The sequence below is a fragment of the Rattus norvegicus genome, chromosome 7 (assembly GCF_021556685.1).
Source record: "Rattus norvegicus strain SHRSP/BbbUtx chromosome 7, alternate assembly SHRSP_T2T, whole genome shotgun sequence".
NCBI classification, from domain to species: domain Eukaryota; kingdom Metazoa; phylum Chordata; class Mammalia; order Rodentia; family Muridae; genus Rattus; species Rattus norvegicus.
In genome coordinates this window covers 43616361-43760539 of record NC_141540.1, presented here as the reverse complement: position 1 = coordinate 43760539, position 144179 = coordinate 43616361, and the positions used below count along the sequence as shown (strand labels likewise).

Sequence of the window (144179 nt, the reverse complement as noted above, 5' to 3'; positions counted from 1 at the left end):
GAGACCTCGTGAAGTTCTGACTCACACACACGCATGTGCCCGAGTGGAAAAACCATCCTGAGCTCACACAAAAATTCTACAAGTCCTCACACACAGTCTTTCTACTCTTTTTGACCTTTAGCCTTTGTTATGATGATTTACACTTTGAATTTTAAACCCCACTTACTTATATAATATTTCTATTAATATTTCATTGGGCAGTAAACACACCAAGTAAGTATAGAGTATGAGTCCTAGTCATACAGACAGGAAGTAATAATTTTTTTAAATTAAGGTTTGGAAATGAGTGTGGTGGATGTAGTTTATTGATATGCTACTTAACATTGCCAACCAACGTTGCGGGTGAGTCACTGTCTTGCCTGGATTCATCTGACTTTAAAGATGGAAAGACATTGTCAGCAACAGACAGTGCGGTTGGAGCCTTTCAGAGTCCCGCCGAGTCTCTCTGCTTCCGAGAGAGGAGGCTGGGCTCCTGAAATGAAAGCTCAGACATGTGTGTACCTTTCTGGGCCTTTTATTTCCTGGCACCTAAGTAAGAGTTAAACAGACTCCAGATATCTCACTGCTGCTGAACTGTCATTGTTCCTGCTCACTTCAGTCCCAAGTGTCTTCCCCCAAGCCTGGGCTCAGGAGTTGGGGCAGGGAAGAGAACTAGAAAAACGGGGAGGATTCAAACAATACAAAAAGACAGAAACCAACACTGGGCGAATTTTGAGCTCAGCTGTTCCAATATAGTCACTTCAAAGTTGTAACTTTAAAATCACACATACATTTGCATACACATGCACACAGAGAGAGACACAGAGAGACAGAGAGACAGAGAGAGACGTTACTTTCTGCCTCGTCTGTTCCCTAGAGACAGTGGTGGTGGAACCTGTCTTTGGAAAGAAGACATGAAAAACCTAGAGCTGAAAGCCAGACAGCCAAGTAGGAAAGTCTGGTCATTGAGTCCAATGCTTTTAGAACTCTCAAATAGCAAACATGGGAACTTTATTTCTTATAAGCCAAAGAAAAACCTAAATAATACTGTACTGTGAGAAGGACGCTACTGACCTGCTTTAAACACCCCTACTTGTTTCCAAACCTTGGCGGTATCCTACTGAGCAGATACCCCATGATGAGAAGCTTGAGCAGAAGGTACTTAAGCCCAAGGCTGCATCACTGAAGTCTGAGAGGACAAGCAGTGATTTCTTACCGTTATTAACCAGGCCAAGCAAACACTTCCAAAAATCTTAGAAGCATGTGAGTACTTGGGGAAAGTATCATGCCCTGACTGTGTTGATAGTTACTATTTAATTCACTCAAGGTAGTTCCTTGTTCATGTTTTCCTTTCTGGAAGGTTCTGGAGAACTCATCAAAGACCTTGGCAGCCATGATGGTTTTCTGGTGGGATTGCTTTGAATAGGTAGGTGTTCAATTCATACTCATTTCTGTACCTTCAGTGAACTGCTGCAGTCTTTCTCAACTTTTGCTCCCTCTCCGTCACATTATGGGATGTCAAGAACACCTAAAATGCCTTTCCAGACTTCAGTGGCCTTTCCCACCTTTGAAGACAGAAGGTTCCACCTTTGGAACCAGAAGCAGGAAGGGTTATTTCCTAACATATGTTGAGATAATTACAGGACCAGGCCTGAATTTCTCAACCAGAGGAACATCACTAGGGAGAGCACCTTCTGAATGCCTTTTAAAGCACGGTCGTGGACAAGTCCAAGTTCAAAGTGTTTACCCAGCCAAGGGTGGAGTTTACAGATAACTTTATGGCTTTGTTAGAAATACTCCTTTAATCTTTTGCAAAATGCCAGCGCTATTGCAGGGGTTTCATTGATATCTTCAAACACCAAACAGGGAAAGTTTGGGAAGACTTGAAATTGTTGGGAGAGATGCGTCCTGCAGACAGACTTCTCAAATCACAAAGCAAAAAGGGTGGAAATGTGACCTGCCCAAGGTCACAAGGCCAGACTGGTTTGGTAGGATGAGTGTACCTATTTCTAATGGTCTATGGCATATACTTTTTAAAAGAATATAATTAAATGCCCACCACATCCTTAGTGGGTTTGAGATATAAAGACCAGCATGATGAGCTTCCCTACACTAAGAAGCTTGCAATCAAAGAAGGCATGAGAAACAGAAGATGGTTTACCTGTGTAACAGTTCAGACTGATGGACCCAGAGCCAAGACCCTGGCAGAGAGTGAATTAGCCACTTGAGTCCAAAGTTTGAAAGGACACTGGTAACTCAAGAATCAAGTAATATTTCCCAAATACGAATAGTATCAGTCTTGCTGGACTTTTTTCTATTGCCACGTTCTGTGCAACCTCAGGCCCCAAGCCCCAGAACCTTTGCTCTGCCCCCTCTCTTCTGTCCAGTTCAGGCTGCATCGTCTTTATTAACCAATCAGGGATAACTTGGGGATGGGGTGGGGACAAGGTTTCCATAGCCTCATCTGGGCTACCAGATCTTGGGGTCCAGTATTTAGCATTTGGATACATAGCAGCACCAGACCAACCCCCTCCAGAGAATGGATGAACTTAGAACATATAACACAGAATGAGTTCACACTGTCTCAAAAAAATTCACATTTTTCTATCATATGTAGAAACTAGCCAAATATGTGTGTGTGTGTGTGTGTGTGTGTGTGTGTGTGTGTGTGTACGCAATATACCCATGGGTGTGATAAAGAGAATGAGAAAGACTCAGTGTAAGCCAGGCAGTGGTAGCATATGCCTTTAACCCCAGAACTCTGGAGCCAGAGGCAGGTAGACCTCTGTGAGTCCGAGGCCAGCCTAGTCTCTGAAGGGAGATCCAGAATAGCCAGGGTTTCACAGAGAAATTCTGTCTGAAAATACAAAAATAAACAAACAAATAAATAATAAATGCTAAATGTTAGTGAATGAAGAAGACTGAGTGTAGGAATTGAGCATGCCCAAGGATATAACGAGAATTGTTTTTCTAGTTCTAAGTCTATTGTGGAGTTTTCATTTTTGGTGGTGAAAGAGTAAAATCCACTGTAAGGCTCTTCAGCTTCAGAATGTTTATTTTAATTATTAAGGAGTTCACTGAGATGGGAAGACTTCAGGGATTTTTATTTGAAGGTTTTTGGTTTTTTTTTAAACATGATTTTTTTTAAGTATTTATTTTATTTCACATGCATTGGTGTTTTGCCTACACGTACATCTGTGTGAGCATGTCTTGGATCCCTTAGAACTGGAATTTCAGACAACTGCCATGTGGATCTGCCATGTGGATGATGGGAATTGAACTCTGGACCCTCTGAAAGAGCAGCCCTTCTTAACTGTTAAGCCATTTCTGTAGCCCTTGCTTGAATACATACATAAAGTTTATTATTATAGCACTACCTTGAACCTTGAGCAAACCTTACTCATCTCCAAGCTAATTTAACAAAGCCGCACTTAGGGACACTTATGTGTGCCCAGCAGAGATGCAAGGCCTTCGAGCTTTGTTTGCAGAAGGCCTACAGGCCTTGATCTTTGTTAGCACCTCATAGATCTCTGTGGTTTTTCTTCCTGAGGAAAAAAATGAAGGTTCAAGTTTACAAAATGTTTAAAATATGTAGTCAAGATGAAAGATGAGACTGAAAAACACAAAGCCCATGGCAAACACCACAGCGCTCCAAGTGAACAGACGGAATAGCTGAAGTCGGCCCGGGAAGATACCGAGGGGGATGCTCAGTTTCCCAAGTGAAAAGAAAAAGAAAGAAAGAAAAATACGTATGAACTCGTACTTGGCATTGCTCATCTGGGAATTTTTCTTAAGGAAATAATCAAGACTCTTTGCCAAGTTGTTCACTGCAGCTTCTTTTCACAGGAGGATAGGTTTGGAACAATTGACTGTAGCAATCGGTTAATTCATCAGGCAGGCTCCCCACCACGTGCACTGGCATATTAACAACGTAGAAAGTTGTGGTCATGAGTCTGTAATCCCAGCCACCGGGGAGGCAGAGGCAAGAATGACAACTTCAAGGCTCGTCGTAGCTGTAGAGTGAATGTAAGGCCAGTCAGCACACCCTAGTAAAACCTGCCTCAAACACTCAAAAGGGTGTGGGGCTGAAGCTCAGTGGTAGAGCACTTGCCTGGCAAAATCTTCAGTGGGAAAGAAAAGGAGAGAAAAGTGACCATATGCTTTGAAGAAAAAGAAACGTTTTTTTCTTTTTGTTTGTTTGTTTTGGTTTGTTTTGTTTTCTTCTCTCTGGGTAGCCATAGCTGTCCTGGAACTCACTCTGTAGACCAGACTGACCACAAACTCAAAGATCTGCCTGCCCCTGCCTCCTGAATGCTGGGATTAAAGGAGGGTTACCATAACTCTGAAGTCAATGTGGGCTAAAGAGGGAGACTCTGTCTCAAAAGCCAAAAGTAACTCTTTCTCATACACCTTGTTCAGGTATTTTTCCTACACTAACCGTATCTAGTAGATCAAGGAAGCAAAGATTTTACAAATAGACGTGAAAATACATTGGTATTATAAAGAACTCTTAGAAACCATCTCTGGATTTAGAGAAATAATTCATATCATCAGTATTATTAGTTTTCTGCCCGTAATACTAACTTATTAGTTGGAATGGGTAAATGGGTGCGTGGGTGTGCGTGTGTGTGCGTGTGTGTGTGTGTGTGTGTGTGTGTGTGTGTGCTCACACGAGTACATGCATGTGTGTAAAATTTTGTATTTGGTTTGTGCATTCAAGAAGGTGAACTGGACACAGTGGTGCCACACACCTTTGATACCAGCATTCAGGAGGCAAAGGCAGGTGGATCTCTATGAGTTCAAGGCCAGCCTACATAGAGAGTTCCAGGACAGACAGGGCTACATAAAGAGATCTTGAATAATCAAAGCACAAACCCAAATAAAGGAGACTGAAATGCTATCTCAGCCTTCCAGTCTAGAAGCTTTTTATTTTTCATTTGTGTATTCTGTTTTTAATCCATTTTAGAAATAAAATTAAATAGCCCATATCTCCCTCCTGTGTTTTGGCATTCCCTCTAATTATCAACTCAAGGCATGATTCATTAATACATAAGGAGCTCAACTCAAAATCGGCTTTCTCATTAGATTATTTTAGCATATGGAACAGACTTACAGGACCCAACTCCTGAAGGTAGCAGTAGTAAAGAGAATCTTAGATAGGGTGCTTTGGCAGAGGGCGGGGCAAAGCCCCCTCAGGGACAATACTAGGAACTGGCTGAGCCTGGCACTCCATGACCACTCAGGTCTGGTGGCTCTTAAGCCTGGGTTCCTGGACTCTATAGATCTTCCTTTTTCTAGATCCAACTCAATATTGCCTGTAAATCCTGTGGTGAGTATGGAAAGGGTCTAGTTCTCACTGGGCTTTTGCTGGAAGATGTGGGAAAACGTGATTAGTGGCCAGGATAGAGCGATTGGCAACCGTGACTGCCAGGGCCTGGCTTTTGCTGACATTTGCTTCTGGGTTTGTTTATTATTGAAGGCATAAGTTGAATTTCAACACCCAACTGCTTTTAATCAAATCACACCTACTTATCTATTAGAGGAACTACTAAAATTTACTAGAAAGACCATTATAACTTTCTTTTTAAAAATTATTTATTATATATAAGTACACTGTAGCTGTCTTCAGACACACCAGAAGAGTGCATCTGATCCCATTACATTTGGTTGTGAGCCATCATGTGGTTGCTGGGATGTGAACTCAGGACCTCTGGAGGAGCAGTCAGTGCTCATAACCACTGGGCCATCTTTCCAGCCCACATTATAACTTTCTATTGGCCAGTCATTGCACATGAGTACAGTGTGTAGACATTGTGTCCACAGTGTATGAATTGTTTGTAGGATATGCTTTTAACTCCAACATTAGAGAGGCAGAGGTAAGAGGATTAGGGGTTACATAGAAAAGTTGAAGCTTACCTTGAGACTATGAGACTCTGCCTTAAAACAACAAAAATGAGCTGGTCAGTGGTGGCTCACACCTTTAATCCCAGAAGGCAGAGGCAGGCAGATCTCTTAGTTCAAGACCAGTCTGGTGTACAGAGTGAATTCCAGGACAGCCTGGGCTATACAGAGAAACACTGTCTTGAAAAAACACACCCCTCCCTTTTCAAAGAACAAAAACGAAAACAAAAAGCATAAAACAATGATTCTCTAAACAAATAAATGATAAGTGATATAAAAACCACAAGGAATTTTGCCTTTATTGATTCTTTACATTGTTTCATAATTTAAGTTTTAAATAAAAGTCACCTCCAACTTTGCTTTAGATGGCCTTCAACTGTCTCACTTTTAAATCAGTTGGTTCCCGAGGCTCCACTTTATTGTGTCTGGTGTGGCCCCTTCCTTAGGCCTTAGGCGTCTGTAGGAGACCATAGGGTTGCTTCTGGTTAGCCACTTCCATTGGAAACAGCTCCCCCAGAACTCACAGTTAAAGCACCACACCTCCCCGATCTCCTCTTAACTGCTACTAATGTTTGGATTTCATCGGGCACATCTGAAGTTAAACCTCCTCTAGGGTTAGGGTTAGGGTTAGGTATTGCTGTAATAAGCAGGGTAGATCAAGGGCCATGAGAAGAGTCAGTGGAAACATGGCCCAGAGTAGACTTCAAGATTGCACAACAGCATTATAAAATTTAACAGCAAACGCGCTACCTCCTGAATGTGTCATAACACACCCTTTTCTTTTAGGAGAGAAAAAAAAATCGTATTTTTCTTCCCACTCTTAATCAAGGAAATTATTACGCTGAGGAAATCTGGTCACTTCAGTACTGTACTTTCTTGGGGCGTATTTTTGTTGTTATTGTTCCTTTACAGGGCTGGAGCGACGATGACTATTATACTGAAATCGTGACATTTAAACTCTATTGTGTTGAGCTTATCTACTTGGTTTGGTTGAGAGAGGAAAAGTGACCCTGCCTTTCTGAAGTGACATTCTGAAGAAACATGTGACATTTACCACATACTTGGCCAAAGCATCTATCAATCAAAGGGACATATCACACAAACCCAAATTCTACAAACCAGTGGGTCAAATCTTAGGAAGTACAGAGGTCATGAAAGGAGAAACATTGCAGGCTGAGGAGACATCACGAGCAAATGTAACACGGAGTCTCAGACTGCATCCCAGAAACAGAAGGGAAGCTCATTTTTCTGTGTGTCCCACACCAGTAGGTGAATCTGAATGAAATGGGCCGGCTACATGGTGATACCGCACAAGTATCGACTTCCTGCTCTCCTTGACTTGCTGTTGACCTTTAGCTCACTTTGTAGTGGTTAAACCCTGAGCTCTCATGCCTCTGCCTCTCCTGTTGCTAGGATAATTAAGGCAGGCACCACACCTGGTTGATGTGCCTCAGGCATTCTAACAGAGCCGCATCTGTGAGGCTAGAGGTTTTGGGACAAAGGCAAGATAGCCTAGGCTAAGAGGTCCCTGCGATATCTTCTGACCAGGAACTCATGCTTGCAAAAGCCTCACAAAACACTGGACAAAGCCAGCTCCTAGCTCCGGATTCCAAAGTGACCGCTGGACCTAAGACCCACCTACGGGGCCCTAACCTCACCAAATAAGGCTATAACCTGAGTACCTCAGAATCACGTCACAACTCCACCCCATCCACTCACCTTTAAGAAGCCCCTACCCCAGCCCAGCTTGCAACTTCACTGACCCCCCCTCCTGAGAGGTCCATGAAGCCACTCTGAGAGTGGCTCCCTAAACCTGCCTTTCTTTTCTTTTCTTTTTTTTATTATTAAAAATGTGGTTCAATTCCATTTACTATGTCAGTGGAAAAGCTATTCAACATCGATCTTGAACTTTTTTAAAAAGATTTATTTATTTATTTTTTGTATATGAGTATGATCGATCCCTTTACAGATGGTTGTGAGCCATCATGTGGTTGCTAGGAATTGAACTCAGGACCTCTGGAAGAGCAGTCAGTGCTCTTAACCACTGAGCCATTTTTTCCTAGCCCGAGCCTGAACTTTTTGCTTTCATAACTGAATTGTGGTTACTTAGAATGTCCTTGTCAATTAGAAATTCGTACTGACAGTTCCAATGACCTGAAGCACCAGGTCTCAGGAAGATCATGACTGACAGATCCTTAATGATGATCAATGGTGACAAAACCTTAGCCTTGGGTAAAGGTATACAGCAATCCTTTGTATTATTTTCCATTTTTTTTTGTAAGTTTGGAATTTAAAAATAGAAGGAAAAGGGAGTAAAACTATTAAGTGTATTTTTGTTTGGTTTAGTTTGGTTTGGTTTTTTGAAGCAAGGTATCTCATAGCCCTGGCTGTCTTGGAACTCTCTTTATAGATCAGCCTGGCCTTGAACTTAGAAAATTGGTTACCTCTGCCTGCTAAGTGCTGGGATCAAAGGCAGGCACCTCCACCACCAAGATATTAAGTGTCTATCTTTTGCTTTTGTTTTATTTTCCAAGCCAGGGTTTATCTGTGTCACCCTGGCTGTCCTGGAACTTACTTTGTAGATCAGGCTGGCCTAGAACTCAGAGATCTGCCTACCTCTGCCTCCCAAGTGTTGGGGTCAAAGGTGTGTGATTTATTAATTCACCGGCTATTAACCGTGTCTTAAATATGAGTAATTAGTGACTCAACTAGTGATGAAAAGCGTGTGCTCACTGTGCTCCTAAAACCCACCACATAAACTCCATGGAGACAGACCTGCTCAGAAGTATAGCCGAGTAGATTATAGGGTAACACCAACATCTCAGACACCCCTATGTACCCTATCCATCTTCAGATCTTGCTGAGCCAGGCTGTGGTCCTGGAGGAATGGCAGTGTGTGTGTGCCAGCATGGCAGGCCACACCCTCCAAGCCAGCCTCCTAAGGACCAGAGCTCAGGATCTCTGGGAGAAAGGAAATTCTACTTCCTGTCCTTGCTTTCTTCTCTAATCCCAGGATCTCTTGCTGCTTTTCCCAGGAAAGAATAATGATGACAATCTCACGTGGCATTCCAAACTCTGCTCCTAAAAAATAGTCATGTATTTCATGAAGAAACGGGAAACCTCTGGTAAGTCCTGGGTTAAATACGTCTCTATAATGCTTCACTTTACAATTGGCTCCTGGTGGTGGAGTTTATAAGCCACAAATGTTTGAAAACAGCTTTAAAATAGCCAATTTGGGGGCCAGTGAGATGGCTCAGAGGGTAAAGTTGTTTACCAAGGTCAATGACCTGACTTCAATCCCCAGATCACACTGTGTTGGGAATTGGTTCTACTGCTTTGTCTTGATTGGCCCCATGAATCTGCATGTCCAAAGAGAAGGTCCCTGTCCCCAATTGGTCTTGATTGATCAAAAAAGAGCCAAAGGCCAATGGGTAGGACCAGCTATGTAAGAATGTAAGCGGGGTTGGGGATTTAGCTCAGTGGTAGAGCGCTTGCCTAGCGAGCACAAGGCCCTGGGTTCGGTCCCCAGCTCCGGGGGGGGGGGGGGGGGAAGAATTCCGGTAAGCGGCCCCAGTGGCCTCGGTCTGGAATGTCAGAGATGGAATATAGATTTTAAAGGATGTTAAGTCCAGAATATGGGAGGGGAGTATATGCTAGACCAGGGAAAGACCAGGGAAAGATTAGAAGTGCTAGCATATCAAAAGTGTGTGTGTGTGTGTGTGTGTGTGTGTGTGTGTGTGTGTGTGTGTGTTTTCATTTGAGAATCCAGAGAGCTCTTGGGTGGGTGAACACGTGTGACCATCCGTAGCATAAAGCATTTAACTAATTCACCGCTACAATACCGCGGACCCTTACAAGTCGCCCTCAGCCCTGCGTGTGTGCTGCGCGCCATGTGCACACTTTATTTGCAGAGGGTAACCTTTCCTCCTGAGACTATAGGCACCAATGGCCTGTACTGTGAGCAGCTTCTCCCTTCACAGCTAGTCCTAGACCACATTTATTGTATTCCACTTAGAGTATCTCAGGTGTAATCACCTGATAGAGGGACATAGGAACGCCCCGCTAGCTTGAGCTCCTCTGGGCTCGTTCCAGTGGCCTCCAGGGACCCAATCGTATACTTCACGATGGGCGAGTGGGTAGCATGGCCTTTAGAAGATCCTCAGAATCTGGACGTGGAGCCAGGGAGCTCTGAACCGTTGTCTCTTGACAACGTGGTCTGGGGCGTGGAAGTGGTTTCTTGAGAATAATCCTTTCCTCTTCTGGGGTGGAGGGTGGAGAACAGGGGCTGACCGCTTCGGCAGGGCAATGAAAAGAAGCCAAGCACTTAGGAGATGTGCCTTAACGATAAAGAGTTGTGTAGCATGTGGGCGTCCTGGGATTCCGCTCCAGCGCCGCAAAGGGACCGCAAAGGGAAAGAAAAGGAGACGGAAACCCAACAAGAAGCACTAACAGCCCCTCCCTCTCTTACTCACTCTCTTCACGCATTTGGATATTCCTTTCTCTAGCCCCACCCAGGTTTCCTGTAAACTCTGGCTTTGGCGAGCACTATTTAATGCTGACCTACATTCGGGGCTCTTCTGAAAGGAACCACATTTACTCCCAGTTCCCTCCCTGAAGCTTGGATTCCAAAGGTTATTTTCCTGAAGCCGTAGTCTTAACCTTTCGCCTCCTAATTTTGAAGTAAAATCCTTCTCAGGACAGGTCACCACAAAGTGCTGAGAACTGAACAATGCCATCCTTATGACATTGGCATTGGTTTCCAAGGGCTACTTGGCCAACTTCAAGATTTGTAACTTTGCAGGGGTCAGCCAGGCTGTGATCACATCGGAGCTCTGGGGTTTGATCTTAGCAGTAAGCAGAAATTAATTCAAGTCAAATGTTCCCTCTTTTCCTGGGAAACAGGCAATATTAATATCACAAGAATAGCGCTTTTCTAGATTAGCTGGCCTTGAACATGGGCCATTTCTCCTGCGTGGAAGTGGATGAGAGATTCTAGGGCTCAGTCAAGAGGTTCAGGAATTTCTAGACTTGGGGAGGGCAGGTGTCTAATTGTATGTCGGGACCCCCTCCACCCCCTGCCGGGTGTGTGTGTGTGTGTGTGTGTGTGTGTGTGTGTGTGTGTGTACAGGAGCTTGTGCAGACTAGAGGTTAATCCATCTTAGATATCATGCTTAGGGAGCTGTCTACCATTTACCTTGTTTGTTGAGATCCAGTTAATTGGAGGCCTGCAGTTTATCTATTAGCCTGGTTGGCCAGCAAACTCCACAGATCCTTCAGTCTCTGCCTCCCTCCCCAGCACTGCAATTAGAGGAACTTGCCACCATGCCCGGCTGGTTTCTTTTGCTTGTTTTCTTAAATGTGGACTCTTGCAGCTGAACTCAAGACCCTCAGGTTTACACAGCAAACACTTCACAGCGTGAGCCATTTCCCCTCTCCCCTCTCGTACCTTTTTAACACAAGGTTTTTCAACACCCAAATTTAAAACATGATCGATAAGTGGGACCTAGAATGAATTGGATGAGAAACTTTTGAGGTCGCCTTTGAGTACTGGTGACCTCTTAAAGCCTGTCTCTGGCCAAAGCTTGTCACGAGTGGTCAGACCCCACGACCTGCAACTTTGATGACTGCCATTATTCTGAAGAGTTCCTACACTTGATCCTGGTTTTAGATTCAGGAAGTTCTGCCTAGACCACAACTCATTACTTTTCTAACCCGCTCCCATCACCTTCCTGGGCTGACATAGCTCAGCTCTTGCTTTCCTAGCGTTACGTGTATCCTTTAAAACGTCCAGCTTTCACTGGTGTAAGCCAAATGCATCCTGAGTCCTTCAGCCACCAGAGTCTAACAGTTGTCAGAACCTCCCAGTCTTCTGCCCTTCTGGTCTACGTCATGTAGCCCAGCTTTAGGAGGTGACGTTCAGTGTCTTCATCCCTACCACATGCTGGTCCTTCCCAGTACACATTTCTCAGTTTGTCTCCCCTCTGCAGCACCACCAATCGAAGGTGAGCTTGAGCTGAGTGTCCTGCTCTCCAGAGGAGAGCCTGTAAAATGGAACACATCCGTTCCCATTTTGAGAAGGATCACAATAAAGACTTCGCTATTCGGTCAGCCTCAGCGGTTAGACCAAAACTTGGGGAAATCAACAAAATGGATGATTATTAGCGCGGTCATAGGGGGCAAGCAGTGTGGCCGCCTATTGTTTTTTTCTCACTAGCCTTTTCCAGTGGAACAGATAATCAGAAGTCTGGCTCTCATTTCAAGTTATGGAGGGGGCACTGGTAGAACTAATAGCTAATGTGTTTGCATTTACAACCATTTACACACACACACACACACACACACACACACACACACACACACACACAGGACAAATTGCTACTTGCCTATTTAACATATCAAAGTAGGTTATTTTCTGTCAGGTTCTCCCAGCGTCCCTCAGTCCCTACTTGTAACTGGGCTTGGCTGCCATATCCTACCCTCTACCCTGAACTCTCTAGCCCAGAGGCTAGGCTGCCCTTCCACCACAGGCTCTGCCCTATATAATCCAGATGTTTTGGTTACCCACCCTTTTTCCTTTCTCTCTTTCTTTCTTTCTTTCTTTCTTTCTTTCTTTCTTTCTTTCTTTCTTCCTTCCTTTTCTTCCTTCCTTTTCTTTCTTTCTTTCTTTCTTTCTTCCTTCCTTCCTTCCTTCTCTTTCTTCTCTTTCTTTCTTTCTTCCTTCCTTCCTTCCTTCCTTCCTTCCCTTTCTTTCTTTCTCTCTCTTTCTTTCTCTCTCTTTCTTTCTTTCTTTCTTTCTTTCTTTCTTTCTTTCTTTCTTTCTTTCTTTCTTTGTACCTTTGGCCTCTGGCTGCTGTACCTGGATCCTGTCTTTCCCCCCTTCCTTCCCCTCCCTCCTCACATGACCCAGCTCAATTTGGTCATGTCCATTCTGGATTCCTCCAGATGTCCCTGTCCCTGGTCTCCCACTTATCTATAATAAACATTCTCTTCCACCATACCTAGGGGCAGTCATGTCATTTCCCTTTCTTTCTTTTTTTATTTTCATTCAATATTCAATGCACACACACGCACACAGCTGCAGGTAATTGAAAAGCTCAGGGGATTTAATCCATGGGGATAATATTTAAATTAACACAAGTATTTTGTTCTTGGTTTTCTACCACAGTTGAAAATCTGTTAACTCTCCTGTGTGGCATTTTATACAACTCTCTTTAAGACTGAGGGACTTGAAAGCCTTGACCGACTAGACTTCCCCTTATGCCTCATTAGCCAGCACAAGGGCACATGGCCAGTCTGACTCGGGGAAGTCAGGGAAGTGAGTATGTGGCAAACGAAGTGAACCGTGGTGACTGGGCCATGTGTCTCTTTGACTGTGTTCAGAATTTCTCACCACATAAAGTTTTATCATTAACATGAATGGGTGCTCTTTTTTTGGAGAGAGGGCATAGGATCTGGCCAGCCTTCTGCTTCAGTCTCCTGCATGCCGACATCCCAGGCATGCACCAGCATACCAGCGTAATATGCAATTATTAAAGTTAGGGGAAATACAAGGAAAAATGTCTTTCTCAGGTTGCCTCCCAAAGGCGCTTTTCGATACACTCGCTGGGTTTCCATTTCCTTAAATCACAGAGTCTCTGCACTCTCAACCCTGTGAGGTAGTGAAAGCTCAGCTTGGCCTCCCAGCACAAGTCACGCTGTCTGGATTCAGACCAAAAGTGCAGGCGTGGTCTCCAAGACAAGTAGGTCAGGTGAACTGGAAGGTGTGGCCTGTGATACCAACTACCTCATACTAACAAAGCTCTAAGCAAGATATGGCAGGTAACACTCTGGCCTCCCACTTCTCTCCAGAAGCCAGAGATTCAGCTTTCTGATGTAAAACACTTTTTGAAGTCTTAGCAGCCACGTTTAGAAACAAAGAGCCAAAAGGAAACTCTAGAGGCCAAATCGATCTGTTGAGTTTGCAACCTAGGCTAAGAGCAGCTAGGTTGGTCCAGCTTGGGGGTGTAGGGAAGGGAGACTGAGTCGGGAAGGGAGATTAAGAAGGTTGCTCCTTGGTGCCTGATGCTTCTGTTAAAAGTCAATACAGTACAGGGGTTCACATTTCTAGCATCTTCTTTTTGTTTTGGTTTTTTTTTGGTTCTTTTTTTCGGAGCTGGGGACCGAACCCAGGGCCTTGCGCTTCCTAGGTAAGCGCTCTACCACTGAGATAAATCCCCAGCCGCATCTTCTTTTTAAAGATTTATTTATTTTCTGTATGTGAGAACATCCTTGTCTTCAGATACACCAGAAGAGGGTATTCCATCCCATTGCAGATGGTTGTAAGCTACCTCGTGGTGGCTGGGAATTGAACTCAGGAGGCTGGGATTTGAACTCAGGACCGCTGGAAGAGCAGTCAGTGCTTTTAACCGCCGACCCCCCCCCCCCGCCCTTTTTTTTCCGGAGCTGGGGACCGAACCCAGGGCCTTGCGCTTGCTAGGCAAGTGCTCTACCACTGAGCTAAATCCCCAACCGCCCCCCTCCTTTTTTTTTTTTAACATTAGCAGTGCCATTACTTCCCCACAAGGCCCTCTGCGGCTGAGCTGAGCTTTGATGTACTCTCTGAAAGGTAATGTCACTAGAAACAAGAATCGAAGAATCGGGCCGTCCTGCCCCCCCCCCCCTTTTTTTTTTTTTTTTAGTTTTTTCCGGAGCTGGGGATCGAACCCAGGGCCTTGCGCCTGCTAGGCAAGCGCTGTCCTGCCCCCTTTTAAATGTATTTTTTCCTGCTCACATCTGGAGCCACATCAAATTCTGCGCCTTTTGCCTTAATCACGGTTTAGGCTGAAAACGAAACTGATGAAAGTCTCTGGCTGGTGCTGCCCCGTGTGAGGATGCCACCCGGGGAGGCTGACAGTCCCGGTCCCCATCAGTCTCCCCTCACACCAAAAACAAGACTCCCTAGTCTCGTTCGATGAAAGTGGTGAAGAGAGGGGATTTAATCACTTTGAACTCTCTGTGTGATTTCTGCCTTTGACACAGTCATTATTAGAGAGTCCCGAAGAAGCACCCCCCCCCCCAACACCAGGTCTCTAAATGATTCATCTCAGAGACCTTGATATTCAATCCAGGTGTACGAATAAACAGTGCAGCCCTCCGGCTCTATCCCCGGGCTTGGAAAAGCTTCAGTGAAATTCTATAGCGAAGGCCCGGCTGCTTCCCTGACTGTCTCTTTGTTCTACTAACTTTTTATCTCTCAAAAGCAAAGGGATTTCCTCCAGGGATTAAGGAGAGGAAACAACCTGAGGTAGGATAGTGTTTCATTAGAACTAATTCAGGCAAAAGGATCCTGAAGCCATCTCAGCAAAAAAAGTCCTTCCTCCCAACCTTGGACTGCTCCCCGAAATCTTGCATCCAGCATCCAGCGGGAGAAACTCATCCTGCCGAGTGAGCTCTCTAGCCTTTTCCTGTCTCCCCAGCCGGAGGATCCTGGGCAAACAGAATAAAGCGGAAGAGTGTCTCATCCGTAAACGTACCTCTTTTCCCCTTCGTTCTTTTTATTTCAAAACTTTTAACATGTGCTATTTTGTGGACATTAAATTATTTTCGAAATAACTTTAAAAGCAGTCGACGATTCCTCCTGTGTTTTGAAGTAAAGAGACAGAGGAGAGGCCTTAACACCCCACCCCACCCCCTCCCGGCGCGCCTGCCTCCTTCCATTCCTCTCTCCCCTCCCTTTCCTCAGCTTCTGTTCCGGATTAGTTTTCTTAGTGACAGCTCATAGATACAACCGGACGAAGGAAGAACTTGAGAGCGGGTGTGTTTGCAGAGGCTTCTGGCTTCTCAAGCTCTACTCTCCTTTTATCTCTAGCCTGAAGTCTGCGGAAAGATTAGGTGTGACAATAAAGGATAAGAACCAGTGTTAGAGAAGGCCGGGGTTTAGCTCGAATGCTCGCCTAGCAAGCACAAGGGCCTGGGTTCCGTCCTGGGTTCCAAGAGGTGTGTGTGGGCACCCGGGGGGGGGGGCGCTCAACGTTGCAGTGGAATGGCAGCCTGGCATCCATCTCCTGCCTCCCTAAGATTAGAGGGAAAGTATACATTTAGTAGGCAAAGTTTGCAAGTTTGCAGTTCCTGAAACAGTAACATTTTTACAGTCCAGTTTGTCACCACGCACTTGGAAATCTTCACTGATAACTGTAATAGCTGGTCTCTTAAGGCGACCGTGTTTTAAATATCTCCTGAAGTGAAACAAGTGTTTTCTCCTCTGATCAATGACTAATATTCTAATTTTCAAAAAGTTAGTTACTTTGTTTTTTTTTTAGGCTTGTCACATTTGGTTCTCTAAAATTTTAGAGAGGTACTTGGCTCATATTTTGATTTATAACATTTCTATTTACTACAACGCAAGTTTCTTTTTCACATTTCTAGTGTTGTTAAATATTAAAGAAAGAAAGACTCGATTACTTACTCCTAGAATATTAACCAACACGTTATACCGAGTGGTCCAGAACACCAAAGTAGTCACTCGTTATTTCCTTTGGTTAAAAAGTCAAATCAGCTCACACAGAAATGGCTTTGCATAGTTTCATATCATAAATATCAACCGAACTCTACTTTTTTAGATATGGTAGTCTTAGTTTTGCTATGAATTATATATACATTTCGAGTCATGCTTTTTATTTGTGCACTTTTGTCTTTGAGCTTACACTTTTCAGTGATCTTTCTCGTACTGCCTGGTTCTGGAATGCACTTTCGTTTGGAAAGTTTCAAATCGGGATTTACTTCTTGAAACAGGGCTTGCTATGTAGCTCTGGCTGGCCTCTAATTCAGACATCTGGCTGCTCCTGTTTTGTGAGTGCTGGGATTAAAGGTGTGAGCTACCCACACCTGCTAAGGTGTCCCTTTTTCATAGGAACATGTTTGAGATTTGACTCCCAAGGAAAATACAAATCAATATACTTTTACAATATAGACACACACACTATCCCTCTCTGTCCCCACTTTGACCTCTGCCTCATGGCAAACCATCGACCTATTTTCCTAGTAAGCCCAGGCTGCAATTGTTACCTGGTTGAGTCATAGCTGGAGACAGCCGGGCAATCACACTATGTTCCTAGAGTTCAATGTTCAGTGTACATTCATAAACCCTCTGCTGTGTGAAATCTAAAACCTGTGACTCGCTGACAGAGCATAAGCCACTTAGGAAAATAAAACATACCACATGCTGGTGGTATATTATCACTTAAAAACTACATGTAGTTTCTGTTTTATTATTAAATTTGCTCATGGGCTAATTATGATTAATTTGTCCCAAACCACCAAATACTTGGATGACCTTATCCTTTTGGTAGTTAAGATACTTCTATCTAGAGACAGATGGTTATCTTCAGTTGCCTGGCTTGTGTGAAATTCCTCCCACCCAAGAAAGAAATGTGAGGTAAGGATCTGGGCTGGCTTATCTTTATAGATAAAAAAAAAAAAAAAAACCGGAGCAAGCACTGTTTGTTTTGCAAATAGTTCAAGGGCCGGGAAGAAGCGTTCCAGGCAAATCTTTTTCTTAATGACACTTACTTGATTCACATTCCAGCTCCCTCCTCCACTTCCTGTGCTTGCCAAGCCTTATAATCACAGCATTAGCATTCTCGGGCCCAGTTCCTCTGGAGTCATTCAATGGCTAGCGTTTGGCCCGCACCGAAGGTTTTCTCCATATGAAATGCTAGCTTCTTTTAGGTACTGATTCCTTTTTGTTGAACTTAAAAAAGTGAAACATTAATATAGTATAACTACTACACTTTCATTCTCCACCTCTTTAATATTAGTCTGTGTCCCTTCCAATGACAACGGGAATTCTATTACTTGTAAATGGACCCCAGGGATATGATGTATAAATAACGGCCCACGATTATTGAACTGTTTCTCTGTAATAGCTACTCTACTGTGTAGGCCATTTCACAAACAATGTATATAATTCTTTTCACCTTTCAGAAGCAAAGAAACTGGGCTGGAGAGATGGCTCAGTGGTGAAGAGCACTGACTGCTCTTCCAGAGGTCCTGAGTTCAAATCCCAGCAACCACACGGTGGCTCACAACCATCTGTAATGGGATCTGATGCCCTCTTCTGGTGTGTCTGAAGACAGCTACAGTGTACTTGTATATAATAAATAAATAAATCTTTAAAGAAAAAGACTCAGAAGCAAAGAAACTAAGCTTTGTGGATATTTCTCTACAGGCCACACTAGTGGAGAATGGTCCAGGTTGAGTCTGGCTTCAAAGCCTTTAGGCCATTACTGAGCTGTGAAACAAAATAGCAGGGTACATACGGTAAAGCCTACTCATTCTCAAATACACATATATTTAAAAAAAGTTTAACATAGGCTGTTCCGGTTCACACTCTTTACTTTTTACTGCTTTGGGCTCTAAGAGAAGACCTGTTTTGTTTTTGTTTTAAATATCTGAAGAGAAAGCACTCCTTTACTCAACAACCCATCACTGAGCTGCTCCTAGAGCCAAGTGGCAACGTTAACGATGAAAATGTCTGGTCTCTGAGAACGTCAAACCAGAATGGAGAAGGCAGAAACTGTTAGCCACATTGCAACCTAGGTCACGAGGCAAGGCTTGGACAGAATGTTAGGGAAGCACCAGGAAAGGAGTCCTGTGGAATACAAGCCACTTAAAGGTCTCTGCGTCCATGAGGGAGAGATCGTGTGATTCTCTGGAGCCAGAGTTGCAGGTGGCTGGGAGCACAGGACATGTGTGCTGGGACCCAGACTCGGGTCCTCTGAAGAGCAGGAAGTGGAGCAACTCCTAACTCCTCTCCTAACTTCTCCGTGAGGCGAGCTGAGCTGCGTTTTAAAAGGTGAGCAAGGGCTTTCAGGTAAGGGAAGTCGAGTGGGTTGACAGCAGGCTCAGTGTGAGAGTGGGTGAGAAAGACTGCTGAAAAGTTAGGCAAGGTCAAGAAAACGGTGCAGAGCCCAGAGCAGGAGGTGGAGACTATGGAGAGTTCGAGCAGAATTGCAGAAAGGTCAAGGGTGGGGTCAGGTGGCCACTGCCTGGATATGGAGTCAGATAATAAATCAAACAGAGTGTGTGTGTGTGTGTGTGTGTGTGTGTGTGTGTGTGTGTGTGTATGTGTGTGTGTGTATGTGTGTATGTATGTGTGTATATGTGTATGCATGTGTGTATGTGTATATGTGTATGTGTGTATGTATGTGTGTATGTGTGTATGTGTGTGTATGTATATGTGTGTATGTGTATATGTGTGTATGTATGTATGTATGTGTGTGTATATATACATACATGTATATATGTGCTGTGTTTGTGTATATGTGAGTGTATGTGTGAGTATATGTATATATATATGTGTATATATGGTATGTTTGTGTATATGTGTATGCGTGTGTATGTGAGCAAACACATGTGTGTATATTTGTATATACATGTGAGTTTATGTGTGTGAGTAGTTATGTGTATGAATGTGTAAGTGTTCATGTGAGTGAACATGTGTGTGTTTGTGTATGAGTACATGTGTGTGAATGTATGTGTATGAATGTGTATGTATGTACATGTAAGCAAACATGTGAATGTGTGTATGTGAATGTATGTGTGTGTATGTGTATCTGAGTGTGTGTGTGTGTGTGTGTGTGTGTGTGTGTGTGTGTGTGTGTGTATAGACCACAGGAAGCGGAGATGTCTATCCTATAACAGTAATCCCTTCCCCTCAGCTAGAGGAGGAAGCTGGTCCTCTCTAGGCAGATCTTCCATGACACCAGGACAAGCTAGAATCTAAGCTTCGGTATGAAACCTCTAATCTTCTTATGCATCACTAGGTAACTCAAGAATTAGGAAGGAAAAATTCTGTGAACCAAGTGAAAGAACTTGGCAGTAGCCAGCCGGACACGGGTTCTTCCCCAGGGTAAGTGGCTTATCTCTGTAGCAAGCAGCAGCTCAAGTCTGTCCCTACACTGCAGATCCTTTGGAAAGCCTAGAGATGCCACCGTACAATTAACCCCGAAGGTTGGATTTTATCATATTTGTCTTTATCCGCAGTGGTTAGGTGCATTCCCTATTGCTTAGCACGAAAATCAAACTTTACCCACAATTCCTTTCCGTATATCCCACCAAGTTCACTAGCGAACTCTTCAGCCTTTCCTCCTTGCTTTGTTCTGTGAACATCCCTAGGAAGGTCAGGCTGGTCGCAAACCTGCCTCAGCCTCCTGGGTGCTGGGATTCCTGGGTGGTGCCTGCATCATCTAATCGTTTCTTCGAATTAGTCTTAAAAGTTAAAATTAGAAATAATCCATTTGAAGATGAGATCGAACTAAAATATTTTGGCTAAAATATCTGAAAGGCCATTAGAATGAGACAGGGCTGGTACCTGGAGCATCTCTGAAATAACTGGGAGAGCAAGCATATACCAGAGACTTAGCCAATCAGAAATCACCTTTATGCCTTTACGGTGATTTTTTTTTTTTTGTTTGTTTGTTTTTGTAACAAGACAGGGTTTCTCTGTGTAGCTGTACACCAGGCTGGCCTTGAACTCAGAGAGATCTGCCTCTCCTGTGCTGGGGTTAACGGTATGCACCTCCTCTGCTCAGCTCCTTTCTTGTTCCTCTAATAGTTTGTAAATGTGTTCTCTTGTGCTGCCAGGTGAGACTCAAACATTTTATAGTATATGAGGCCTGATTCCCGAGTTACTGCCCATCCAAGTAGAGAACAGCAGGGGAATGTGTAATACATACTTGTATGAAAATATCCTCGTATAACGGCATGAACAAGTATATAGAGTATAATTAAAACAAAACAAAAAGCAATAGATGTTTAAGGGGATGGAAAAGCTAATTAACCCGATTCGAATATTCTATATTATACAAAGGCTCTGACTATCATTGTAATCTTCATAAGTAAGTATAATTATTTGTTCTTTCAAAAAAAAAATACTGTTGTACATGGTGGCACGTGCTCGTAATTCCAGGCCTCAGGCGGACAAGACAGAAGGATTATGAATTTGCGTCCAGCTGCGGCTACTTAGTGAGACTCTGTTTGAAAACAAACAATTTAAAAAGTAATAAAAAGACCAATAAAGTTTTTTTTTACTATGCTCCGCTGTAATTTAACAGGAACATCGAGCTAACAGGAACTTTAAAAAAAAAAAAAAAACAAATCCCTTGAAACCTTTGGCATCTGTTAATATAACTTGAACGAGTTCAAGACAAGAATTTCTATGCAGGCAGAAAGGTTTGAGCGCTGTTGGTGTGAGTTACCAGGCCTCTGGTTGGGCAGTTTAAGGAGAAAGTGACGGTATCAAACCATGTGACAAGTTGGTTCCTTAGTTGTTTTTCCTTGATCCCAGATATCCCAAGGACTCAGGGTCTCTCACTAACCCACTTAAAATTTCCATTCTTGCAATGGCTTCTTGGGAATTCTTCTCAGAAGCCACTGTAAGAGTAGAGGAGGGGGAAACTTGCAACTGGATAGCTGCTTGTGTCCTGTGCTGAGCAGGCTCACTACAATCTGGGCATTGTTCTCAGCGCTCCGTCCTATTAGGGAGTGGCAGGCAGAAGGCCTGCCTGGAAGACAGGGCCGCAGGAGACAGGTAGATCAGATAGTAGGTCTGTTGGGGGAAACCAGGCTGGGGTGTGGGAAGTATGAGGACGGCTCCTATTTCAGCCTGGGAGTGGGGAAGTGGAACTGAATGGAGAACTCCCTCAAGACAGACAATTCCAATCAAGGGAGGCCCAAGGCTGCATGGGGGAGCGGGTAAGCGTAATGATGATTACCCAGAGGGAAGGGATACTAGGGTTGGGGATGGGCGAGCAGACGATGCACAGTGAAGACGTGAGCCTTTAGTAGTGTTAGTAGACTTGACTCATCTTCTTTTCTAGCCTTTACTTTGTTAGTGAGATGGACCATGCTTGGTTGCAACAGCTTCTTAGACAAATCTCTCTTGGTAACCCAGCCGGCCTCCTGCCTCAGCCTGGTGAACACTCAGATTGTAGGTCCGTGCCACCCTGCCTGGGTGAGACAGGTGCCTTGTTGACTCTTGCTCTTCCAGGACCATGGTAGCCAGTCGTGTGAGCTCGAGAAGGGATGACAGGAGGGAGACTAGGTATGGGTCACCTGAGGTGATCTAGGCAAGAGATGATGGTGGTTTGGTTTATTCGGGAGGTGGCAGTGGTAAGTGACTGGGAGTTTTGTACACTCCACAAGGACTCCCTAAAGGGCTGAACTGTGTGTGAGGCAAAGGGGTTCGAATAACTCCAAGTGTTGGATCTGAGAAATGAAGGGAGGGTGCTAAAGATGAGCTAAGGAGCTCTTAGGGATGTGGTATTCTAGGACCAAATTCTGTTGATGCCTATGAAGATTTTTTTTTTCTTTTTATCTAAGCGTGGTGGTTCGTGTTTTCAACACCAGCCCTTGGTTAGGCACAGGCAGGTAGATATCCTGAATTTGAGGCATGCCAGGTCCACATAGCAAATTCCCAGCTACCTAGAGCTCTATAATTGAAACCCTGTCTCCACAAAAGGTTTTGAGGTGGGACTCACGTAGCTACCCTTGATGTCCTAATTCTCCTGCCTCCACATCTCCAGTGCTGGGATTACATGTGTGTGCTAGCAGCCCGGCTGCTTTTGAGAGCTCTGAGAGGAAGTAGTGTGTGCTGCTCTGCTCTGATTTCTCAAGAGCTAGGGAAACGGGGTAAATTGTAAAAACGGTCCTCTTGAAAGAGTTTCAGGGTCTTCTTTTGCCCTCCCCCTAACCCCCTTGGTTTTCTGAGACCAAGGTTTCTCTGTGTAGCCCCTGGCTGTCCTGGAACTCACTCTGGCTGCCCTTAAACTCTGGAGATCTGCCTGCCTCTGCCTCCTGAGTGCTGGGATTAAAGTTGTATGTCACCCTTGCTCAGCTAGGAGTTTTGGTTCTGTGACGATGAGGAAAGTATGTGGCCTCCTTGGGATGTCAGAAGCAGCAGAAGCTGGATCAGTGATCTCTAAATAGGGGCCCCAGTCCAGGGGCAACCAAATCACCTTAAGTTTGTTACAGACACAGGGCCCCTTCGGGAGCAATTGAGTCACAAAGGTTAGCCCTAAAGACAAGGCCGGGGAGCTGGGAATTCTTCAGGAGGTTGATGTGCACACTGGGCCTGCACTGGCCCTGCAGCAATAAGGTTAGCAACAAGGTTGTAAATATTTAAAACAATATTTAAAAAAGAGAAGTATCTTTATTTGAAGCATAAAAAAGAGTAAACAAAAGTTGGTATTACATTTCATTTTCTTATGCAATCTTCTCAACGAAGGTATAAAAATACATGGCCACTTGGTATTGTGAGCTCGTGAAAATGTCAAGACGGTCACAGTCGCAGGACAGAGAGGGCACTTACAACACACAGCGAGACGGAAGACAAAACCAGCTCAGAGGCACACAACTGAGACTGCTTGGAGAACAGTCTCTCCATCCCCACGCCGCTGTCTCTCCGTTTTCCGTGCACAGATGGCATCTGCCCCGGCTACACAGCCCTGCGTGGCCTTCTTCTCCCCAAGCTGGCTGCCTTGAATTTGCTCTTTTTTTTTTTTTTTTTTTTCAGAGCTGGGGACTGAACCCAGGGCCTTGCGCTCACTAGGCAAGCACTCTGCCGCTGAGCTAAATCCCCAACCCCTGAATTTGCTCTTTTTTACTTTGATTCCCATTTTGTTTGAGATACAGAAACATTCTCAACTTGTAACCAAGATCTTTCAGAATGCCTGACTCGTTTTCATTTCAAATCACAATTCATTAAAATAAAATAGATGTTGCAATCTTTTTCTAAATAAAAATGTGCTATTTCAGCCACCAGGATCACCCTAAGCAACAGTATGCGATTCGTGTATATCCACATATTTTTTATCATTTTGGCTTTTTAGCACACTGACACCACACAAACATAATCTCTATGGACTGTGGTCACAGGTTCAGTATGACCCAGACCGCTCAGTGCGCTCACCTGTAACAGGAGAGACACAAATGCCTCATGCAGTTCCCATCAGACGAGGAACACGCCTGCTCTGTCATGTAAGCACTCTTGCTAATCAAAATAAGCTGATTCTTGCTGTGGAAATTCTGAGGGAGCATCTTTTCGAGGCAGATTGTTTTTTTTTTTTGACCTGAAAGAACTATGAGCCAACTCAATGACAGGTTTTCTACATCTCAGATGCTATTTGAAAGCAAGTGAATGCTTTCCCCTCAAGGGTGTGCTCACCTAAGAAATAACACTAATTACCTTCAGGAATTGCCTGAACATGGTCACTTGGAAATGATTTAACAATGAGATCTAGAGGTCTGCTTACTTTCCTGGTGAGGATTGGCACATTAAATAGAAGCTGACATTTCAAACAACATGGGGGAGGGGGAATGGGGTGATTTAAATGTTCATAACTTTATTACTGCAATTGTACCTGGGAGGAGCTTAACTTGATCCTTGATAGTGATTTGTGTGTTTAAGTCAGTCCTTACAAATGACTTGAACCTTTGTTCTGTTGCTCACCCCTGAAGAATCTACAGTGATCAGTGCATGGCAGGGTGTGGAGGGAGGGCCTCTGCAACGTCCTGAGTGTGTGAGCGAGTCTTCAGGGACCAGCCTGAGCTTGCACACCTCCTGCTCAGCTCTTCTGTTGGATGACACTGAAAAGCTTTTGCTGATTCTCAAGGCAGTCTTTCAGCTTATCTTCGGTCAAAGACAGTCGTTGCTCTAGAATGGAAACAGTCTGCAAAAAGAGGACAATAATGTCAGAGCCTGGCACCTCGGTGATTAGGGGGACGATGAGCCCCTCCTCCACATGAGCCCCTTGTAGGAATCAATCACCGGCCCCTGAATTGGCTAAAAAAGTGAGCCCACCTGCAGAGCAAAGCACTGTCAGGTATGGAGGAAACAGAAGACCACCTAACCCAACCCACAAAACCCTAAACCTCACCTGATGCAGGTGAAGAAAGGATCTAAACTCAGGCCTCTGGAGGCCATCCTTGTATCTGAAGACACAGGGTCAGGGATGAGGTCATCCATAGTACTCTAAGCAATACAGGTCACACTATACATTTGTGGCTCAGGCACTACTGACCTGCTACCACTGGCCACTTTGTCACAGTCCACCCCACAGTGGCCATCCCTACAGCATTACAGAAGGAGGGAAGGAAGATTGCTATACACACACCATGGCCGCCACACCAGTTCCCAGCTAGGCGGGAGGACTGAATCATTAAGAATGTCTGCTGCTGGGTACACAGGACTAGGTAGGGTGTAGCTCTCCTAACTCCCTCAGCATATAACGACATGTGCTCCTAATAACAGAGTAATTGTAGATGTCAAATTGGGGAAAAATAACAGTGATACTGTCCAGTCTTCTATAGCTTTTTAAAAAATATTTATATATATGAGTATTCTATCTGCATGTCCAACTGCACACCAGAAGAGGGAATCAGATCCCATTACAGATGGCTTGAGCCACCATGTGGGTGCTGGGAATTGAACTCCGGACCTCTGGAAGAGAAGTCAGTGCTCTTAACCACTGAGCCATCTCTCCAGCCCTAGCTTTCCTTAAACAAAACACCAAAAAAGATAAAAACAAACAAAAAACCCCCTTTTTTATGATAAACTAAAATATAGACCAGAAAGCCACATGAAACTTGCATGTTGCTTAGTAAGTTCCCATAAGAGACCAGCTGTCACTACCAGCCACTATCCAGAAGTCTCTAAGTGGCTTTCATGGTTTCATCCCTTACCCTCCTACACCAGCCTTTCTTTATGTTGAGCTTTAAGTCACTTTCTTGTGATTTAATTCCCAAATGTTCACACCTCTCAACCATTACCAGGCTCAGGCCGTTTGTCTGTCTGTGATTTTATAATCGTCTGTACTGCAGGGACTGCCCAGCTAGCACACAGCCTAGCCTACTATTTCCTCTGTTGGTCCTCTCAAGTGGCAGCAGGGACATAAACCAGAGCCACTGATGATCGATTTCCTCATGAGGAGGCACAGTTGAATGCTCAGCGACTGATCAGTGGGGAATAGAAATGGTAATTTATCAATAAAATTCTTGGTTGGTACACTTTATAAATAACAGGGGTTTTTGGGGGGGGTTATTTTCGTTTTGTTTTATTATTTTTTGGTTTTGTGAGACAGGGTTTCTCTGTGTAGACCTGGCTGTCTTGGAACTCACTCTACAGATCAAGCTGGCTTCAAGCTCATAGAGATCTGTCTGCCTCTGCCTCCTGAGTCCTGGGATTAAAGGTGTGCACCAGCACTGCCCAGCACAGTAAGCATTCTTTTTTTTTTTGGTTCTTTGTTTCGGAGCTGGGGACCGAACCCAGGGCCTTGAGCTTCCTAGGCAAGCGCTCTACCACTGAGCTAAATCCCCAACCCCAGTAAGCATTCTTAAAAGGGGGAAGATAGAGGGGGGAAGAGAGAGAGAGAGAGAGAGAGAGAGAGAGAGAGAGAGAGAGAGAGAGAGAGAGAGAGAGAGAGAGAGAGCGCCTTATTGACTGACTGACTGACTGACTATTGGTTATCCGGTAATAGAGTTCATACAGGGAGGGCAAACAAGATAAATGTGAAGACAAGGAAATGACTGTCCTTCCTTCTCTGAAGGCAGCAGTCATCTTTCAAAAGCTTTTGCTTTCATATTCCATAGAACAATCCATCATTAAATAAAGATAATCATGATGCTGATAATATTTCCTTAAATGTCTATTATGTACCAAGTAAGTTGACAGATAGCATACATACATATTTATTAGCTACACGTTAAAGTTGTTAATGCATGAATTGTAGTATCTTTGACACTACTTCCTCTGTTAGCCTTGAGTCCACTTGACTTTGCTTCTCACCTCTCTCTGTAATAGTTCTACACCCTGCAGCTTAGGTGATGGCTTGGAACATGTTTACTTTGCTTGTGGCTTGCCTAGACTCACGTCTTTTCTTCTGCAGGCATGCTTTGCCTTGCCTTCACCCCCTTAATGTATAAAAGAAAATGAACTCCTTAAGGTTAACAATAACACACTCAAAGGGGAATTTAGTAAGATCGAAAATAGAAAATGATCCATTAACTGTGAACCAGGTGAAAAGATGGGGGGAGGGGGAAGGGAAAGGGAGGAGGCACTCATTTGGAGAGTCCTAAAAAGGACTTCACTGACTGGTGACAGGGAAGGAAGTCCTGTTAATTAAAACTGAATCTGGTGTCTGAGAGGTCAACTGTTTCTAAAGGGAAGAATGTCGGGTAAGCACAGGTAGGTCACCTGTAGGACACAATTTCAAAGTGAAAGTGGGTGAGTTTAATGTGATTTTTTTTCATGAAGAAATATGACTCCAAAGTCTCATATGGTTCTTTCTCACTCTATGTCAGAACTCCAAAACCACACATGAACACCCAGGGCCCTGAGATGATGTGCACAGGACAAAATTAGTATTCAATTACTGGACCTAAATATTGGTGACAGAGTAGACGAAATGGGTCTTCTTTGGGAGACCCTGTGGACTTGAGACCTGTGCACTGCATAATGTCTAGCACCCCAGTGACAGGAGCAGAGCTGGTGTTGAGACAGGAGGAGTTGTCCACGCAGGAGCTGTCTGAGACTGACATACTCACTCTGGGTAAGAACCGGACCTTGCTCCTTCTCCTATGTTCGCCTCTTGCTCTGTATAACTTGTGGCAGTGTGTGCACTTAACAATGGTGTATACAGCAAGAGTAAGTGTGCAGAACAAAGAAGACAACGGAAGATGTCTCCAAAGGACGCCATCGGCAGAGTGAGTACTCTGGCTGTTTCCATTCTAACACAAGACTTCCCTTACATTAGGTCTACACCTCCCAAGACTGGAGATTTTTAGTACAATATTTAAGGTCCATTATTCTTCTTTGTTTTGGTGAAATGGTCTTAAGAGACTGGCTAAGATTTTGAAATAGGAAGGCAAGCCTCTTCCTCTAGAAGAAGCTCTGGAGAGACATTCTCAGTGAGTTAGCACAGTACTTTCAGTGAAGTCTATGAGCTTTGGCAATGTTTGTACCATAAAGGAATTTTTACTTACATTTTCTTATGCTATCAAATCTTTCTTTATAAGTGACCTAATATAACTATACTACATCACAATTTCAAAGGACAGAACATTACTGCTTAGGACCAAATAGCATTTATAGCACAGAGTACAACCACTGCCATTTGCAAGATGATACAAATGCCAGAGAGAACAAAGTGCATGTGTAACACACACACACACACACACACACACACACACACACACTTAAAAAGAGTGAGTCTACTTTATACAGATTTTCTCAGAATAGGTTAGCCCTAAGTGCCTTGCTAATGACTGTTTGAGTTTGCCTTGCCAGGAAAACTCCCCTGCTCCGTTGGTCTCATCCTGCTACAGCCAAGGACTCCCCTGCCTATCTTACTCAGGAGGCGGAGGTTGGCCCACCTGGGTGAGAATGTTCAGTTGTTCCATAATATGCTCCAGAGCGTCAGCCACGGCTAGCGGTACACTTCTCTGGTTTTCAGAGGGCGGGTCACCTACATCTTCTGGTTTCTTTTTCATGATTGTTGATGAACATTCTGGCATTAACAAAGGGTTCAAGAAATACCTACAGATGTCTTCACCCTTGCCTGGCACAGCTCGACAGGTGGAATCCGCTGTCTTTAATGTCATGGAAAAGACAGAAACAGAGTTTCCAAACTTAGATAGTGTATATATACATTTGCATACACACACACACACACACACACACACACACACACACACCAGTTCCAGAATTACACTGAATAATTTTATCTTCTTTTTTTTGAAAGATTATTTATTATACATGAGTATACTGTAGCTGTCTTCAGACACACCAGAAGAGGGCACCAGATCTCATTACAGATGGTTGTGGGCCACCATGTGGTTGCTGGGATTTGAACTCAGGACCTCTGGAAGAGCAGTCAGTGCTCTTAACCACTGAGCCATCTCTCCAGCTCTATCTTATTTATATATCAAAATACATAAATTATAATTACAATAAAGAAACAAAGCAACAATAAGTAGAGAAAAATTTACAAAGTGTCTTCATTTTCTGCAAAATACTTTTTACATGCCTGTCTGATCAGGAGTTTTACTATTTAAAAAGATTGCTGAGGGCTGGAGAGATGGCTCAGAGGTTAAGAGCACCCGACTGCTCTTCCAGAGGTCATGAGTTCAATTCCCAGCAACCACATGGTGGCTCACAACCATCTGTAAAGAGATCCGATGCCCTCTTCTGGTGTATCTGAAGACAGCTACAGTGTACTTATATATAATAAATAAATAAATCTTAAAAAAAAAAAAAAAAAAAAAAGATTGCTGAATGAAGTTTATTTTTCAATTTTAAATAAACATCTGCCTCCATTAAGACGATTATTAATTCCTCCTAAAGGAAAATAACGAGTGCTGGTGAAAATGTAGAAAATGTAAATTATCATACTTTGCTAATTGATGTGTAAAATGCTGAAGCTGCTATAGTAAAGTTTGGGAGTTCCTCCCAGAATCAGGCACAGCATGACTATATAATCTAGCAGCGTCACTCCCAAAAGTTCCGACGTGAAGAAGTACAGAACACCGATATCTATGGTGGCCTTCGTCACAAGAGCTTAAAAAGAAGCTGTATCTATTAACAGATAAATGTGCAAACAAAATATAACATAAACTTATAATGAGACGTCATTACAAAATTAAGTTGATTCTATACATATGATACTATATTATATACATTTCACTGAGGGGAACAACTCTGAAAACCTTATGCTAAGTGAAGTGACCAGACATGCAATGATCCTTCTTAACCTCATCGTTCATATACACAGATTCAGGGCTGGAGTGGGAAGAGTACGACTAAGAAGAAGGGCAATGAAAATTAATTGCTGAGTTGGTAAAAATGTTTCATCTGGAATGATAAAAAGTTATAGAAATAAACAGTGCTTACAGAATATTATGAGTTTTTGGAATAATAAATTGTATACTTAAAAGCGATTTTTAAAAAAAGGTAACTTTGTTACTTATATTTCACTACAATAGAAAAATTCTCCAATTGAATAGGAACAAACTGCGCGAGTATAAACTTAAGAAGATCCCATTTATAATAGCAACAAAAGTTAAAATACGTATGAATTAATTTAACAGTGAATGTCAGACTTGTACAGTGAGAGCTCTAAGCCATCACTAAATGCAATTAAAACTTCACCCAACTGGAAAGACAGCTCATTCCTATGGTTTTCCCTCAGAAAATAACATTGGTAAGATGGCAGCTCTCGCTGGGTGTGGTGGCAAATGCCAGTAATTCCAGGACCTGGAAAGCTGAGGCAGGAGGACCTTAAGTTCCACAAAAGCCTGGACTATCTACGTGACGGCGGTACTCCCAACACTTATGAATGTACTCAGAGCAGTTCTTATCAAACTTCCAGTTCTCTTCTTTTACAGACAGTTTACATTGACCTTAAAGTTCACACAGAAGTGCAAAGACCCCAGACAATAGAACATGAGAAAAACAAACAAACAAACAAACAAACAAACAAACAAACAATGTACTCCAAACGGCAAAACCTCCCAGTAAGTTACAGTAACCAACCCAGTGTGGAACTGAGGATGTGGCTCAGTGGTATAGTCCATTGCCTAGTGTGTCCCTGTCCCTATATTTGATTTCTAGCACCTTCAATAGACTTATAGATCAACATGGCAGGTTTGACAGGTCAGAAAGAAACCCACATATTAACACATGGTCAACTGATAAGACTGTTAAGAAAATTTAAATTGGAAAATATAATCATTCCAACAAAAGATGCGGGGGAAACTAGATACACTTGAGAGAATAAATTTGTGCCCTGACTTCATGCCATATACAATATTAATTCACGAAAGGTCAGAGACTTAAAGAGAAGAGCTAAGACTATAAGACTTTTTATAAAGACTCAGGATTGAGGTCTCCTGGCTGGGCCTGGGAATGTCCAACCTGTTGACACAGCATGACAATTGTATTCCGCCACATTCCCGGCTATCCATGACGCACGCAGGTAGCCTGGGGTTAGGCATCCTGAACTATACAAAATTTCCTTTAACACCAAGATCGAGATGACAAAGGAATAAATAAATTGGATGTAATATTTGTGTAATTAAAAAGATACCATCAAGCTATCGAAAACAAATGGAAGAAAATATCTGAATCAAATACTTGGTAAGGGCCTTGTACACAGATGACAGAGACTTGCACTTCAAGGATTACAGATATAGGGCTGGAGAGATGGCTCAGCGGTTAAGAGCACTGACTGCTCTTCCAGAGGTCCTGAGTTCAATTCCCAGCAACCACATCGTAGCTCACAACCATCTGTAAAGAGATCTGATGCCCTCTTCTAGTGTGTCTGAAGACAGCTACAGTGTACTTATATATAATAAATAAATAAATCTTTAAAAAAAATAAACTAGGATACAAATAAAACACATCCCTCAGAGGGTTTGTTTTTCCAATCTTCAATTCCTGGTTATTGCTAGAGGGCTGGGGTTCTTGGCAGAAGGTTGTTTCTCCAGGTAGTTCTGCTGACAAGGCAACCTGGCTTGCTTGCGGCTTGCTGCAAGCTTGGCACACACTAGCTGATTCGATCCTCTCAGAGGTTCTAAGGTAGACTCTGCTGCCTTCCACGGCCCCCGCTGCTGTCTTAGCAAAGCTCGATCCTTTCTGCTCAATCCAAAATGTACTCTCAGTTTTCAAACAACGAGATGGACTCTGAGCAAAACCCAGCCAGTCCAAGGCCATACATGCTACACCATATATACATACATGTTAAGTCTCAAAGATGCTGAACCCTCCACATGCAAAGCTGTGGGTGAGGCCCCCGCTTTTCCTGACACTCTACCATTTTTTAGGAAGGTGGAACTTTCAAATTCCCCTCATATATAGACACAATAATTCACTGTGTGTCAAAACTATTGAAAATAAACAGAAAACCCACTATTTTTACTATCAGCGAAAGTGAAACCAAGGCCCTTGTGCACACTAAGCTTTGTCCTCAGTAAAGGTCATGACTCTTTTTTTCTTAATTTATTTATCTTTATTTTATGTACATTAGTGGTTTGCCTGCAAGTGTGAAGGAGCTGGATCCCCTGAGACAAGAGTTACTGACAATTGTAAACGGCCATGTAGGTGCTGGGAATTGAACCTGGGTCCTTTGGAAGAGCAGCCAGTGTCCTTAACCTCTAAGCCATCTTTCTAGCCCCAGGTCACGACTCTTAGTTCAAGCTACTTTTGAACACATGTATAACATACGTGTTTGTAATCCCACCGGGCTCAGCAGACCTAGCTGCCCAGTTTACCGAACTACAGACATGGCTGGTGCTGAGTGAGCAGAAAACTGAGGAGACAGGACTTTAGAGCTGGAAGGTTCAAATGGGAAGACGGCACAGAACGTCCCTTGTACTGCAAACACTGAACAGCAGAGGACGGTGACTCGTTTGTTTATTCAGAAAATGAGCTCTTCTTATGATGGCCATCATCAGTGCTGCCACAAGGAACATGTCATACACAGTGCTTCTTTGGTGATGTCTACAATTCTCCTGGGAACCACTTTACCTAAGAAGACATCAGGGCAGTCTCCATTTAACTTCCCCTTTGCTGTCAAATAACATAGTCACCAGTGCGGTCAAATCAACTGGAGAAACACTGCAGCTCAGGCAAGGCCCAAGCAAACTGCTGTAGCTGAAAGATCCCTGTCCGTAGGTTAAAAGGTCTTATTTTTCACTTCCCGAAAATAGAGTAAAAGAACCAAGCTGCTTAACGGAAACAACTCTGAAGGTCACACTCTACACACAAGTCATCCAACCAATCCTTTAATGTCACAGTAATTTTTATGTATAAGGGATTTTCACTTACATTAGAGGATACATTTTAAAAACATTTAACTTTTAAATATTCTATTTATTTGTATGAGTGTGTTCATGTGTGGGTTTATGTGTGTTCTGTATGCAGAAGCCAGTGAAGGCCAGAAGAAGACTTCATTCGGTCTCTCAGAACCCGGATTATAGATGGCTGCGAATCTGGGCCCTCTGCATGAAGAGTAAGCATTCTTAAGTGCTGAGACATCTCTCCAGCCCCTAAACATATTTTAATTTTAGTTGGCTTGCAGTTGGCATCAGGAGTCTTCCTCATCACTCTTTACCTTACTCACTGAGGTGGGGACTCCCATTTGAACCCAGAGTTTGCTGTTATGGCAATTTTAACTTAGCCAACTTGTTCTGGGACCACCTGTCTCTGTTCTAAGTGCTGGAATTAGACAGGTGGGCTGTCACACTCACCTGGCATTCATGTGGTTCTAGGGATTCAAACTCTGGTCTGGATGTTCACACAGCTTTAACCCTGGGGCCATCTCCCTGCCCTGATAGGAAGTATTAAACGTTTAACAGAATGCATATATAACACAGGACGGCAAGGGTGTACCAAGACATCACATAGGCAAGGCAGGCAATAGCAAACCTCCCTGGGGCTTTAAAGAAGTAAGACCAGCAGCTCAGCTATCTAGTCAAACAAATTGGGCCACTTTGGTGCTTCGAGAATAGACAGACAAACCATGAAGCCAGCTGGAGTTTTTGTAGGTGAGCACAGCACATCAGAGATGACAAAGGGTAAAGAATGCGGATGTACAGGGACCGTGTGATCTAAGCTGCTCAAAGAGACACAGACATAGGGGACCAGCAATGAAATGGGAGAAAGCCTGGTGGCTGGAGTCTCTTCTGAGGTTTACGAGTCTATCTGGGAGGAAGTGAAGAGGTGGCCTGAGTGGGAGGCACTATGCAGTTTACCATCAGCACAAAGGATGTGGCCTGTCACCGAATTCCTTGGAGAACCCTGACAAAGGCAGGATGACTATCCTTCAAAGGTGACTGGGTATGGCCCTATATTTGGTTCTTTCTTTTCCTAAGATCAAAGCCATGTTGACAGGAGTAGATGGGAAACAAGACAATGAGCAGTCTCCCCTGACGGATCTGTCACAGGGCTACCACAAAGATTTCACACAATTTCTACATTCTTACAACACTAGGTTGTCCACTTTGAACAAAAACCCACATGATTTATATGGTTTCTATTATATGGTATACTATATAATCTTGTGGAAACTACCATCTGATCAAGTTTAATTGACTTCAATACATTTCTAGGATAAAAATTAGGAAAATGTTATGTGAATTGTTTCTTCTCCAAAACTACATTTACAAAGTTCAGAAAGTCTTTTCTCTCTTTCCTCCATCCATTCTGCTTTCCCTACCCCAGTCTAGGCATCTGTATAGCTCTGGTTGTTCTGGGACCAGCTGTGTCAGTCAGGTTGGCCTTGAACTCAGAGATCCGAGTGCTCTATCTCCTAAGTGCTGGAATTAAAGGTGTACACTACCATGCTTGCTCCCCCTCAAATAAAAAATAAATATATCACCTAACTAAACAAACCATACTCAACCACGACAGTTAATTCTGAATAACAACTTCATAGGGTCTAACATCACCTAGAGATGGGCCTCTGAGCAATAGCTCGAGGGATTCCCTAGATGAGGTGAGAAGACCTGTTCACTCTGGGGACAGCATTTGAAGGCTGGAGTTCTGGACTGAATAACAATGAGAAGGTGACTAATCATCCACAGTCAGTAATTCCTACTTCAGTGCTCTTTCCTGAATCAATACTGAACCAGAGGGGATGCAGACACAGGATTTCTTAATATTCCATACAATGCAAACAACACTTTCATACATGCCTAACACAATAGACTCTACCTCAAACTCAAAGCCAAAATAAACTCTTTCTATGAATAACTTTTGTCAGATACTTTGTTGCAACAACAAAACAAGTAAACTAAGAGAATAGAGCAACAAAACCAACCAATCAACCCAACCAACCAGCCAACCAATCAACCAACCAACCAACCCAACCAACCAACCAACCACCAACCAACCAACCAACCCAACCAACCAACCAACCTAACCAACCAACCAAACAACCAACCAACCAACCAACCAACCAACCAACCAACCCAACCTACCAAGCAACCAACCAGCCAGCCAACAACCAACCAACAACCAACCAACCAACCAACCAACCCAACCTACCAACCAACCAACCAGTCAACCAACAACCAACCAACCAGCCAACCCAACCAACCAACCAGCCAACCAACAACCAACCAACCAACCAACCAGCTAGCCAACCAACCAACCAACCAACCAACCCAACCTACCAACCCAACCAACCAACCAATTATCCAAATAAACACATACACAAAAGCAGAAAAATGCAAAAACCTTAGGTAAAAAGTATTTTAGAGTCTTGAAAAATAACCCCCTACATGGAGTTGTCAGCTAGGATATATGAATTATTTTGTTCCTTTGGAAATGACAGCTGAGGACATAAACCAGCATTACCATTGTTTCTAATTGTTTTCAGTTTAGAGACTGGCATATTTTGAAGGCATGAATGGGTAGAATACTAGGACAAATGGGATTTGTAGAAAAATCCCCTTGTGCTTTCACTTATCACTATATGATTGAGAAATACAGACTCTATGACCAAGTCTTCAGTGGAAGACCCTAAATCTCCGCCTGACCTGGAAACCTGTGCCCGCAGTAGGCATAACTTAATTAGTGATTTAAGCACTGGCTGTAACCATCTGGGGACTGGGACATAGGAATCAGCACTCTCCCTTCTGAATCAACCCTGAACTGAAAGGGCTGCACATGTATGCTCTCTCAATCTGCTGTGCGAACATGACCCAATACAGCTTCCTGCCAACTCAACAGGGGAGATGGATGACCACTACTCTGTGTAAGTCCTATTGTTAAACTTCAAAGGGAATTCAGAGTAAGAAAGTCATACTTAGTGTCCCTTTTACATAGAATTTCCCAAGAATCATATACAGTATGCCAATGTATAGGTATCTCTCACTGTTTTTAAAAGGTATATATGCATGCACAGTGGTGGAGCGCTTACCTGGAACTACTAAAGTTCTAGATTTGATTCCTACCACTGCAAAACATCAGATTAAAAGTAGAGTGCTTGCTGTTTTTCCAGATCTGAGGTCAGGTCCCATCACTCATGTTAAGGCTCAAATCCACCTGTAACTCCAGCTCCAGGGAGTTTTATGTTCTTTTTTTTCTTTTGCTGGTGCATGAGCACATGTGCATAATTTAAAAACCATGTATTGAAAATGATAAATCTTCACAAAGATATTTTATTTTATTATTATTTTTTCTTTTTTTCGGAGCTGGGGACTGAACCCAGGGCCTTGCGGTTGCTAGGCAAGTGCTCTACCTCTGAGCCAAATCCCCAACCCCACAAAGATATTTTATATTCGAGTAGTTACATACTAAGAACTAATGGTGGTGGTGGCGGCAGCAGGGCAGGGGTTCGTCTTTGGGAATTCATGCAAATGGCAATCAAGCAAAATCAATTCAAGAGACTGAGCAGTGAGTGCCGCCATGGTAGTGCCAACATCCCTAAAGGCAACCCAGATGTTTCCTAACAGGCAACAGTTGATTTCTTTTTTTCATCTGTGCTTTTCAAAACTCATTGAAAATCATATGGGACAACAAAGCAACACTCTCCCCTTGCACAGAAAACAAGGCACACCTCCCCTGAACTGTACCCCACCCCACCCTCCACATTACTACGTCATCCTACCATCCTAGCTCGGTCTGTTACTCCTGTCACTCATGAAGGCAGCCCTATGAGAACCTCACGCAGTATCCTGTGACGCAGGGATTTCTAATAGCTTTGGTGCTTTCTATCAGTTACCATTGTTAGGCTGTCCACAGCAGCGAGTACAACTCTATCACTATCTGCCTTAGTGACTTTTTTATTGCTGGGACAAAATGACCAAGGCAACTTACAGAAGCAGGAGTTCCCATCACTCTCACGGCAGGAAGCCTGGCAGTAGGCAGGCAGGCAGGCCTGGTGTTGGAGTAGCACCTGAAAGCTCACATCTTGATCCACAAAGGGGATCCACCAGCAGAGACAGGGGCACACTGGGAATGGGGTGACTCTTCTGAAACCTCAAAGCCATCCCAGTGACACACCTCCTTAACAAAGGCACACCTCCCAAATAGTTCCACTAACTGGGGGACCAAGCTTCCACACATAAGAACCCAGGGGGACCATTCTTACTCATATTATCATCTGCCCAACATGGATTCCAATGGCTAAGGCAAGCTCACAGTGTTTCCTGTCTAAGAGTTGCTAACCAACCACAAATGCTAGCGTGAGCATTCTCCTAAGTGTTTCCTGAGGTGAAACAGGTGTCAGTTTTAGCAAAGGCTGCTCAGAGCAGGGGGATTAACTTACCCTCCCACAGCCTCTCGTTTACTCGGACACTTAACTGCTACACGTGTAAAATTCTGCCCATCATGGCCAGGAACTATCACTGTATTTCTTTGGTTACTGTTAGTTGGATATATTCAATATGTATGTCAATACATTTGATAAGCCATCTAATTTAATCTTTGGCCAAGTTTTAAAAAATATTTTAATGTTTTTTGAAATGAAAACTAATTCCCTGGTTCTCTTCATTGTTTCTTCCCTCCCTCCCACTTCCTCAGTGCAATTTCCTCTCCCCGCTCAGTTCATACCTCTGTGTCTTTAGCTGTTGTTACATATATCCATGGGTATATGTACCCCTCCATATATAAATACAGCCTGCCCAGCCTGTATAAAGTTACTTGTCTGTATATGACTTCAGGGCTGACCTCTGTCTGGTGTTAGGACAGCCAAGTGGGAAGCTCTTCCCAGAAAAGACCATTTTCTTAGTTACCTCTAATTCTTTGACTAGGGTTGAGGTCCCATGAGCGCTGCCTCTCTCATGTTAGCATGTCAACTGGCATCATCCTTGTGTGGGTCATATTTAGGCAGCCATGTGGGTGAGACTTCATGGGTGAAGCCTCTCTTAACAGTTTTAGGAGAAATCTCACAGCAAATTTCCTGTTCCTTTGGCTCTTATAACTTTTCTGCCCCTTCCTCTGCTATGGTCCCTTAGCCTTAAGGCAGTTGTGTTGTGGATGTATCAGGTCTTGGCATCACATGATCGGTCACTTGTTCTCTGCGTTTTGATTGGCTGCGGCTTTCTGTAATTGTCTCTGTCTGTTGCATTTCATTGCTGAGGGGTTTCCAAGTCTTTCCTTGGTTTCTTTTTACCTTTTCCAGTGCAGGTTTAAGAGTTCTCTGTATTCTGGACACCGATCCTCTGTTCTGCATCAATGCACTACTACACTGGTTTACTTGCATTTTTATTCTGTGTTTGTTTTTGAGTTAAGATCTTTTCCTATGGAATGAACTTGCCTCAAACTCACGATCCTCCTGCTTGAGCCTGTGTTATGATTCCAGGCTCAGGCATCATGCCTGGTACCAAGTGTTTGTTTGGAATGTGGCCAAATTTATCAAACATTTCCTTTATTATTTGTGTATTTATGTTTTTCTTTTACAGAAATCCTTGCTACTCAGAATGTATAAACATGTTATTTTTCCTGATGTTTTTAAAGGAGCTTTTAAGTCAGTATTGCTTTTCATGCAAAAGTCTTTAACCTATCTGGTACTGGTATTGCTCATGGTTTAAAGCCAGTATGAATTTTTCTTTTTCTTTCTTTCTTTTTTTTAGAGATTTATTTATTTTATCTATATGAATGTTCTAGCTAAATTTATGCTTGCATGCCAGAAGAGGGCAGTGAATCCCACAGATGGGTGTGAGTCAATATGTGGGTGCTGGGAACTGAACTCAGGAACTCTGGGAGAGCAGACAGTGTTCTTAACCACTGAGCCACCTCTCTAGCCCTATTTTTATTTATCATATTGTCAATCATCCCCACATTTATGGCAGACTGCTCATGAAAGAGTCCATCCTCACAGAGCTGCACAGACCGGTCTTTAATGTGGTAGCTGAGAACACTTGTGTGGCTGTGCACCACACTCACAGCTCAGCAAGCCTTTCACGCTTCTTCAACATTTTTTTTCTGCTTGTTTTGTATATTTTGCATGTCCACATTAAAACTCACTCTTGAGGATTCTTCAAAAATCTTACTGGTCTGCTTATTAGAATTGCTTCAACTTTATAGATTCATTTGGAGGGAATTGTAATGGCAGTTCCATTCTTTTGAACCTATCTATAAACAAAGTTACTCCTTAAAATGTTAATCAACGTAAAATTTCATGTTATCCTGACACGGCAGCCATCCTAGTGGTCTCGGAATAATTTCAATTAGGTCTGCAGACGTCATGTTTTTATCCTACAGTGCATACCACAGAGGGCCAGCCAAACAACAGGTCAAAGCATGTCTTAGAGAGCAGAGGGGAGAGAGGGAAGGGAGGGGGGGAGGGAGAGAAAGAGGGAGAGAGAGAGAGAGAGAATTTCCATCTTACAAATTGTAAAGTTTACGTAAAAATGCATTTTTGAAAAAAATATTCTCTGAGAAAAGAAAATATTCCTTGGTCATTCTCACAAACCACTATTTGCTTTTTCTTAAAATTTCCTGTGCCAAAGTTAGCAGAAATAGGTTGTGTGCTAAAGGTAATTCTCAAAAGCCACCTAAACCAGGCTCTGCTCACTTGAGTAAGACCTCATCTTCTAGACGGCACCTGCGTGTACAAAGAGGTGACTTTAAGGCAGGACTTTACCCAGCCATTTAACAGGGTCACAACCAAACCCAGCAAGCTGTGCGGCTCATCATTTATAGGACAAACATTTTACTTATCGTTCGATTCGTCATTGGGCACAAAGTGAACATTCTAGCAGGATTTACAACCCTGAGCTGACTGGGAACAGTGACACATATGCAGAGTGTGGCACTGAAATTCACCCTTCACTCTATTTATTTATCCCCATTAGGTCACCCAGAGAGTGAAAACATTCTATGTGGCCACAGTATACACAGTGTACATTGTATTATCCAATTTAATTTGCATTTATAAAACAATGAGGTCTTTACCCATTTTTCAAAACAGATACACCCTGCCCTTTTTCTGTCACTACAGTAACTCCATTTTTCTTAGGACAATCAGTAGCTTTTGCTGGCATTTCTACTAATGGTGGCATCACCTAATTGTGCATGACAGCATATAATGTGGTGGTTATGAATATGGACCATTAAGTCACACACTGGATTCTAATCCTTCATCTTCTATGTTTAATGAATGGTCTAAACCATGAGTGACCTAGGACCACTTGACCGCTTAAGTCTCAGTGTCCTCATAGCTCAAATGGAGATGATAATCTTGGGGTGACATATGGCTGCTGTGACAATTTAGGTTCATTCTGCAGTTTGTGTTAAGTTCTGCAGCCATCAGGATCACCGTGCCCACCCTCTACCACATCTTTACAGGAAGAGGACGTTGTAACCTTACTTCTTTCAGACGGTTGACAACACGGTAGTACTACTGCGGAAGGCACACAAAGCAACTAATGAAAGTTCTTGAATTAAATAATCACTTGAATGATGAGTTAAATATTTCTTAATTCATTTTGCTCCATTGCCCCCTCCTTAAATCATAGGCTATTAAAGGGCATGTGGGAGTTCAGGATTTAAACTAATGGACAAAATTAAATAAACATCTGAATCACAAATTTTCATACATATACATATACATATACATACATATATATATATATATATATATATATATATGAAGTGATGAAAATTTTCCAAACAAAAATGAAGACATTTTAATAATATGCTTGCTGCAGATACTTATATGTGCTCTCTCAGATGAACCTACCTCCAAATACATTAATTTGGGGTGTTCAACTCAGGGTTCCTGTTGAGGGTAACCATTTCAAAAGGTCTTTGGGAGGAGGATGTCTTAGGGAGGGATAGTAACTAACAAGAAATCAGAAAGAAGAATGGGAAAACCAGGAGTGGAAAGGCTTGTGTAGGGCTGGGGAGTGGAGATGGGAGGGATGAATGGAGCGGGGGGGGGGGGGGGGAGGAGGGAGAGCCAATGACACAAAAGGGCTGTGAAAAAGCCAGCCGGAAGCCTACACTCTCTCAACTAAACTAAGAAAAACACATGTCAGAAGGAGACAGCCTGTAAGGCCAGCATACATTTCCTCATTGGAACCGTGGTTATTAAACAAAACCCCAAGGCTAGGTATGAGATAATTCCTTTTTCTTTTTCTTTTTTTCTTTTTTCTTTTCTTTTTTTTTTTCTTTCGGAGCTGAGGACCGAACCCAGGGCCTTGCGCTTGCTAGGCAAGAGCTGAGATAATTCCTTATGAGGTGTATTGGTCACGGAAGTCTTGAAACCCAAAAGAATCCAGGCTATGGCCAATGCTTCTGGTGCCCTCCAATGGCCAGATCCTAATACTGAACATACCACACACCTTGGTTGCATGATATGGAGAGAGCAAGTTGTAACAGAGCCAGGGCCCCCCACGCCCCACCCCCACCCCTCACTTTCAGAGGACCAGAAGGCGCTCCACAGGCTGCTGAGGGAGAAAAGTCTACAGCATCAATGTTCCGGGTACGATGTGCCCACTTGTGTAACAGTGACCTGACTGGTACAGGGTAACCAATTGTTGTCTGGCTAGATTTGAAGTCCACTTCACTGAAAATAATCCTTACGTTGTACTCAAAAGTCCACGAAGGGGAAAGATATAGGATCCAGGGGATAGGAATTAAATACTGTTGTTTGCTAGACCAACAAATTCAAATCACCGTATGCACATATATATTTATTAATATCGAAAGATAATGACCACTTTTAGCCTTAATCAAAGAAGCCTCCATTTCTAGCAAATTAAGATCAAATCAGAGTTTATGGCTACATAAGGTTCTGAGAATTAAGAGACAGATTGTTCAACCTGGAACAAGACATTTTATAGCATTCTCTCCAAGACTTAGGGGATTCTGCAGAAGATGGGGAGAAAGACCGTAAGCTCTGTCTTCTGGACCATACACAGCCATTGGAACCAACGCTCAACAGCTCCCAGTGGCTGCACTGGGCTTGCACAAGACTGAGCCCATCAACAGACAGACAAGGATGGAAGAAGGAACCAGGGAGCCCTCACTGATGCACTATTGGGGGACCCAGGGAGCCCCACCCTCACTGATACACTATTGGGGGACCCAGGGATCCCTCACTGATGCACTATTGGGGGACCCAGGGAGCCCCACCCTCACTGATACACTATTGGGGGACCCAGGGATACCTCACTGATACACTACTGGGGGACCCAGGGAGCCCCACCCTCACTGATACACTATTGGGGGACCCAGGGAGCCCCACCCTCACTGATACACTATTGGGGGGCCCAGGGAGCCCTCACTGATGCACTATTGGGGGACCCAGGGAGCCCCACCCTCACTGATGCACTATTGGGGGACCCAGGGAGCCCTCACTGATGCACTATTGGGGGACCCAGGGAGCCCCACCCTCACTGATACACTATTGGGGGACCCAGGGAGCCCTCACTGATGCACTATTGGGGGACCCAGGGAGCCCTCACTGATGCACTATTGGGGGACCCAGGGAGCCCTCACTGATGCACTATTGGGGGACCCAGGGAGCCCTCACTGATACACTATTGGAGGACCCAGGGAGCCCTCACTGATGCACTATTGGGGGACCCAGGGAGCCCTCACTGATGCACTATTGGGGGACCCAGGGAGCCCCACCCTCACTGATGTACTATTGGGGGTCCCAGGGAGCCCTACCCTCAATGATGCACTATTAGGGGATCCAGGCAGCCCCACCCTCACTGATGTACCATTTTCTACAGATGGATTTAAGGGAAGTTAGCATCATTAGCTTCAATTGTGCACCCAAGATGGTCCCATCAAACTCCCATGGATCATCTTAGTGACAGATGACTCTGGCTAAATCAAATGGCTTACACAACACAACTAAACTACGTCATGAGTCTGAGAAATAGATTACTATAGCACAGGAAGAGCATGGGATTGATAACAAGGGGAATGTGGGAGAGAGAATGGCCATCATGCGCTATATATATGTATGTATGAAACTGTTAAAAATTAATAAGAGATTGTGTGATGGGAGTAATTTAAAAAAGCTTCCACTTTCAGTCAGATGAAAGAAAGTATATAATAATTTTAAGGTCTATATAGTACTTTAAAAATGCTTTTAAAATCCTATTCCTATTATTTTAGCAGACAAAAATAATTTTCTAACACTAGTAAGGAAACCAATCAAAAATTAGGTAGGTAGCTCTATTAACCACACCTCGAATCCCTCCCAATTATTATATACCTGAGCTGGGTCTGGTGCACAGGCCTGGAATCTTAGCACTTGGGAGGCTGAGACAGGAAGATTGTACTAAGTTCAAGAAAGCCCGGGAACAGAGTTAGTTGAAGGCCAGACTGTTTTAAGCAACCAGACCCACCAGAGCTCTCAGGGACTAAACCACCAACCAAAGAGTACATAAGGATGGATCCACAGCTCCAGTTACATATATAGCAAAGGATGGCCTTGTCGGACATCAGTGGGAGGAGAGGTCCTTGGTACTGTGAAAGCTGGATGCCCCAGTGTAGGGGAATGCTAGGGTGGGGAGGCAGGAGGGAGTGGGTGGGTGGGTGAGCACCCTCATAGAAGCAGGGGGAAGGAGAATGAGATAGGGGGTTTCTGGAAGGGAAACTGGGAAAGGGGATAACATTTGAAATGTAAATAAAGAAAATATCCAATAAAGAAAAAAAAAAAAAGAAACAAAAAAGGGTAGCCAGTTGGTGGGCAGCACACAGCTTTAATCCCAACACCCTGAAGCCAGGGGTAAGCAGATCTCTGTGAGTTCAAGGCTACCCTGGTCTAGAGTGAGTTCCAGGACAGCCAGGGCTAGACAAAGAAAACTAAAAATGAAACAAGCACCTCCCACTCCCCAAAAAACAAAAACAAACTCAGAGCAGAATAAAACAAAGATTATATGTAACTAGGAATAGTTACGAAAACACACAATGTAAAAGAACAGGATTCTCATAAGGCAGTTAAGGCAGTGTACTATAATACGGTTTTTGTTTGTTTTGGTGTGTATAAAAGGTATAGATGCTTTCCCTCTATCCTATTTTGCTGCTGGAAGAAACTCAGAAACTCAAGATAAATTTAAAAAATAATGGGTTTCATAAAGTTTTTCTTCATAGTAACCACGAAGAAAAATGGCCCAGGAATACATAACATTTTACTAATGCATAGAACTCAGGTCTTTTCACAGATGCCATGTGTTAAAGGGAATGGCCTTCCCTCTTGCAGTCATGTGCACACATGCACATATACAGATGGCTGGGCAGGAAGTCCTAAGGAGGAAGTCTGCTGCCACAAATCACGTTCCCTATGCCCAAAAGTATTGTCAAACACATACTTTTTATTTCACATTTTAGCTCCAGAATCTATTAAATGATGATATTATTCAAAGATGCTGTCATGTGATGACCCCCTGTGGTGAATGAGATACGACTGAGCAATGACATCACATCACACATCACATCTATTATGAAGGTGTAGTGTAGGGTCTTCTTTCCGGGAGGGTGCTTACCCCCTGACTGCCCAATAAGACTCTCAGATTTGTATTTCTAGACTAGATGCTCCATGCCCCAAATCTGCTTCTTCTTGCCTTAGAGCACAGCACCATTAAGAAGCAGCAGATCTGAGTCCTTTCCTCCCAAGTCCCATCATTTTCTCATCACTTCGTGCCTCAGTGGCCTGGAGATCAGGCACTTGTCACTGTGTGTGCTGGCACTGCTGCTGCTGCTGCTGCTATCACCTCCTAGCTCTCCATGCCCACGGTCTCACTCTCAGCCCACCTTTCTTACTAGGGTGATAATTCTGAAGCTCAAAGTTACTCTGTCATGGCAGAGAGCCGTCCACAGGCTCCCCCAAAGTTCTTAGGGTGAATATTAATACCCTCGAGTGACCCTTCAGGGGCTCATGATTGCCTCATGACGAGTGACTGACACATCAACTTCTCTTTCCGGCCTCATCTATGATTCCTCAGCTCAATTCAAATGCTGTGGCTAAGCTGTGTTATTCGGTTCTCCGATCCATCCCTTCTCGAGCCTTCTCATGTGCTGAGCGGGCATGCCGTGTTCCTTTTGTTGTTCTATACGTTCAGATAGCTTCAGCCTGAGTGCTGGGGACTTCTGCGATGCCTTCTCTGATTTAACCCTTCTGTCACCAGTTAACTCTTCAGGGTTCACACCTGTGCACACCCGCACACCCACCTCACGCTTGTACATACCACTATTCTCTGGAATTACTCCACAGCAATTCAGGCATCCTTCACTAGAACGAGCCTTTCCTTGGTACATCTCTACCGCTTGGTGTGTATGAATATGTATTCATATTCATAAGTATTCATATTCGTAAGTATGAATAGGTATTCACGACTGAGCATCTTCTGCTCATACCTCCCTCTACTCACTCTTCAAGAAATCACTTCATTTACAGTGGTTTCTCTCTGTATTACATCACCAAGCAATGCTTCAAAGAGTTCCCAGGAATCTCTGCTGCATTTGTCAGAGACTCCTTTCCTGCGTTTTCAGATGCACTGACTGACATTCTTTTGGAATGTTCTAACCTGCTGGGCTGCCACTACACCATTCGCTGGTTTCGGTGCTTCCCTCTGGTCGTTTCCTGCCTTGCTGGTAGGTTTACTGACTTTTGCCAAGTTATTTTATTAGATGTCTCGAGGCCCAGCTCTAAATCTAAAGTTTTAAGGGGTTGTACATATTTGAGTTAACACAGTACTTGCACATATTTTGAGGGCAGAGTGTGGTACTGTCACACTTGTATACAACGTATCAGATCAGGGTAGCTGTATGTGAAGATATCATCTGTGTTACTAAGCTCTCTCTTTTACTGTGTTCTCTAGAAGTCTTCTTTAGCTTGCTGCTCCATTACCACACACATGTAGAATGTCTGTTCATTCTGACTTCTACACTCCCCTTTAAGTGTATGTATGTGTGATTCTGTACACTTGCTATGTATTAACATTATCCAATGATTTTGACACATTATACTTTAAGGGGTTCATATTAACACTTGCAATCCCTTGCCTCCAGGAATCATTTTATCACTTAATAAACTAGAAACCCGGAAATGATACCTGACAATTGGATCTTCCAATCCATTTCAAACCTTATCAACTGTATCACAAAGCTCTCAAATGACTTCCATTCTCTTGATCTCCAATAATAATGGTAATTCCAGTTATATTTTATTTTTTGTCTGGATTACCAACGTATGCTCCTAACTGGTTTAATGTCTCTGCTCAGTCACTAGGAAGGTTATTTTCCAGTTGCAAAGGACAAAATGCATGGTTGGTACCTAGGATCTTCTCCAGACTGGGCTCATAATAACATCTTAAGCTGCCTAATCTCTAGGGTCCAGTCTTCCCCCACACCCCACTTCACTCTGCTTTTGGTCTTATACCAGACCAAGCGAGCCAGTCTTTGCATTAACTTCCTATCCCGCTTCTCCCTCCAACTCCCACCGAAGCTTCGACAAACACTTCGACAAACTCAAAACTTGGGGTGAGACCGGAGACTGCCTATTTGCTAAGATCCTACAAGATGATCAGGTCAACTACTCAGGGGTCAATTTGGAGGAACAAGGCTTTAGGTCTCAGGCCAGTGCCCCTCAGGAGAGTGTCTCTGATTTCACCTCACAAACGCTAGTGGTTTGGCTGATGCCCCTGAGTCAGCTTCCTGCTTGCTCCTGAAACATTTCACAGTAGCTTTTGCTCAGCACTGTAACCCACACAGTCTCCTAAGCCCCACTGACCCAGGCATATTTGTTTCTTGTGAGAGGAATATCACACACCGAATCACTCGCTGACTTAGTCTCCTTCCTTCATGATGCTGACAATGACCACAGAGTCGTTAGCTAACCACCACAGAAATCCAGCTCATCTTTGGTTAACACTCGAGGCATTTTCTAATTCTGCTGCAATTCACTCAGTTGGGGTTTGCAGAGCAATGCCCAGAGGTCCATTTGATTTCATATGTATTGACATTTGATTTGCTATATATTGACTTTTTTACTCATAGGCTGGTTGGCATTAGTAAAGTCTACCGGTATCCCAGACTCTCTTGTACATAGGAGAAGCAGAAAAGAAGGCAAACAAAAAGCAAGACAAACAAAAAGCAAGCATACCTAGGCAAATGCCAGTCACTACTGTCAGATCCGAATCGCCACCTTACTGGGAAGAATGGCTCAGAGGAGGGCAGAGGCAGGAGAAAGAGGTTTTAGTTTAACCTTACTTTTTGTCATTAAAAACGATTGCATAAGCCAGGTGTGGTATTGCATGCCTTTAATCTCAGCACTTAAAAGGCAGAAGCAGGTGGATCTGAGTTCAAGCTCAGCTCACTTTACCATAGCAAGCTACACGCAGCCAAATCTATATACTCTGCTTCTAAAGACAAATGTACAAATAAAAAGAGCCCAATTTAAATAAAAAAAATCATTGCTTAAATTCTTACTAAATCCACTTTTCCTATAGGAAAATGCTGTATGAAAATTCTATGTTAACAGCTGGACGGAAAGACTAGTACTATTGTATAAAGTAAGTTGCAGTAGGGGATATAATACAAGAGCTTAAGCGTTTAAAGCACAGGTCCAGAAGAAGCAATATCACCACTGCTCAGAGAACTGTCTGCACGGAGTGCTGAAGCCAATGCTAAAAATTACCAAGCACATTCACAAACATGCTCAGGGTCTGGATGTAAAGCCTAGATCTGTCATTTCCTTTGACTAATAAGTGACTAATAATAACCGTCACACTTAGTATCAGAAAGGAACAGCTCTTAGCACTTAATCAAATGTAACAATGCTTTCCTGAGAAAACATGATGGGTCTCTAGATGAGAAGTTTTAAATATATCCTAGTGGGTTGTGGTTTACTTTGAAATTAAAATTAAAACAACCTCTCATAATCTAACAATTAAGTTAACTTGTTGACGTGTTCGATTAAAAGTACATTTGGACCAGGCCTGGAGCCATGATTCAGTGGTTCAAGCACCGCTGACTGCTCTTCCCAGAAGACCCAGGGTCAGTCCACAGCACTATGGTGGCTCCTAACCATCCCAACTCTAGCTACAGAGGAGCTGATGCCCTCTCCTGGCCACCCAGGTACCAAGCACAAGCACATATGCAGACAAAGCACCCATACACATTAAAAAAAAAATCTTAAAATTTTTTTTTTAGACAAAATCTTGTGTTTGAACTTATGTAATTTGTGTACCAGTGAGATTGTTTTTCTCAGGATAGGAATGGGAAAAACCTCCCCACACATCAGTACCCACGATGTAAGAATACCTGGTGTGAAGAACAGAATAAACTTTAAAGTACTGTTAATAGGAACCAGCAAGAGAGTTCAGTAAAGGTATTTGCTCTGAAGCCTACGAATTCCTGCAAGACGTCCTCTGCCCTACACACATGTAAAAAACTAACACAGTGTTAATATCAGAACGTACAGAACTGTATAAACACATAGATTTTTCTGAAAGTACAAATCTGGAAGACTATATTTTTTAGACAAATTCTTCAGCAGATATTCTAAGCACACGGCTAACTGTCTTTGCTTTATCTTAATGATGAATTTATAGTTCCACTAAAAATAAGGAATTACTAAAAAAAAGTAAGGAATTATTTTAGATTATACATGACTTCAACATGTTATAAACTATCATCCCCAGTACACGATTCCAAATTTTGAGTATCATTTAGTCGACAGTAGCCAGTTCCTGATGCTAATGACATTTAGGGTGGGTGTGTTTGACGGTCAGCCTGAGGGAGAATGAAGTAGGGCATTTTTACTGACCAGAACACTTTACATAGAACTCAGTGAATTACAGAACGAGGCTGTTCCACCGCAGGGACAAGGGAAGGACACAGCAGCGCACACTGCACTTCTGCAGTCCACGCGGGAGGGAAACTGAGTCAAAGTCCCTAAGAACCATGGCTACTCGTGACCTGAGAAGCAACCAGGGAAGAGATGGCTGGCAAGGCAAACAGCTACATTTCCCGAGTGCCGCATGTTGGTAGGAATGATGACCAAACACCAGGGACTTGCTCACAAGCTTTCCCTCCAAACAAGCTGAGGATATTTATCAAGAAAACAGAGCTGTGTTTAAAAGTGAAAGTCAGTGGGAAACAAAGTTCACTTTGCGTAAAGAAAATTGCCCTACACTAACATCATACTCACATCTACTCAACAAAGGAAATAAGCTCTGTACCTGGAGAACGGTGCTAACGATGGAGTGACAAGAATAACGAGGCCCTGAAGAATACCCTCCTTCAACCTACAGTGAGAGTCGGTGACAACAAAACCAGTGACAAATTCTCAGGTTATTCTATAGGCTAACACAGCCACAGAGTGCTCCAGTGGGCTATTTTCTGGGAACTGGCAGAATAATCTTAAAGATTATATAGAAAAAGAGGGAGAAAAGGCATTTTAAAGTCACAACAATTAACAAGTGTACCAGTGACAATAAAAGGAGGCGTGCTATTGTTATTATGAGACAGGTGGACTATACGACAGGTCAGGAAGCCACAGCCACACGTTAGGTATAAACAACGCCAGAGAAAGAGAGAGAAAGATGCATGCATTTTGGGCACAGCCCTTTATGATGAAGATAAAGTGTTAAGCTAAAGATGTGTGTCACCCAAGTACAGCACATGACAAGGACTTACATACTCTGCAAGAGCGTACAGGCAACAGGTAGCCCCTATGACCAACGACTGGATATGAGCAGCAACCCCAGGACCTCTTTCCCCATCAGCAACTCTGTCTTCTCCTCATTTCTTTCTTCCTTTTTTCCCTACCCAGAGTTACTGGGCCAGCCTTACTACATGGACTTGGTTTAAACGATGTTGGAAGGAAACTAAAACTAGGATTCTAAGTGACAAGGCAGGTGGCTGGGGTCTGAAACATTTGGGGAGCTCAATTCCTAGTAACCACATGGTGGCTCATAACCATCTGTAATGGGATCTGATGCCCTCTTCTGATGTGTCTGAAGACAGCTACAGTGTGCTCACATATGTGAAATAAATCTTTAAAAAAGAAAAAAAAGAGTTAAGACAAAAATGATGATGAGGGAAACTTATTAGTAGCTTCTACCAAAAGCTCAATCTTTTCAATTAAAATAACTTACAGATCAAATTTTAAATGAGCAAAACAATAGGAAAATGAGAAATGTATACAAAATGTATATACAAAATGTATACAAAAGACAGGCTGAAAAGCAGAGAGGAACGATAGAAATCCCTAAAAATGAAATTAACTTGGTAATATTTCCTGTTTATCAAACTTGTTAATGCTTTGCAAATTTCTAATAATCAGAGATAAACATAAGGCCAGAAAGACGGCTCAGCAGGTACAGGCATGTGCCACCACGCCTGACGACCTGAATTTATCTGAGCTCTGGAAGGCACAGAATGGAGAACCAGAACTGTCTCCCTCTGGGTATCCTCTGACTTTCATGTGCGTGTGCCTGCTCTGCCCTCCAATATGTAAATGTAATGGAGTTTGCTGTGAGATGCTGTCTCCTGGTAATGTCAGAAGCTACACCCAGAAAGTCGCAGCAATACGACTGCCCAAATGTAGGCTGAACACATCAAAGCAGACAAAGACTCGATCCTCGATCCTACACCAAGCATGTTGGCAACGGAGGAATGCTGGGGGTTCCAGGAAAAGCAAACCACTCAGGTATCCAGGGCCAAAGGGTCAGCCCCGAGAACCCACGTCTATGTACCGAGTAGGTGCGATTAGGAAGAAATAATTGTATACACACACACACACACACACACACACACACACACACACACACACACACAAATACGCATGGGATAACAGTCAAAGAGGACATGGATTTGAAAGGGAAGAGGGAGGGGTACATGAGAGAGTCTGGAGGGAGGATGTGTGTGCTGGGAACTGAATTCTGGCTTTTTCCTAACTACTGAGCCATCTTTCCAGGAAATCCTATATATTACTACAGAGACCAAATATTTGTATACATATCTCAGCGTGGGAACTAATGCTCTGACGCTTTTTTTAAAAAGTTCCTATGCTCTTATGCAACAGTTCCTCATACAGCATAGAGAGTATTTCTTGGTACCATATCTATCTTTGGAACCGTGCTGTGAAGCAGCCTGGCACTTCTGCAAGTCATGGTATCTCCTGACAGCGGACTCCCTTTAGCCATGAGATGGAGAGCCCAGGTCAGTGGAGTGAAGACTTGCTCCCCCAGCCCAAGCCTGGAGAAGCAGGTCTCTTCTCCAGGCCTCTGGAGTCTAATAACCCAGCCTCTGCCTGGAAGACCCTACATCATGGATGAACAATGTCTGTTTCTGGCAGCATACAGCACATTTGTCTTGCCTTCTAAGTTTTTCATTTATTCATTATAGAATACAGAATTTGCTGTCGTAGAAGCATATGCCACATACAATTACAAGCACAGATTTGAAAGTCAAGTAGAGATCAAAATGTAGCTTCATTATTTGATGATCGAACGGATTTGGGTAAATGGCACTAATGAGGTTAGAGTTTGTACAGAAGGAATGGAGAAGGAACTGTATTGAATGGATAAACATACTTCCCCATTACCAAATTAAAATCCTGTTTTTTTACAAATTCTTTTCATATGGGATCTAGAGGATTTTTACTGTGACATAGAAAAATGTTAATTTTTGTTCCTTAAACTTTATTTTCAAACAGTTTCAAATTAGAGAAATGTTGCTATAAAGACAATCGAACAACAATTATAATAACAATGCAGATTCTGTAATTTTGTTATAGTTGTCATCTAGCTATCTACCTACGCTGGTAATGTTTCCCCCAAATCTTCTGACAAGCTGCTGGCATTGTGCCCTTTTACCTGGATTCTGACAATACTGTGTTCTGAGGAAAAGGTCATCCCCTGACATAATTATGGTATTACTATGAAGACCAGAAAACTTAACATTAATATTCTCATCTAACATTCAGTCTATATTGAATTTTTGTCAATTTTCACCTCTTGGTGGTGAGGTTAAACCCACTTCTCAGTAGGAAGGCCATTGCCAATCAGATGCTGTAGTACAATTCTGGAGAAAGAGTTTTCTGCACGACCAGGATTCAGCAGAGAATTACACTGGATCACCCTGCATTTTGTTGTGATTAAACCCTAAATTGCCACATGATATTCTATTGACACACTACCCTTCTATGTAACAAATACCTTTTAAAGGACACTTGTTTTATATGCTTTTCTTGTTGGTTTTATTATAAGTAATGCTGGGATAAGCATTTCTTTATAGAGATCTTTGTATTTATGTCTTATTCATTCTTTCCTGTGACCGATTATGCATCATTTAGGTTCTAACTCAACAGCATTAGCTGTAATTATTACTTTAACAGCAAAGATCTAACAGGAGGAATTCCCTACAGAGGTTTAGATGTTTATTTTTTTAAAAGAGAGCTTGGAAATGAGACGAGATAGTAAATCCACTGATCAATGACCTTTTGAAAGCTTGGGAACAAAGAAAATGACTGCTCTATCAGACCCTAGACATTCAGAGGGACCCTGTGAACCCAAACACTGCATTCCTGAGGAGGGAAGAGGAATGCTCATTAAAAAGACATTCTGGAGAGGAAGAGGAAGTGCCTGGCATTCCTGCTCCATCTCCTCTTCGACTTAAAACAAATAAGTAAAGAACCACACCACCAGAACCACAGTAACCCACCAAAATTCCCAGCGATTTGTAAAAGGCTTAAAAGTGCATGTAAAATCTGAGTCTTATCGCTCTCTCAAGGGAAGAAAAAGAAAATGCCGTAGGAATTAGAAAAAATGAAATCAAATTACTCTGAAATATTTGTCAAATGGAGAATTCAAATCATATCCGTTTGAAGTTTAAGTATTGGGACTGGCTGCCTGATCCAGCAACACTGTTCTTTATCTGGGCTTGAGGATGTATGACTGTACCACATATGAGATCTTCTATGATGTCTGACTGACCCAAAAGTAAAAGAAGAGAACTGACAAGAGACAGAAGTAAGCAAGTCTAGCTCTGGCCTCAATAGCCAAGATTATGAGTTGTCAATCTCTGGAAGCCCGGAGATTTCATAGTCATGAAACACTAAGGACTAACTAACAAAAAGTGTACTTTAGCAGGCCACTCCTCCCACCACGGAACTCACTGTCAGGGAAGCATCAGAGCCAACCTTTCTATGTAAACAGCACCCCAAAACTCAAACTCTTATGGGTACCATGCACAGAAGGGCAAAAAGTCAGGTCACTTTATTGCACAGCCCTGCAGATGGCCAGGCATTCATTCCTCTGGGTGGGCGGGAAGCTCTTCTCTCTGACATCCTCCAGGAGACAAGCATTTTCGGAGTGCTATCCCCAAGTAACTAATTTCCTGTGTGAAAGCTCACTGCTGCTCTTGCATTCCTCAGGGGGCATGTCCTCTCATCTCAGAGGATGCTGCTTTTCCACAGGAAGAGGAAGGAACCAGTTGTCACTGGATGTGTGGGCTGAGGACTGCGGGCATTTTCCGCATGCCTTCGCCTCAGCTGTGGGAACTGGGGATGCAGCTTGGATTCCCAGCCAGAGAGAAGACTGGAGGTGTCTCTGGGGTCCAGGCACAGTTTAGAAACATAGTACAGCAGGAAGTTAGAGGCAGAAATAAGATCTGCAGCTTCAACACCTCCACTGCCCAGAAATGTGCTCATTTTCTAAAGGGACTTGCAACATTTATTTACTTTGTTAGGCAGCCAATAGCAGATTACAAAGAATTCTTTTGTAGAGTTTCCTGTTTTAAAAGATACATTTAACATAGAAAAAGAAACCTCTCTTGTCACGACAGAAAAGAAACAGAACAAAGTATTAGCTAACTAGGACAATTTATAAAAATTTGATTTGTATACGATTTTTGGTAAATTCATTGAATTTCCTTTCCCTATGACTTAGAAAGTTAAAGAAGCTCAAATTAGCATTTTGGGGGAGGGAACAATACCTCAATCACACAACTTAGACTTCTTGTCATGATTTTTACTGCAGAGCAGATTACTGTGGGTGGAAAATGGCACTCCTGGCCTACACCATTTCCTTCACAGAAAGAGAAATTGAACAAAAGATAATGGGAGCTCCATGCAGAGAAAGGATGGCATGTTCCTTTAACACACCAAACACTCCTGTTGATGCTGCTTTAAAATCAGTTTCAAAGTGCACAAGGGAAGGGACAGTTTGGCGCTGAAAGCTTTAGCAGTTTCCACAATACATGCCAGTGCTTAAAACATTTATTTAGTTACATTATCTTCGTGGATGTTTTGTCTGCATGCAGAAGGGGATGTGGGTGCCCTGGAACTGGAGTTACAGATAGTTGTTAGCGGTCAATGTGGGTGCTGGGAATTGAACTTCGAGTACTTTGGAAGAGAAACCAGTGCTCCTAACACGCTCTCCAGCCTGCATGTGCATTTTAAGCGGTAAAAGTTATACATTTTAGTTTAGAGACACTTGAATTTGCAGACACTGTGTTCTTTCAAATAAGTCCTTCCGAAGCTTTGCTTACATAAGCAGTTAGAAACTGAAATAACTCTGAACTAGTTACACAATGTTGTCTAGTAACCAGGATGTACTGTTGCCACAACACCCGTGGAAATATTCTGTCTGCAAGTCTACTCTCCCTGTGTCCACAGATGTGTCAATACAATATTATTTTGTAGGTAGTATGTACCATATGGTCCATGAAAGTGGGCAACCGTTCTCTTCCCTCAAATAGGCTGATGTAAAAAATCTTCTGCAAAAGAGAAACCAAATGTGCTTTGCTGAGAAACTCAAATCTACATGGCATTTAGCAGGGCACTTCCCGAAGTCACAGAAAAAGGCAGAGAATTTCCTTCCCCTGATTCTAGAACCTAAGATAAGAAAACTACAATTATTTTTCTGCCCATGGCTCTTTGTCAAGATGAGGCTGAGCCAGAAGATATTTCCAGCTGCCCTGGGATTATTCAGGGCTACACCTTACTGTCCCCTGGGAGAGGAGATAGGGAATCCCGCAACTGACATCCAATCTGTCAGGAAATCCTCTTGGCTCTGCCTTCAAAATATCTTCAGAAGCTTGCCATCTCTGACCCCCTCCCTTGCTCCTGCCTAGTGTCAAGCCACCACTGTCTGAGGTTATTATTTCCTTAGTTTCCTAGTTCCTTGTCCCAGTGCCACACTTACTCAGATGGCACCTGCCATGCGACAGATGTCTGGACCACATTCCTGCAGCCTCGTGCCTTGCCCGAAGTGCTTTTCTTTACTTTGTAGTGTTTTGATCCACTGCCCTAAAAAGTCTATGTTTTTAATCTGAGACGTGCCTGTTTCTCTGAGCTTTTCTGCACAGGTTTTAATTTATTGCTTCTTTTTCTTTAAAGCTGAGAATGGGGAATGACACAGAGAAGTATGTATGTAAGCGGGTATCCTCAGTTAATATTTACTGAGAGACATGGATGGAGATGAGCACACATCTCTCCAGGGCTTGCTCAAATCTGCCACCTGTTGGTACGGCAATGTAAAGGACCTAAAGGTGCCACGCATGGGGGGGGGGGGCTAAGGCAAGACATTCACAAGTTTAAGCTCCAAAGTCAGCTCAGGGAGGGAGGAACTAAGCAGGGACAGAGTGGGTGTAGGGCTGGGGGCTGGGGGGACAGGATGCAGGGAGCAGAGAGATCAGAAGTAGATTAGTGTGTGTTTTATTATCATGGTACACACTTTCAAAAAAAATTGAAGGAAGGACTATATTAAACCTTGCTTTCTTACTGAAATATTCCAGTTTACAAACAACAATAACAAATAGTATCCTCTGTCAGGCCAAGGGCTGATTTCTCTTGGACGAGTCTTCTCGTCTTCCCCAGGTGACTAACACTCACCTCAGGAACACGAGAACTCTCACGTTAACATGTTCCCTCGACAGTGGTCGTGCTTTCGCCTGCCCAGTGTGGGTGTGGCTGAGGCAACTCAGCGGAGCTCTCTGCCATGCTTCTGTGGACAGCCTGTCTTTATCTCGGCTAATGGGTTAGAGAACTGCACATTCTGAGATTTTTTTTCTATAATGTAACTAACTCTCAGTTTATTATAAACAGTTACTTTGATCTGAAATGCTGTCTCCAACTCTAAAGAAAGGCATATGTTGTATTTACACTATACGTCCTGGTCAGGAAAGAGATAAAGACACCATCCCAGTTCTTGGGAAAGGATTTGGTGTTTTGGCAATCCAAAGAACAACTGTGGAGTGCTGACCTCATTTTGTTCACCTACTTGTAGGACAAATAATAAACCTAACACATTAAAACGTAAGGCTAAATTGTGGGTGGTGGCCCAGACCTTTAATCTCAGCACTTGTGAGGCAGAAGCAGAGGGATCTCTGAGTTAGAGGCCAGCCTGGTCTACAGAGGGAGTTCCAGGACTGCCTCGGGCTATACAGAAGAACCCAGCCTCAAAAAACAAAACAAAAACAAACAAAAATCCACAAACAACAACAACAACAACAACCTCAGACCCTGACAACAAACCTTAAGACTATAATTTACCTGAAGGTAACAGGTCTCTCTCTCTCTCTCTCTCTCTCTCTCTCTCTCTCTCTGCCTGTGTCTGTCGTCTGTCTGTCTGTCTGTCTGTCTGTCTGTCTGTAGGTAGCATATGTAGGTAAACATGGAAACCAGAGGTCAAATTCAGGTGCCATTCTTGGAAGTCATTCACTTTGTCTTTTGAGATTAGGTCTCTACCTGGCCTGGACCTTGCCAACTAGGCTAGACCGTCTGGTCACTGAGCCCCGATACCCTCATATCCAGGCTCTCCTCAGCTCTAGGATTACTGGCTCTCCCCACTACACCCAGCTTTATACACGGTTTTTGAGAATTCAGGTCCCCCTGCTTCCATGGCACGTACTTTACAGACAGAGCTATCTCTTTAGTTCTCCAGTCTTATTCCTATTTGAGGAGAGTGGCAAAGTGACTCTGGAACACCCTACCTGTGCAGCCACATCGTAGATGGTAGATGCTAAATGGCTATGAATAATCTCCTCCCAGGTTAGCGATGGAGCTCAGGGTTTCAAGCATGCTAGCAAAACCTCAACTGCTGGGCTATTCCTACCCATCTCTGACTCAAAATTTGATGGCAGACCCATGGCCCATTTCTGTGAAAATATTAAGACTCAACCAGAACCCTAAAGAAAAAATTCTTTAAAAAGCCAAAAAATTATATAGGTGACTTGAATGAATCAAAATAAAGATTAAGGTATTTGAGAAGATAAACAGTTTAAAACCATGTCTATATGGTATATGGTATATGGTATATAGTATATGGTAGCCAATACTAACCTTTTGCAGAGAAACACCTGGGGGGTGGGAGCAACTGTGCTTTAAAAATACAGATTGGTAACAACTGATTTTGATGGGCAAATATTATATCAAAATTTCTGTCAGGCATCAGAGACAGAAGTGCAAGCCACAAAGATGCCACCGTTACACTGCATGCCTAACTTCCTCTCCACAGGGAGACACGAGAGGGCCGCTAAGACTCACTTTAGTGTAGCTTCTGTGTGCTGGGCAAACTGCTATAGACACACGTTCCCAGCCCTTTGTCTCTCCAAGTCTTTACTATATAGTTCAGATAGCCTCAAACGCAAAACCTCCTGCCCCTGACTTCTGAATTCTAAATTAGAATGTGCCATGGTGCTTGGCATGGCTACTTTTAAAATCATCCCTTAGAATCTTTCTTGTAAAGTGAAGTCACTGATATTCGACTGGCTCTGTTTCAAAAAGGCATTTTCACATTTCTCAGGCCAGTGCTCCCTTCTTGTGGACAACTGACTGTTTTATGGAGTGCTCCCCTCTTGTGGATGACACTCCTACATCAAAGTCCCACGCATACCACATAAACTAGCTGACTCTGGTTCCCCTGGGTTATCTTCAAGGGATAAGTACCCTTTTGTTCTAGCTGGTGACAAGCCCACCTTCATAGCAAACTCTTGAGAACACTTAGAGTCTTCAAGTCGGGAAGTTTTTGTGTGTTTGCTTGTTTGTTTATTTTTTTGCTTTTTGAATACACTGTAGCTATTTTCAAACACACCAGAAGAGGGCATCAATCCCATTACAGAGTGTTGTGAGCCACCAGGTGGTTGCTAGGAATTGAACTCATGACGTTTAGAAGAGCAGTCAGTGCTCTTAACTGATGAGCTATCTCTCCAGCCCCAAGTCATGAGTCTTTGCAAAGCTTAAAGGGTACTTGGCAGGGAGAGTATGTCTCAAAAAGTAGAACAAAAACCCTGAGATAGTTTCTAGGTCAGGAGCACTAAATTTTAGCCTGCTAGTTAGGTCACAAGCTGCCTATCTCCAGGATACAAAGTCAGCTCACTGGAATATATAAGGTCAATGTCATGGGCTGTGTCAAATTCATTGAAGACTAACTACGGCAAAGCTCTGTGCCAAGTTTCAGATAGCTGGTTAACGTTTAGTTAAATTCCACTGCACAAGTCGCTCCTTCGTGCGGAAATGCTGCTGGGTTATAGATGTGAGCACAGTAAGCACAGATCAGCTCCACCAGACTCACGCCTTCCCTTTCACAGTGAGCGCCTGCTTGCTGCTGTGTGGCTCTTGTCACTGCATCTTCTCAGAGAAGAACATTAACTAACGCTGAAAGGACACTTCATAACTGGAGAACTGGAGCACTTCCTCAGTGCAGGCAGAACTCCTTTGCACCAGATACTCTTCTTGGCATCTGCTAGAGTCGATATGTCAGGCTGTGTTTCTTTAAAGTTTTACCCACAATACTGAACTAAATGGACAGCTTAGCAGCAATGCTGTCAAAGGCAGCGCTGTTCTTCCTGCTCTTCGAGCAGGGCTTGCACTAATCATCAGGTTACTGTGATTGGTGTAGAAGAGAGGGCAACTCAGAAGGTAAAAGGCTCAAGTTGTTTCTGAAGCCTTCAGATGCTCAAACTATAAAACACACAGATAACTTTTATAAACATAAATCTAAGTATTAGGGATACTTCATTTCTGGACAACCCATTGGGAATAACAAAACAGAGCGGAGGAATTGCCATCTTCGAGCAGTGGAGCAGAGCCTGCTCTGTGACAGCAGTGTAGGGGCCCAGGGCAGGGAGCAGGGCACAGCGAGCAGAGGACAGGGGCCAGCGGGTGGAGGCCAGGGGGAGCAGGCAACAGGGTAGGCAGGAAGTAGGGGGCAGGGAACAGGGAGAAGACAGCAGGGAGCAAGTGGGGGGCGAGAGGGGCAGAGGGAGGAAGGCAGGAGGCAGGGGACAGGGTAGCAGGGTAGCAAGGAATTAAGTAGGGAGGGTGAATTAGACGGAGTTTAATGTCTTCAAAGGTAAAACTGTTCTGGAAATGGTTGCTGCTCCCCCTGGTGGTTTTTTAGAAACTTAGAAATGACTTTGCTGTGCTGAAATGTTAGGTTGCCAGAGTTCACATTTTATTCCTGACTCTTACAGGAAATAGACTGTGATAAATGGTTTAACAATGCTTAAGTTAAAGAAAAATGACTTACTGTGGTTGAATCAAAAGAAAGGACATCCACAACTGGGGGAGAAGAACTGTGCAAGTCCATTACCTCAAGTTTTGGATTGATCTGTGTGCACACGTAAAACAAGTTAATGTGATATCTTTTCTCATAAGGGACCGATACTAAAGAACCACAGAGTATTTATAATATATTCTAAAAATAATGCATGTACTCATTGATAAAGACACAAATATTGGCAAAATATGAATTCACTAACCCTACCAACATTTATGATATTGACAATGTTGAACTTAGGCAAGAAATGGTCATTTTCATATTTTAAAAGCAATGTAATTCACCTACAGAGGAATATTAAAATAGAAAGACCCACCTCAAGAAATGCAGAAAATATCCTAGCCAGTACATTAAAACAAGAAGAAATAGAATGTTAAGATGTAAGAACCAGAGAGGAAATTATAAACTTTCATTTAAAAAACGCAGTGATTACCAATGGAGAACTAAGCAGAATCTACTTCTGAGTCCCCAGCCCCACTAAGAGAACCAAAGGACACTGTTAACCCCACTCAACGCACAAACCCAAATGGATTTCAACATGAACTTAAAATACAGATAGTATTAGAAGGGCATGTGTAATACTATAAAACTGAAGAAAATCCGCCAGGAATGCATGTGAAATTTTAAGACATCATTGACATGAAAGTTTCAGGTAAACAAAGCTATACTGTGGATGGCTTGGAAGCAGGCCAAATAGTAAGAAGAAACCAATAGTAAGATTCAATGGCATCAGTCTACAGCACGGATGATGGACCGTTTTAAAAACTGGCAAGGAACACAGATCCCAGCTAGGAGGGGATGGCAGGAGGTGAGTGGAACCCAAATGTGATGAACAACCAGTAAGACCAGCAAGAGTAAACAACTACAGTCATTGTTCAACCAGAGGTGGAGAAGAGCATCTGAAAAACCAGAAAAGCAGAAGCTGCCAGCGAGGGGAAAGGCACTTGTGATCACAGCTGCTGTGGGAGAGCTGTGCCGCCATGAGGATCATTACGATGTTGAATACAGGAACGGGCGGATATCTAAAATCTATACACAAGCTTATCCACGGAAATGTAGAAAACAGAAATTCCATGAAAACATCTACAGACGTGAGACCCTAATGGCTAATGGGCTTGCCTTCATAAACTCATTATCCGAGGGAAAAGTGGAAACGGTAAGAAACACCATTGCAAACACCAGAGTGCTCCTCCATATTGTCAGCAGTGCGCATAGCACTTTGTAACCAACGCTAAGCTATACTGTAGAGACTGGCTGTGAGGTAAAGTCACTGAGACACCACACGGCAGTGAAGTCGAGGAGAACACAGCTCTGCACACTATATAAGTAGGTCAGGTCACGTTATACATACATCTCAGGGTTTTTTTTTTATATGAAATAAAAAGGCAAGTTACAGTAAAACATACTCAATACAACTCCATTTACCTCAAAGTTTCTGACCGTTCAAAGCTAAACAGTATTTAATTAAAGATTTGAAAATACCTGTGTAGTAAAATTACAGAGAAAGAAGAATGATTTCCTGGATCGATGACTACCTCCGAGGGAAGTCATTTTTAAATTCAAAGGTTGCAGGGCAAACCAAAAAAAAAAAAAAAAAAAAAAGCAGTCATCTTTAGTTCAAAGACGAGAGCCAAAGAGCACCCAGACTGCAGGACCAACCGGACAGCACTTGGTACACTCAGGGCCAGAAAGGAACTCTAGCTGATGGCCCAGCCACAAGGACTTTAGAAAGGAAACACAGCTTAACACGGCTTCTCCACACCAAAATAAAAACAAAATACACTTCAGAAAGCAAGTCATAGACACAGGGTGCAATAAAGACCCCACCCCCACCCCCACCAGCCGAGCACAGCCATAGTGCAAATGAACAAATGTCCAGGGACAGGAAAAGAGACAGAAACAGATTGGAGTTGACAAAGGCCAGATTACAAAGAAATTTGGGGGAACCGTGAGGCTGGAGTTTAAGTGCTTTAGAGAGACCCACTGGGGAGAGCCACTGGACACTGCTTTCCCTGTGGGCTGAGCTCCCAGCAAGAAGAGTGATCGACTGAGGGATTGAAGGCACTCGGTCTGGAGGACAGAGCTGTACCTTGGATTAGATTTATGTATGTGTATGTGTGAGGACGTGCACACTTACACACGTGATTGCACCATGGCACATGTGTGGAGGCTGGAGGACAATCTGTGAGATTTGGATCTTTCTTTCCACCGAGTGGATCCGGGATTGGAATCAGGTTGGCAGGCAGCGCTGCAGAAACCTTTACCTGCGGAGGTCGCTTGCTGGCCTGGTTGAGGACCGACCTCACCATGGCTATGCACCACAAGCTGGCCTCACTCTCAGTCCCTTTCCCTTTGACTCTCAAGTGTTGGGATTACAGACACATGTGCCACCATGCTTAGTCCCCTAGCTGCTGTTTTAGGAATATATCTTCTAATTATCCAGCCCACTGTGTTACAGTGGAGGTGCCTGACTGTAAGACATGGTAAAGGGGGGAGAAGGATGGAGGAAAGCTCGCTTAGTTGGCCAACACTTCTTCCTTCCTGCCGTTTTCCAGTAGAAAACCAACACTTCCTCATCCATTTCTGTAAAGAGGAGATACCACAGACCTCACGCTTTTGTCTTAGGCGAAATAGACACTGTTATCTTTTCTCTGCTGCCACCTAGTGTAGGTATAGAGAAGCACACTGACTTAGCTTTGCTCTGGAAACAAACTGCTCAGAAGGTTTAAGTCTTAAACAAGGAAAGAATCGGCCCCTCCTGTAGAAAAATCTTTGACTTTCTACAAGTTTGGAACTTATGTAACTAATAGCATTTTATTACACTGAAGAACAAATTCCTCTACGTAAACCAAGTAGCCTTGAAATGGAGTGGATTGAGAGGTGGGCTCTCATTACCTGAACAGAGGGGCAATTGAGAAGGAGGCTGTATGGAATCTTGAAGGTACCCGCCCCCCCCACCTCTGGCCTAAGGGTCTACATCACCAAGCTCGAGAACATACATTCCAACACAGGCTGTAATGTTTCCGTAGACTACACATTCCTGAAGGACAGGGGATGAGCCCTTAAAGCAAGGACCTCCAGCACAGAGACACGCTAGTGTCTACTGACAGGGCCAGATTTGAGCTCTTATTAAACCAAAGCACTGCCATAGATGGGCAGAGCTGCACAGTGGGCCAGAGTTCCGGCATCATCAGCTACTAGCCTCAGCATCTACTCACCTGAATTCTCATGTGCATAAAAGCATTACTGACTTTCAATGTTTACAGCCCTATTATATAACTGATGTAAAGACATAGAAAAATACTATATAGGCTTAAGTAATTGTTACTATTATTAGTGTCATGTAAGCTCCTCAAAACAATGTATGTAGTTCAGCTAGAATTAAAATATAGAATTGGTAGACAGGAAATTATACTTTCATACCCAATGGTAATGTCTTTAACCTCATTAGCAGACTAAAGTAGATCATGACCTAAGATTTGAAGATTTCTATTAATCATGATAGAATTTTCACCAATAAATCTTGGTTAGGATATCATAAAATATTTAGTTATATAAAAAGGATTGTTCCGTTCTACAAAGCAACACAGAATTTCATTCATAATTTGTAGATGATGGTGCTATTCAAGTAGCCATTCTGAAGTTGAAAGCAATCAAGATAATTCTTTCATTAATGATTTTGACTTAACTGCAATCCCTTCTAATATTATGCTCCCTAGTCTTACAGGGATCTATTGTGATCACTTAGGAGGTTGTCCTGTTTTCCCACTGTCTTAGTTAGGGTTTTCACTGCTGTAAAGAGATACAATGACCAAAGTAACTCTTATAAGACAGCATTTAACAGGGGTTAGCTTACTGGTTCTGAGATTCAGTCCATTAATCATCACAGCAGGAAGCATGGCAGTGTACAGGCAGACAAAAGGAAAACACAAGACTGGCTCACAGGCAACTAGGAGGAGGGTTTCAAAGGCCACCCCCACAGTCTTACACATCCTCCAACAAGACCACACCTCCAAATAGTGCCAATCCCTGGGCCAAGGATTTTCAAACCACCACATTCCACTCCCTGGCCTCCTAGGCTTTTTCAAACATATGAGTCTATGGGGGCCATACCTAAACATAGCATAATACAAAATACATTTAGTCGAACTTCCAAAGTCCCATAGTTTATAGGAGTCTCAACAATGTTCAAACTCCAAAGTTCCAAGTCTCTTCTGAGATTCATCCAGTTGCTTAATTGTAATCCTGTATACAATCAAAATAAAAAGCTGATCATATACCTCCAACATCACAGGACATACATTACCATTCCAAAATGTCATAGTGAGGAACTAGTGGACAAAAGCAAGACTAAAAGCTAACTGTGCAAACTCCAAACTCTGCATCTCCATCCATGTCTGATGATAAAGTGCTCTTCAGATCTCCAACTTCTTTCAGCTTTGATGACTGCAACACACTTCTTGGGTTGGTTCCACTCCCTGTTAGCAGCTTTCTTCAGCAGGTATTCTGCAGTTCTAACATCTCTAACATTTTGGAGTATCCAAGGCAACATCAACTTCACAGCTTCTTGTTTCAATGTCTGGTATCCACACATGATCGTCTGGGCTCCTCCAAAGGCTTTGGGTTACTTCTCCAGCTCTGTCATCTGTAGCACCCTGACTCCACTTCACTGCTGCTGCTGTTCTTGGTGATCAATCCATGGTACTGGCATCTCCAATACACTGGGGTCTTCTACTGCAACTAGGCTTCACCAATAGCTTCTCACAGGCTCTCTTCATGGTGGCAAGCCTCAACTTCTTTGCATGACTACTTCATTCCTGGGCTGTCAACTGCAGCTGAGGCTGTACTTTCTCCAATGGCCTTCCAGGGCCTCTCACAGTGCCAAGTCTCAGCTGCTCTCCATGACTCCTTCATGTCTTCAAAACCTGTACCACCTGGGTGACTCTTACACATTACCAAGTCCAGCTGCAGCACGAGGTACAACCTTGGATATCTCTGAACATAGCTTTCAGAAAACAATTCCCAGAAGATTTCACCTGAGTGAAGCTGGTTTCTTCTGTTGGTTTCTTAGCTCCAGCTAACCAGCATCAATTGTCCCAGTAGCCCCTTCTATTCTTGACTCTAAAGCCAGATCCACATGGCCAAAGCTGCCAAGTTCTGCTGCTTGCTGGAGCTGGAACACAGCCCCCTTTGTTCTAGTACACCCTTCATTGCCTAAGCTTGGCTGTCCTGCAACTTGCTCTGTAAACAGACCTTGAATGTAGATTTGTATGCCTCTGTCTCCTGAGTTCTAGGATTACAGGTATGTACCATACATCTGGACCTAAGCTTTTTCTACTTGGAACCTGATCTGTATCAGACTGGCCTTGACCTCAAGAGACCTGCTTGCCTCTGTCTCCTGGGATTAAAGGTGTGTATCACTAGGCCTGGGCCTAAGCTTTTCATGGCCACAGTTCCTCAAGATACAGATGAAAATCTTCCATTTCTGGATTGTAGTTCATTCCAGATTAAAAGTCCAAATGAAAACAACAACTAAGTAAACAATAAGCTTAGCTGGGTAGGATCTTGCTCCAAAGTCACCATTCCCTAAATCTGCTTATCTCTTCCAACCCAGGATTTAGCTCCATTGTACTTCTAGTACCCTTTTATTACTTGAAATATAAATTTTGTACTTTTCCTTTCTAAGCTTGCTATGCTTGATCAAAACACTCCTGGTAAGATTGAACTACAGGATAAAGTGTAAACTAGGCTTTGAGACATCCTTTGTCAATGCAATTAATCTGAATCTTTTCACTTTAGCTTCAGACAGACTCTCCGACAAGAGCAAAAAGCAGCCACGTTCTTCACCAAACTATCACAAGAACATTCTCTAGGTCACATACTCACATTCTTCTCCTTTGAAAACCCTTGAGCAAGATCCCCACAGTACAAATAACCCTCAGCACCAATATTGTCCATATTCGTACTAGGATAGCCCATTAAGTCTCACTTAAAGCATTCCACCATTTTTCCAAATCCAATGCCCCCAAATCCACATTCTTCCAAATAAAAACATGGTCAAGCTTATCATAGCAACACCATAGTCCCTGGCACCAATTTCTGTCCTAGTTAAGATTTCCATTGTTCTAAAGAGACACCATGACTACGGCAACTCATAGAGGACAACATTTAACTGGGGTTGGCTTACTGGTTTTGAGGTTCAGTCCATTATCATCATGGTGGCAAGATGGCAGAGTCCAGGCAGGCCTGGTGCTAGAGGAGCTGAAAGTACTACATCTTGTTCCAAAGACAAGCAGGAGAAGACTGACTCACAGGCAACTAGGAGGGTCTCACAGGCATCCCCACAGTGACACACTTCCTCTAACAAGGCCACACCTACCAACAAGGCCACACCTACAAATTCTGCCACTCCTTGGGCCAAGCATATTCAAACCACCGCATCCTCCAAATATGCAAAAGAGAAGTGGACCGGACTACATAGGACATCGCCATTCATATGTAGTATGAATACCCTTTGAAGAGAAAGCATTTTGTTTCCTAGAGCAGTATGGTACAGTTCTCTCTTGTGGCAGGTTGAAGAAGTTGACATAAACTACTACTATTAATGTAAATAGGGTAGGGGAAGACACCCATGTAAAAACATGGCCTTCCCAACAACATAGAAAAACAGTGTTCTCATGCTTAAGTGGAATGGGGACAGAGTGCTTCAGCAACACGTCACAGGGGGGTGTTCACATAGCAAGGCTTCTGTGCTCCATGCCTTTTTTCTCATGGCTTCCTCTGGTGGATTCTCAGGACCATCTGGCTGCCATCCCTTTATTCATGTAAGGATTAGTAATTTACACATCTGGTTGGCAGTAGCAGAGATCTGAGACTCTAATGGGTTTCCTACCTTCATACAAATACAACAGTTAAGGCTGGCAAGCCAGTGGGCTTTGCAAAGGCCAAACAATTTCACGCAGAAGGTTAAGAAAACATAAGAAGATATAAATTATAGGGAGTCTATACTGCTCTAAACTCAAAAATCAAACATTCGTGGCTATTGCAAAAAGAGGAGAAATTACTCCAATCCTGTTTGTTAAAAAGAAAATGTTTTCAGTTTTAAAGCATTTCCTAAACCTTTGAAAGAGAATTATTTTACAACATAATTTATCACAAGTGAGTACAGTATTTCTCTCCTAATCTATACCACATCTATGTGACAGCTTTAGTTTTAAATTAAGCAGGTGTCTGTCTTCAAGGGATCTATATTCATTTGCGTGAAGACTTTAAAAATAAGTTGATAATCCAATGATTTTTATAATGCTAAAATATGCTCTGTACAAAAACCATTATATTTTGCTTTATTGCAAGTTTATTTTTAAAATGAGATGATTGGCAGTTTATACACAGAATCCTTTTACTTCTCTGGCTCATAATCTGGCAGTATTCTCCAAAGTCAGTCACACTAGACAGTTAACTCAAACAGCTCTGAAGACCTACAGGTCATTTAAACTAGGCACCCAAGTTCAACCTGAGGGCCACACAAAATGCTCAGGCACATTCTCTGAATTATCTGCAGTACAACTGCCCTCTAGTTCCATAATGAAAAGGCAGCTTTTAATAGAAATTTAAGTGCACACATGAAAAGTACAGCCGAGAGTGTCTTTGCGTAGCCTGGGTCATCCTGACCGGACCACACAAGGAGCTGGTTTCGGGGCTCTCAGCTAAAGAGTCAGAGCAAGCTATTCAGTCAACTTGTTGACATTTTAAATTCTAGCTCTCTAAAATGGAGCACAGCTGATGGTGAATCCAGAGGAAATGGCTTATGTCTCTGGGCCTGGACAGCTGATGTTAGGGAAATACCACTCAGCTGGGCACCTGTAGCTCAAGTCATCAGCACTTGGCTGGGAGCAGGTAAATGACAGGTCAAGGGGGAGCGGGTAGGGGGTAAGGTGGGGTTGGGGCTCCTCTTCTTCATACTGATCAAGCCCAGCTAAGTCATAGAAATGCTAAAGTAAAAACGGACACTTTGGTAACACAAGAAAAGGACAGTCAAGAAAAAAATTATATATTATATATAATATAAAAATAAATATACATTTACTTTGCATGAATATATGATTGTAAAAGGCCAAAAAATACACTTAACTACAACAACTGAGGAAACAGATTTTCTTCTTGGGCTGGAGACATGGCTCAGTGGTTAAGAGCACTTTCAGAGGACTTGGGTTTGATTCCCAGGACCCACATTCTAGCTCACAACCATTTATAACTCCAGTCACAAGGGATGTGACACTGTCTTCTGGCTTCTAAGGACACTGAGTGGTGCAGGCATGCATGCAGGCAAAACACCCAACATGAAATAATAATTATTTTAAAGAACTATATTCTTTTGTTCAAAGACTGTAAGAATAAACGGGGGCTAGGAACATAGCTCTGCAGTGAGTCACTGGAGCATGTAAGAGGGCTTGGGCTGGATCCACTGCATCAAACACATACACACACATACATGCATGCACACATGATCACACATACGCATGCACTCAGGCACAAGCTCACGTACGCATTCACGAGACGATGGCATGGGAAGTGTGAATATTTAATAAAGCATAGTGGTTTAATACTCCAACAATTATCCAATAGGATTATAAAATATAATTGAAAATCAATGTTAATAACAAGAAACAACAGTAGAAATCCCCAAATATGACTGGATTAGACAAAATTTGAGAAACAATCTCCTAGGTGTGGTGGTGAAACCCTGTGAGTCCCAGCACGTGGGCATAAGGAGTGTGAGGTGAGTTTGAGTTAGTACTGAGAGCCCTACTTCGAAACCAGTGAAGAAAGCAAAACCACCCAGAGCATAAGGTCTGTATGTTTCAAGCGAGAGTAGCAGAAAGGCCTGATAAAGACTGAGAGTAAGGAAACAAGGGCAAGGAGTGAAGGAGGGGAGAAGGTGGACAGGAGTGACGTGGGTGGGTGTGCTGGTGTCAGAAGTCTGTTATCAGAGCACCTGCCAGGCAGTGGCACGCAGATTAGGAGTTCAAGGTCATCCTCCAAAACATAGTGGGTTCGAGGCCAGTCTGAGTACATGAGACCTCATCTCAAAAAACAAAACAAGAAATATAATGATCGAGATATGAAATGAGTGAATAAATAAATTAATGGGTAAAAAAGAAAAAGGAGAAAGCAAAATAAACTCTAAAATCAAAGCTCTGTAATGACAAAAAAGCAACCTCAACTGAGCAGGAAAATAGTGATTTATGACATTAGCTCTCGGAACAGAAGCAGACTTAAAAAGAATCATACAAGGCAGACTAAGAGTCTAACACAAGCTAAGGACTAAGCTAAATGAAGGGAGGAAACAAACTGATGGACTGAAATAAAGGAACTCATCCCCAAAAGTCTTCCATTCAATGGATAATTATAAAAAGACCCCAATAGTGCTTGTGCCTGCAATCCTCTGAGGCAGGAGGATTGTTGTTGAGACTCTAATAACCATTCCCAGAAAAATAAACTATTAAAAAATTATTCATTTAGGAAGAGGTAGGTGTGTGTGTGTGTGTGTGTGTGTGTGTGTGTGTGCGCACGCCTATGTGTATGCTTGTGTTTAAGTCAGAGGAAAACGTGTGGCAATCAGTTCTCTCTTTCCACCACACACACACACACACACACACACACACACACACACACACACACAAGCAGTAAAATAGTTTCAATTAATACATGTAATAGTAAATACTTTTTAAAAACGTTCATGGGGCATTTGCACTTGTTTGTTTGGCTGTAAAGGTCTCTGGAAACATGTTTTAATAGTTGTTATAAAAACATTTGCCTTTTGGTTCCGCTCTCGTGATCACCATCAAATAACTTTCCTAAAGTGACTGGCTAGGAAGCAAACTCCCTCTGCAGCCTTGGATTCAATTTCTCTTTTCTATTACTGTCAACATAACTTTTAGTTCTATTTCCAAGCCGTCTAGAAGTGAATCTAAGCGATATTCACATAGTACACACTTCTGCACCAGTGGCTTTATTTTATTGGTGGAAAACAGACTTTCTCTAAGCACTGCCGTTTAGGTGCAGGTCCTGGTTTTTTGTTTTTTTTTTTTGTTTTTTTTTTTTTTTTGGTTCTTTTTTTCGGAGCTGGGGACCGAACCCAGGGCCTTGCGCTTCCTAGGTAAGCGCTCTACCACTGAGCCAAATCCCCAGCCCCCAGGTCCTGGTTTTATATACATCAGTGTAATTTTAAGCACAGGGCTCACCGACAGCCCTACGATGACCATAAAAAATGTAGGAGACATGCACACAACATACTTCAATCGTCTCCCTTTTGTCTTCATGGCCATGTGGTGTTCGTGGGTAGATGTCAAGAAGGTGTGGGGAGGCCTCAAGGTGCAGTCTTTTGAGGTTTCGTTTACTAGGATCTCGATAGTGCACTTGATTGAAGCTGGTCCTCCATACTAAGACCTGTAGAGTCAAGAGTGTGGAAGTTACTGACTTGCAGCACTGACTTTAAAAAAAACTCAAAGTCCAGAACTGCCCTGAACAGTCAGAGTGGCTGTGTGTAGAGAGACATGCCTATCACTGTCGTCAACATTTCAAGCATGGAGGGGAGGAGAGGTAGCATCCTGAAACGCCTTTATGCCCAACCTGAAATTCCTATTTTGAGCTGGAAGTGGCAGGACGTTCACTTGAGAAGCAGAGGCAGATGGAACATTGTATGTTTGAAGCCAGCCTCGTCTGCACAGGGAGTTCCAGGCCAGTTAGTGATAACATAGTGAGATCTTGACTCACAATATCCCTCAAACCCAAGTCCAACTAAACCAAAAACCCAAAATTCTTATTAGGTAATACTTTATAAACTCAAATATTTCTCCTTGCTTCTCACCAAAGCCACATACTATGCTTTGACTTGACCATTCACTGTATTTAATAATGTGGCTATGAGTGACTTTTGGTTATCTTATGTAAACACAGATTTGCCTCAGGAGGCTCAGTATTTGAGGAGACAAAATGTACAGACAAAATCCTAGGCACTGACTCAGGTGAAACGACACTGAAATGGGGCATTCAGTGTCAACTAAATGTAGTATTTAGTATAAAACATAGCAAGAGACAATATTGCAGAATTCTTAAAACTATTCAACTGGAACAATTTCAGCTATGTGGTAACAGACCTGTCACTAGTTAACATAAAAAACCACTGGTAATCACCCCAACAAACACAAACTAGCTAGTGGTGAGTGTCCTTGTAAGGCCGAAGCCTTCTTTATACAAATCAGGTCATGCGCTCACACCCGAGGCATACTAACCTGTGCATCTGCACCACCGGATGTGAATAACTCTCCATCCTTGGAGAATGAAACAGTAAAGACGGGCCCCTAAAAAACGAGGGAGGTAAAGAGAAAAGTATTGAGAGCTGTTCCCTTGTGGCCAACAGGACGAGTGCCCCCTCTGCTACCTATGCAGTGACTAGAGTCTAATGGACATACCCAGCCACTAACAAGGACTGGTGGCTGAGAACTAAAGGAGAGCCGACCCACGTATGTGAGAAGGCAAGTGAGAGACAATGAGCAGGATGAGGAATGGCCTTTTCTCCTTTCAAGGAAAGCTTGCTCAGGTGTAAGCTGGTAAGAGTTTGTTAAAACCTTCTCTAGCTTCCTGGCTTGTATTTAACCAATTACTAATGTTAACTGAGCAGTCAACATGGCACTGAGGTCACACAAATACAGGTCATTTACTGCCATAACAGGCTCCACTCTTCTGGAACAGGCTACAAGGAGCCACTGAAAGTTTAGGAGCAGGACACAGGAGGAGAGCTTCGAGTAAAAAACAAAACAAAACAAAACAAAAAAACAAAAAAAACCCCACAAAACAAACCAGCATTATGACCATGGGGGTGAGCAACTGGCACACCACAGAATAGTTGCAGGCCCCTGGGGGAACTTACTGAAGTTCTCAGAGATAAAGACACTTAGAATGAGACAATGCCTGGGAAGTTGGATATCCGTACTTTGCCGGACCAAGGTACATAACCTATCAGTCCACCAGTATATAAGAAATTATTTCTCATCTTGAAATAGCAACATTTGTTCATTTTTAGCATACGCTTAGATGGACATACAAAGTTTTGGAGAAAACATTTTGTTTATTCAAGTAGACCCTGCATATGAAATGTCCTCCACACACTTTCTATATTTGAACATTTCACACCCAGTTGGTAGTGCTTTCTACAAAGACACGGGACTTCACGAGTGGAGCATTGCTGGGGGATGGACGTCACTCTGCATGTGCTGCACAGTTTTATAACCTGGTCCCACAGCCGGTTCTCTCTCCTCTCCTCTTTCTGTCTCTTGTCTCTCAGTCTCTCTCCATGTCTGTGTCTCTGTCCCTCCCTCCATTTCTCCATCAGTTCTCTCTTTCTCTCTCTCTCTGTCTCTGTTTCTGCTTCCAGACAACTAATGCCTTGTGAAAGGCTCGCCTCGTGTTTATGCTACATGCCCCCCCTACCATGGTAGACTGTACCCTGTCTGGAACTGTAACAGAAATAAGCCCTTCCTCTCTCTGGGTACTTGTCAGGGTTCCTCCTCACAGCCAACGTAACCAGCGTCCCCTGTTATTGACTTAGGTTGTTGTAATTTCACAAGCACCTTAACCTCTAGACGGAAATCTATGTGCCGTGTTTTTCAATGGGCTGCTAAATGTTTTTCCTAAATACTGTTCTACCTTTTTCTTAATTATGTAGCACTACTTGATATCTCAGGCCTTGGTCATTGTTAGTGACTGCATTTAGTTGCCCTAAACTTATGTGGGACTGACCTGGTCGTGCTTCGCCCTAACCCTGCCATGGGACAAGCAGAGCAGACAGGAAGAGAGGCCACAAAGCCCATTCTATTTTTTTCATACGAAGAGCTTGAACTCAGCCCAAAAGAAAATTCCCAGTGGCACCTAAGGTGTGAACAAAGAATTTGTTCTAAAAAGTTTACAAGTCTGAACATTTACCCGCAGGAGAAGACAAGTCTACAGACTGAAAGCGTACCAATCTCCTTTCCCTTGGTTCTAAGCTGATGAGAAATGAGACAGAAGAATAAGGAACATGAGGACCAAACCTCACCTTCCCTTCCAGTGAGTTTGTTAAGACAGACCATCTGGAAGCCAAATGGGTGTGCTAGAAATAATGTTTGGAATGAGCCAGGTGTGATGGCCTTGGTTTAGGTGACAATGGATGAGTCTCTGCACAAGAATTACCAGAGGAAAACCAGCATAGACATGAGGGGAAAGATAGGAAGTATCCACCTGCGTCCAAGCAATTGGACCTCTACTGGGACTGCAGTAGTATTTTCTTAATGAATAGCTAAAGTCATTGGTCTTGAAGAGTTGCAATAAATAATATTTTTAAGAATTGCTTCTAGAGATTAAAAACAGAAGTAAAAAAATCAAACTACAGGAGTAGCAGCAGATGTATATGACTGTAAAAATGACAAAGGCAGAGGTACACATTAAAATGTATCTCCCTTAGGAAAGAGAAATCTCAGTATTGATACCGTATGTCCTTGAAGTGTGTATATGAGTCTTCCCTCTACGAGATCCAGAATCTTAACTGTTCCGTCAGACGAGGCAGTGACAAGGCTGTTACCCGAAGGATGGAAGGACAGACAGTTCACACCGCAGCTGTGAACTAAGTTATAGAAAATAAACACAAAGTCAGAAAACAATGGTTTCTTTATGGCAAGGGACCTTTAATGTCATAGCTATAATTTGACATAATTGGCTATCTTTCTGACCCCACTAACTTTTTTCACAGAATAACTCTTCAGTTCAAGCACGTCCTTTTCTTTGTCAGCAGTATTAACCTGAAAACAAGAATCAGTCAGAGGTAGTATCTTCCCTAACAGCAAAGTTAGTATGGTTCGCCAAAGCAAGTGACGTCGCATTCTGACATCGCATGCGTCCGGCTTCCAGCTGATGAGACGGAATCACTTCAGCAATGCTAACGCATCACATAAAGAGAATCTTCCTGGGAACACAACTATAAAGCTTTTGGCTATAGTACCAAAATAATTAATAGTTGATTATGATCTGCTTATATAACCTCTCTAATTTAGCCGTAAACGGAATTTAAAGAGCAACTGGGATTAGGAGGTGTGAGTGTGGAGGCACATGTGAAGGACGGTCCTGGTCTCATGAGGATTCATGTCTGGCCACTATCTTTCCAGCAGGAGGCAGTACAGCACAATGGTTAAAGAGTATGTGTTTACACACTATGTAGTCGCAGAGTCTTACTGGTTCTGTCAATTTTCTCATCTTTAAAATGAAGGAACTAATGATTCCTATTAGCAATAGTGTATGGATTTACTAATTTATTTGCTACACAGAAATCGTGGAATACATGAAAGAAGTGATTGATATTGTTTTCATGTGGAACAACGTGGTTTTAATATATTTCTAACAGAAAGCAAGAAAACCATTGCCATCTCTTTCAGTTCCGTGAACCCACCCAGAAGCAACCTTTCCTCCTCGTCAGTTATCTCTCTCCATTTGGGCTTATAGTAACTTCCCATTCTCACACAGTGCAGGCAACCAAAGCCTGAAAACTCCCACAGTAACTCTGGCTTTTACAGTCCCCACGTCAGCTCTGCGTCCCTTTAAAAAGATGGATGGGGTAGAGGGCATGGGACCCCTTTACCTGTCCCCCCCCAGTGTGGTCACTCAGCCTTTTAGCATTCTTCCTCTGTTAATTGGCACACTGGGGATGTGTGGCCAAGCTGAGCCACTAGGAGCTGCCAGGGCCAAAACTTTTATGCTAAAATCTCTCGGTACAACTTTGTCAAGCTGAACCAGGATCAAAGACGGCTTTTTGGCATCAGCCATTCACGCAAGCCAAGCCTGGATGGAGAGGAGAGGCTGGTGGTTCCACACAGCTGCTGAAACACTTTCATTTCAGGAACTTTTCTTTTATCTCCACTTTGGCTGTGCTCTGCTGCTTTCTGCTCAGATTTGGTGGAGAAAGGAGAGCTGGGCGCCTTCAGCCAGGACGCCAAGCTTTCCGCTCTTCCAGTCTCGGGCACCTGAGCCCTGCCCTTCTTTTTCCCTCTCAGTCTGGAGACTCCTGTGAGCTCTCCGAGTCCTTTCTGAGCTAGTTTAAATTCTGATGTTCCTTGTCCTCTGAGCCACTATGGGGTCTTTAAAGCATTTGGGGATTTGCCAGGGCATGTCCCCCATATGCCAGGGGTGGATGAGTTCTTTAATTGTGTGTTAGTAACTGTAGGGAGTGGATATAAGGAATGCAGAGAAGTAGCAGTGTCCGGGATATCTCACGGTAGTTTGTATATCCATGGAATACAAAGTTTGTGCTATCTCGGAACTCTTAGGGACTATTCCCATTTGTCTTTTGTAACTTTGGTGGTTTATCTAAGATTGCACAATGAATCATATAAATTGTTCTCTTTAATCTTTATTAGAGTCTAGGATAACTGCTTGATGGGGACTAAAAACTGGATGGTCATTGTAACAGTACAGCTAGAAACTGATTAAATGGAAGAGAACAGTGCTTCCTCTGGCCTGCTTTGAGACACTAGAATCTTAATGAGGTGTCAGGTCATATGCTGTCCTGGGGTCTCATAGGAAACCACAAAGCCCATTCTTTGCTTGGAAGGACCCCAACAGTTCAACTGAGAGGTGCTAACCTTGAACTACTCCTTGGTGTTGGGGCCACTAGCTCACTGGTGACACTCTTAGAAGGAATCAGAATTAAACATTACACCTTACTAGTCCAAAACTTTTGCTTAGTATCTATCCTTGCTTTGGATATCAAGATGGGCCTCCAGTCAGATGAGTATTAAGAAAACAGGAACAAAACTTCATCTGCTTTTGGGTTCCTGAATATGAGTAGCAAGCCTATGGCCACTTCACATTCTGCACAAAAACAAAACAAAACAAAAAGGCCACACACGATGGGTGTGGAGGTGATGTCCTTCCCTCCCCATTTGCACCTTCAGTATTCAGGAGTTAGGCCTTCTTCCTCACTGGCTATGGAACTAAAGAGCGGGTCCTGCACCTTGCCTGGGCAACATAGTGGAGCTGGTCCTGATGGTGAAGGCATGGGTGGGTCAGTCTGGAGGGTGTGAGAGCAGGACAGCTGGCCCAGCCCCTCGAAGGCTGCAGAACTTGGGAGAGTGAGCCCTGAACACTGACTGGGCAGCACAGTGGAGCTGACCCTGGAGGTGTGGGTATGGGTGACCCTGCCCACGGGCATGAGAGCAGAACTGGTCCTGCCTCCTGCCAGCTGCAGGATTAGTCTAGCCAGAGCAGGGCTGGAGACCTGGCCCTGGGGGTGTGAAGGGAGAGCTGCTGGGCTGACCAGCTCAGCAGACACTCAGGCCCAGATCCAGGCTCTGAAATGGCCCGCCCTAAAATTTACATCATCTTTGAAAGGTTGGGACCAGTGAAAGGGCCAGTCCTGCTGTTCCAAAGCTGCAGGATTGCCATGACACAGGACAACAACAGGATAACTGGGAGGAGACCTGATGAGGAACCAATACTGATGGTGTCACAGAAACCAGAAATCTCAAACCAGACCCATGACTCATTGCAAAGAGCATTTGCAAGTGAAGATGTGTGGACAGACGGACACACTGTGGGATACACTGTGGGACACACTTCGATCTGCTACAGCCTCCACGGTGAGATGTTTTCTATGCTTTGTGTTTGTTGTTTGTGCTTTTTATTTTGGGGAGGAAGCTGCAAAAGGTAGATATGAAGGGGTGGGAAGATGCGGGAGACTAGGGTACATGATGTGAAACTCAGAAAGAAACAATAAAAAGTTATCATAAAGAAAAAAATTCACACACTAAGACTGCCAATGTACAGAGAAATAGATGAAGATTGCTTTCTTCTCGAATCTTTGTTGAGAAAAGATTATTAAGAGTTAAAATTTCAATTAATACATGGAATTCTATATCCAGGAAATACAAAAGAATTTATATACCATATCAATAAAAAAAACCATTAAAGAAATAGGTATTTTATTCTATTAAGTAACTTTTTTGGACTGAAAATGTGGTAGAGTTGCACAGCCCTCAGTTTAGTTCTCTGTACTAAAAAATCCAATTATCTAACTTCAAAGAGCCTTGGAAAAGGTGTTTCAAAATATAAAAGTATTTCTTAAGGTCAAAGGTTAAAGAACTGACCCAAATCCACTGCATCCAAAGCAGTGAGTCTTAAAAACAAAACAGAACAGAAGAGAAATGCTGTTCTGCTCTTAGTAGCATTTAAAAGAATTGAAATACAGGACAAAGATGCATTTCATTTAGATCACAGGACTTCTTGCTGAATACTTAAACTGTCTTAATAAACTCAAGGTTCAGTTAAGAGTAACAGTTAAAGCCCTCAACGTGATTGCTTTACAAACTACCATTTAAAAGCAATCCTGTTGTATTTTGTATCTTAAATGTCTGTGTCTGGAAATGGATAGGGTACAGGGTAGAATTTTAACAGTGTATGTGAAAACTGCAGACTTAAAAACATGCAAAGTGACCAATATCTGCTCCTTTAAATGATAATCTGTTGGGCTTGAGCAAGTAAACAGTTTTTTTTTAATGTATTAGACTTACATCAACATTGGAACATAAATCTCTGTGTGCCATTAGCACTGGGCCCCAAATTTGTAAACAACCTAAAATTTTACCTTTTGCCTAAAGATCTATTATCTTACTAAGTCAAGAATTTCAAATTTTTGCTTCAAAAGTAGAGAAGAAACTATTCATGAAATGTGTAGCTGTGGTGCTAGCGGTTATGGGATCCTTGGTACATAGAATATGTTTATGCTCCTCGAATGTATAAACTTCCTAGACGTTCTCTTTTGTTGAGACAGGGCTACTCTGTAGAGTCCTGAATGTCCTAGGACAGACTCTGTTAGATGAGGCTGGTCTAGAACTCAGAGATCTGTCTGCCTCTTTCCTAGCTGGTGGGATTAAGGGTGTGCACCACCCCCAGGCTTAGAATGTCAATCTTAAGAGACGCTCCATTAAGCTGAACTCTCTCTCTCTCTCTCTCTCTCTCTCTCTCTCTCTCTCTCTCTCTCTCTCTCTCTGTGTGTGTGTGTGTGTGTGTGTGTGTGTGTGTGTGTGTGTGTGTGGTCTCTAGGTGAGTATGGCAGGCCAGAGGTTGACTTCAAATGGCCAGTCTTCCTCTACCACTCTCCATGTTATTTTTGAAAGACATTTTTCCTCTGAACTATGGCGTATCATTTTGGCTGGACTGACTGGTTAACAGGGGCGGGATTCTCCATCTCTGAGCACAGAGAACTGGGGTTATGTATGTGTGTGGCCGCATGCAGCTTTAATGAGTTGTGGGGATCTGAACTCAGGTCCTCACGTTTGCACAGCAAGTGCCTCATCCACTGAGCTGTCTCCACCATCGCCTCCGATACTGTCAGCGATACGAATTTGCAGGCCTGTATTCACGGGTTCCCAGCTGTGTCTCGTCAATCATTTCTATGCACATCAGCTAGAATGCCTCATGTTATACCCAGCAAGCAGAGGAGTAATTCAGGCGACGGGCACTCCAGGGGCACATTTCCAGACAAGCCCGTCTACTTTAGTTAGGAAACATCTATTTACTACTAAAAGACAAAATGACTTGTGCATGCATTTTTCTGGGCTGACCATGGTATTAGACGACCAGTTGGTGTGCCCTTTCCAGGGGAGACTGTTTCTCCCACTCCTTGGTTGCCCGCAGTTCTTATTGTAGCTTTTCCTCGTCCTGTCAGCATGTCGGAGTTGTACGTGTTCAGGTCAGGTTTAGGCTGCCATGTTGGTGAGACTCATGGGATGTTTCTAGGAGACACAATTTCCCAGCAAACTCCCCATCCTCTCAGTCTGAATCTTTCCACTCCTTCTCTGCAATGATCTCGGAGCCTTAGGGAGGGGCTGTGCTGTATTCATACAAGTAGCATTATACAGACCGAGCAGGTTGTATTTATGATTTTAGGGACGAACACACAAACCATGAGTTTAAAAGACGAGAAGGGTGGGGTGGGATGAGGTGGAAATTTTGTGGGAAAGTTTGGGTTTAGGGGCAGGAAAGGGAAGGGGGAATTAATGTAACTTTATTATAATCTCAAAAAATTACTTACAAAAAGACAAAATTAAATGGAACTTGTATATAAAAGTATCCCATTACTGATAAACATACCATTCCTTCAATGGAAACAAATTTACATGTATTTCTGAGAGGAGAATTAGGATGGCTTGATGACCACAACACTGGCAATCATGATATTGACCGCAATGAAATTACTGAGGCCATTTTGCCAGTTGTTTGATTCCCTTTTGAATAAAAAGATTTATTTATGTATTTTAAAGTTTTCTGTGTAAAGTGTTATACTTTATGTATGTATGGAGCAGAATGTCAGAAGAGGGTACTAGGTCCGCTGGGATCTAGTTGTGAGTGCCATGTGGGTGTTAGCACCTGACCCAGACCCCCCCAAAGGTCAGCAAGTCTTAACCACTGAGCCATGGCTCCGGCCTCAATTTTTCAGCTTCTTGCGAAATTCCAAATATGCATGGTCTAAGACTTTTGGTTCCTTTGGTTTTGATCCTTGTCCAAAGCACTTAGAATCAAACTCAGGAAAAATGACCCCAATATGTACTTATTTTTGAATTCCACATCTCTTTAAATATTTACTCTTGTTGGTAGTGATTTAAATTTTTCTTGTACATTCTTTGATTGTTATCTACTAATATTTTGCATAAATACAGCTTCTAACAATATATGTCTTAAGCAATTTCAAGGTGCTAGGTTATCACCCACAGGACAGATAGAATAAAACTTAAGAATGTGTTCTACCCTAAGGACCTTCTATGCTTGAATTTGGCCCCAAAGAGGAAGACATTTAGGGAGTCTCTTTGATATGGGCTCCGTGTCATATGGTATCTCCCGTCTCCAATGTGATACAGGATCAGATCAGATCAATGGGGACACCTCTCATTCCAGTGATGAGGGACAGTTAAGATCAAATTACTAGATGATTAATCAGCTATACCTTCAGAAAAAAATGCTCATAGACAATGGGGGGGGTGTCTTCAGAGTCAAAGTAAAGCATGGTGGTACATACTTAGAGTCCTAGCACTTGGGATGACAAGGCAGCAGGGTCATGATTGGGGCTAGCCTAAGCTATATACAAAGACCTCTCAAAGTGAACAACCAAAATTAAGCCACTTGTATGAGCCTTTCCAAAAGCAACTAAAGCCAAGGGATTATAGAGAAGTACGTGGTTGCCTGGCACCCCCTCCATTCCACTAGAGTCATTCTTAGTAATCCTATCCAGAGCGATCAGCAGGGAAGAGACTCCCTACGGAACTGATTTAATTAGACTCATTTTGGCTTTGGATCCTAGCATTTCATTTTACTTTACATTGGGATTTCAATGCTCAGACACAAGCATCTGGCTCATTTCCTGTAGATGCCCCAGTCATTGCATTACAGCTCACTCTCTTCTCCAGTGCTAGTTTATTACTGAGCTATGAACACCTACAAAGCCAGACTGGCAGACACACTAATTCCCACAAGGTTGAGCAATACCTAAGCACATGGAAAACTAAATGGGCACTTAGAAGCTGATTTTGCTAAAATGTCCAACCCTGGGCCACAACACACACACCCACACCCACACACCCACACACCCACACACCCATACACACACACACACACCCTGGGCCACAACACACACACACACACACACACACACACACACACACACACACACACGAACACACATATGTCCTAAACCTGTAGTCACCTAGATCCCTGGAAAAACAGAACCTCTCAGGACAGACCAATCCCCCAGATGACGATAATAACTCATGAAAGGTAGGCTTCACGATGGGGTAGAAATGACCTGAGTGTGGGAAGCAGACTCATCCCGTAGCAATGGAGCATAAAGGACTTTCCCAACCTACTTTATAGAGTCAGAACCAAGACGGTGATAAGAAAACCCCGGCCAAGGCTGCTGAAATGTGCACACATCCTTGCACCCTGCCTCACTGCTTCCTCTACTTAAGGTACGGAAGCTCTTGTCACCATGCCAAGACAGATGTGGGGGTAACTGGTCGTTTATCTTTTCTACTCCTCAACATGGCCACACTGAATACATTTGCTCTCTCTGCTTTTCACTAAGATGTAAAATAAAATAAAAAGTCTTTCTCCCTTTCTTCCTCCTCTTGTTTCTTCTGTTGATGGGAGTCACCTATTCTGCTCTCTAGCCAGGTCAAGGCAGCCTATGACCCCCACAGGCCTTTCCCACAGCAGCCATTCAACAGTGCAACTTCCCTCTGGTCGGGGGACCGTTACCTTGATAGTGTTGAAGTAATCTGTTCATTCTTATATCCCAGATTCTCACAGCGTGATCAGAACCCGCTGAAGCTATGCATGTACCATTAGGGCTAAAGTCCACAAAATTTGCAAATCTAGGAAGAAAGAATATGACAGCTTGACATGTCAATCTCTTTACCTTGGTTTTAAAGTGTGAATTGTTTATAATGAAATATCTCCTTAGGGAACAGACCCATATCGATGTACATCGATGGACTTACCCTACGGAGTCCGAGAAGTTATTAACACACTGCTTGCTTGTAGTGTCCCAGATTTTAATAGTTTTATCCTCACTACATGACACGATCAATCTCCCGTCGGGTGAAAATCTAGAACGCAGAAGATTCTAGATGAGAGCACATCACACACAAGTCAGGCTACACGGATGAGGTACCAGAGGCCACTGTCAGCACACTGCGGGAACTACATAGAAGAGTCAACACTGCAACTGATCTCTTCGCAGCTAAGCACCACCATGACAAACCATGAGACGCTTGAAAGACAAAACACGCTATGTAAACGATGCGCCTTTGTTTGCTTGTTTCTGTTTCTGTTAAATAACTGAGTTCTGAGGCTCTCCTGGAGGTTTTGATGCAGCTCTGTCTGCACTCCTTCCAAGCTAATACCTTGTATTTTAATAAGCCCTCTATTTCTTCTGTTTCTTGTTTATTTTTAATTTAGATTTTTATTTTCTACCATCATTCAAGAGATTTATTTCTACCAAAAACCAAAGAGATTTTTTTCCTACTCATCCCACCAACCTGACAGTGGAGCTTTTTTTTTTCTTTTTAATTTATTTTTTTTTTAAAGATTTTATTTATTTTATATAAGTGAGTACCCTGTCACTCTCCTCAAACACACCAGGAGAGGGAATCAGATTGTGTTGCAGATGGTTGCGAGCCACCATGTGGTTGCTGGGATTTGAACTCAGGACCTCTGGAAGAGCAGTCAGTGCTCTTAACCACTGAGCCACCTCTCCAGCCCCTCTTTTTAATTTATTAAAAACAAAACAAAACCGGCTGGTGGGTTAAGAAAAGTTTACATGGCATCGACCTAATTCCCAAGGCCAGAGGCTTCCGGGACTTAGACTAGAAGCAGGACACGTCACTCAGAACAGCTGGCTCTTTCCTGCTCCAGTCTATCACCAGAATGCCCAGCCCAGAGTGGTGGTGGTGGTGATGGTGGTGGTGCAGGCCGGCAGGCCAGACATCCTGCCCAGTGTTTCTTGCACAACTGATTTCCCCATTCATTCTGTTTGTAATGCTAATTGCCTTTTAAAGTCAGAAGGGCTGAAAACCAAACAGAAGATGAAGTTTAAATAGTCAGGAAACTACAGACAGCTTGTTCACTAGTTATATTGCAGGAGCAGCAAAGGCCAGAAAGGACAAAATAGCCTACTGACGGGTGATTATGAGTGTGTTTATGTGACGTTTCCCTGCAACCCAGAGTCCAGATTTCTGTTTTCAGTTTTGTGTGGAGTGTAATTAAAGGTTTTGTTTTCTCTGCACACCTAACTTACTATTTTTGCCTGTGTGTCAGAAGCCCGGGAACTGAACTTACAGACAGTTGTGAACTGCCATGTGGGTGCTGGGAATTGAACCCAGGTCCTCTAGAAGAGCAGCCAGAGCTTTTAACTGCTGAGCCACCTCTCCAGCCTCCTAACTTATTATTGAGACCTAAAAGGACTCTTCATGACTCAAAGTTGAATACTGCACTTCTGAGTTCATCATGTAGAAACAAAAGACATCCAGAAATGTCATAAAAACTCTGTGTGAGCTCTTATTGTGCATGAAAATCCTTCAAGAAGAAAAATCTTCCTTTCTTAGGAGTTTCCTATAATTTTAAAATGACAAGTAATATTTTACTAATCTTTTCATCCAGAAAATACATGAGAAGGATTCAAATATGGAGAACAGTATTAAAATTAGGAACTTAAATTAAAAAAACCAAAAATCCTCCCAATTCCCCCACCAAAAACAAAAAAACCCTAACCCCAAAACTCATCATGGACTTGGGAGAAAAACTTTACCCATTACCTTTATGGAAATAAACTTTTCAATTAAATGCAGACTTCCAAGGAATCAATTACACTGCTTTCTCCTCCTCCTGCTGCTGAGACAAGATCTCACTATGTATCCTGGCTGCCATAGAACCCTATGTAGACCAGGCTGGCCCTGAACTCACAGAGGTTCGCCTGTCTCTGTCTCTAGAATGCTGGGACTAATGGTGTGTACCATACCCAGCTACTCTATTTCTTAATAAGCCTTATTTTTGAAAAATTACTAAACATGAGAATCTTAAGTAGCAAAAATATTTTTTAAGAGATGGAATTATTCCTAACATTTTGAGGAAGTAACGATAGAACATTTAGTCAACTGAAATAATCCAACTTCAAATTATTGTATTTTATTATCATCATCATCATCATCATCATCATCATCATCATCATCATCATTGTTATTACTGTGGTGCTAGAGATCAAACCCTGGGCTTTGTGTGTGCTAAACAGGCACTCTTTCACTCAACTACATCTTGTTTACATTATTGATCAAACCTACCACTATTTTACAACATTACCTTATCAATGTTTATTGAGCCCATATATCATAGAATGGTTTTTAACACTTCACTTATGGAAACTAATGTAATATTCAGAACAATCCCATAAAAACAGGTATTATTGCTTGCCTCCACATGCAGGGAGTAAACTGAGGCACACAAAGGAGTATGGTGGTTTGAATGAAAAAATTTGAAATTTCAAAATTCAAAACTCAAATTTACAGCCTCATGTATTTACCTGATCACCAGTTGGCGGTGCTATTTAGGGCTGTTTAGTAGGTATGGGCTTGCTGGAGGATGCATGGTGGGCTTTAAGACTCATGCTATTTCCAACTAGCTCTCTCTGCTTTAGCCTGTTCAAATGTGAGCTCTCAGTCTGCTGCTGTAGCTGCCACATCTTTTGCCTGCTGCAAAGCCCTCCTTGCCATCATGGAGTCTTAGCATTATGCATCTGTATATCTGAACTCCTTCTGTGAGTAGCCTTGGTCATGGGGTTTTTTATCACAACAGTAGAAAAGTAACTAACAGAGTTTGGTACTAGGAGGGGCGTACCATGTTGACGTTTTGGAGGAATAGTAAAGGGTTCTGGTACTTTGGACTAGGAATGTGTTGGACTCTGTAACGCAGAGCCTACCAGGCCATCCGAGTAGGAACTGTCGGGCTAATCAGCCCCAGGGACCCCCAGTTCCTCCTATTCAGCGCTGGGATTACAGGTGTGCATCTGGCTTTCACATGGGTGCTGGAAATCACTCAGGCCCTCATACTTGTGTACTGAGCACTGAGTGACTTCCTGGCCCTACCCAAAGTTTTAAAATGGAAGGGTAACATAAGGGACTGTTCTTGTGACATAGATGATCCTTTCACTAAATATCTATGTTGGGGGTTAGGGGCAAAATTGGAAGGAAGGGGATGAGGTTCAGATTTGATCAAAACATATTACATGCATACAGGAAACCTCGATAAAAATGAGTACAAAGAACAATTACACGTACTGCCCTTGGTTGCTACTGGCAGTTAAGTAGAACAAGCACAGTCTCCTTCCTTGTGATGCCTCTTGAGGAGAACAATCATCCCTGGAGTCACTCAAAGACTGTCATTGGCACTGGGCTGCCCCGGACATCAGGAATGTAGTTAGAGGTGAGGTAAGAGTCCTCTCTTAAAGCTTTCCCAAATAATAGAACTGTAGATCCTGCCATCAATATTTTTTTTAACAGCAGTAACAACAACAACAACAATAACAACAACAAAAATTGTGCCACCAGAAGCAGGAAAGAAATGGGGTTTAAAGAGACATGCCAGTAAGAAGCAGCAGGTTCTCTTGAGTAGCAAAAGCTCAGGCTAAGCAGGAGGCTCACTCGGTCTGAGAATAGCTCCCTGGTACGGAAGACAGGAAGAGGTTGTGCACCTCGGGTTAGTGGAAAGGGCAGTTGGAGGCTGGGCAGCCCGTGCTGTGGGGAAGGAGCCTTTCTTTCCCCTCCCTTCTCACTTTGATTCCTGCACATGCCCCTCCTTTGAGAGGCTGGACATGGGCATGTTGAGTTGTACATTAATTAGAGACATCAAAATAAAAAAAAAAGTTAGCACCCAAAAGACAGGTTTCTCTTTGTCTTGACTTCCATGAGGAAAAGTTAGGACTTTTATTGTCAAGGGTCAAACACTATCTAGCAGGACTGTTAATTTTTAAAATGTTAGGAGTATCTAGAGTTTATACTGAGCACTAAAAGGTTGCCAATTCTCAGTTTAGTTCTACCCAACCAGCTTTTAAGAGTCCAGGAATTAGTCAGTGGTGACTAATGGGTTCTCGGAACAGCACATGACAAGTCCACCCCAAATTACTGTTGAATCCCTTAATGACACACAAAAAGAATGAAGACATTGAAACATTTTTTTCAAGCAAAGCTGCCTTACAGGTCTTTGAGAGTATCCCCAATGAAATACCAAGAACACTGTGACTTGGAATCTATGGAGTCCGCACCTATATAAAGTTGTATGTCCACATTCATATTCAGGTTTTCTTTCTTCCTATTTTGGCGTGGGGGAGGGGAGGCAATGCATGCTAGACAAGTACTCGATCACTGAGCTACAGCCTCCTTTGCTGCACTGAGCTATGGCCCTCCTTTGCTTCTTCTTAGTCCATATATTTTTTAATAAAACCACCTCTCAGGGAATGGATACAGAAAATGTGGTACATCTACACAATGGAATATTACTCAGCTATCAAAAACAACGACTTTATGAAATTCGTAGGCAAACGGTTGGAACTGGAAAATATCATCCTGAGTGAGCTAACCCAATCACAGAAAGACATACATGGTATGCACTCATTGATAAGTGGCTATTAGCCCAAATGCTTGAATTACCCTAGATCCCTAGAACAAACGAAACTCAAGACGGATGATCAAAATGTGAATGCTTCACTCCTTCTTTAAAAGGGGAACAAGAATACCCTTGGCAGGAAATAGAGAGGCAAAGATTAAAACAGAGACAGAAGGAACACCCATTCAGAGCCTGCCCCACATGTGGCCCATACATATACAGCCACCCAATTAGACAAGATGGATGAAGCAAAGAAGTGCAGGCCGACAGGAGCCGGATGTAGATCGCTCCTGAGAGACACAGCCAGAATACAGCAAATACAGAGGCGAATGCCAGCAGCAAACCACTGAACTGAGAATAGGACCCCCGTTGAAGGAATCAGAGAAAGAACTGGAAGAGCTTGAAGGGGCTCGAGACCCCATATGTACAACAATGCCAAGCAACCAGAGCTTCCAGGGACTAAGCCACTACCTAAAGACTATACATGGACTGACCCTGGACTCTGACCTCATAGGTAGCAATGAATATCCTAGTAAGAGCACCAGTGGAAGGGGAAGCCCTGGGTCCTGCTAAGACTGAACCCCCAGTGAACTAGACTGTTGGGGGGAGGGCGGCAATGGGGGGAGGGTTGGGAGGGGAACACACATAAGGAAGGGGAGGGGGAAGGGGGATGTTTGCCCGGATACCGGGAAAGGGAATAACACTCGAAATGTATATAAGAAATACTCAAGTTAATAATAAAAAAAAAAAAAAAAAAAAAAAAAAACCTCTCAGCATTTAATGCTCCAAGATCAAACAATATGGGGGTACTGTTTCTTGACTGATAAGCAACATGTCCCTAGCAGGAGTAGGAGAAGGAAGGCACCCAAAATAATGAAGTGCCCACTACAGCCCGATTCCAGGGCAAATTCCATGTTTCCCCAACACCCCCCCCCCCCCCCCAGCTATGTAACTCCATGAAAGTCACTACATAAGGGATGGAGTTTTCTCTTAGTGTAGTGAGTTTAGCTAACAATGAGATCCAAAACTCTCACGGATGCATTGCCAACTACTAATGTCAGACTTCTTTTTGATAGGTTTTATGCTTACATTCTGAGGGTGAAGGCCAGGGGAACAAAGAAATGTTTATGTCCCCTTAAGTGGCAAGAAGAGAAGCCATCTGTTGGCTATATCAGTAGAATTCATCCCTGTAACTCTCGAGAAACAGAAGCCAAGCGAAGCTGGTATAAGGAGATTAAGTGTGGTATCACACAGTCATTCATTGCTGCGTCATTTTACCGCTTACATGTGTGATTACTACAAATACGACTGTCTTCAGGGCATCCGCTCTGAGCACCCGGACAGCACCTGCAGCACTGAACTCAGCGCTGTTTCCCTTCCTGAGTTATCTGTCCCATGGCTGATTTCTAGTTCTTCCCATCCTTCCTTGCCCTTCATTATTAACGTCTCCTCCACCTGCATCTGGCACTTTGCTCTCTCATGGTCTATGAGCGACAGAAGTGAACTTGAAATGTAAATTAAAGTGGGTCACTTTCCCCCTCAAAGTGTTTGGTGGCTTTACATGGGCTGTGGGCCAAAGTCTGACATCTTGCTTGCTGACGGGAAGTCCCAGGACTGTCTCTTCTTCTGCATCAGTGAGATCTTCCTGGCACTGCAGCATCTTCTCTTAGGGTCTTGCTCTTCCTCACAAGCTGTCCCAATGCCCTACTTGTAATTTTTTAAACCTCATTTAACAAAGCAATTGGGGGCTGGGGAACCGCAGAGGTGATCATTCAGGCCTCCACTCCCTTCTTTCCTTCTAATCTAATGCCCCAGTCTCATCCCCAGCTCTGCAGCAGGTCACCTGCTGTGGTCTTCCTCTCTGTCACCATCTCCAGCAGATCACTCAGATCTTCTCCTACAGTCTCCCTCACTGCCCCCTTCCTTAGTCTCAGCCTCTACCCTCTGCAGGCTCTCCATGGGACCCAACAGCTGGCCACCATTCCAACCAGAAAGCAGGCAGGCAAGCATCAGATGCGCCTCTCTCCCTCCAAACTCACCCCAGACTTATCCCTAGCCCTGTGGCAGACCATCAGCTGTAGCCTCCCCTCCCTCTCTGCCCCCATTCCCAGGGGACTAAGCACATTCTGGTGACACACTCTGCTTTCTTCCCTCCGGTAGAACTCCCCCAGACCCCACCTTCTAGCCCATCTCAATCTCTAGGTGTCAGCTCCCAATACCAGGAAATGCATTCTACTCAGACGCAAGCCCAGTGGCCATACCTGAAAGGATCTCAGAAGCATTCCATACCAGGCAACCTACAGCTACCACAGTCTAAGAATTAGAAAGGACAACAGAAACCAAGGAACTGAATACCCACCTAATAAAAACAAGACCAGATAGCAGCACGTACCAAATATCATCCGAAATCCAGATGCCCTGAGGCCAGCATAAAAACATTAATAGTCAGGACAATATGTTTCCCCTGAAGCCCAGCAAGTCTACTACAGTATGCCCTGAAAAAAAAGATTTTAAAATAGCTTTTATGAATATGCTAGAGGTCCTTAAGCAAGAAATAAAGAAATTTATTGAAGAAATCCATGAAAAGTCACATGAAGAAAATAGTTTAAGACCTTCAGGTAGAAATAGAATCAGTAAAGGAAACTCAAACTGAGGAAAAACTGGAAATGAAAATTTTAAGAACTTAAACAGGAAGCTCAGAGGCAAGCCTGACTAACAATGAGAAATGGAAGAGAGAATGTCAGTCATTGAAAAGATAGAAGAAATGGAAATCCCAGGCAAAGAAAACATTAAATCTAAAAAAATTCCTGAGGCGAAATAACTAGGAGCTTGGGAACACTATCAAAGCACACAATCTACAAAAATCAGGAACAGAGGAAAGAGAAGAAAGCCAGGTCAATAGCCCAGAAAATATTTTCAACAAAATCATAAAAGAAAATGTCTTTAACCTAAAGAAGGAGCTGCCTAGAAGGTAAAGGGAGCATACAGATACGAAATAAACTGGATCAGAAAAGAAAGCCCTCTTGGCGTGTAATAAATAAAACACTAAACCTATAGAAAAGAAGAAAGAAGGTTAAAAGCTGCAAGGGAAAACTACCAAATTACAAATAAGATGAGAACTAGTAGGATAACAGCTGACTTTTCAATGGAGACTCTAAAAGGGTCTGAACAGCTAAGTCAGAATCACACTTAGATTTTGAGTTAAGGTCCACTTAACTCACAGAGTTAACCCATACCTACTTTGCTTGGGTGGTCGAGAGCCTGGGACTATAGGCCAGGGTAAGACCAACTACTACTGTTCTACTAAAGGAATCAATAAAATGACCCTTAAGGACGTTCTGCTGTGCTCATAGGTCTGTGTCTTGCATCAGAGAAATGCCGTCCTGTGGCCGATGGGAACAAATAAGAGATCCACAGCAATAAGCAGACAATAAGCAGGGAGTGAAAGACGTTGGAGCACTCAACCCTGAAAGGAATGCCTATAATCCCTTGCCTCAGGGCACAGGAACTCTGTGGAAAAGGAGGCAGAAAGAGTCTGAGAGCCAGAGAGGAAGAAGGACACCAAGGAATCAGTCTTTTAGACACAACAGGGATCACACACATATGAACTCAGACTCTGTTAGTATGCACAGTGCCTGCACAGGTCTGCACCTGATGGAGTCTGAGAGCTGATAGTACAAGTGGACATACACCCCAATCCCTCACCCAGAAGCTAGTGGACATACACCCCCAAATCCCTCACCCAGAAGCTAGTGGACATACACCCCAATCCCTCACCCAGAAGCTAGTGGACATACACCCCCAAATCCCTCACCCAGAAGCTAGTGGACATACACCCCAATCCCTCACCCAGAAGCTAGTGGACATACACCCCAATCCCTCACCCAGAAGCTAGTGGACATACACCCCCAAATCCCTCACCCAGAAGCTATCTCCAACTGATAGCCACTTGCAATGAATACTTTTCTCCAATAGAGTCTTGCTGGGGAAACAAATCACTCGTAAGGGTAGGTTCCATGCTCAATAACAGATGGTCAACACAAAACAAACCCAATGGCGCTGTTGGAGGGTTTTTCCCCTCTCTGACTTTACAGGTCCTTGGCACACATACTAAGGCTTCCAGTTTTGGTTTTGTATGGGATTCCTGAGTGTATGAGTGTGTGTCTACATCTATATGCATTTTCTTCGACTCGTTTTCTTATGTGGTTGTTTTGTCATATTCCAATTTGTTATTTATTTTATTATAACTCCTTAAATGCCTGGTTGTTTCCTAACAGAGACAGACAGGAAGTGGATCCGGGTGGGAGAAGAGTGGGGAGGGACTGAGAGGAGCAGTGGGAGGGGACTCATAATCAATATGTGTTATATGAAAACAGAATCAGTTCACACACATACACATACACACCCGCCCCCCCCCACACACACCCCACATACACACACATACCCCCCACACATACACATACACACACACACACCCAACACACACACCCTACATACACACACATACCCCACACACATACACATACACACACACACACCCAACACACACACCCTACATACACACACATACCCCACACACATACACCCCCCCACATACACACACATACCCCCCACACATACACATACACACACACACACCCAACACACACACCTCACCCCCCACCCCCCCACGGACCTATTATGTATCCTTCAAACTGTCTACTTCCTTGCCACCTCCTCATCACTCCCCCAAACTATGTAGCTCCCCAGGACGCAGACTTACAGGGGAACACATTCCCATTCGCACTACACCTCAGTAAGAGTTTTATGTCTTCTTTCCCGATTAATGTAAGAGAAATCTACCCCACCATTCTAACCCTACATATGCTTCACTGAATACTCCCCAGTGAGTACCTAGGAAAGCAAAAAATAAAGAATCATGACAAATTTAATGTTATATATAGTCAATGAGAGCTGATGGTTAAAATATTTTCAATTCATTGTACAAAAATGTTGACTGTACCCAATGCCATGGAACTGTGCGCATGAACAATGATAACAGTGATACATTTTTCCCCAACAGTACAAAGACTGGACACACATTATGTGTTTGGTGAGAACAGTATTTCAAATTTCCATCTTACTCGGGCTTGTGAAAGAAGACACAATACCATGTCAGTGCTGGGCAGTGCAAGGAGCAGTGACTCTCAATGAGCCAGCCGACCCAGGGGAAACAAGGGAGACTACAGTGTGTTCTCTGATAAGGGTGTCCAGAGGACTAGGTATACTACACGTATTTCCAACGTAATACTTCTGATTTATGGTGGGTTTATAATGACACAAGCCTATCAAAAGTCAAGAAGCATCTAAATATTTACTGGAGACATCCCACCACTCCCCCCCACAGCCCCCCCAAAGCCCCCCACACCCACCCACACCCCACATCCCTACACCCCCCACCCCCCCACTCCCCACCCCACACCCATCCCCCAACATACCTGCCCCCGCCCCCCCCCGCCCCCCCCCCCCCCCCCCGCCGCCACACACCATTTGGGACTAGGGAGATGGCCCAGCTGCTAAAGTGCTTACTTGCTCTGTAACCCTGGAGACGGGTATCTTAGGTAGGCTTTTACTGCTATGAAGAGACATTATGAGCACAGGAATTTTATAAAGGAGAGCACTTAACTAGGGCTAGCTGACAGCTTTGGCGCTTTAGTCTATCACCATGATGTCAGGAAGCATGGCAGCATGCAGGTAGACACGGTGCTGGAGGAGGTGAGCATTCTACATCTGGATCCACAGGCAGCAAGCAGACAAAAGAACTGAGACATTTCTCTAGCAAGGCCACCCCTCCTAATAGTGCCACTTCTTTTTTTTTTTTTTAATTTTATTTTATTTTATTTTTTTATTATCTTGAGTATTTCTTATATACATTTCAAGTGTTATTCCCTTTCCCGGTTTCCGGACAGACATCACCCTCCCCCCTCCCCTTCCTTGTGGGTGTTCCCCTCCCAAACCTCCCCCCATTGCCACCCTCCCCGCATAGTCTAGTTCAATAGTGCCACTTCTTATGGGGCTCTGGGGCCATTTTCATCCTAACAGCCACAGATTGGGAAGGATCACAAAAGCTCACTGGCCAGCTAGTCTTGCTGACTTGGTGAGTTCCAGGTTCAGTGAGAGACTTTGTCTCAAAAAAGGAAGGCAGAGAGCAATAGAGGAAGACGGTGAATATGAACCTTTGGCATACAGAGGCACACAAGAACACATACATAGACGTGCATACACCACACACAAATGCACATAGACATATTTATTTTAGCTTCCAATTCATAAGCTCAAATGAGTACACAGAATAGCAACAACAATTGAAAATTAAAGGACTCCTTTACTGCTGAATCACTGCTAGAAAGTAGCGATGTTGGAAATCTTCTCCCATTCCTAACCTCTACTTACTTTCCTTACTGTGGATACATACCGTGTAGAACCCTAAGTTACTTTATATATGTGATGGTTTGCATATGCTTGGCCCAGGGAGGGGCACTATTAGAAGGCATGGCCTTGTTGGAGGAAGGGTGTCACTGTGGGGTGGGCTTGGAGACCCTCCACCTAGCTGCCTGGGGATGCTCAGATTGTACCTGGCTTCAGGTGAAGATGTAGAACTCTCAGCTCCTCCTGCACCATGCCTGCCTGGATTCTGTCATGCTCCCACCTTGATGATAATGGACTGACCCTCTGAACCTGTAAGCCAGCCCTGATTAAATGTTGTCCTTTATAAAACTTACACCCGTTGGTCATGGTGTCTATTCACAGCAATAAGACCCTAAGTAAGACAATATGTATCAGAAATTAGAAGGCTATGACTAAATCTTGAAAAAATTCTTTTTCAAGAGTTAGTATCTCTTACCTAAATATGTTTAAAATCATGGCTTTATTAATACATATTTTAAATGAAGATACATAAACAAAACTTGAGGAACTGAATCTTATCACAATCACAGATAACATTTTGTGCAGAATGGATTCTTTTATCTTTGTTCAGGCACAGGTCAATTATAATTGTGGATTCTGAATATTGCCATCTCCATCTGAACATAGTTTTATGCTATAACTTGAATATATTCCTATTTTAATGGCTAGATGAAAAACTAAGCTTCACTAGTTTTTAAGATTGGGAACTGGGAAAAGTTGGTTATTTTTAACTTCTCGATATAACTATTTTCTTTTTAAAAATGTGGTGCTGGTATTGTTATTAGTTGTTTGCTTTTGAGACAGGATCTCACTATGTAGCCTGTACCCCGAATTCACTATGGATCATAGGATGGTCTGAAACTTTGACTCCGATCAGATTACAGGGCTGTGCCATCGCACCCAGCAACACCTTTTAGTACAAGAGTATTTATTCTAGGTAAACTTCTAGTTAGAAAATCACTGCAACAAAAAATTTTAAGTCTTCTCAGGCTCCCTCTCTCCCTTGTTCTGTGTGCATGTATACATGGACATACGTGTGTGTGTGTGTGTGTGTGTGTGTGTGTGTGTGTGTGATTTGTATACATGAATGCAGATGCCTGTGGAGGCCAGAAGAGGGTATCAGATCCTTTAGAGCTAGAGGTAAAAGCACTTGTAAGCCATCCCAACATTGGCATAACATACTGAAGTAGGATCTTCTGCAGAAGCAATACATTTTTCTACCACTGAGCTTTCTCTCCAGTCTCTCGATACTCTGTATCACTGGTTCCCAACCTGTGGGTCATGTCCCCTTTGAGGTCTGACTAAGTCTTTCACGGAGGTCATGTATCAGATATCTTGCATATTAGATATTTATATTATGACTCAGAACGTAGCAAAATTAGTTATGAAGTAGCAACAAAACTAATTTTATGGTTGGTGGCGTCACCACAACATGAGGAACTGTATTAAAAGGTTTCAGCATTAGGAAGGTTGAGAACCACTGCTCTATGATAGCATAATCTGTGAAGAAATTTTAGGCTGTGTCTGAGAATACAGAAAAAACTCACATAACAAACAATTTAAAAAAGCACCAAGATACTGTACAAATGTCAGTATTAGCAGACCAGGCCTGTGAAGTCATTGTTACAAATATTCTCAAATTTTCTGTTTACTTTTCAAAGTCAGGGTTTCACTCTGCTGGCTTTCTCCTTTCCCCTTTCTCCACCTCTTTCCTGTTTTATTCAGTCTGAGACCCCAGAGCACAGAATGACACCACAGTCGGGTCGGGACGGATCTTCTCCCTTGATTAATGCTCTCTGGACAAGCCCTGTGACACATGTGTCATGACCTGCCTGCATATTTGTTATAAAGTTCACTCAAGCTTACAATTACAACTAGCAGTCACCATCCACTCCCAAGAATGGGGGCACACTCATTTCTTGTTTTGGACAGCATAAGTCCAGGCTGGCCAGATGTTGGCTTTCGGGACCTATTTCAGTGGCCCCCTCCACAGGTTTGCAAGTATCTAGCCATACAAAAGTTACATCACTGTCTTTCCCTGTGGTAACTGGACTGAGCCATGTTATCGCCATCTCAGGGGCTTCAGCCTCCAGGCAACTGGTCCTAGGGCTTCTCAGTTCCCACAATCACATGAGCCACCTCCCTAATAAAAGGACCACAGCAAGTGATACTTCAAAAGCTGTGATTATATATCTCTGTATAAACATCCTTTATAAATGTGGAACAAAAAGCAAGGGGCCTTATGACCAGGAAAAAGGCAATATAGGACATGATAAATGACATTTTTCAAGCTCAAGAAATGACAGCAGATGGAATCTTGGATCTATTCAAATGAGTAAATTGTGCTGGAACTGGAAATATGGATGCAAAATGTAAAACTGGCTGCTTAACAACTGAGCTCTTTCCATGTGTACAATAAAACTGTCAAGAGGTAGAGAGTGGGGATATACTTAGGAAGTTCTAACACTTTGTCTAAACCATTGTAAGAGAAAGTGTTCTATGTTATAGATTGGGTTAAGGATGCATAATCAACTTCTGGATGTCACCCAGGAGCACAGAGCTAAGAGTAAATCCTAAATGTCAATAAAGGAGGGGAGGAAAATGGGAAACAAATATCCAGCCAAAAGGCAAGTGGGAAATAAGTGAAATTGACATAATGAGGAAATAAACATCGAGGCAGGGTGCTTGGCAAATCACGGGACCACTCACTCCAGCATACAGCCATGAACTACAGCTGGCAGGAGAGAATCCAGCTGTGTACGATGGCCATCCCTACAATCTCAGCACTAGGGAGGCTGAGGCAGGACAAGCATGAATTTAAGGCCAGTCTGGGCACACAGCGAGATGCATCTCAAAACAAAATAAAAAAATGCAAAAGTTGCAGGTATAATTACTTAGAAATAAAATGACTTTTGGAAGTCCAGTACATAAAATACATTAAGTAGATGATAGTTACTACCTTAATAGCATTTGTCCAAATTATACATAACAACTTTGGAGTATCACCTAAAGGTGACTCTGGTATGGCCGCAGGAGGAAGTCATGGAATACAGGGCAGTTGATGGTTGCCAGTTGCTGAGTCCTCACTATATGAAGGGACTATGTCAGTTGTGTTTATTTTATGGGGAGGTAGACTGAGGCCCAGAAAGCTTACATTGTATGCCTGGGATCACATGCTCACTATAAGCCCACTCTTGTAACTGCTCTGTGTCCTCTGTCTACTCAGACCAGCTGATGGTACTGCATCACTGAGGGAGGATTCTACTTCAACAGAAAGGAGGTGCCAGCAACAGCAAGAGGCAAAGAGCAACAGCAGCCAGCATGTCGCTCGATCTTGGCTACAGGCTTCCACTACTAACAGAGCTGACGATTCTGTGTCCTTGGCATGCATACACATGAGACTCTCTCTCAACGAGAAAACTATTCCTGGAGATTTTCCCAATGAACCCCTTTTGCTTTAGTCTAGGGTTTAGTAAGCAACCTTCTGTATAATATTCTGACTGTGTTGGCAAAGTAAGAAGGGCCTCACGAAGGCATGCTAAAGGTCTAGACCCTTTGACAGCTGGCAGTGCCATTGGAAATATGTAAGCTGCTTCCGTTGCAGGCTCTGCTAAATGTTTAAGCTCCCGCTGAGCTCTTGCCTCTTGACACAAACTGACAGAAAGACCTTAAGCCTTAGGGACCTTTTCCATTCTGCTTCAGGACTATCTCGTCGAGGCTGCATTCTCACAGCTACACTGAGAATCTGGGACTCAATGGCCACCTAGCTATCCCTCTTAACAGTTTTGTTCTAGCTGTAATAAGATGATCCAGTGTTAGAAATGGGTAGAAAAAGACTGGAAGAGTGCTGGAGAGCACATACGTGGAAAGTGGAAACTCACTACCTTTCAGCCAATTATTTATCAAGGACTATTCCTTGGCGTGGGGAGGGCTCTGCAGTGTCTGAGTCACACTTCAAGAAGCATGAAAACAAGCGGTGTTTAAGGTCCCTCAGAACCAGCGAGGCAAGGTAATCCGCCGTAGCTGGGTGTGTGAGTAAACAGTCAGTCTGAGCAGGACTTGGCCAAAGGTACAAGGAACAGGTGGAGCTGTGTAAACGTCTTGGTTAACATGCACAGATGATAGATATTCCCGAGTTTCTATTAAAGGCTTACAAAAATAACCTTGCCACAAAGAAACTCTCCAATCCTGCCACCAAAGTTACCTGAGAGCACAGATCAGCATCTGCCTACACTTGATTCTGCCCACCACATTTCTGGGCAATTATTCTGAGCCCTCTTTAGCCCTAAGACCATGGTTCTTGTACTACATGGGGCCCTCTCAAATGCCTTCTCTAGGAACCCACATCACTAACTTCCTCTGCTCAGTTGGGTCTTGGCTTCAATGTCATACTAGTAAATATGGTTTCTCCAATGTGGGGTGTGTGTGTGTGTGTGTGTATGTGTGTGTGTGTGTGTGTGTGTGTTAGTGTATTTGCTGTCTCCCCTTGACAGAAGAGGCCCTACTAGCACAGGATTTCCCTGTTTCTGCTTCTCTTGTCTTGGCAAGGCAGCACAGCAAGATAAAATACTTGTAACTCAAAGTCTAACAGGGAAGGAGAACTATGCTAAAGACCTCCTAGGCACTGTGACATCAACCCCAGCTGTTGGAGGAAGTGACACTGAGCAGGATCAGAGGGTAACGCTTGCAGCAGGTGCAGAAACTCAGGACACGCAGCTGTGCTATGGAGGAGTCACACAGCTGTGGGAAGGCAACTGTATGGTGAAAGGGACAAAGAGTGACGGTGTGTCACAGAAGGAAAAACACAAGCCTGGGTGAGGAGTCACCCAGAGGTCCAAACTGGGGAACAATATGGTCAGATCTGCCTTTTACAGAAGCAGAAACAGAGGTGTAGAGGGTGTGTGTTATGTGTGTATTATGAGACAGAGAGAGAGAGAGAGAGAGAGAGAGAGAGAGAGAGAGAGAGAGGAGAGAGAGAGAACACAGAAGATTCTGTAGCACAGAGAAAATTTAAAAGATGACCTTATAAGTTCCATAAGGGCCAACTAAAGCAGTAGGGCTGGATATGGGGACAAAACAGGTATTTTCACTAGACTCTTCTGTTTCAGTGTCATCTCCCACAGAAGCCTCTCATATGTACAAGCACAAAAGCAGCAAAGAGGAGTATTCCAGCACTCTCTCCTTTCTCCCGCTCATCATCTCTCAGGGATGACTGTATGCAGAAAGCAGAGTGGCCAATTGGAGAGGAAGTCACCTGACTGACTGCTCTCACCTCTGAATCAGTATCATTTTTAAGTCAGATCTCTGTCCATGGCATCTCTCAGCAACTATAGACCTGACCCTAAAAAGGTGGCAGGCTCAGGCATGGCTCACTTATGTGGACAGGAGATGCTGTGCTCCCCCCCCGCCCCCCACCCCCACCCCTCCCCATCCCCAGATGAGGGAAGGCTCAGCACTGCTATCAGAAATAGTAAGAAGCTTGGCCTTGCACTATGGTCCTGCATTTTCGCAGGCTGCTGCAGTCTCTGCCTAAGTGACAATGCCCTCTGGAAAGAGCCTGTCCAGTGGTAATGCTCAATCTCAAACACCATGAACTTCTGCTTCTCATTCTTACCAGGGCCTCTAAAGAAGTGCCATTCCTGTGGCCGAAAGCAGGGCATCCATGTGGTTCAGTTAGGCACAGACACACTGGAGCGCCTTGTCCCACCAAACTACCTGTGTTCTAACAACATCTGGTACTAACGCCCCCAAGAGTGCACTGGGTCCCTCAGGCCACAGTGCTTTGTTACAGGTTTCCTCTGCCCTCTTCCCACTGTAAACACACTGCGGTTGCCCCTGCCCTTCCCTCCCTCAGCTCTGGACCTAGAGCACCTCGTTCTCTTTCTCCTCTGACTCTTCATCAGTACCTCCCTCATCTTCCCTTGTCTTATTTTCCTTTAAGTCACATTTTATAATTACTTAGTTTCTGGAACTCAAACCTAGTTTTGCAGACGTGTGTTTGTGTGTGTGTGTGTGTGTGTGTGTGTGTGTGTGTGTGTGTGTGTGTGTTTCTTATATTGCTTTGCTTGGACATTTTTTACAGTATAGGTCTTTGTGTATTCTGGGTCCTGGTTTTGTGTTTTCATAGGTTTTGGGGTGCGTGCTTCTCCTGCTTTTTGTTTATTCTTCTTACTTGCCTGTTTGTTTTCTGTTCAGGTTTTTTTTTTCTTTTTTTCTTTTTTTTTTTTTTTTCGGAGCTGGGGACCGAACCCAGGGCCTTGCGCTTGCTAGGCAAGTGCTCTACCACTGAGCCAAATCCCCAACCCCGCCTGTTTGTTTTCTGAAGAGAGAGGAGCAAGGCATGGAATTGGCTGGGTGGGGAGGTGGGGGAGGGAATCTGGAGGAGATGAGAGAGGGGATGACATGATTGGAGTATATTGCATATACAACACTTTATTTTCCCCTTTTAAAATATATTTTCTCATACAATATAATCAGAATAGTTTCCCCTCCCTCTATGCCTCCCAGCTCCCCCTCACCTCTTTGCCCGCCCAGATTCACTCCCTTTCTCTCTCACATTACAAATGAACAGGCTTCTAAGAGGTAACAACAAAACATAACAAAATAAAATATAATAAAATAAAAACCATCATACTGATGTTATGGTTCAACTGGGTTGTTTGGGGATTTCCATGGGACCCTTTCGGCCAGCAGCTCAACTGGACAAAACCCAGTCCTCGTACCAGAAGCTGTGTTTAGTGACAAGAGATGGCAGTTGGGGTTCTCCTTCTCTCATTATTTGGGACACCTCACTAGGATGACCTTCACATATTATAGAGTTTTACTGCACTACCCCTCAGTTCTAGCGGTCTCTCCCCCATTTCCTCCCTCAAGCCCATGCCCTTCCCCTTCCCACTTGGTCCTCGTGCTCACACCCTCCTCTCCTCCCTGTTCCAGTCCACCAGGAAAATCTATTCTATTTCCCTCTCCCAGGGAGCTCCACGTGTCCCTGCTAGTGCTTCCTCTATGCTTAACAAAACACCAATGTTCACTCTTCCCTTTCATGCATGGCCCAACAAAAGCACTGTCTCAACACAGAGTAAGTGGATCTTGTCATCAAGTTCAAGAGCACCCACTCGGCCAGCTCTCACTGGCACATGAGTATGCCCCAAACGCAGCACAATCATTAACTTGTGAGGCCTCTTGACTTTTCTTTCATACTAGCCACAACCTCATTTGCTTATTGATTTAGATTTGGCTTTCAAGACAGTTTTTGATTTTGTTTGTTTTTGTAGCCTTAGCTGTCCTTGAACTCACACAGATCTGCCTGCCTGCTGGGATTAGAGGTGTGCACCACTCTTCCTGGCTGAGATTGGATGTTCTTTGCCATACAGATGAGGAGAGAGAAATGATACTGTGATGGCTGCGGTGCAAAAGTAACTGAGCTCTTCTGAAGAAAGCACAACTCAGTAAAATACACCCCATCCTTTTATCCCTGTTAGATTCATCTCCATGGATCATAGTCAGCACCATTTGAGTGATGTCATCCTGTTAAGACCATAGCAGCAGTGAAGACTGTGGGGTGCTGGGACACACAGACAGCTAGACTCAAACTCTTACTGCACTGTAATGTGGCTGGGAGCACGGGGACCATAGTTTCCCCGTGAGCACACCCGTGACACCATTTCTGTGAGACAGCTCTTCTATTCCCTGTAGAAGATAGGGTATGGGTGTGAGTTGGCTTCTGGCCAGAGCAGACATTTTGACACGTACTTGACTTGGGCGCGAGGGAACCACCACTTCTTACCACTAGACATAGGACTCTACACTTCGGCCTGAGTCATTCCCAGCCTTTTTCCAACAGAAATAGGGAGGGAGGGACTTTTCCTGGACATCCTCTAGGCTGTGAAGATTTAAGCTTGGAGCTACCTATAGCCTTCAGTAGCCGTGTGCTTGAAAGAACAAAGCAAACATGCAGAGACCCAGAATCCTTCCCAGCTCTGGTTGCGCCCTGCTCAGTGCGACGTTATTAAACACTCCTGGCAACTGACCACTGAGGAGGAAGAAAAACGCCCACAGCTGGGCTTCTGACACTTTCTATTAAGTGAGTCTCAGCTTTAACTCTCTGGAACCTCATCTGCCAAGCTGGGAAGCAAACCATGCCTTCCGCTCTACGTGGCAGAAGCAAGCCTGCCTCACGTGGCCTGGCCTAGGCCCACTCTGGAACCTCAGAAGCGCCTCCCTGAGCCCTCTGCTCTCCACTCTTCCACTCCTCAAAGGACCAGCCCCCCGCTGACAGCACTGGAGATGCACTGTGCACTCCTTGCTCTGTGCCTGAACAGTTATCCTCCAGCCCCGAACCCCTTCCTCCAGTTCTCAGTTCAGGTTCTCCACTCCAGTGATTTTCAGTCTTACAACTGCAGCCATGGTGGTGGAGCTGAGCCTGGGGGTTCCTATCCTATGGTCCCGGGACAGTGCTCATCTCTCACTTACAGATGCTCTCTTCGCTCTCCTTGTTCGTGTGCCTCTCCTCACCAAGCTTCATTCGCCTGTTTCAACCTACCTTCCAGCTCTCTTACTGCAGACCTGAGTAAGGGCAGGGAGCAGTGACCACGCCACACCCATTCCTCTCACAAACAAATTAGCTCATTACTTTGAGTTCATTTCATTCAGGATCTATTTAAAACGGCACAGACTTACTGCTCTCATATATGGATTCTGACGGCTTTGTTATGAGTGATCCCAGCACACTGTAGTCACAGAATAAATGTTTGCTGAGTGAACGAGTGGACATGACCCCAGTTCCTTGTCTGGAGGTTGGGGATGGGGTGGGGCTGATATAGTCTGGGGCAGGAGGCTGATTGCATGAGGAACCATTTGCACTTACTTGGCGCAGCGTACCCAGTGTGTGTGTCGGTACAGGGAGTAGAGGAAGCGCTGACGGTACATACTCCATACTTTAATGGATTTGTCTTCAGATGCTGTAACCAGAAACTGGCCATCAGCTGAAAAGTCCACACTTCGAACTGGGGCTGTGTGTGCTTTAAATTCTGAAGACTTTCCTTTCCTGAAAACACAGTTTAACAGTGATAAATTACTTAATGTAATACTCAGTCGCCATGAAGAATCAGAAATGTAAACAGCCTAATGCAGACCAGACCTTAACAAGTGCGAGAGGGCCGTGTGCTGCGGCACCCTCCACATTTGCTGTGGTGCGCTGGCTTGGCTCATGGAAGTCACAGCTGACACTTGACTTTGAGAGGTTGCTTACCCTGCCCCTAAGATGCACAGCTGTGTAGAAGCTGGGAAAGTGTATTTCGAGCTATACTGCACTTTGTGTTACTTTAGAAACAGCAGTCTGTAGTTTCAAGATGTTTCAATTCAGAGGAGCAAGGTTGGTTAAAACTGATAGCGCCAAGGCAAAGTTTTGAACTGGAGCCGCTTGGAGTTCTGTGAGCTAAAAGTCTGGGCTGGGAAAAGGTATTTTCTGTGCTGCGTGTTTTTATACAGAATGCCTCCTGAGAATCTCCCTTTCTCCTACTCCTGGAGCCTACGCCGACCAGCACCAATTACTGAGGCCCAGTGTGTACCTATGGCCTTGCTAACCCCATGGCTGCAATCTTATACTCATGAACAAAAGTGCTTTGAAATTACAAGTCCGTGTTATTTGTCTTGATTGGAGAAGGAGAAAAGATAACAGAGCAATTGGAGAACACAATGTGAGCACTGTAGGCGAGCAAAATCTTTTAGAAGACAGATGCAGGCTGCTAACTCTGCAGAAGCCCTGGCCCACACGTTAGCGTGCTCTCTTCTCAGCAGCTGTGTGGTGCTGAGTTCCAAGGTGAACGCTGGGAGGCTGTGGCAGTGTTAAGTTTCCGAGGCACAGCCACTCTGCACTATAATGAGGACCTGGTCATTTCTGCATGTAGAAAATCATTGCTTACACAGTACATGTAGGGACCATCATGATGCTCAGAAAACAAAACAGAATTCAGTCAGACGTCTGTCTTAGATTCTCAATGTTCAGATGTTCACACGACATCTGAATGCCTGTAGCTCGCCCTGTATTTGCTGCCTTGGGATTGGGGCGACAGCAGCGTGTCTCTATGAGAGGAGCCAAGGGAAGTTAGACGCAGCTTCTCCTCCATGCATTACATGGGCAATCCCTGTGGTTACCCCTTCTCCTACACATCCCCTCAATGGCCAGCCCTCTTCTTCCTACGCCAGTTCCGCTTGCCCTCAGAAATTTATGCCCTTGGCACCCTTCACCTAGATTATTGGAAAAGCCTCTTAAACTGTCTCCAGGCTCTAATCCTCTGCCCCCACCCCCAGTCACCTACATACTGCGCCTGTCACTTGTTGAAAGGTAATGCCTAGCTCATAAAGCCCAGTGTAAACATGTTCCCTCACCATAAAGTACAACGCCTTAAGCTCGCTGGCAGGATCCCCTGCCACTGAGGTGAACTTTGTACCCTGAGTGGTGACAGTGCTTCAAACACGCCACCTGGGCCTCTGCGTTCACGCTCGGGAAGGCTGTTTCCCATCTGCAGCCCTCTGACCAAACCACAGTGCTCCTGACCGGCAACAAGGATCTGGGTTACTGCAGTGTATCTTGACATTTAAAAACCAAACGGTTTCTCTTCTACTAACCAGTAAGTGTTCTGAGGACAGGAGTGACGTTACTCGTCTGTGAGAGACCACCACCTAACATACACAGAGAGAGTTCAACAGCAGTCTGTTGAACTTCACTGGGAAGTTCAATACCTTAAAGCTTCTCTGATTCGGTCTGGCTCGCCCACCCAGTGGCCTAGAGGGACAAAAGTCACTTTATCATTAATTTCTATCACCGGGTATATAATAATACCTGGTAATATGTAATAATTGATATTATCGATCCAGAACAGTATATTCAGGGACAGTATATTTCAGTTCATTTTTGAGCGGAACTCTTGTGAGAAGGAATCGGGTACACTTTTAGCTTTTGTTCATTCAATCCTAGAAACAACCGAGGAAAGACTTATCCTCTACAGTGACCAAGAAGCTATAGCCACAGTCAACATAATAAAAAATACTTTCTCAACTTCAGTCTACACCCCACCCGAAGACTGCGGTACTACACATGTCCTTCCCAGGGCCTCCCCAGTTGGGCTGGCCCGACCTGGCCTCTCTCTGCTGCACAGAAAGCTCAGCAGAAGCCAGGGCAGCAGAGTTCCTGCGCCATTGGCTGACTGCTGCTTTGTCCTCTCTTCTGTCCAGCACAAGTGGCACCGTGCAGTTGAGGGCCTCATCCTTAACAGGTCCAGCAGCTTTTGCTTTTACAGTCCGGGAGCTGTTCTGTCACCCTGTGGGAGAGTCTAGGCTGTCCCACAGCATGAGCAGGCTCAAGGACAATCAAGGTCCCGGACTTGTGACTGGGGTCCACACTTTAGATTAGCTGCTAGCTCATGAGAGGCTGTATGGGTAACCTCAGCAAACACCAAATGGGGAAAAACCCATATCAAATACCCACAGAATAAAGAGAGGTGATGGTTTTGGGATTAAGGTGCTCACCATGGGGGATTTTAAATGGCAATAAATACAATGAACTAGTCCTAGATTTCCAAGGCTAAGGATTTTACAGCACATGCTTCTGCCTGCACCCTAAGCCCTCCCCTTCCTCCTCTGAATTTCCCGACAGTCCATGCACATTCCCGTGTCACTTCTCTCCAAGAGCTTTTACTTCTGTCAGTATACCACTCAGACTTTTCAGCGCAGAATTTCCCTTGGGTGGTGGCAGAATGAAGTTCCTAGTGGCAGGCGATCACTTGTAAGCTTTCTTCCTCTGCAGGTGCCTGACCCATTTAGTTACACTGTAAATCAAATCCTGCCACAACAGAGTCAAGGGAAATGCTGACACTCGCATGCTCTGATACAGGACAGAGGAGAGTGACAGTATGTACGGGATTCACTAGGAAAGCACTCTAGAAAAAGTTGGAGGTAGCTATATGGTACAAGGATGGCTGAACATGGGAAGTTACTGAAGCTGTTGGTGGGTGTGGGGAGGAAGTGGGGCTACTCACTTTTATGGATGTTTGAAATTTTATATACTTGGAATTTAAAACTTAAAAGATACCCTAACTACAAATAGACAGGCTGTCAGCTCATGGCTGGAGAGTGTCTCACTGAAGATGTTACCAAATATCAGCGAATGTATACATTTTACACACACACACACACACACACACACACACACACACACACACACACACACACACAATGGCTCTTCAAGACAAAGACAGGGTTTCTCTGTATAGCTCTGGCTGTCCTGGAACTTGCTCTGTGTACCAGCAGGCTGGCCTTGAATTCAGGCCTGTGTCTATCTCCTGAGTGTTGAGATTACAGGTATGCGTCACTGTACCCAACAATGATTTATGTATTTGTTGTAAATGTTTTAAACAAGAAAATTCTAGAGCTCCAAAATGAGTTATAACAATCAAAGGATGCTCCAGGCACAGGGGTGTCGACAGGGTCCCCAGGTCCCTTAAAAACCCATAGCTTGGCGGGCACTGTGAGGTTAATAATGAACCTCTGTGTTTCTTTCAGATTTACACAGACATTTCTAGCCGTCTCCCAAAGCTTCTGACATATTGTGCATATCTCTAGGTTACAAATGGTTTTTCAAAAAGAGGAGATAATTTTGAGTTGAAATTTGAGAAACTTGTATGAAATTGTTTGACTTTAAAACCAGGGCAGCATATCTGTGACCCCAACGAGCACAGGCCACTAGGGAGTTGAAGCATCCCCACGAGGCACATTAGGAGTACTCAGGCCTCAGCGCCTCCCACAGCTCCAACCGAACCCCATCAGCATTTACTCCTCTTACCTGTCAAGAACCCAGAGTCTAACGGTTTTATCTCTCGAGGCAGAGGCTAATAAGTTTCCTTGTGGAGAGAACTGCAGACTGGTCACAACATCCTTGTGGCCCACGTATCTGTAAGCTCTAGCGTGTGGCTTCAAACTCCATAGCATGAGAAAGGTGTCCCAGGAAGCAGTAGCTGTCGGAAAAGAGAAGAACAGACCAGTGTTGAGACACGAGTACACACATGCCTCATCAACAACAAGGCCTGAGTGACAGAGAAGTCAGGGGTTGTGAGGCTGGCTAGGTAATGACAAAAATCTTTTATTATTTGAAAATATTTAAATCTTATTACGAACCTGCTAAGTTGGTAGTGTCCTGCTACCCAGCAGGGTTCTAGCCCCAGTGACTAAGGAGAGGTCAAGGACAGTCTGAGTAAAGTGCCTTAGTCACTCTCCCCCAGTGTTTCAGAGGGACAGATAAGATACTTAAAAAAACTGTGTGGATATGAGCTCACACGGAAGTCATATCTTAAATAGCACTAATAGACCCTTTGCCCAATCCCACCTGTTGATATTTTGTCTTATGTCTTTGGTTCTTCTCTATGTACGAAAACACATGTATATGCGGAGACAACTTCTTCTTGAACCTTTTGAAGATGTGTTGTGTAAACCACAGCATCCTAACTCCTAAAGGGTTCCATGTGCTTTCCGTGTGGCTCTTTTCTCACATAGCCACAGTGCAGGTAAGCTTAGGAAACTACCACCCACCAAAACGCTCTAAAGCTGGGTGAGATGACCTTAAAAATCTGCTTTTGCTCTGCAATTTTATGACATTTGACGATTAATCAAAAACTGTATGTCAGACGTTAGCTTAAAAATCTTAAGTGGAGGGAAAATGAATGTGATCGACAGTGGAAATAAATGCCTTTCCAAAGGTGGATTTAACTCATGCCCACAAAACAAGTGCTATTATACACATGTCCCAGAACAGGCCCAGCAGCAGGCCTCACAGGGTCAAGGAGGCATGGAGAGACATACACACACACCTTACTCCAAGTGCAGGAGGAAGCTGCACTAGGGTTTGGAAAAGAGGGTATCCCATGCTCTGGGAGAGAAAAATTGTCACTGACACTGGAGAAGAGATTTCCTTTTTCACATGCATACGTTCTGTACGTATTACAGATTAAAATGCTTTTAGAGAACCTAGAATAGTTTTATGACTGAGGTAAGATAAATTTGCTTCAACAAGATATATAAACTGTTCATCATAAAGAGAAGAACATTTTGTGATGAAAAAAACTTGTTCCTTGAAAATAATAATCAGTGCAAGCAGGCTGTGGCAGCACATGCCTTTAAATCCCAGTGCCTGGAGGAAAAAGCAGGTCGAACTTTATGAGTTTGAGGCTAGCCTGGCCTACACAGTTTCAGGCCTGCCAAGGCTGCATAGTGAGACCCCTGTGGAAAGAAGGAAAGGAGGGAGGGAGAGAGGGAGGGAGGGAGGGAGGGAGGAAGGGAGGGAGGAAGGGAGGGAGGAAGGGAGGGAGAGGGAGGGAGGGAAGGAATGAAGCTCAAACAACAAAACACTACTTTGCAGCTTGGTGGCTCATGCCTGCAATCAAGCGGTGGAAGCAGAAAGAGTAGACATGACTTAGAGTCCAGCCTGGGCTACAAAGAGTAAACTCCAGGTCAAATTAAGCTACATGGGAAGTGCCTATCTCAACACACACACACACACACACACACACACACACACACACACACACAGAGGTATCAGAAGTGGAACGTGCACGTATCATTTAACTCGGCAGCTCCCCTCCAACCCATACACCAAACAGAGTTCATATACATTTCACAGACAGCAGAGTTTGCAGCAGTACTGTTCAAAGGACCCCGAGCTAGAAACTCATTACCCAGCAAACTAGATACAGCTACGCTGTAGTCTTTCGTGTATAACTCAGTCTCACTCATATAATACTTCAGAAGCAAATTAACTTAGGAAGTCAGTTATGAACTTATGAAAACAGATTATATGGACGACAGGGAGCTTTTAGAAGAGAACACATCAGAGTTTGCCTAAACATGCATTAAGCTTATCCACCATAAACAATGACTTGAAGAGTGCCGTAAGGAACTTCAGCCAGGCCTGTACAGTCAAGGCTTGGTCAGCAGTTTGAGGTATTACTAGGAGGTAGGGGATCTTTATGAGGTGGGTCCCAGTAGGAGGGGTAGGTTATGGGGGAAGACTTTGAAGGGATATTAGGACACCAGACCTTCCTGTCTGTTTCCAAGTCACCAAGAGGGGAGCAGCTTCCTCTATCACGTGCTGCCCGTGACAGAGACAAGTTGGCCACCAACAGAAACTTCCACAGCTAGAAGGCCAAACACACTTTTCCTCCTTGAATTGCTAATCTCAAGTTATTTTTGGAGTAATTCAAAACTGACAATGACTTCCTGGTGGTGAGGCTTCTTACCTCTAGGGTTACTTTTCCAGGCATATGACACAGACAGCAGAGAGGGAGCATAAGAAAGAAATCAACTCCAGGATTACCATTATGAAGGGGATGGTGATCTTAAAAGGTCTGAGGCTGTGGACATTAGAGGGGCAGAAACTATGGGGTTAGAGGACTTGATGAAGAGAAGCGGAAGGATCCTGGTCCACAAAGCCAGGAAAATCCAAAGGTTCTTTAATGAGATGGGAAAGACCATGATAAAACAGGGGCTAGAGCAGTGCTTCTCACTCTTTCTAATGCTGCGACCTTTTAATATTTTTAATATGGTTCCACATGTTGTGGTGACCCCAATATAAAACTATTGTTGTTACTACATTATAACTGTAATTTTGCTACTGTTTTGAGTCATAATGTAAATTTTTTTTTTTTTTTTTGGAGACAGAGTTTGCCAAACAGGTTGTGACCCACAGGCTGAGAACCACTGGTCTAGTGACAGGATGGGGTAGAAACTAAGAGTTTGTTCAGATACAGTAAACTGGGGAAGCTAATGAGACATATGCACAACTGCATAGAGGTACACAGGTAGAGGGTATGCAGCTGCCTGGAGAGCAGAAAGATGTTCTAACTTCAGTAAGATGGCTAAAAGATTAAGCCACAGAATCAGATTTAAGTGAGGTCTACCATTTATGACATGCCAGCAACAAAGACACTTCAGTTACAAGTCTCGCTTGGTCTACTTCATGTTTCCTTTTACATTTTAAGAAAATATAACATAAAAACTACTAACTTTTTAAATAGGGCCAGAGAGACGGTTCATCCATCAAGATCATTGGTTGTCCCTCCAGAGGACCTGGTTCAACTCCCTGCACCCACATGACAGCTCACAGCTGTCTGTAAACTTCAGCTCCAGGGGAGTTCACACTTTCACACATGCACAAAGGCAGGCAAAACACCAGTGTGAATGAAGTAAAGATGAATAGTAAATCATAAAACAAAGAAAAGAACAAAAAGCATGGTAGTGCACACCTTTTATCCCAGCACTATATAGGGAGGCAGAGGCAGGCAGATCTCTGTGAGTTCAAGGCCAGCCTGGCTACATAGCAAATTCCAAGATAGTCAGGCCTGTTATACAAAGAAATCTTGAAAAAAACAAACAAAAACCGACAAGAAGTAAGAATATTCATACTGATATGTAAACCAGCATTGGATCTTTCTCCTAAAATCCCCCCTCCCTTGTTCTATTCCCCACCCCTGGCCCCCAGGGTCTCAGGCAGCCCAGGCTGGCCACAAGCTTGCCATGAGCCAGTGATAACCCTCGGTTCCAGACTCTCCTGCTTCCCAATTGCTTTGCGTTATTGGGATTACAGATGTGTACAACCTCACGGAGCCCTTTATCTTTATTCTTAATTAAGAACTGTTCTAGTAAACTCCAGCACCAGTATGAAAAATAGTCGGCAAACATGAATATCACTGTTAGAGAGTATGACCCTAGAATTAGTCTTCGTACATTTCTATGGAACCACACCCCATGTAAACAATACCACATCACTTAAAATGTCAGAGCTTACAGTATTCACCATTCTACTGTTCTATTTTAAGATAAAATGCCCAAGGAAGGTCATTAAGAAAAATGTTAGTTAGTAAATCTACTAATCTAAGAAAAACTTATATACGTGCACACACACATATAAATATAAATATATGTGTGTGTATGTGTATATATGTATGTATACACATACACACATACATGCACATGTATAAAATACATTATCAAAATGGCGATCCGTTCAAAAACTCAAGTGACAGCAAATGCTGGCGAGGATGTGGAGAAAGAGGAACACTCCTCCATTGTTGGTGGGATTGCAGACTAGTACAACCATTCTGGAAATCAGTCTGGAGGTTCCTCAGAAAATTGGACATTGAACTGCCTGAGGATCCAGCTATACCTCTCTTGGGCATATACCCAAAAGATCCCCCAGCATATAAAAAAGACACATGCTCTACTATGTTCATAGCAGCCTTATTTATAATACCCAGAAGCTGGAAAGAACCCAGATGCCCTTCAACAGAGGAATGGATACAGAAAATATGATATATCTACACAATGGAATATTACTCAGCTATCAAAAACAATGACTTTATGAAATTTGAAGGCAAATGGTTGGAACTGGAAAATATCATCCTGAGTGAGGTAACCCAATCACACATGTGTGAAAAACACACATGGTATGCACTCATTGATAAGTGGCTATTAGCCCAAATGCTTGAATTACCCTAGATGCCTAGAACACATGAAACTCAAGACGGATGATCAAAATGTGAATGCTTCACTCCTTCTTTAAAAGGGGAACAAGAATACCCTTGGCAGGGAATAGAGAGGCAAAGATTAAAACAGACACAGAAGGAACACCCATTCAGAGCCTGCCCCACATGTGGCCCATACATATACAGCCACCCAATTAGACAAGATGGATGAAGCAAAGAAGTGCAGGCAGACAGGAGCTGGATGTAGATCTCTCCTGAGAGACACAGCCAGAATACAGCAAATACAGAGGCAAATGCCAGCAGCAAACCACTGAACTGAGAACAGGACCCCCGTTGAAGGAATCAAAGAAAGAACTGGAAAGCTTGAAGGGGCTCGAGACCCCATATGAACAACAATGCCAAGCAACCAGAGTTTCCAGGGACTAAGCCACTACCTAAAGACTATACATGGACTGACCCTGGACTCTAACCTCATAGGTAGCATTGAATATCCTAGTAATAGCACCAGTGGAAGGGGAAGCCCTGGGTCCTGCTAAGACTGAACCCCCAGTGAATGTGATTGTTGGGGGGAGGGCGGCAATAGGGGGAGGATGAGGAGAGGAACACCCATAAAGAAGGGGAGAGGGAGGGGTTAGGGGGATGTTGGCCTGGAAAGGGAATAACACTCGAAATGTAAATAAGAAATACTCAAGTTAATAAAAAAAAATAAACAAAAACAAAATGGTGATCCGTTGTTTGAGATGTTAGGACATCGATAAACAAAGTCTGTTGTCCCACTTAGGTTTCTCTGTTGCTGCTGTAAAACACTAACCAAAAACAACTTAGAAGAAAAGTTTATTTCATCTTACAACTCCCAGATCAGTCTGTCATTGAGGGAAGTCAGGGCAGGAAAGCAAGTGGGAACCTGGGAGGCAGGAACTGAAGCAGAGATCATGGAGGAGGGCTGCTTAGTGGCTCGCTCTCAACAGCTTACTCAGCGTGAGCCTTATCGTACCCGGGACCACCGGCTCAGGAGTGGCACTGGCTACACACCCTCCCACATCAACCACCAAGCAAGACAATGCCTCACAGTGATTCGACAGACCAACCTCGTGGAGGCAAATCTTCAGCTGAGCCTCTCTCTTCCCAGGTGATGCTAGATTGTGTCAAGCTGTCGCTCTGCTGTCTCCAGCCCTACTGTGTGTCTCTGGGGGTGAGACCACAGAACTACTGGGTAGTGCTTTTGTTCATGCTAACTGGAGGTCATCGGGGCGGCTGCTGCTGTTGTGCGTTGGTTTGTCACCTGAAGCAACAGTATCATGGACTGGTCAGCCTGGTCTCGTCATCATGGATTTGACAAAAACTTCTGGGTTTATCTGTCAGGAGTACTGTTTTCTAGAGCTAGGTGTATAGCGGCATACACTTGTAATCTTTCAGCACGTGGGGCTGAGGCAGGGGGACTGTGAACTCAAGGCCAACCAGAGCTACATCACAAGATCCTGTCTCAGAAAGCCAAAGCTGAAACAAAACAAAATACTATTTTCTAAAACTAGATGGCATTTTCTTCCATTTTTGTAAGAAATTTATGCATACTTTCAGTTAGTAAAATCAGTACCTGATACAGAGCTTGAATACTATGAAGAAAAGGTCCTTAGTGAACTTCCCTCTACTTAGTCACAGGGTTCCTCTCCTGGAGGACAGCCACCAGGAATGGGGATTCTGTGTGCTCATGGACATTATACATCCTTCTCATGCACTTCATATGAGAGGGGCAACAAGCATTTGCTCTTCTGCACTCTGCCTCTCTTTCCCCTCCTCATCAGTCTATGCAGAAGCTTTTGTTAATATATAGAATATCTTACTCTGTTCCCTTTTTTGGTCTTGGTACATTTGAATGTTGGTAATTCCAAGCCTACCAAAAGATTCTAAGCACATACAGGAGACCCTCGTACCTTCTTTCCCCATATCAGACTTTGCCATGTCTGATATGTGTACATTTTTGTCTCCATAGAAATACCTTTAAATACATATTTTTTCCTTAATGATTTCCAATCAAGTTAGAACTTAGTCACTCGTGACTAAGTACTTTGTCCCTACTGAAACTCATGCTACTGTGGTTCCAAGGTAGCAGTGTTCATGGGTGGCTTGGTTTTAAGAAGTATTTGGAGTCCTGCAGATTCTACCCCTCGAAGAGACTAACCAGCTCTGTTATCTAGGAAGTGATGCCATAGACAGACACTATTCTGAGTAACTTCTCAGGACCCCCCACTCCCTGTCGCTCCAGTCCCACATCTGGAACTGCTCGGCCAGTGGGATCAGCTGCTGCTGCTGTTCTAGTTCTCTGCTGTCCTTCAGGGAGGGTGTGACTACGAAGAAAGCCAAGGTGTGAGGCTCGGCTTGTGTGCCACTCATTCCACAGTGGCCAGGGTCTTACACTGTGGCTCAATGTCTGAAAAGGGCACACTGCGTACTGGAATTACCCTATTGAGGTTGACTGTAATCTTGTTGCTTTTATAGACGACGATGCTAAGTAAATGGCATGATTATCACATAAACACACCATTCTGATAAACCTGTAAAACAATTACTGCTGGGTGGACGTCAGAGGACAGACACTAGAATCTTCTAATGAGGTCCACCTCCATATGTATCCTGAAAAACATCATCGTCATCATCATCATCATTTGTTTGTGTATGTGTGTGAGAGAGGGAAGGAGGGAGAGACAGAGAGACATACAGACATAGAAAGGCAGAGAGACGGAGAGATCATTTGTGGGCACATGTATCACAGGGCAAGTGTGGAGGTCAGAGAGCAGCTCTGTGGAGTCGGTTCTCTCATTCCATCATTATGTGGGTCATGAGACTTGAACTCAGCTTCAAGGCTTACACGACAGGCGCCTTTGTTTGCTGCATTACCTCACTTGAACCATGAACAAGTCTATTCTTATAAATTTGAATTATACGGTCTCTCACGTCTTTTCCTTCTACTGTCAAGGTGCGAAGAAGGTACTACGAGAGCCTGGTAATTCAAATTACCTTCGTACTGGAAGCCTTGACTTCTGCACGATTATTTCAGAAGCCCTTCTACGTTTTCTGCTTCTGCTCTTTGCTAGCACAAGTCTGCAGGCCCACACTCAGAACTGCTCCTGCCTTTCAGCAGCTCAGTGGCCTTTGGGCCTCGACAGATTGCCTTCCTTAGGGAAAAATAAACAAGGAAATGATAAGGCTTTCTCTGTCAATCACTAAAACAATAAAATCTAATCCTCGGGTACACACCTCTCTGAACCCAAATGGACGAGGACTGTTCAGTAAGCTCACAGCATTCTAACTGCAGCTACAAATGTGGACAGCTTAATACGCTCAGAGTTTCTCTGCACTCCCCAAGCACTGAATCAGGCTCATTAAGTAATGACCCTAACTTAAATTTCCTCTGCCCTGGATGGGGAAAACTAAAACCAAAACCAAAACCAAAACTTCTGTGTGTGAAGGATCTGTGGGTGCTTTAAAAAAGTAAAGATAACCTGGAGAAGGAGGGGGGGAAGGGAGGGAGAGAGGGAGAGAGAAAGAGAGAGAGAGTCAGATAGAGGGTGCTGGGGAAAGGGAGGATGCAAAGACACATGTTCCTTCGTGCTTGACTTCCTCCAGGTCCGACCAGAAGCTAAGCCTTAAGTCTCTGTGCTCATCAGTCATGGGATAAACTTACTCCCATGGTGCTTTGCATCTCCCCTTAGCTAAAGGCCCTGTATTCTCTCCTAGCTCCTTCCTAAATGTGACCAGTGGACCTATGAAACAAGGGCACACGATCTCCTTTAAAGCCAGAGACCCCTTAGCCACCTCCAACTTCATCTCAGTGCCTGGGGACACCAAGTCTCTTGAAAGCCATTAAGGCCAGCGTCCTTTACCCTCTTCCGGTCATGGTTGACTCTCTGCTCCAACTCCTAGCACAATTAGTTTATTCAAGAGGGCTACCTCAGGCTGTGAGCTGAAATGGCCAATACAGTGTGCTTTGCCTCAGAAATATGAGGGCCTAAGTTCACCAACCCCCAGAAGCCATATGTAAAAAACAAAACAACAATAAAAAAACCAAACCAACCAAACCAGGCATACTGACATATACCTGTAAGCCCAGGGCTGGAGAGGCTTATTAGCCACCTCACCAAGTCAATGAGCTTCTGGTTCAGTGAAAAATCCCGCCTCAGAATATAAAGGTGGAAAAGAAGGAGGGAAGACACATGACATCTACCTCTGGCCTCACACTAATGTGCGTACACATAACCCAACTGTTAAGTACACACACACACACACACACACACACACAATATCGGTCAAAGAAATCATATACACAGAAGGAAAACATACTTTTTTTTATAACAATATTTTTTCCTTTCATTGAAAATATTCTTCTCTCACACACTATATATATCCTGATTACAGTTTCCCTTTCCTCTATTCCTTCCAGGTCCTCCCCACCTCCCCTCCCCCATGGATCTATTAGATTCATTTTTTAAATCTATGTTGAGGGGGTTGGCTAACGACTGCATGCGGCTTGCTGTGCAGAGATCTGTGGGAACTGGATGATTGTGAGTTTATAGTGTGTAGGAAGTTGTGTGTCTGGCTAGGATGATTGGATATTGCCTGGAGAATGTAAAGGGGGAGTGTGGGAGCTATGTGTTGTAAGCTGCATAGTGAGATCCGTGTGTGAGAGGCCTCGGTGGAGCAGGTGATGGTGGGAGCTGCTACTGACAAGGTCCAGCATGTGACCATACTGGGCTGCTGGAGCGGCTCGGAGAAGGATGTCTGAAAAGGCCCTCCGAACGTCTGTTTACCACCTCTAGGTTTGCCCAGCTGAGCCCTCCCTTCAGCATTTACCGCACCGTCTATCGAACCTTCTGGGTTATCCTACACAATGACACTCTTCCAGGCTTTCTGATTCTTTGCCTATCTCTTTTGATCTAAAATCTCAGTGCTAGGAAGGATTTGGGGATAGGCCATCTGCTCCCATTTTTCTGCCCCTTGCCTGTGACGACATCCCTTCTTTTATCTCCTGACACGCTCAGCAAACCCAGGGTCTAGATTGAGGATCAGGCTCCTTCTGCACACCCCTCCTGTGCACCGACCCTCTGAGGGTCCTACAGCAGCTCTAGAGGGCTTTCCTACCTGCTTTGTTTTCATATAGTAGCCATGAAAATAAGTTTGAGGCATAAATCAGATTGTAAAAGCCCTAGAATAAATCCCCAAACCCATTTCCATTTCCTGTGGTCACCATAACAAAGTACCACAAACTCAGAAAGTTAAAACGACAGCAGTTCATTCTCCACAGTTCTGGAGCCAGAGGTCAAGGTATGGACAGAAAACAAACCAGGTCCTTCCTCAGCCTTTCCAATGCTACATTCCAGGCATGAGCTACCGTGTGTTCTTCTTCTAAGGGTACTTGTAACGGAACTTACCACTCAGATGAGCAAACCTCAAGGCCATAAATTATAACTATAAAACCCTATTTGCCTAAATAGAGACACATTATAGGGACGAAGGGACATAGGATACACAGTGACAGAGTCAGGCAAATCTTCTGTAGGCCAGCAGCAGCTATCTAAGTGCTTGTAGTCTGAGTCCTCGCTAAGCTCTGGCTGCCTGTCCCATGAGCTCATCTCCCCTATCTCCCTCTGAGTACCAGGCTCTACCCTCTCTGGCCATTTTCCCATTTCTCCTTAAGACAAGGTCTTTCCCGCCCTTGGTCTTCTCCTGCAGTGCCTCCCTTCTGCTGTCTCCACAGCCAACTCCCTCTTTAGGACTTGAGTTAAATATTACTTCCTTTATCTCTTACTCCATTTTGATCGCCACCTGCAACCTGCTCCCTTTCCTTTGTGCTGTTCCTCTATTCTGTCTTGGCACTTAGTTACACAAGGATTTGTGGGTTTCCTCCGCATATTTGTCTTTCTCCTGGACTATGGACCCCTCGTGTCACTTTAGAAATACATCTACTTTGTTCTCTTGTACACGTGTACTTCCAGCACATGATAGCACCTCACACACGCAAGCACCAACTAAAAGATTATTAAATCAACACTCCCTCCCTTTCCCGTTTTGAATAGGTTAGAGAACTGCAAATAAATGACTTAAAACTCTGAGCAGACGGCCTGGGACACCTCTTAGCTATTAAGAGTTATTGTGCCCCACCTAGCCAGGGCAAGTCATAAAATTGAGCAGAAGGAAAGAGGTGCATCTGATTATTATTAGCAAATCATAAGGACATTCCTGGCCATCCTTTCTGCCGTGGCTACAGCTGTATGACTAAGGCATCCATCCCCCTTTTGTACTCTGTCTTCTAGCTAAAGGATGGACTGCAGCTTCTCAGAATCTCTAGGAAACCATGATACAAACTGACTGTTCACCTTTGACCTAATACTAAGCTGCAGAATTAACGGGTGCATTACAAAGATCTCTTCTTTAGCATGCCTGGGATTTCCCACCCCCTTCCCTCCCTCTCCAAAGCGCTGGCAACCACGAATATACTGCATACAATTTGTCTGGTCTTCCTTTTATATTCATTAAACCAAAACACAGAGACACAAGCTGACGAAGAAACTTAAGAGTTGCTTAGAGAGAGAGCACCTGCATTTATACAAACTTTTTATACCTAGTACATTAACACCTTAAATGTGGTCCCAATATATCTGATCCAAGCAGGATACACAGAGTAAACATCTTTGAGATAACACATCTCACTGGAGAGAGACAAGGATAACAAGGTATTTGTTAAGAGGTGGAACAAAAGGATCAGAAGTCAAGGTCATCCTTGGTTGCACACCAAGTCTGAGGACAGTCTGGGATTTATGGGACCCTGTCCCAGAAGGAAAAAAATCACTCATGCTACTGGTGGAAAGGGACTGCACTTTACAGACAGGGGAAAGGGTGAGGCTACATGATTTAGGGGACAAGTATTTTCTCTTCAGCCCAAGATTCAGAAAGGAGGAGTCCCATGTGCCCAGGGAACCACTTGCTTCCTTGAATAGTTGATAAAACGGGTCCGAGAGCCTTATCATTTCCAGCTTGTTCTTAATTCATAACAGCGCTGACACCACTTCCTAACTGGCTGATGGCATCTTACATGGTCAAGCAGGAAGTCCGACTTATGCCCTGTCTGAACTTTCAAGTAAGCAAATAATCACATGTATGTCACTATCACACCACCACCATACATGTGTACACAGGGACATTAATTCCATAGACTAAAATCGCCAGAATCGGTCTGCAAAGATAATTAGGCATATATTTTATTGCATATCTCCATCAATATCACAGACACCATTAACAAAAGGAAACAGTCACTGCTCCAAAGACATAAATCTGAACCGCAGTGTGTGCTCATTCAGAAATCTTGTCACAAGTCAGGTCTGAATTCTACTCATTAAAACTGAGACAATAAGGTAACTGAGAGTATACAACTTAGAAGTAAGTCCTTTGCCTGGGACATTTCAATCTGCTAACATCAATGCACACGCAAGAGCCTACTCTTTATTGGCTGAATGAACACATTTTCCCTTACAGACAAGGTATTTAAAGTTATAGATGACCATATCACCAATTTAAAAACAAAAACAAAAAGGTGCTGAGATGCTTCTCTAGCTAATCTACTCACAGGACTGGTCAAGTAGACAACAAAACAAAAAACTCCTAACACTTAAACATGTAGATTCTACAGTAAAATAGAGAAGTTGGATGGTTGACCAAAAACGAAATAAGTGAGAGGTTTTTTTTTTTTTTTGCATGTTTCACTATGGTGTGAGTTTGGAATGGAATTGGAACATGTCTGCATATAAAAATACAACTCGGGGCTGGGGATTTAGCTCAGTGGTAGAGCGCTTGCCTGGGAAGCGCAAGGCCCTGGGTTCGGTCCCCAGCTCCGGAAAAAAGAACCCCCCCCCCAAAAAAATACAACTCCAGTTTCCTTTGTTCTGTACACTATTCTGACTCACTATTTAGACTCTTCTGAATTATGGATAGAAATAAACTACCAGCCTAAAAAGGATGGATGGGCCATAACCAATATAGAGACAGGTAAGAGAAGGAAATACTCTAGTATTTCTCTAAGCCTCTTCTCTCTTTTGATGAGGGCACAGAGAAACTAAGTCAAAGTATTTTCAACAGTCACTTCTGACCTGCATCCATGTAATTCTCTCATGTGACAGGGGGCTGACCAGAACAAAAGGCAAAAGGACAGGGCAAGGAGAGAGGGCACATAGGAGAATTCCCTTCTGAATGAGCATTTTTATATATTTTCCTTAAATAAAACCCAGGCTCAACCACTGTTCATGGAATCTAGACAGGCTGTCCATAAACTTTAGGGATGCTGGATAACTTACAAAAAAGGAGTAAGAGATTTTCATTCTAAGAGTCAATGAGAAACTAAACAATCATAAGTACACACAAACTTTAATGTTTTGCAATGGTCACACTAAACAATTTACTTAAATTCAGAGTTTACAAAATTCCCCTTCTCCAGCTGAACTGTCAAGTGAACACTGAAAACAATTTTTCTTATGAATTCCTGCGGGCTGGTTCTCTATAAAGCATGCATTTTTCATATCAGAGTCAAGAAACTGAGACTCACTCCCGAATTTGGCCTGCGCTTTCTGGATAAAAACGTTAGTAGGGAACTGTAAAAATGAGGCAAGGCAGGTGGACTTCGGAAATAATTTAGTTTGGGAAATATTTATATTCTTAGTCAAAGAACTGCTTTGAAAGTTTAAAACTTTTAAAAAGCAAAAGCAGTTGAAGAATTGTCAAAATAAAATGACTATAAAACCAACTCTAATAATATCCTCTGAGAAACACACCACTTCAGGTGAGCTCAGCTCACCTAAGTTTACAAATCAATTTTCTATCTTCCAAACTGAACACTGTCCAGCTGCTTGGCGCTACCTATGTTCAGCTGCCCAAGTGCCAGGCTGCCTTGTGCCTTCAAGGAGCTTCAAGGCACCAATCAACAATGACCACGGCAGCCTTTTTTCCCACTTGCAATCTTAAGATGAAGCCTCTAAATTTCCGGGTCAGCGTGAACTCTGGGGGGAGTTGAACACTCTGCAGAACTGGGCCCACTTTCAGTTTACACATTTCAGTACCACATTGGTGGTTAGCTTCAGGGAGGCGGAAGTTGTGTTTACTTCAAATGATCAGGCATTAACAAAGGGAGGGGCAGTCTTCTGAATGAGCTTCATTCTAGCGCATTCATAACCTGAGGAGGTGCAATGGGAAAATGCCCTATTACTTACACACAAGCTCACAGAGAGTGCAGCTTACAGAGCAGAGTGATGTGAGGTATTAGGCTATAGGTCAGTTCAGTCCAACAGCTCTCGGTCACAAAGAACAGAAGGTGAAGGTCTCACTGTCTTTCTGAGATATCTGTCTGTCAAAAAGGGCCTCTGAACCAGCTGTGGAGGCACACGCCTGGAATCCTAGTACGTGAGAGGTGGACACAAGACTCAGGATTTCAAGCCCAGCCTGGAATGCATAAGATCTATCTCAAATAAAATAAAATAAAATAAAATAAAATAAAAACCTCCAAACTTGCATTCGGACCAGGACCCTCTTCTAGTGAAATATCAACCCCAGGCCTTTTCCTCAAGATCAAATTTCTTCAGCTTTTATTTCATCAAAGACAAGTTGATTTTTTAGAAACCTAAAATTTAATATGCTTACTAAAAGGGTATAATCAAAAAGTAATAGCTCTAATTACACATTCACATGTTTTGATTAAAAAAAAAAAAGAAAAGTTCATGCAATGAATTTACCAATCAGAACGAATCTCACCCCATGTTGCCTGGACTCTTATGTTCTAAATATTAAGCCTTGCACGTATTTTGTGGTGCAGTGGGTGGGACTCAGGGTCTTACACGTGTTAGCTAAGCATTCTACTGCTAAGCTCCACCCTTAGCCCACACTTAAGTGTTCTGTGCATCTCAGTTCACAGCGGCTTTCCTTAAGGAGTTGCAGAAGACCATATCGACAAAGCTTTTAAATAAAACCCGAGAGCAAAGAAGGCACTTTGAGATATTGAGCAGCAGTGCTCTGTGTACCCAGCTTCAGAGAGATATCCCCAGATGAACCATGGCTTTCCAGTGTTCTTACAGACAGCTGCCAGGTGACTTCTGGTAAAAGTACAATCATCACTGGGCAGGGTTACTTTCCAGAGGCTACAGTCAGCCCCAGAAAGCTGTTCTGCTTGTCTATTTCTCGAACCTCCAGATCTGGTTTTTATCAAGGGCATCACAAGTTTTCATCTGTACGCTAGGTCGGCCGTCGGCTGTCCGGTAAGCACTAAGACACAGTCTTGTGTGAGGGTGAAAAATCGTCCCGTCTTCTTTAAAATGCCAAATGATGTTAACTGGAATGGGGAGCCCATCTTTGGGGCAGTTTTGCATCCCTACATAATCCTTTTGTTGGGGGACCTCTGCACATAATTCCGTCACGGAATTAAATCTGATTTCCTTGTTTGAAGTATATTCAAAGAACTGATTGCCCCCTTGACCGTGGCATCCAAACAGCGAAAGGTTAGCACCCGTAGGGTTGTTGTCCGGTGCATTATAATCTAAGCACTCTGAAGAGATGCCCATACTGCGGATGGCTCCGTGCCAGCCAGGTCTATCCTCCGGAACGTGTAAGTTAGAGAACACATTTTTCAAATACCAGTCGAAGCTCTTACATTGCAGCCGTTCCCTCAGTAACTTCCTTTCCGAAATATCGCCATAGGTCTCTTTTCGAGCGGGAGGGTTCCGGTTATAGAAATGCTCTTTGTAGTCATCCATCCACACTTCCGCCGCCCTAGCGGTGTTCTGTAGGAAGTTGGGGCGAGCGTAGGGCGCCCGCTTGGGAAACACGTGGCCCACGTGAGAACATGGGTGGATCTCCAGCTTGCCGCCGCACTGCCAAACCCTGAAAGACAGCTCAAGGTTTTCACCTCCCCAGACTTCCATGCCAGTGTCATACGTTCCCAGGTACTGAAAATACTTCTTGCTGACAGCAAACAGGCCTCCTGCCATGGTGGGTGACCTGATGGGGTCAATTCTTGATGTCCGCCTGTCCCTTTCATGTTTGGGGACAGAATGCCACTGGAAGGTCAAACGCCAGTCAAAACCACCAATCATGGGCTCCCCGGTCTGCATATAGAATTCGAAAGTATTCCAGTCGATGGTGTCGATGACAGGACATACAATTGCTGTTTCATCTCTACTGATCCTTTCCAAAAGCGGTTCCAACCAACCAGTGTTACACTCACAGTGACAATCCAGGAAAGTGAGGACATCCCCAGTGGCAAAAGTGGCCCCAATCAGACGGGCCCGGACCAGCCCCTCTCTCTTATTGGTTCTAATCAAGCGAACTCTATCGAGGTTGCTGATATAAGCTTCAAGTTGAGCCTTCAGATAAATTCTGTCACTTAAGTCATCCACCAAGATGATCTCCTTTAAAAGCACAGCTGGAGAAGTTTCTAGAACACTGTGAATGGTTCGAAGCAGAGTGGACCAGGCTTCATTATAAAAGGCGATGATAACGGAGGTGGTGGGGAGCGACCTGTAGTGGAACTTCTTGGCTTTACACTCATACATTCTTTTATCCTCTATGTGGCGGTGCAGGGAGATCCTGTCACTGAGGTAAATGTTGATGGCGTATCTCTCAATGAGTTCTTCTTGCTGCTTCAGTTCACCCTCATCGAGCTGGAGTTTGCTTGCTCTCCCCCATTCCCCAAGAGCATGGGAATCTGCAGGGGGCTTTTTATAAAGAGGCTGAGACAAATCCTCTTCCCTTGTCTCATGATCTGAGAGTCTCCTTGGCCCCAGCTCCCTGGCACGGTCAGCTCCCGAGGAGGCATACAAAGTAGAGACCGAGAACTCCACCAGAATATAAGCCAGTGTTAAAAGCGCCAGCAGCAGGCAGCTTTTGCCTGCCCATGTCCACCTCACGGCCATCCGGAACCTCAGAGGTCGTGTGTAGACGCGGCCACCGAGCCAGCACGCGGGGGGAGTGCAGCGGATCCTGAAGCTGGAGTTCCCGGCTCAGGTAGGGGCGAACTTCCGAGAAGGTCCCTCCTTTCATGTAGGCGCTCGGCTCCTTCCTGACACCGGAGTTTCCCAGGGGTCACTTGAGACCCCTCGCTCCCCGGCCTCTGGTGCAGCACAACTGGTGCCCACTTCCTCCTGCTCTTCTCAGAACTTTTCACAAACTCTCCAGCCAATACTCCACCCTCCCCAGGCCGATCACAAACCCCTCCCCTTCCCACTCACTCCTCCTGGTGGTGAGTTCATGAAAGTTGCCTGTCAGGCCCAGGCCAGGGGAGTCTGTACAGACCAAGGCACCTAGGGACTCAGGGACCCGGAGTGGCGGGGTGCACCGCATCAAGCCTGGCTCTCTCAGACAGGGAGGAAAGAAAGAAAGGCTTTCAGCCAAGTGAGCTTTGGTTACTGTCAGAAAAGGAAAGAAAGAAAGGAAAGGAAAAAAAAACTTACCAATTTGTTTGCAGTTGGGGCTGAAGTCAGCGGAGGTGATCGCAGCTTTGTGACCTTTAAAATAACGTTCCAGAATCGGATCCTCCTAGGAGGGAAAGTTGTTAGGTTTGAAAGCGGCTGCAGAATTCGAACTCTCGAGGTCAGAGGTCAACGTTGCCTGTCCCCCCCAGGGCCGAAGAGGACATCGCAGCTTCGGCGAGCAGTGAGGAGGCGCGGGCATCATAACCCGGCTGAGAGGCTCAGGCATTGCCCCAGCTCCCATCCGGAGGGATCCCCAAGCGGAGGAACCCCCAGCCCAGACACCGGTGCGAGCCGCCGAGGGACCCGCCCACCGCGCCGAGCCGCAGGTGCTCGCCGCAGCCTCCCAAGCCCTTCAAACCTCCCAGGTGATTCTGACGCAGGCGCGCCGCGGAACCCAGCGGGCAAGTCCGGGAGCCAACTCTCGCTCAGTCCCGAGCGCCGGGATCCCGGGAGCAGCGCCCACCGCTCAACCCGGGCACTGCGTCTTGCTCCGGGGAGCTGGGCGATCTGTGGAGCTCTAGGTCCGGGGCTACCTCCCAGGCCTGCCAGGCCGGGCGTGGTTCCCCTTCCCCGGTCCCGCTGCCCAAGGGTCGGCTCCGGTAGCGGCGGGGACCTTACCGGGCCGGAGGCCATGCGGGGAGCGGACGGCACCCGGGGCCTTGGGGGAGCAGGGAAGGGTAGGGACAAGGGGGGTGGGGGGGGGACCGTGCGGCGCCCGGAACCGTCAGCCCGGAGTGCGGGCGCTTCCCGGTCACTACAACAACGGCGGCCCAATCAAAGCCCGCGCTCCAGGCGTGGCCAGATGAGCCCCGAGACGCCGCTCGCGCTGCTGACAGCTGAGGGCTTGGCGGGAGCGCGCCGCGGGGGTCCACCGCGCACGCACATAGCGAAGTCCTCGTGCATCCGACGTACCGGACTCCCGGTTTGGCGTCGGGAAGCGGGTAGCAACCTGGAGAGAGGTGTGGTCCGTAGTGGCGAAGCGGCTGTGAGCCCGTGATCGATGCAATCTGGATTCTATTACACCTTAAAGAGACGGCGCCCTAGTCCGCTACACCTTGTGAAGACCGGAGAGGGAGCTTGGGTGCACAGGCAAGCTAGTAACAAGGCATTGAGAGGAGCTAAGTTCTTGTGTTTAATTATTTTTTTTTTTGTTCGTAGTATAGATAACAATTGCTGGCAGTACATGATAGCTAACATTTTATTCGCATGGTCACCCTGCTTTTATCTGTCCATGCATTTATTTTATTCTCAACCGCTTATTTGCATGTGTTTTATTAAACTCATACACACCTGACGTGGTCGAAAGACTTGGAAATATGCTTTAAAGTTACTAGACCACGTGGTTACAATAACGGTTCCCACGCTACGCCTTTTTTTTTTTTACACATAGTATCATTTGTGCTAAAGCAAAAGGGGTTTCAAGCTACAGAATGTTGTCGATGGCAGTTTGTACAAGGGAGGCCACATTTTGATGGTTCTTCACAGCCCTCGACAACAAACAACAGCAATTAACCCTGCCCTGAAGCATAAAGGACGCAGCTGAAAATTACATATGGAACAAAACTTTTTGGCAACAGAATGTCATGATAACTGGTAGGGTACATGTTGTATGTAAATGAAAGGTGTCTTAATTACAGGTTCTCTAACTGGCTGTATTTGCATTTAGTCTTAACCACTATGTAGCAATTATGTAGGTAGAGAATGACTGCAGTACAGTATAAGTTTGACACATGGGTGGTTGTTAAATATCTGTTATATGTTTGGCCCCAAGGTCTAACCTTTGTTATAAACAAAACAAACCCCTAAATGTCAACATATTTCCCAACCCTCAAGATCTTGGCACTGGGATGTCGTTCAGTTGGAGAGTGCTTGACTAACATGAATGTGCTTGTGTTCTCAGCACTCATCAACCCAACTTGGCATCAGTAACTATAGCCCCGGGGAGGTAGAGGCAGGAGGATCAGAGACATAGGGTTGTCCTTGGCTATACTGTAAGTCTGATGCCAGTCTAAGAAGCTACTTGGACTCTGTTAAGCAAATAACAAAAACAGACAGCAACCCCTCTGTATTCTAGCCTAAGGACTCTCATAGTTTAGTATGATTGATGCTAGTTGAGGGGATTAGTTGCCAAAGACGCTGATTCAACATACATGGGGCAGAACCTAGAGCCCTACAGATATAACAGACTGTTCAGGTGGTTGCTGTAGGAGTCTTGGCTGTGTCCATGAAAGATGTTGCTCCATGGAAGACATGATGTGTGAAGCATCTTGCTGTGATGGAGGGTAGTGGTGTAGTTCAGGGGTAGAGCATCTGGTTAACATAGAAGAACATGGATTTGATTTCCAGCACTTGCAGTCAGTTTCCACTCCTCATATGTGTATGAATATATGAGAGAGAGAAAGAATATGAGAGAGAATTGGTACCAGCAACCTGTGACTTTGCCATTCTGTGGTACACTTTTTTTTTAAATGCTTAGTTTTAGATGCTGATGAAAACGTAAAAATGGCATGGCATTGTGGAAAACAGTATGACATTTACTCAGAAATCAAATAATTTACTCATGATCCAGCAAACATCTGTGCTCACCAGAGTTTGTAGCATAAGCAGCAGCCGCCAAAAACTAGAGACAACTAGTATCCAGCAAATGAATGCGTAAATAAAATATACATAAGAGAAATATCATTTGGCCATAAAGGCAGATGAAATTTTGATATTTGCAAGCTATATAATGATAGTTTCAGGCAAGTAAATAAGCCAGACACACACACACACACACACACACACACACACACACACACACAAAAAAAAAACCATGTTATGTGATTAGATTTGCATTAGATTAGCAGAATAAGTGGATGTTTATTTCTTGTATATTTGAGCACAGGGAAATACTCTAATGTTAGAAACTTCAGGATCTCTCATAGCTATGTCTAAAATTGGGCACAGCAGACTCAAAGAAAGGAGGTTGGAGAGATTAGGTCAAAGAAAAGAGGACACAAACAGAAGGGTTTTTTAGTTGAGTGCTATCTTGAAATCCTCAGTTATCACAAATGAGCTTTGTAAGATAGGGAAACCGGAAGCGGGGAGGCAAAGCTGGTTCAGATCGCATCAGTTTTTATCACTGCAAACCATCCCTATACCTGCGGTAGATGTTCCACAGCTACTTACTGACTTCCTTTTACATCCGTCCTCTGTTGCCATGATAATGTTGTGTAACAGCTCTAGGGGTCAGCGGCATATAAAACCGGACTGTCATTTAGTTCATTATTAGGCAAGACTTGCTTTAAATCAAATAGATGAAGAGATGGGCTCTGGGGCGCAGCCCGCGACTGTTACTTTATTAGATGTTCACATTGTCCAGCTGCCTTCTAAGTAGCTGTGCCTATAGCCATAGTCCTGGGCTACTCGCCACACTGCTCAGGGAAGCGGCTTTTGCGATTGGCAGTAGTCAATGCAGAGACCCAAAACTGGTCAACATGCTGAGGCTAAGAATCTCTGATTGCTTAGTGCTAAACAAGACACCTTGATCACACTCCAACCCGCCCTAAGTGTTAAGGAACAGCGCAAAAGAGCAACCAGAGGGTAAGGATGAGAAGTTCTGCGAAATGCCAGGACGTGGCCATTGCACATACGTAGCAGCGGCGGTTACCTGCACAGGATCAGCGGGAAGGAAGGACCATTCTAACTACTACTTGTTTTCCCGCCTTCCAGTGGACAGCCCCATGCCTGTGCACATACAGGCAGCTTCCGCTGGACTTGGTTTATTAATGAAGATGGGAAGTTGGAAGAAAGGACCATTGGGAGGCTTCTAGGGGAAAGTTCCAGGGGTAAGATGAGGGGTGGATGTGTTTCATTGTATTCATGCGTGATTTTCTTACAGAGTAAAAATATACTAAAAATAGTAGTTGGAGGTAAGAGTTATTATGGTCTTATCTCCTAACATTGACCTTAAAACCTTCGTCATATTCCCAGGAACAAAAGCAGACAAAAGATTGCCACATCCCATAGTGTGCTCTCTACAGCTAGATACTCTTCCAAGTATCTGTTTACATTTTGACATTTAACCACCATAATAATTATGTTAGAGATTCTTATATTCCCATTTGAAGTACAAAGACATTGTTTCTGTTTCCTGATGCACAGAGCACAGAAAAGGGAGAGAGGAAACATTTTAGACATTCAACCGCCATCTTCTAATCGTGAAGTCCTGATGTCTCTCATATGATTGTGAGCTGTTTTGCTTTTGTTTGGTTTGGGACAAGGCCTCAGTTTATAGCCCACGTTCTCTATAGCCAGATTCTCTAGATTCTGCCTCACAAATGCTGGAATATCCGATATATACCATCATGCCTAGCCTCTTGATTACATGTATATTGTAAATGTATGTATACAAATGTATATATATGTATATATGCAAATGATTGCATCCTATGAGGCTGGCATGATGGCTTAGAATGCAAAGGCTCTTGCTGTTAAGCTTGATGGCCTGAGTAGGGGAGAACCCACTCCTTGCTTCCTGTCCTCTGACCACCACATAAGCTTCATGACATAGCCTTCATTTATAGCTCTCAGCTGTCCCTCTCGTAGCGTTTCTTATGTTTTCTCTTCCTACCCTTTCTGCCAGCAGCAAAAGCTCACAGGCAGACACCCAGAAACCCCACCAAAGCCAAGGAAGTATTTTTTGCCCTCAAACCACATGAGTTCCTGTAACTCACTTTCTATAGTGAGTATTTTGCACTTCACAAAATGTCCATTTTAGCCCTGGCATGGACATAGCCACAGGCAGGGCGGATCGATATTTGTAAATCTACAATGTGTCACTAGAGACTGCCTATCGGGTAGGGCTAAGCAGCCATTAGTTGGATCTTCGTTTTCCAAACCTCCCTCAGAATAGATAAGAAATGTCTGCTTCAGCCTGATAACGGCTAGTTTTTTTCAGTGAAGATCATTCCTAGGTTAATGGTATTGCACTTTCTGAAATTCAGGCACCTAAGTGGCGCCACCTACCGTTCACAGTATCGTATGGCACTTGGGTTAACCAGCTGTTAATAGGATAGGCCCTACCTTGATCCAAGGGCTGCTCAAGTGTAGGAGACTACATAGACAGGAGAAACGTGAGGTAAATGTGCATCATTAAAGCATTGCCCACACTTGGAAAGGCTGTGGATGATTTATTTCAATAAAAATTCAGCCTCTACATTCTTACCGATCATATCCTCATAGGTGTTCTACTCGCCTATCTTCTGTCCCTCTGGTTCCTGCCACGGAGATGATTAAATGCTTTGGAATTAGACAGGTTTTCATTCTGTGTTTCTGGGAGTATTTTTCGTAACCCTAGCGTGCTTCTGACTTCAAGGCTTTCTTTTTCTGTCCACTTTGTTTACTAATGACAAATAAATATAATTTGCTCAAAGTACAGGTTCCTGAGCCTCCCCACCAAAGCTTTCAATATAGACAGTCTGGTGTGAGTCCCAAAAATTTATGCTTCTTGAGCAGTTATAAGTTGCGTTGTCATTTGGAAACTCTGCATGTGCTGGGTATAGGTCTTTAAAAATGCCTCAAACCAGCTCCTGTTTTTTCCTATCTAACCACATATACCCTGGGACCAATACATAAACCATTGCTTCTCAGTATGCACATCCACACTCTGGAAGCTTTGCTAGGCCCTTCCTGAAGTCAAACATGCCTGTGCCACTCTTTCTGACTTGTCACAGGATGGGAGACCCACATGTTTATGTGAAATGAGCGTCTCCCAGCCTAGTCCCACCATAGCACATAACCTGTACCCCCTTCTGTTGTGTTCCCCTACTATGTTATGTGCAGGTCCACTTGGCCTCGTTTACGTTGCTGCATTCTCTCTGTATTATGCTGTGTATCTACCGGCTGCCGTCATAGTGAAGGGGGAGTAAAGACAGCTGGACCGAGTTCATTCAGATACCGTTCTGCAAACTCTCAGCCCCTGAGAAAAAGCAGAGGCTTTAGCATCATTTCAAGAGATAGGTTACATGAAAAGATTAATGGGAAGCTAGTCAGTACAGAGTAAAGCTATGAACAGTTCATAGTAACCATTGGAACGAAGCGGTTATCTATGTTGTTCTATAGCCTCAGATGTACTGAAGACACACTGGTCTCTGGAGATGTTCTTTTATTGGACAAGGGATTTTCAATAATCATTTTAAAAGTTGTGCCTGACAAGAGGTGACAAAGGAACTTCACTTAGGGATGCTCATGTTCTGGAATGAATATGTAACTAATGAATATTAAAAATACTTGGTGGTGGAGTCTTTCTCTTTGAGATGGTTTATTTGTGTAACCTTGACTGTCCTGGAACTGACTCTGTAGACCAGACTGGCCTTGAGACCTTTCTACCTGCCTCCCCATTAGGATTAAAGGCATGCACCACCACTCCCAGATCAGTCTTCCTAACGATCAATACAGTAGATCCTCAGAGTTCTGCCCAGTCTATATTGTGGTGGGTCTGGAATAAGGTGCCCAGTATTTTGCAGTTTACCAGTGAAAATCCCCAAATGGAATGCTTATGCTACACGTGACACTTCCAGCGAGAACAGTGGGCTGAACAGAAACTACAGGCAATGGAAACCGAATAGCATTTGCCAGGAGCAGGAGAAAGTGGGAAGGAGGGCATGGTTTAATGGGCACAGAGATTCAGTCTGGAGGTGAAACCATTCTGTAGGTACCTAGCAGTGCTTGCACAGTATGACTACACTTTATGTACTGAAATAAAATCCCAGAATTGGTCGAAAATGTTGGATGTCTTTTACCACCGTAAAGAAGGAAGCCGACTAGAGAGATGTCTCAATGGCTCAGAGGACTTAGTGTTCCTGCAGAGGACCTGAGTTCAATTCCCAGCAATTCTGTGGTAGTTCCCAGTTATCTGTAACTCTATTTCCAGGGGATACAGTGCCCACTTCTCATGTTTTAGTCACAATGCATACACATGGTGCACAGAAATACATGCAGACAAAACATTTACCCATATAAATAAAACAAACCCAGCTCGAGGAACAGACATGATTAAGGTGGTAATCACGGGATGGACTTCATTACAGAGAAGAGCAGAGGAATGAGATTCTGCACTGATGGAGCAGTGATAGGAGGAGTGTAAAGAAAAGAGAGAAAATAATAACAAGGAGACCTATTTGTGCAGGTATGAATACAAATGAAGCCAGAGGCTTAATGCTTGGTGTGCTGTCCTTGGTCCTGAACCAATAACACCGCTCCACAAATGGTTCTCCTCTATCCTGATAAATTGGTAACATTTTATTTACCATTTTAAGTGTTTTATTCTAAAAAGCCTCCATAGGGCTTCTAGTTTTTAATATTTAAGCCCATTACTAAAGACACTGTAGCTTTTTTAATACCTCAAACAGTAGAGCTTCTTTATACTTAATGCTATTTAATTTTTTTAAAGATTAATTTATTTTATGTATGAGTACAGTGTTGCTGTCCTCAGACACACCAGAAGAGGGCATTGGATCCCATTACAGATGGTTGTGAGCCACCATGTGGTTGCTGGGAATTGAACTCTGGAAGAGCAGTCAGTGCTCTTAACTGCTGAGCCATCTCTCCAGCCCTGTTTTATTTTTATATATTTATTCTTGTGTGCATGTGCATATGTGTTAAGGTCAAAACAACCTGTGAGAATTAGTTCTATCCATTGTGGGTTCTGGGGATCAAACTCAGATTATCAGGCTTGGCAGCAAGTGCCTTTACTGTCCTCCCCCACCCGAGCCATCTTGCTGGACCCCCTTAAATTTTTCGTATGTGTGTGTGTCTGTGTGTGTGCATGTGTGTACATGTGTGTGTGCATGTGTATGTTTGTGTGCATGTGTATATATGTATTGTGTGTATATGTGTGAGTATTTGTGTGTATGTATGCATGTGTGTGCATATGTGTATGTGTGTGCATGTGTTTGTGTGTGTGAGTGTGTGTGTGTGTGTGTGTGTGTGTGTGTGTCATTTTAGCAGTTTCAATAGTTTTCTACTTAAGGAATCATCTCCCTTTTCCAACTAGGAAATCATACTCACCACCTTTCCATCCTAATTAAGACAAGGCATTGTTGGTGAAGCTTCAGTAGGACTTACCACATAACTGTATAGAAGGCATAGGGGTGATGATGGAATGGGGGTGACTGTCAAGTCTTTGCTAAGGAGGCTTCTTGGAGCCACCAGCTTACTTGGGCTTTACGTCCCAGGGAGCATTGGTCCTGTGACGCCTGTCTCCACAATCGGTGCACAGCTCACTGTGCCTTCATCCTTACACCTGTTCTAAATGGAGAATGTTCTCGTTCTCTCTCGTCCTGCACTTCCATTTTATTCAAAAGTCTGTGCCTTTCAGCTTAAAAAAATGGCAAATAATGGACCGTTGACCAAAGAGGATACATAAATCGATGACCAATAAGCACACAGGACAACGCCCATCATAGCTCTTAGCGAGAAGTAAATCAAAGCCACAATGAGATACTGCACCACACCCACTGGGGGAGTTACCATCACAAGGAGTTGGTAACAAAAGCTGATGGGGATGTGAAAAGGCTGAGGAGTCCTGATGAGTTGCTTTGTGGGTGTAAAATGGTGCAGTAACTGTATTTAGGAATGGATGTCTGGGTGGGGTGGAAATATGTTTAACTTTGGTGCAACAGTTGCAAGTCCACAGTCTGTCTTCCTTGGTTACTAAAAGTGTTCAAACATTGAAAAGAAAAATTATGTAGCATATATTAAGCACTCCCACTGTCAGGTTTCTTTTTGTGACAATCAGATACATCTGGAAACAGACATTTGTTTATAGTAGCATTACAATAGTTGGAAACAACTCAGGTGTCTTTCTACTGATCCTGAGTAAACAAAATGAGTGCCTGGGACTTAATAATCCACAACCCTGGGATCTTCAAACCCAGATACCTCAAACAGGAGGATGGCAGTGTTGACTCCCTCCCCACTTCCAACCTGGTGCCACAAAGGTGGCTGCCCCACCATCAACAACAGCAAAAATTCATTTCCAGACAGTTATCAGGCATCACTCTCTGTTTGACCTTACAAGGTCCCCACCAACTCTACTGCCCTTTAGTATGAAAATGAAGTTAAGCGAAGTATCTTCCAACACCCCTGCCTGGCCGATGGACACAGCCCCATAAACCTTGTCCCAGGGACCCTGGCCATCTCCTCAGGGGCACAAACACCCTCCAGTTGTAGCGTAATGTTATTATTCACTGTGTTAAGTTTACCCATGTATTATTCAAATGCTGCCTTCTCAATCCAGACACAGCATTGTAATGCTTATATCAAGAATCTCCTGTAAAGAGCGGCGCAGATCTTCCCGGTTGCTGCCGCCGCGGAGAGGACTTAGGCAGTACCCCACGAGCAAACTTGAGCCTTGGAACCGCAGGTAGGACCAACTTTTCCTCTGCAAGAAACCTGCCTGGTGAACTCAGGACACAGGCCCACAGGAACAGCTGAAGACCTGTAGAGAGGAAAAACTATACGCCCGAAAGCAGAACACTCTGTCCCCATAACTGGCTGAAAGAAAACAGGAAAACAGGTCTACAGCACTCCTGACACACAGGCTTATAGGACAGTCCAGCCACGGTCAGAAATAGCAGAACAAAGTAACACTAGAGATAATCTGATGGCGAGAGGCAAGCGCAGGAACCCAAGCAACAGAAACCAAGACTACATGGCATCATCGGAGCTCAATTCTCCCACCAAAGCAAACACGGAATATCCAAACACACCAGAAAAGCAAGATCTAGTTTCAAAATCATATTTGATCATGATGCTGGAGGACTTCAAGAAAGACATAAAGAACTCCCTTAGAGAACAAGTAGAAGCCTACAGAGAGGAATCGCAAAAATCCCTGAAAGAATTCCAGGAAAACACAATCAAACAGTTGAAGGAATTAAAAATGGAAATAGAAGCAATCAAGAAAGAACACATGGAAACAACCCTGGACATAGAAAACCAAAAGAAGAGACAAGGAGCTGTAGATACAAGCTTCACCAACAGAATACAAGAGATGGAAGAGAGAATCTCAGGAGCAGAAGATTCCATAGAAATCATTGACTCAACTGTCAAAGATAATGTAAAGCAGAAAAAGCTACTGGTCCAAAACATACAGGAAATCCAGGACTCAATGAGAAGATCAAACCTAAGGATAATAGGTATAGAAGAGAGTGAAGACTCCCAGCTCAAAGGACCAGTAAATATCTTCAACAAAATCATAGAAGAAAACTTCCCTAATCTAAAAAAAGAGATACCCATAGGCATACAAGAAGCCTACAGAACTCCAAATAGATTGGACCAGAAAAGAAACACCTCCCGTCACATAATAGTCAAAACACCAAACGCACAAAATAAAGAAAGAATATTAAAAGCAGTAAGGGAAAAAGGTCAAGTAACATATAAAGGCAGACCTATCAGAATCACACCAGACTTCTCGCCAGAAACTATGAAGGCCAGAAGATCCTGGACTGATGTCATACAGACCCTAAGAGAACACAAATGCCAGCCCAGGTTACTGTATCCTGCAAGACTCTCAATTAACATAGATGGAGAAACCAAGATATTCCATGACAAAACCAAATTTACACAATATCTTTCTACAAATCCAGCACTACAAAGGATAATAAATGGTAAAGCCCAACATAAGGAGGCAAGCTATAACCTAGAAGAAGCAAGAAACTAATCGTCTTGGCAACAAAACAAAGAGAATAAAAGCACACAAACATAACCTCACATCCAAATATGAATATAACGGGAAGCAATAATCACTATTCCTTAATATCTCTCAACATCAATGGCCTCAACTCCCCAATAAAAAGACATAGATTAACAAACTGGATTCGCAACGAGGACCCTGCATTCTGCTGCCTACAGGAAACACACCTCAGAGACAAAGACAGACACTACCTCAGAGTGAAAGGCTGGAAAACAACTTTCCAAGCAAATGGTCAGAAGAAGCAAGCTGGAGTAGCCATTCTAATATCAAATAAAATCAATTTTCAATTAAAAGTCATCAAAAAAGATAAGGAAGGACACTTCATATTCATCAAAGGAAAAATCCACCAAGATGAACTCTCAATCCTCATCTTCGATTGGTTTATATACAAGTGTGCAATTTCTAGGCTTGAAAGTAAAATGATGCTATCTGGTGCTGGATAGAGGAGCCTTATTTTTTATTATGGCAGCTTGCTATTTTTGTAACATGGTGATTTGGTTGAACACAATAAAGTACAGTAGTAACTGATCTCCCCCTCTTCCTGGATGAGTGAGGAGATGATTAAATGTTGATGTCAGCATCCATGAGCATATTCAGATGAGCTTCTGCTTCTGTTGAAAAGGATGCTGTGTTTGATTGTGGTCCGAAGCTTTGAAGCACTACTTGGCATCTCCTTCCTTGGAGGTCTCACTGTTTAAACATAACAGAATTGATAGCTTGTTGGTAAGGTGAGGTCCAGCTTGTCTCCACTAGGTCATCTTCATGTGAATCCGGTGGTTATACGGTTTTGTTCTAGGGATATTTCATTTTTTTAATAACAGTTTTAGCTGACATTCATGGAGAGAATGAATCCTTAGAACTGTGCCACTAGTGAAAGGAAATCCTGTCTAGAGTATGTTTCTTTACAAAGCTGTGTCACACCATCCTTTGGGCCCTCTGCTGGAAAAGTAGAATCAAGTCTCAAATAATGCCTTTTAAATTGTATCCTCTAGTATTATAGATGTAGGACAGTACTGTATCATACCTCTGTGGATGTAAAATAGCTTGTACCTGCTTTATGATACGTAGTAGTGACCGTGCTTTATCAGAGCTGTTTTTAATGATGTTGCTCAGAATGTTTTCTTTCCAGATGATGATTGAGAAGCTAATTTAAAAAAAAAATGGTGCCAGGTACCACAAGAGTAACAGAACTGTGCTGTTTTCTCGGGTTTTGTTTTTTTACTTTTTTTTTTTTTAATGGAGTGTGCTGGATGTCTCTACAGTTTTGTTCAGATGACTGCAGAACCTGGAAAAGCTGTTGCTGCTGTTGATGCATAACACACTGCTATTATTGGTCTTTTTATATAAATATAAATATATATATACAGATATATAATTTGAATTTTTTGAAACTTTACCTGTGCTGTCAACTTTCGAAAAAAGTATCCCCGTTTACTGTGTTGAGTTGGCACTGTACAGAAATTAACAGCCATATTGTTCTAGAAATGTTGAACTTAAGTTTTTTCCATTTGTACAGGGGTAACACACTGTATTAAATAGGTAAGGTCTTATCTACGTGGGTTTGATTACAAAAACTAATAAAGTATTCTCTAAATTAAAAAAAATTAAAAAAAAGAATCTCCTGTGTCATGTTTATGCAAACGGTGCTCACCATTTGTTCTCTGTCTTGTCAATAAAAGCTGGAAAAGCCAATAACGAGAATAGGGCAGGACTTCTGCCAGCCAGGGGAGGGGATCTGGGAAAACATCAAGGCATAACACACCTGGAGCTCAGAGAGCCAGACCAATACAAAAATGCAAGTATCTCAGGGATTTTGACTGGGAGGTAGCAGACTAGATTGGAGGATTAGAGTAGAATTATAAGGCCTAGTTTCTATAATGTAAGTTGAAAATCTTGCTCTCTGTGTGTCATTATTGGGGAACTAGCTAGGCTAAAGAAAAAGAGCCACTGTGTTAATTTATTGCATAAACTTATATTAAATGTCACACCAACAACCGAACTAGTTCTCCAGACTGGGTGTGTTCATCGCTCACGCACTCATCGAGGACCTGGATCCTGCACTACACACACTGAAGCCTGGCTAAACTTCCCTCCTTCCCTCCCAGCCAGGTGGACAGCAGGCCTGGCTATCCTGAGGGAGAAGCAGATGGGAGCGGGGCACACAGGGGAATAAATAGAAGTGAAGTACTGGGTAATGCTACAATGTGAGTGAAGCTTAAGAACATTATGTTAAGGTGATAGCTTAATATGGACAGATGGCTCAGCGGTTAAGAGCGCTGTCTGCCCTTCCAGAGGTCCTGAGTTCAATTCCCAGCAACCACATGGTGGCTCACAACCATCTTTATTGAGATCTGATGCTCTCTTCTGGCATGCATGTCTACATGCAAGAAAGAGTGCTCATATAAAAAAATAAATCTTTTAAGAAATTTAAAAGAATAATACAGTTGATAGCCATATGTAATTCTACCCACATGAAATGTTTAGAATTAGGGAAAACCACAGACAGTGGATTGGTGGTTGTCCCAGCCAAGGGAAGAAAGAAATAGGGAGACACTTTGTGATGACTCTTCTTGGTTATCAACTTGACTGCATCCAAAAATGGAGCACAACTGTGAGGAATTTTTTTTTTTGCTTAATTTGAACTGAGAATAGAATCTTTTAATCTAAGTCTTTGAGATGGGCATATACACCTTTAATCCAGCTATTTTGAGCTGGGAAAACCCACCTCTTAATCTGAGCGACACCTTCTGCTGGAAGCCTATATCAGGACACGGGAAAGGAAGCTTTTGCTCCTGGCCTCTCGCTTTCATTAGAGACGACTTCTCTGGGATCCCAGAGTATACTGAGCATAGCCAAGACATCCAGTGTCATGAGCTGAACCTTACATTCATCAACAAGTACTGTTGACTTAGCTGGACCACTGCCTGTAAGTCATTCTAATAAATCCCCTTTATATATAACAGGATGAAGGAGGCTTCCTGCTGGGAATGCTAAAAACATTTTGAAACATGGAGATGGTTTTGTAGCTTGGTGAGTGGACTAGAAACTACTGATTCTGACTCATAAGGAAATAAAATTTGACTTTCTTCAAAGTAAGCAAAAATAATCACGACTCCAGAATATATGCTTTGAGTTGCTTATTAGAACTAGAATGTAATGACTTGGTTTTCAGCTCATGGTGTGATTGGAATGGAATAGAACCTCTAAAAATGGATTCTTTGACAACCCTTTCGCTGGGGTTGCTCGAAACCACCCGAAAACATGGGTATTTGCATCACGATTCATAGCAGTCACAAAGTTACAATTATGAAGTAGCCGTGAAAATAATTTTATGCTTGGAGATCACCACAACGTGAGGAAGAAACTGTATTAAAGGGTCACAGCTTTAGGAAGGCTGATAACCACTGCTCTAAGAAATACATCCCAGTGTCTGCCTAACTCTGAAACTGTGGGCCAGGAAGCAGAGCCTGAAGTCAGAAGTAGATCCGGGTGTAACCTTCAAAGGTCCTCTCCTGCTAACCTTCCTCCAGCTAGATGTCACCGCTGAAAGGCTTCCTAGTCTCCCAGAACAATACTTCCAGGTGGGACACACGTGTTCAAACTAAACCCACGGAGGACATTTTAGATTCCATACATGTCAAGAGTGTAAACCCAGTATCTTAATTTGCTTTGGGTCTTGAATGTTGCCTCCTAAACTCTTATTAAAACATGGTTCCCGTTGTGAGGTATGAAGATGGAAATCGAACACATTGTAGGCAGGGGTTAGCTCACCGTTCCTCTCTGGGAAACCTGCTGTCTCCTCTTACCTCCTGCTGAAGGCACACTTTCTACTGTGGATTATTATGATAGACTAAATTATAAGTAAGGATGGCTTCCAATGAGTCTGTCCCCATTTCAGGAAGGAGAACCCACACCATCCCAGTAGTTAGTGTTTAGCAGGAGCTGGTTTTTTTTTTTTTTAATCCTTTCATTTCCTGACATATTAAGGTTTGCTTAAATATTACAAGGAAAAATTACTTTAGGGAATATTCCTCATGAAGATGAGTGTAGTGGCTATTCCTGATTGTCAACTTGACTATATCTGGAATGAACTACAATCCAGAATTGATCTTGGTATGGAGATCTTGAGGCAAAGTGGCTATGAATCCCAAGAGCTTAAGGCAAGATCTCTGAGTTCAAGGTCACCTGGGACAAAACAAGTCCCAGACTCGGGCCCTGGTGATACACCTTTAATCTGGGACACACCTTCTGCTAGAGATTTACATAAAGACTTTGGAAGAAGGAGGAGTCTCTCTTTTTTGCCTGCCTGCCTTGTGGGACTGAGCCACCGCTAGATCCTTGGACTTCCATTCACAGCTGCTGATGATCATTATTGTGGCGTTGACTACAGACTTAAGTCATCAACCAATTCTCTTACTGTATAGAGACTACCCATACGTTCTGTGACTCTAGAGAACCCTGACTAAGACAATGAGCATCCACAGCATGGACCCCAGTGTGTCCCCCACGTATGTATGTGGACTAGAGATGACTTATGGACATTGGTTCTCTTCTGCCACCATTCCTCTTGGTCCTGAGGCTCGAATTCAGGGTACCAGACTTGCAGAAGGTGCTTTTAGTAGCTGAGCCCCCGGGGAATGTTCTTACCAGAGGAAAGAGGCAAACACTGTAACACCTTGGTTTACCTAGCCCAGTGAACAGCCCTAGAAGGAGAGGGAACAGGAAACAGTAGCAGAAGCTGTTTGAGGGTCAAGGCCCTGGAGGTAGGAAGCAGAGTGAGGAGAGAGGAGGAATCCTGCAAGGTTCTTGCAGCCTGTTGAATATGTCACAGTCAAGACTTTAGAGTTCTGACTGAGAGTTGCTGGGAATTACCCAAGTCACTTGGACAATTTAAATCAATGGTTCTTAACTGGAGACAACTTTTCCTGCAGGGAATGTCTACCTGCCAATGTCTGGAAAAGTTTGTTGATCGCTACTGTATGGGTGCTACTGGCCTCTGGCGAGTAGAGATCACAGATACCGTGACGCACACTAAATGCACAGCATAATGGGCTCTGACCCCAAGATCTGCCCGGCTTCAGATGTTGATAGTGATGAGTTCGAGAGATCTGGATTACATGACAGCTCTTCCGGCAACCCTGACATTTGTTAAATACACTCTAAGTCAGTTCACTATTGGTTGATTTCCTAGTGTCCCTAAGATCTCTAAGTCTTAACGATTGTTCCTTAAATTGGCATAAGATGTGATTATATATGGCCTTCTCCCCTAAGATGCTGTTAACAAATCATGATGCACACATCACAGTATCCACGGCATCTTGAACGCTTAACACGGTACCTGCAACTTCCTCAAGGCTTCCACAGTATCTTCCTCAAGCCGCTTTGCATCCATTCCCGTTATCAGATCGGGAAGTTTTTTGAGATGCTGCCTGCGAATGTGGGAGAGGAACCTATTGATATACTAGCTTATATGTTTCCACCGGTACATAATTAATAACTGACTTTCTCCTCCCACTACTGAGTCATGTTGCTGTTACATTTTGCACATGCTGATCTTTCTGATGAATATTCAGCACACACACACACACACACACACACACACACACACACACACACACACACTAGCTTTGGTAAGCAAGCATTTCAGATCCTTTCAGAGTTAGGAAACCAGAGGCCCAGGAAGGCTCATTGACATACCCAGCTCTGTTCACTCTGTCAGGGATGGACCAAAGCCTCCAGGCTGGGCCCTCAATCACAAAGGTGCAACTGTACCCAGCCTGAGTTCCCTAAAAGGGAACTACTTTTGGCTTAACTTTTGGGATCACTGGTGTTTCTTTCAGATTGGTTTTCGCTCTCGGCCCGTGTTGGTATTTTCTTTGCACAAATGGGCCACACAGTTAAATTAGGCACTGAACACTAGTAAGTGTGGATACACATAGAGAATCCATTTTTGTAGCCTGGCAGTAAAAGGTGAGATAGAGAGTTTCCAGAGGCAATTTGGGTGGCCTAACTCAACTGCATGAGTTGTCTTGGATGTAGCTATGCCATTTCCGTTCTACTAATAATGGAATCCCTGCGTAACCACCTCAGGTTTACTGGACGCCTGTTTATATTTTGCCCAAACCAGCACCCTGACTAGCTTGGAACTACAGAGAGCTGGAAAAGGCCACCCTTTTCTACAAGGGACAGCTTCTGTTCACTCGCAGAAAGATTATACAGCCCCAGTGATAGCAAATTGTTGAAATTATCATGGTGAGATGGGAAGTCAAGCTATCATGATAAATAAGATGGGGAAGTCAAGCTTTGATTAAACATCTTCCTACAATTAGTAAATTACTATCAGTAAAAGGTAAAAGTAGGGTTGGGGAATTCTTTTTTAAAGATTTATTTATTTATTATATATGAGTACTGTAGCTGTCTTCAGACGCACCAGAAGAAGCATCAGATCTCATTACAGATGGTTGGGAGCCACCATGTGGTTGCTGGGATTTGAACTAAGGACCTCTGGAAGAGCAGTCAGTGCTCTTAACCGCTGAGCCGTCTCTCCACCCCAGGAATTTCTTTTTTTTTTTTTTTTTAAAAAAAAACTGGGTTGTAGGAGAAAATTCTAAAACAACGGGATGCCTGTGAATTTCAATAGATTTTTTTCCCAACCAATACATTGAGCACCCGAGCCACACGTCCATCATGGGGTCAGCTCTGGTAGTGATTCTATAATAATAACCAACTCCACTTCACTTACCACCAAACATGCCTGCAGTAGATTCTTGAGTTGAACTAAAAACACCTCCTCCTCCAGAATCCAGTCCCTGACTCAGCAAGACAGAATAGTTACCCTACAGCGAGGAGCGCAAACCAGGTATCTTCTCCCCGAAGGCGTACAGAAACAGGTTTACCTGGTTGAGCTGAGTACACAAGGCTCCTTCTTCCAAACTCTCCAAATGGCTTTTCACATGGGAGGAGAAGGAAAGCAAAAGGTGAGGGGTCATGTTGGCTCCTAGGAGGAAGCCCATCCATGCTGAAGAAGGACCTGGATAGGAATTAGTTGCTTCCTAAAGTCAGTTGAACTTCGTTCTTGTACCTTCAGGTTTGTTCTTTCCACACCCGACTCAGACCCTGGCTTTCAGCATCCGTGGTTCAACAGAAGGGTTGGTGAAATCAGTCAAGGACATCAATACGCTCCCCGCTCTTCAAGGGACATTTGTGCAGGGACTGTGGCTTCAGTAGAGAATGCCACCAGCTGCAAGGCACATTTACACATTAGGGACTCTTCCTGCCTTTTTCCCCTGGTGTCTGCTGAGGTCTCAAGACCATAGGTGGCTTGTTCTGCAGTTCTGTGGGAAGGAGATGAAACACCATGCAGGACTTCTGAGCAAGAAGCAGCAAATTAGATTAGAGTGGAGTCAAGAGAGAGGAAAAGCTTCTGATGAAAATTCAGAGAGGTAGATGTTAAGGACAGACAAGTGGGAGGAAGATTGTATATTTACAGCTGTGTTATAGAGAAGCTTTTGTATATACTTCAAACTTAGTTCTCTTCTATTCTCTGGTTCATGAAAGGTGGTTTGAGACACCTAGAGAAATAGGACTACAAAAGGGAACAGACTTTCTGGGATCTGAAGGCATTGGAATTTGAAGACATCCAGTAAACAGAGGGCCATGTTGAGCTTTCTGCTGACGGAACTTTTTAAGCTGCCTGTGGTTGAGCCTGGCCTCCAGCTGGTGCTGCAGAAACGCCTTCTTCATGGCTGATACATTAGAAGAACCCTACATGGGCGGTGTGCATGTGTGTGTGTGTGTGTGTGTGTGTGTGTGTGTGTGTGTGTGTGTGTGTGTTAGAGAGATGGTCTAGTGGTTACGAGCACCTGCTCCTCTTTCGGAGAACGCAGGTTCAATTCCTAGCACATACATAGCTGCTCACATTTGTTGAGTCCAGTTCTGGAGGACTTGATGCTTTCACACATACATGCAGGCAAGACACCAGTGAAAATGAAATAAAAACAAAAAAAAGAAGAACCCAGCATGGCACTGGAGACAGCTGTGCCAACTTGTCAGTCTGACTTTCAGTTGTGGCATGGGGTGTGCACACATGGGGAATACACACATGGGGCATATACACATGGGGTGTGCACACATGGGGAGTATATACATGGGGTGTGCACACATGGGGTGTGCACACATGGGGCATATACACATGAGGTGTGCACACATGGGGCATATACACATGGGGTGTGCACACATGGGGCATATACACATGGGGTGTGCACACATGGGGCATATACACATAGGGAGTGCACACATGGGGCATATACACATGGGGAGTGCACACATGGGGCGTATACACATGGGGTGTGCATACATGGGGAGTATACACATGGGGTGTGCACACATAGGGTGTGCATACATGGGATATACACACATGGAGGTGCGCACACATGGGGTGTGCATACATGGGATGTGCACACATGGGGAGTATATACATGGGGTGTGCACACATGGGGAGTGCACACATGGGGCATATACACATGGGGTGTGCACACATGGAGGTGCACACACATAGGGTGTGCTAAGATGAATATTTTAATTATGGACAAAACCAAATTTTCAAAAAACTACAGGCAACTGGAGGATATCTTACTATCAGCAAAAACACACATAAGCTTGGGTCTTCTTTCTTACCCCATATACCTAGCCAGGATTTCATCTAGTGCTCCTTTACTTGGGTTTGAAAAAAGGAAGAAAATAATTCAGTAATTGAGCTGGCTTTTCCTTCACATGGAATTTTATGCATCCTGGGCTAGCCTTGAACTCCTTAAGCAGCCAAGAATGACCATGAACCCCTGATTCTCCTACCTCAGCATCCCAACTCTATAGTGCTGGAGAGAGAACCCAGCCAGCGCTTCGAACATTCTAGGCAGATAAGCAGTCAAGTGACCTGCGTTCTCAGTCACTTTGGTAATTGTATGTTGTATATGTTCCATTGCTGTCTTAGAGCTTCCATTGCTGTGAAGAGTCACCATGACCACTCTTAGAAAGGAAAACATCTAATTGGGGCTGGCTTACGGTTTAGAGGTTTAGTCTACTACCATTATTATTCATGGCAAGAAGCACGTTAGCATGTGGGCAGACATGGTGATGGACAGGTAGCTGCAAATTCTACATATGGATTGGCAGGCCTCAGGAAGAGAGAGAGGGAGTGAGGGAGGGAGGGAGGAAGAGAGGGAGGGAAGGAGGGAGGAAGGGAGGGAGGGAAGGAGGGAGGAAGGGAGGGAGGGAAGGAGGGAGGAGAGACTGACTGAGCCTGGCTTGAGTATTTGAGACTTAGTGCCACTTTTTATGACCTTATGGGGTTCAATTTCATTCAAACCACCACAGTAATTAACCACAAATATTACATATTTACTTTGTTATAATCAAAAGTCCCATCCCGGGGTTGGGGATTTAGCACAGTGGTAGAGCGCTTGCCTAGCAAGCACAAGGTCCTGGATTTGGTCCTCCGCTCCGGAAAAAAAAAAATTGGCTGCTACTCTTTGAATACTGTGTGTGTGCATGTGTGAACGCTTGCACATGTAATTGTTGAAGTGCAAGCATTTCTAAAAACAAAAGTCCCATCCCAGACAGACTAGCTTGCAAGACAGCTGGACATAGTTTAATCAAGGGCACAACTCTGCTTTCCACGATCCTCTTTAGTCTGCCCTCCCTCTTTTCTAGTTTCCTTCCCATACTAACAGTCTCCTTAGTGATGAGGTGGCTTCCAGTGACAGGTGCAGCTGAATGCTGTCCCCTTAATGTTGCAGGGGACAGCATCCCTTCCCACAACCATATATCAAAAGTGCCAATCAGAGCGCCCGTGAAGAAATCCCCATGGCTAGGGAAATGTGTGTGGGTTGAATTAGGCATTATTAATTAATCTAATCACAGAATGTAATTAAACTACCCAAGATATTCCTAGACACTAAAGAAAAGGTGAAATCAACCAAATACACGGCAGCTGCTAAATAGGGTAGAAATCGCATAGATGTCAGTCACTTGAGGAAAACAGGAGTACCAAGGGTTAGAAACAGCCTTTCAACAGGAGGTTTCTAAACAGAAAGTGAATTAGGGCTAGGTAGGGGCCAGAGGGAGAGCAGATTATGTACGAGTTGAACAAGAGTCACTGAGTCCTGGCTGCTGGAAGTATTCTGCAGAGAATCCTGTGATACATTGTTACATCGTAATTGGTTTACTGGGCACAGGGTTTTGGGGAGATAGAGAGATAAGACTTAGGTCAAAGATTTTGGATACAGTATCAGTAGAAGCCAGCAGGAACCAGAAAAAAATTCTCAGACTGGCTAGTGAGGAGAGCTTGATCCGTGGGCTGTTTACAAAAAAGGGCACAGTCAGGATTAAGGGACACAAAGCTGGAGACAAAACCTCCACCATGGTGTTAGCTGGCCTCATCAGGACATCATTTCTGTGTCCAGGGAGCCGACACCAAGGAGCCAGGCATGGTAGAACATGTGGGTTTGCATGGGAGCAGCTGTGGGGTTTGGTAGAGGAGCATTGTCTACAACCCGGTTTGGGGGAGTTGAGAGAAATGATATCCCCAACGATGTCCCTCTTGTCAATACGGGTGATTTTTACTGGTTAGAAGTCAAGCTAAGAGGTGGAGGCAAAGGAAGACCATCATCCTGGGGTCCAGAACAAAGCAGAAAGAAATGGAAATAGATCTCGCAGTACAAACAGAACAAACAGCACAAGAGGAGGTACCAACCTCTGGAGGAACAAACAAATTAACTGCACACATCTTGTGAGCTGAGGTTTTGAGCCCCGCTGTCCTCTAGAGGGCGCTCCCGGATTTCACTCCTTCAGGAGGCGACCCAAGCTCTCCATGGGCTCAAGGAAGAAGCTTTTGCTTAGGAGATGGATGGGGCCTGGAAGAAAAGAATAAAGGGATTGGGGTCTGGGATAGAAATGTCCCCCCCTTTGCACTTATATTCACCACACTGGGACTGACATGTAATAAACAAAGCCAAAACTAAGTATCCGCTGTGTGCTAAGTTCCTGATTTCCACTAGGCACAAGTCATTGAAATAGGTTAAAAAAATAAATGTATCACAGAGATAAGGCGAGCCTTCATTCAAATCTTGCACATGTGGTTGTGCCTTGTACCTTGTTCTCATGCTACTGGGTTAGTCAGTTGGGCCGAAGATTTCCCTGTCTTCAAAGGCTTAACAAAGCTAGGGCAGTGTCTATAGAAAATACATATAATACTAATTCTAAAATGTGCAAAGAACCAAGAAGAATGCCCAGCAGATTGTTCATGTTGCAGAGGCATGCGCTGTATTTCTCCTGACACACTGACAGTCT

At 43.7% G+C, this 144179-nt stretch overlaps 2 protein-coding genes and 1 pseudogene across 6 annotated transcripts; all 3 read right to left on the bottom strand.

Annotated features, from left to right (window-relative positions):
- Nucleotides 1-23048: 23048 nt before the first annotated feature.
- Nucleotides 23049-122874, bottom strand: Poc1b (POC1 centriolar protein B). 5 transcript variants are annotated; one of them, NM_001398583.1, is given in 12 exon segments: nucleotides 23049-24587; nucleotides 28288-28503; nucleotides 59362-59442; nucleotides 69688-69840; nucleotides 70686-70754; nucleotides 72918-73051; nucleotides 80725-80840; nucleotides 80967-81074; nucleotides 100934-101113; nucleotides 104909-105080; nucleotides 122078-122162; nucleotides 122717-122868. In NM_001398583.1, coding segments are annotated over 12 exon segments (1434 nt in total). In that variant the 5' UTR covers nucleotides 122732-122868; the 3' UTR covers nucleotides 23049-24482.
- Galnt4 (polypeptide N-acetylgalactosaminyltransferase 4) lies at nucleotides 119245-121786 on the bottom strand. Its single transcript, NM_001025053.2, is given in 1 exon segment — nucleotides 119245-121786. A coding segment is annotated over 1 exon segment (1737 nt). The 5' UTR covers nucleotides 121541-121786; the 3' UTR covers nucleotides 119245-119803.
- Nucleotides 122875-140380: 17506 nt separating the features above from the next.
- Gng5-ps2 (G protein subunit gamma 5, pseudogene 2) lies at nucleotides 140381-140603 on the bottom strand (annotated as a pseudogene).
- Nucleotides 140604-144179: the final 3576 nt, after the last annotated feature.

Excerpts from the sequence above, each read along its gene's own strand:
- Poc1b (XM_087555255.1), bottom strand. Across the intron at positions 105,081-122,077 it reads CCCCAACTGCAAACAAATTG|CTACTGCTTCCTGGGACACC; the intron begins GTAAGTTTTTTT and ends CTTTTCCGACAG. Across the intron at positions 73,052-80,724 it reads ATTACTTCAACACTATCAAG|TTCACAGCTGCGGTGTGAAC; the intron begins GTAACGGTCCCC and ends TCTATAACTTAG.